Raw genomic sequence first — 141722 nt, forward strand, 5'->3', positions numbered from 1 at the left:
GAAGATTTGAGAGGCTGTTACCACCTAGAGCAGCGTTTCTCAAAGTGGGGTCCCCGGACCAGCAGCGGCTCCCAGGAGCTCATCCGAATGCCGATTCTCAGGCCCTGCCCCAGGCCTCCTAAAGCTATGGGGGGGGGGCGACAATCTGCGTTTTCACGCGGCTTCCAGCACTTTCTGGTGCGGGCTCCAGGGTGGGACCCATTGCCCTGGAAAGCTGAGAAGACTTGCTCTGGGCCCCGGCCCCAGAATGGGGTGGGCGGGGCTGGCTGATGGGGGCAGAAGGTTCTGTTTACAGGACCTGGTGTGACCAGAAACAGGTCACGTGGCGAGAATGGAGCCAGTGGCTTGGGAGCTAGAATGACCTCTTCTGTCCAGAGCCGAGGCCCCTGAGAACAGGCTCTTGACGTGCGCCTAGGACTTTCTTCTGGAAGAGAGCTCGGCTTGTTGGCACCCGTTGCTCTGGGGCCCAAGCAAGTGTCCTGAGGATTCCCGCCTTTTCCTTCCGCCTGTATTTAGAGCCCCGCGTGCCCAGGAGCTTGTGAAGTCCGTCTGTTTGTAACCCCTAAGCGGCCCCTGTGAAAGAATGGGTTGTTTCCCTCCCAGCATTTAAAATACATCTGTGTGTATGCACGTGTGCGCCGCACCTCTCCATCCCGCCCCCAAACCGGCTCCCAACACAGCCAGTCTGTTCTCATGGGGGAAGCACGGGCTGCTGTAAAAACACTGTTTATTCCCGGGAACCTTCAAGGCCGGGCTTCCCGGGGACTGAGATATTTTCGGCTTTGGCATCGCTGGACAAAGTGCCCTTCAGACGGGGGATGAACTGGGCCCTGTCTGGGAGAGTCGGTGTCTGGCCCAAGTGGGAGGCTCTGGCAGCACGGAGCTTTATCTGGGCTCCAGCACCTTCAAGTTCACTTTGAAGGGCTGTAGGAGACCAGGCCCCGGACTTGTCTCATTGCGGAGCCTCCTGGGGGGAGCCCTGGAGGATTTTCTCATGCATAATCTGTTCTCCAGCTTCTCTGGAGCCGTTCTTCCAACAGAAGCCAGAACTTCTTTAAATTTCTCTTAAACTTTTTATTAAAGTTCAACATGCTAGAGAAGAGTGCACATGCATTCGTGCGTCGGGGGACGAATTTTCTCCAAGTGTGCGTACCCGTGCTATGGCCCCAGAGCTACAGAGCCTGACCGTGCCCAAGGAACCCTCCCATAGCCCCACCTCCGAGAGTAACCATTTCCGGACTTCTGACGGTATAGGTTGGTTTTGCCTGGTTTTGAACTTTACGTAAATGAACCATGCATGTTTCATCACTGGAGTCTGGCTTTGGTTCAGTGTTATGTCTGTGAGCTTCGTCTGCAATGCTACATCTGCCAGGCTCTCAAAGCATAAATCAGACCCTGTCACCATCGGCTTCATCTGCCCTGCACCCGACAGGCATGCACGCACACAAACACACACACACACACACACACAAACACACACACACACACACACACCCCTCTTTGCAATTATTTTCTAAATTTTTTATTGTTTTTATTTTATGGCCATGCCACATGGCATGCGGGATCTTAGTTCCCCAGCCAGGGATCAAACCTGCACCCCCTGCAGTAGAAGCGCAGAGTCTTAACCACTGGACCACCAGGGAAGTTCCCCCTCTTTGCATTTAGAATAAAATCCTTGTCATGGCCCTCAAGGCCCCTGGCTGCTTGGCCCTGCTTGCCTCTGTGACCCCATTTCTCCCCGGCCACACTGGCTTTGCGCCCCTCCTTGGTCAGGCCAAGCTGGTGACCATCTCAGAGTCTTTGTGCTTGCGGTTCCTGCTGCCTGGAGTTCACCCCAGCCAGAGTGGTCCCTGCCCCACCCTCTGCCCAGCCTCACCATCCCGTGTCCCAGGGCTGTCTTCCTCCAGCCTCTGTAACATCTATTTGCTGCGATGTTCCCTCCCTCCCCGCCCCCCGATTCCTGGGGACAGAGGCTTGTTCACTGGCCTATCGCAGGGACTCCGTGGCCACGTGAGGGTTGCCCTGGGGATGTTCATCTGTGTGGAGATTCCATAGCCTGCTGCTATAGAATTCTTGAGCTTGGTTCAAGGCTGTGACTCATCCTTGCAGGTACCACCCAATACCAGTGAATCATGCATTTCAGGTGGGAGGCTGGTCCAGGTGCTGTCAGCCTCGTAGCCTGCAGCAGAGATGATCTGGGATGCCAGAATTCACCCAGGAGGAGGAAGGAAAGAAACAGTCATTAAGCACCGGTAGATCCTGGGACTCTGCTGCTGGGCTCTTTAGAACCACCATCTCCTTACTCTGCAAATCTTCCCCCAGCCCTGGGAGAAATTCAGGGCTTCGTTTTGCCCATGAGGGACTGGAGACTCCACGAGGTTGAGGGACCCTCTGGGCAGCACCCAGCTCAATGATGTGGAGTCAGGATTCGAACTGGGATTGACCCAATGTCCACGCTTATCGACGCTGCCTCCTGGGAGTCCTTGATTTCTTGTCCCTTGGAGGTGGAGGTTTCCTGCCATTTATCTAAAGCTTTGCTGGGAGCATTGTTTCCAAGGAAGCATCCACACATCTGCAAGAAGGGAGAAAGGGGCCCCAGGAGTTATGTACTGGGTATTTTAAGAACATATTAATTTATTATCCGGTCACTTTAAAGTGGCTTCTCATATATTATCTTGGCTTGCACTGAACAAACCTGGTTTTTAGTTCTTTTTTTTCACACAGAGTAGATTAAGTAAATGATTGTTGAGGGAGTGTTCTCTTTTTGTTCAGAATTGTGTATATTCTCAGCATAGTATTTAAAAAACTGAATGGGTTTTGTATATTGTATTTGTTCAAGTAAGCATCCCGAGATATTGCCCTGTGTATCCCATAGGGATGTATCTCTGGCTGAGGGGACAGGAGGAAAGAAAGTGCCTGCAGCGGGGCGGGGGCGGGGGGGGCGCATTTTTGTTAAGCCTAGTGTCTGTCTTTGTGGGGTTGAGGGCAGAGCAGTTGGCAAGGGAAGGGAAGGCCTGTTTCCTCCATTGTCGTGCCCTAATTCTGTTGAGAAAGGTTTAAGGAAAACTGGCTCCAATGGAGGAGGGAGATCCCCACCCCTGGGGTGTCTGATACTTACCCAGTCCTGGGATCTGCCTGAGACAGGCCGGGGTGTCCCGCCCCCCTCCGCCCAGCCACCACTTCATTCCTGGAATTTCTGGGTGGTTTGTGGGTGTGACTCTGCTCTGCCCTTGGCCTCGCTCACGTTTCGAGTTCTCCCTTGTGCTTCTGAAGAAGAGAGGAGCCTGGGGCACCCCGGGCTTGGGGGTTAGCCTCGAGGTCTCTCGCTGAGTCCGGCTGACGTCGGGGCACAGGTCAGAACTGCCCTGACGTTTTGGAGAGCAGGATGGGTAGGCGGTCAGAGTGTGGCAGGCTCTGTATGACCGTGAGCAAGCTGCTTTTCTGTGTTGAGCCTCAGTTTCCTCATCTGTAAAATGGGGATCATAATTGCAGTGGCCCCATCAGTCTGTGCAGAGGATGAAATACAAGATTCTGGGAGTGGAGGACCCAGAACAACGTCTGCCGCTTCGCCCTCACTCATCAAGTGTTGGCTGGGTTATTGGGGATAAGTGTTTGCTGGGCAGTTAATACGCGCTAAGGATTCAAGTTGAATAAGACCCAGTTGGCCAGTGCTGTGCTGGAGCTGGCCGACTGGGTCATGCTGGCTTGTCCCGGCTTGTGAGAGCCCATGGTTAAGTATTCAGAAAAGTTGTGGTTAAGTTTCTGAAAAGTTCAACCCAACCATCATTTTGGTTTTTTTTTTAATTGAAGTATCGTTAATGTACAATGTCGTGTAAGTTTCAGGTGTGCACAGTGATTCAGTTATATACACATATATATGTACATATACCCGTATTTCTAGATACTTTTTTTTCCCTTATAGGTTATTACAAAATGTTGAGTATAATTCCCCGTGAACACCACCAGCATTAAATGTTAGATAAACTTATAGTGAAATAAGTCTTATTTAAAACAAAGGTAATAAATACTCAAAACTTAGCACATCCTAATTTTTTCACCTCGCTTTCCTATTCTCTCTGCCCTTGGGGTGGTTGATGTCTATTCTGTGCATGTGATGGAAGAACGACATCATTCTGTGTTATCAGGAGGCTCTTTCCAGAAACTCCATGCTCAGTGACCCCACGTTGGTGGCTTCAAATTGCCGTGGTGGGAATATTTACACCAAGAGAATTGGCAGACACTACAGATCAGGGTGGGTATTTTGGGGTTTTTCGAGCATCCGTTGTTAAACATTTACCAGCACAGCAGTGGTGCCAGCCATCAAGGAGCGCCCAGTCTTAGCGGGCAAGGCAGCAAGTGTGCGTAGACAGGAGGCAAGCTGCTGAACCCTTGACACCCACGGCCGGTGAACTCAGCCGAGCTGAGCCCTGCAAGGGGACCTAGCACTGCAACCGCGTTGGCCTGTGAACTGGCGGACTGTCACCACTGTGAATCCAGGTCCCGGCCAGTCGGTCACATTCACGCTGCAGACCCGGTCTGTGACGTCTCAGAACCCACTTCCCCAGAAAGCTGGGAAAAAGTGTCCAAGGCCCCAGGCATGCAGTGAGCCGAAGCGTGTTTCAAGTTTAGGGGTGGGCTTCCCCCCACCCCCGACAAGCAATAGACATTTATTGGATTTTTAAAAATTAGATTTTGTCTCAAAGCAGAGGTGGGGCTTTTTTTCTTTTCTTCTTTTTTGTGGTACGTGGGCCTCTCACTGCCGTGGCCTCTCCCGTTGCGGAGCACAGGCTCCGGACGCGCAGGCTCAGCGGCCATGGCTCACGGGCCCAGCCGCTCCGCGGCGCGTGGGATCTTCCCGGACCCGGGCACGAACCCGTGTCCCCTGCATCGGCAGGCGGACTCTCAACCACTGCGCCACCAGGGAAGCCCAGAGGCGGGGCTTTGAAATAATGTGGTGAAGAGAGAATAGCCTTTTCACTGTGTTCCCCGTTATTAATTCCAGGCTTCCCCAAATCCCTCCAAACAATGTATCTGTGGAGTATTCAGCATCACCATCACTATTGTCATAGCCAGTACTATTAGCCGTAGACCTTGTAGCGAACCCTGTAATATTGTAACACTCGTGTTCCTCATCTCCATCATTCCTCGTACCACGGCTCGTCCCTTGACCCCGGCCTGCCCCCTCCCCTGCAGGCTGATCCGTCCCCGCTCGGCAGTGAAGACTCAGCCGAAGGGTCGTCGCTTTCTGGAAGCCTCCTGGAGCTGAATCACACCTGCAGACCCGTCAGTCTTGTTCACCTACAGAGGCGCCAGCGGTGTTCAATAAATATTTACGTAGTGGATGTATGGATCTCCTCGTCCCGAGGTCAGAAACTGGCGGTTCAGCGGTGAACAAGGCGGACGGGTCTGGGGCCGTGATTAAGCAGCGACCCTGCAGTTGTGTCTTAACCCACGAGCAGGACTTCATTCATCGGCGGGACCCGGGCAGGGGAGGGGCAGGCTGGGGTCATGAGATGAGCCGCGAGAACAGCATGTGCAGAAGCAGAGAGCTTGGCACGGTCTCGGGGCTGACGGCTGGCAGGCTCCGTCCTACGAGTCATCTTTCTGGCAGGTTTTCTTAAACATAGGCGAAGGCAGCCCGGGCGGGATGACATCGAACTCCAGCCACGTTCTCTTTCTTTCTCTCATTCCTGAGAGTTGAATTTGGCGTCAGCATCCCCCAGGAGCTAGCCCTCGAGGAGACCCCTGGCTAGATGGGGGACATGCGGGGCTGTGGATGCCCTAAATGTCCCCAGAGCCTTGGCCGGGGTAGAGGGGTGATGGCAGAGCTGACGTTGCAGCACCCATGTGCTCAGGGTTCCCCACGCTTCCAGAAAGCTGGATTTCAAGCCTTGGTTCCACCTCAAACCAGACCCGCAACCTCACAGATACCACATAACTTCTCCCGGGCTCAGTTTTCTTTTCCAGAAAATGAGGTAGAAAACAGCCAGGGTCCAACTGCATCTGAAAGCTGAGGCCGTGCTGCAGGAATCTGACCCCAGGCTGGGTCTGGACGTTGACCGTGGGGCGTGAAAGCTTTCTTGGTCCCCTCCCCGCCCCCTGGTATGTGCTTATGGGACCCTGGCGCCGTTATCTTGTTTGTGGTCTCGCGGGCTGGGTTTTGCAACTGGGGCCAAGGAGACGATGTCTCCCAGACGGCGTTTCTGTGAATTGTACGGCCGTCCACGCGGGTGTTTCGGGCTTTTGGCAGGAGGCCAGGGACAGAGAGTGGAGAAGGGCTTCTCTAGAAATGAAGCTTGCATTTGGCAACCCTAGGAGAAAGCGGGGACAAAAGCGCAGAGCTGGGGAGTGTGGGCCTCCGTTTCCAGGAACAGAAGGGAGCTCGGGTTGACCCCCTGAAGTGTGAGCCCCTCGGGAACATTAGGACGGCTGGAGGGTGCCCGGCAGAGAGGGTCCGTCGGTGCGGGCGTCATATTTTAGTCAAAGGTACGTCAGCAGATAGAGACTGGGGGGGTGCCAAGCCCCATGACGGGGAGTATCTTGGTGAAATGTAACCATGATGTAAAGGTTTCGTTCCTCTGGGGGCGACAAACGGATGCCTTCTCGACAGAGTCACTACCTGGGGTGGGGCACGGTGCCTGTCTCCACTGAGCCCCACTATCCGTGCAGGAAGCAGAGAAGGGAAGGGAGGGTCGCAGTGAGTGCTGGGTTGTTTGTGGGCGGCCCTCCCCTGTGTGGGTAGTGACGGGAAATCCCCAAGGAAGCCCACCCCTTGGGAAGGCACTGTGGCATTGAGGAAGGGGCTTGGAGGTCAGACGGAGCTGCGTTCCAGCCCCAGGTTTTCTGCTTGCAGTTGTGTGACCCTGGGCAGGTTCCTGACACTCCAGGGGCCTCAGTCTCCTCACCTGTAAAATGGGAGCAATAGAGCCCAAACCTCTGAATCATTGGGAGGGTGAAGTGAGAAGTGCAGCAACGGGCTTGCGGTAGGTCTCCCTCCATGTAAGCCCCGCTGGCCTCCCTGTGGGGGCCTGTACGTGTCATTGGAAAGCCCCTGGTGGTGGTGGGCAGTGTGTGTCTCATTGGGAAAACTTTTTTTTAAAATTTATTTTATTGAAGTGTAGTTGGTTTATAATGTTGTGTTAATTTCTGCTGTACAGCAAAGTGACTCAGTTATACAAATATGTATTCTTTTTCATATTCTTTTTCATTATGGTTTATCCCAGGATATTGAATGCAGTTCCCTGTGCTATACAGTAGGACCTCGTTGTTTATCCATTCTTTATATAATAGTTTGCATCTGCTAACCGCAGACTCCCACTCCACGCCCCCCATCCCCTCTACCCCTTGGCAACCACTAGTCTATTCTCTATGTCTGTGAGTTTGTTTCTTTTAAATTGTAGATGGAAAGGGGGCTGCAGTGCTTTTTCCCTAGGCTCTTGTCGAGCTGTTTCGGCAGTGGAAGCTGAATGCCAAGGGGCTGAAGGCCAAGGCGGGCTGGCGTGGCCCCGGCCAAGTCGCCTCGGCTGATGGGCTTGTGCTGTGACACAGCACCAAGCGTCACTGCCCAGGTTCCAGCCACGATCCCACCCTTGTACTCCCCATTTGCCTGTCTGCTCCTCCCTTACCCCCTTCCATACAGCTGCCAGTGGGATACTTAGAACACAGTTCTCCTCGCTTATTATCTGATGCTTGTATTAGTTTGCTAGGGCTGCCAGGATAAAGTACCACAGACTGAGTGGTTTAAACAACACAAATTCATTTTCTCACACTTTTGGAGTCTGGAAGTCCAAGATCAAGGTGTCGGCGGAGCTGGTTTCTTTTAGGCTTTGCTCCTTGGCGTGTAGACGGCGGTCTCCTTGCTGTATCTCACACTCTCGTCCCTCCGTGTGTGTCTGTGTCCTAATCCCTTCTTCTTATAAGGACACCAGTCATACTGGAGCAGGGCTCACCCATATGACCTCATTTTAACTTAACCACCTCTTGAAAGACCCTCTCTCCAAATACAGTCACAGTCTGAGGTGCTGGGGGTTAGGACTTCGACATAGGAATTTGCAGGCCACACAGCTCAGTCCAGCATTCTGGTTTTTCTCCCCTGTGTGCCAGCCCAGTGCTGTGCTCTGGAATGTAGATGTGAGATGCCAGCCCTGTTACTGTTACAATTCTGCTTAAATCTTCAGTGTTCTCCTATGGCCCAAACTTAGCAGAAGCCATCAAGGTACAGGCGTTGCCCCCTCCCCAGCGTGGACCCCACCAACCCTCCCTGAGCTGCAGCCAGGCCAGACCATTTTCAGACCCAGCACATGTCCCGCATGGCCCAACCCAAGACAAGTTGGTGTGGTCCAGGCTAGCAACTGTCTCAAGGTGGAGAAGCCACTTGGAGAAACGCCTCTTTTCACTTGTGTTTCTCCCCATGGGAAGGTTTGACTAAACCCCATGGTTGGGAATTCCCTGGTGGTCCAGTGGTTAGGACTCTGTCCTTTGAGTGCCGAAGGCCCAGGTTCAATCGCCGGTTGGGGAACTCAGATCCCGCAAACCACGTGGTGTGGCCATAAACAAACAAACAAACAAACCCCATGGTTCTCCCAACTCTGAAGCTCCAGGTGAGGCTTTATCAGTTGTCTCTGGAACCTTCGAGGGAAGGACCCGTCTGCGGCCCATGGACCAAGCAAGGCCCTTGAATGTTCAGAGTGAAGGCGGCCGACCAAGTCTTCCGGAGTAAGGTCACCCTTGTTCAGGAGAACATGCCGGGAGAATGCACTTGGAACCAGTAGTGGTTTCACTGTCCTTTCATGCTTTGGCATTTTGCTTTGTTTTATTCATTAATATTTAAAAAAGTTTAAAGTAGACAAGTCCAAAGGCTAGTATGCGCTCACCACCGATGTCCGGCCCCCGAGGACACCCTCCTCTGGTGACTACATCACATTCCTGCCAACTCAGCCTGTCCACTCAGCGTGAACGGAGCTTACACTTTGCAATATTTGCTTGAGAATTTGTTTTTTCGATAAATTTACTTATTTATTTATGGCTGTGTTGGGTCTTCGTTGCTGTGCGCGGGCTTTCTCTAGTCGTGGGGAGCGGGGCTACTCTTCGTTGCGGTGCGCAGGCTTCTCTTTGCAGTGGCTTCTCTTGTAGCAGAGCACAGGCTCTAGGTGCGCGGGCTTCAGTAGTTGTGGCACGCGGGCTCAGTAGGTGTGGCTCACGGGCTCTAGAGCGCAGGCTCAGTAGTTGTGGCACACGGGCTTAGTTGCTCCACGGCATGTGGGATCTTCCTGGACCAGGGTTCAAACCCCTGCATTGGCAGGTGGATTCTTAACCACTGCACCACCAGGGAAGTCCCGAGATTTTTAATAGAAACAATATGTTAGACATAAGGTGAGTTCCCTCCCGGTTCAATTTACCTCACCCTGGCATCATCTACCACCATGAACTTGGTCTGTTCAGTCCTGGTTTTACCATACAAGCACATGCAGGCACACGCGTGCACACACCATATACATATATGTACATACATGTATAATACATGTGTATATAATACCCACGTGTACACAGATGTATGTACATATACACATATCTATAAGCTATACAAGGTATGGTTTACATGCCTTAAAATGCACACAAATAGTACCATTAGCATCGTATTCTACAACTTGCTTTTTTAGCCCAACATTAGATTTGAGCTTTGTTTATGCCAACACTCACAGAGCTGCAGGTCATCGTTTTTACTTGCTGTATAATATTCCACCCACACGGACTCACAATTCATTTACCCATCCCCCTACTGAGAGTCGTTTGAGTTGTGCCCGTTGGTGATTTAAACCAAACCCAGTTTAGTTGAGTCATGTAAGCAATTCCTATTTCATGCCTTTTGGGGTGCCCTGCCCCTCGGGATGCTGAAGAGTAAAGCACATCGGGTGTGGCCGTGATGCCCGAGTGGACACTCCGTGATGTAGATTCCGCTCCTTCTTTGTCCTAAATCTTAACCCAGTGTCAGTGCGTTTTGGCATCCTTTTCAGCCTGGCCTCCGCAGCTGGGAAATGCTCGTATATGGTGGTGTGACTACGCAGGGAGACGTCAGGGATCCTGAGAGCGTCTGCGTCTCTGGCTTGATCCCCACAGGGTGAGCGAGCACTCAGAAGTCCCCCACCCTCACCCAGGCCCCTGAGGCTCTGCCCCAAAGGGAACTCCTCGGGAGGGAGGCCACATCTCACCCATTCCAAGGAGTCAGGCCTCCCCCTAGATGGTGGTTATATTTATCTGAAGCGTAAGCTCGGTCAGGACCCTGGAGAGTTTCCAGGGCTGGAGATGGGAACTGCTGCGTTCCCATAGCTCCTCCGCTGCAGCTCTGCCTCCTGGGATGCCCCGGATGCGCCCTTGAGGATGTCCTCCTCCAGCTGCCAGCTTGCAGCCCCAGACCACGCGACCGGTGAAAACGCAGCTGTTGCCGGTATAGGAGAAGACCAGATGGGCTACCCGGGGTTCGGGGTGGGTCAGCGTCCAGGCTTGGCTGCCTCCCCCCAATCCAGGGGGGCCCTGGAGCCCCTCCCTCCAGCTCCCCGCGCTGTCTTGTCAGGCCTGTCCCGCTGGGTAGGGGCTGTGGGTTTCCTTGCCTGTCGCCCAACTGGGAGCTCCCTGAGGCCAGGACAGTGCCCTTTTCATCTTCGTGTCCCAGCGCCCAGCACAAAATAGGTGTCTAATAAAGGTCATTGGGTGACTGACTGCCTCTCCTTGGGAGTAAAGCAGAGGCGAGAGGGTGAACGAACACACTCCATCAAGCCCCGCCTGGTCTTCTTGGACCAGACGATAAGCCAGGAGGAAGACCATGCTCTGTGACCTTTAGTGTGACCCCATGGAACCAGGGTAGCATGATGGAAAATCCCGGACCCTCAGAGACACCACACCTGGGTTCGAGTCTCACCAGTGGAGCGGCCTTGGGACCAGCACGTCCTGCCTCAGCCTCCTCCCTGTAAAATGGGAGTGATAACAGGCCGACCTCCTGGGTTGTCGTGAGGATTGGAAATGGCGTAATGAGGTAACTCGCCCACGTAGATGCTCAGGAAGGGTTCTGGGAAGGGACGCAAGGCACAGCGGAAATTCACCTAATAAATTAACTTCGGACCGTGGAATTTTAAAATTACTAAGTGTATTCCCAGACTAAGGCAGCTTTTCCTAAGACACTAAGAAAGGTTAGTAAGCGGCGTTATTTGGGAAAAGGGCCTGTAGCCCAAAGGCAAGATCCTTGCTGGGTCATAAAGTGAGGGATTCACCGCAGTTGGCACTGGGGGTCTCTGTCTGAGAGGGGTGAATCCCAACCGCTGTGACCACGAGGCCGTGCGCCACGGCCCCCAGCCCGGCAAGTGTCAGGGTTAGGGTTCCAGAAATACTTCTTGGGAAGTGCAGCTCCAAGATGGGCCTTGCAGGACCGGGAGTCCCAGCCACCGTCTTCTGTCGCCTCGGCCCTACTGATGCAGTTGCATACTAATAACCCATACGAACCACTAACGTAGCAGCCAACAGGGTAACACCTGGCAGTGCCTGTAACGGGCTCATTGTCAGACAGAAGCCGCCTGAGGGAGGTTGCACGCCAGACTGTTTAGGGGCTTTGCCAGGCAGGGGTGGGATGAGAGTGGGTACACAGATACCCCTGGAGGTCCTCTCTCTTTCTACTGTCACTTTCTCCAAGGAGCAAATCGGCAGAGTGCATGGCTGGGTCCCTGGCTGGGTCCTGGGAGATTGTGTCATAGTGTGTGACGGTTACACGGGTGGTGCCCGGTGGAAGGGCCGTGATAGGTGGGGCCTCATGCGGTGATGGGTCTGGGGGATGCCTGACAATCGCTTGGGGAACTGAGTCTTACTTCACAGGGACCAGGAAGTTTGCCACTCACGTTGGTTCACGGCACGTCCTTTCGTGATGTGAAATGACTTTAGCAATCTCTTTGGGGGGCAGGAGATGGAACTTAATTCAGGCCGTAGACCCACCGCAGTCCTGAATGAGTCCAAATGCTGACTCCAAGTGAGAATAGATGGCACCATGAGAAGTTGAGTCCAGGAGAGACCAAGCCAGGATGTCCCATGTGGCATCAGGCCGCTTGCCTTGCTGGAGACCCTTGGCTTGAATCCCAGCTCCACCGCTTCCTGCCTGCGGGACCTTGGCGGTTTAGCTTCTGTGGCCTCAGTCTCCATATCTGCAAAGTGGGGAGAATGACGTCCAGTACGGTCAGTGCCGTCGTGGGTTTGACACTGACCGACTCCTCCTGCCGCCCTCTGCTTCTTTTCAGAGCTCACGAGCACCTCGGGAGCCCAGGCCACCCTGTCATCCCAGCCCTTGCTGCCAGCGTGGAGCCATGAGCTGTGTCCTGAGCGGCATTGTGCCCTTGGGGCTGGTGCTGCTGGTCTGTGGAGCCCAAGGCTTTTTCCTGCCCAATGTCACACACCTAGAGAAGCTGCTCAGCAAATACCAGCAGGACAGACCCCACTCCCGGGTCCGGAGGGCCATCCCCAGGGCGGACAAGGAGGAGATCCTCATGCTTCACAACAGGCTGCGGGGCCAGGTGTCACCACCGGCCTCCAACATGGAGTACCTGGTGAGCGCTGGGGCACCACAGGGGCTGGCCCCATCCGCGGGGGAGGGGGGGGATGGCAGGCTTGGGGACTGCTGGTGAGAGAGGGCCCCCTGCCTCTGTTCCGGATGCCTTACCCCATCAGCACAGGCTGCACCTCTCTGTAGCTCAGCCCAAGCTCCCGGCCCTCCTGGAGGGGGAGGGGCAGGGTCAAGGGCCAGGCTGTGGTGAGTCCGACCCCAGCTCTGCTACGTCTTCACCGTGTGACCTTGACGTCTCCTTAGCTAGTCTGAGCCTCAGCGTCTACTTTGGAAATCCCACCTCATGTGCCCCCCCCACCCCCCGCCGTGACCATCTAACGGCACATGTGTTGACTGCCTGGCACAGAGGCTCAGCCCTGGGGCTGTGCTGTTACTGCTGTCCTTGTGTCACCCTTAGCTTCACCCCACCGTTTAGCTGTGCCTTCCGTCTGAGTAGCGAGGGGTGGCCGAGTCCGTGAGTGATGGGGTGTCTGCTGGGGAGGAAGGAGTAGAGAAGGGACAGTGGAGGGTCCCCTGTGCGTCTGGAGAAGCCCCGCATTTTGGAGCAGAAGGGGCAGCCAGCTCCCCGGTGCACGTCCCCAGCTCTGCCCTCACTCATGTGTCTCCGTGTCCCATCCCCCCAGCCCTGTGAAACGGGCGCCGTGGTATCCCCCCACTTTATAGACTGGGAAACCGAAGCCCGAGGTCACACAGCTGTAGAGGCGGAGGCGGATAATGACCTGGGTCCGGCTGAGTCCAGGACCCGTGCTCTTGTCCCCTCTCCACGCTCAGTTTAATCCCTCCCCCGACTCCCCCGACCCCACCAGCCTTTTCCATCCTCCCCTGATTATCGGGGCAGCCTCAGCCCTGGAGTGGGGGCAGGGGCTGTTTCACCTCCCATCTTGCCCTCTTCCGGCCCCTTCTGCATCCTGGTATCGCGTTATAGTTTCTAAATCTCACTCTCTTCCAGCCTTTGCCCAGGCAGGAGCCTCGGTGGCCCTCTGTGCTTCCTTCCCGGCATCCGAGGCCTCCTATCACAAGCCCTTGTCTGTCTGGATAGCCTGTTTCCCTCCCTTGCCTTTGGCCAGAGAGGCCTCTGGGTGCTGTGTGTGTTACAGACCCCGCCCCCCCCCCCAAGGGTTGCACCCTCACCACTCCTGTACCCACCTCCCTGCAGGCCTGGCCCCGGGCCCTCTCCTTCCTCTGGACTCTCAGCTGCCGCTTTCCGTGTGGCCTGTGCTCCGACCTCGGCCACCCTCACAGTCGGTCACCTGCCCACGTGCCTGTGAGTCCCTCGGCGTCCTCGTCTGTGCTTGCGCGAGGTGGCCCGTCACCAGCTGTGGGACGGATGAATGGATGCCCGTCTGCGCAGAGCCCTGAGCAAGCCCCCAGTCCTCTGGGAACTCGTTATGAAACCATTTCTTTTTTCTCTGAAGAAAATGGTCCAGACATTTATTCCGAAGGGGCTGTGATAATTTTAGGAGGCAGAGTGGGCGCCCTTTCAGCATGGGGCGCCTAACGCCTGGGGCAGCTGCGCAGACCTTTATAGGGTTAAGGACGGAGAGAGTCAGGGTAGATTTTCTTTTTAGGGCACGGACTCCTCCCCGCTCCTTCCCAGCAACTGGTCATTTGGCTTCTGTCCCTGTGGGGAAAAGACACACTCCATCTCTTTCTGGATCAGTCACCCTCCATCCTGTGCCCCTCCCCACCCCAAGGCCCTGTGTGGTGCCTACCAGGGAGCAGGCATTTTCCTGGGCCTGAAGCTTGACTGAGCCCCAGTCCCGCCAGGGTCCTGGCTGTTTCCTGCCTCCTGTGGGGAGCAGGCTGGGTTTCTGCTGGTCTTTTCCTCATGCCCTGTGCTTGTCTGGTGCCTGTGGGGGAGATTCAGGGCAGCGGAAAGGAGCTTGGGTACGCAGCAGGCAGGGACAGGCCCTGGGCAGCCTGTGACTAGCCAGCTGTGTTTTTCTATTTGTTTACTTCATGGTGTCTCAGGATTGGAGCTGGGATCTGGCTCCTTCGGTCTCAACAGCCCCCCTGTGGGGGAAGTAGAGCCTTTAGGGGTGTTGTTGAGGCCGCCTCTGCGCAGGGGCCCTCGGGGCGGGGCCGGCAGTCTGAGCCTCAGCACCGTCCCCTCCCTCTGGGCATCCTCGGTGCAGTGCTGCCCGCCCAGTCTCCACCCAGACAAGTGACACTGATTTGAGAAAGTGTCTCAGAGTCATGGCTTCCTGCTCGGCCCTGCCTGCTGGGGCTTCTAGCCACAGTCCTTTGAAACAGGCTCAGCACTGAGAGGTGGATTTTAACACTCCAGAAATTAAGATACCCCATTTTGAGGTTTTATGAGCGGACAGGCTCTGGGGTTAAGTAGCTGCCACGTGCTAGCTGTGTGGCTTCAGCAGATTACTTAGCCTCTCTGTTTATAATTCCTCACCAAGCACAACGGGGGACGACAAAAGTCCCCTTCTCACAGAGTTGTTTGGCGGAGTCAGTAAGATAATACATGATACTAAATACATGTGAATTAGACTGTTGCTGTTATTTTAGTAACCATTACTTTAGTGGAGTGGGACCAGAACTTGGTGGCAGCACGCAGAGCAGGAAGATGGAAGATCCCCCTTGGAGGCTGGGTTGTTAAAGTTCTAACAAGTTCCTAGCTGGGTGACCTTAGGCAAGTTACTTAACCTCTCTTAAACTCAGAGGTTTTTGTTTGTTCATTTTATCTGCAACAATGGAGAGATAAGACATACCTCCAGGGCTTGTTGGGGGAGTTAAGTAAGAAAATGGTTCTAATGTTACCTGCAGTGGGCAGGTGTTCAGATGATGACTGCCCTGGCGGGTGCTTGAGAAAGTTAACTTCCTTAATATCCAGGTACCATTGACTGAGAGCTACTTTGCTTCTCATCTGGGGGCTCCATGCCTGCTGTCATTCAACCTTCCCCCAAATCCTATTCCAGGTACCATTAGCCCATTTAGAGATAGGGAAACAAAGGCACAGAGAGGTGAAACCATTTGCTTGAAGTCACACAGCCAGCAAGAGGCAGACCCTGGCACCGTACCCAGGTTCACCTAACAAGAGCACCTCACTGCCCCGCCCTCTGAAGGTGGGAGGTGCTTGCTCTTATCAACAGGCCGGTCTCCCACTGACTGAGTGTGGCCCCCAGAGGGTGTTGACCCCCTGTTTCAGGCTGTGCTTGGGCACTGGAGAAAGATCCGAGGCAGAAGTGGTACAGGGTTTGGTGGGCGCTGAAGGTGGAGCACTGTCGGGGAGAAACCCAGAATGTCCCCTGCACTTGAAATGGACGGCGAGTCCAGAGGTGTGACCCCGGCCTCCCCACCGAGGCGTCTGCCGTGGGGCAGGACTTGCCTCTGGGTGTTGAGGAGTCTTGGCCAGAAGGAGACAGCGAGATAGGAGGAGGAGAGGGCAGTGGGCAGCTTCCATTCCGGGGCCCCACAGTTGGTTCAACCAGTCTCCTGTTCCTGTTCCTGGATGGTCCCGGGGCTCTGCCTCGATAGGCTTTCAGTGAGCAGCTACTGTGTGCCAGGGCTGGGGCTTCCCAGAGCGAGGGACAGCCCCTGGCTGCCCATGAGCTGCAGCATCTTCCCCAAGACTCCGGGAGGGGGCGGGACAGCCGCTGGCTCGCAGCTGGGAGGGCCGCTTGGCATCTGTTCCTCCGCAGAAGAGAGGTGACCCTACTTGCCTTGTTCACCGTGTTCTTTCTTGAGGAGTTATGTGTGCTCCCTGGGCCAGCTGGGAGGCAAGCGGGCTGCAGATTCTTTGGCCTAGACCCCTGACTCAGGGAGGGCTGTGTTGGAGGGTAGCAGGACTGGGCGAGTTGAAGGCATTTCTTGCTACCTAAAAAAAAAAAATATATATATAGTGGTAAAATATACGTAATATATAACTTACCATTTCAGCCATTTTTAAATGTACTATTCAGTGGCGTTAACTACCTTCACACCATCGTGCAACCATCACCGTCGTTCATCTCCAGGATCTATTCATCCTCCCATTTCACAGATGAGGAGACTGAGGCTGAGAGAAGGGACTTGCCAGTGTCCCCGACAAGTTAGTGGCCGAGCAGGTGCTCTGAGGATCGGGGCTCCTCTAGGTTCTTTGCTGACCAGCCACTTCCCACCTCCCGAGCAAGGAACCCATCGGAGACATGCACGAAGTCCCTGTGTCTAGTGTCGCGGAAGCCGAAGCCCAGCCCTCGGGGTCTCCCAGGGCCTGAGCTGGGGGCGTCTGTGCAGTTTGGGTTCTTACACCCACCCCTGACCCTGACCTCCTGGTGCCCATTTCTCATCCCCCTGCAGACCTGGGATGAAGAGCTGGAGAAGTCGGCGGTGGCCTGGGCCCAGGAGTGCATCTGGGAGCATGGGCCCAACAGCCTGCTGGTGTCCATCGGGCAGAACTTGGCCGTGCACTGGGGCAGGTAAGAGCCGCTGCGACCCCCTACTTGTGAACAGGGGTCTCACTCACGCCTCCAGACCTCCAAGGCCTTGACAGTGTCTGTTAAATGTCGTCCACGGACCTTCCCCCAGGTCAACTGGGCCACATTCCCGAGCACCCAAGCCAGCTGGCAGCCCCTTCCGGGCTAGGGCCTGGTTGCCTTAGAGGAAATGGACAAAATATCTTCTGACCGGTTAAGACTCACTGACCACGTGCTGTGCACACGAGTCCTCCGAATGGGGGCCCAGGGTCCCACGGTCTGCTTTCGTTGTGCCGCACTTATTGAAAATTTGGCCGGGGCTGGAAACAGCCCCTCAAAGTACACGTCAGGGTTTGCTTGCCTTCAAACGCCTATTTACTCTATTTCCAGCTCTTTAAGCTGGGAGTGTAATGGGGCCACGAGTAGCTGCATTTTCCTTAGTGCCCTTCCGGGAAGGACCTGGGCAGGTGTCACCGTGTGTCCAGAGGTGTGACTTCGTGGAACCACAGCAACCCAGCATTCTTTTCTGCTTTTTATGAAGTCAGTCTTGTGACAGCATTAAGAGAAAATGTCTAAAGGGATCCAAACCCATCGATCCACTGCCCTGGTTCAGCAAGTTGCGTGTTCCTGGGCTTGTGGGCTGCATCTGGTCGTGGGCCGGCATGTTTTCACGTAGTTGTAACTGTGGCCAGGACAGCTGTTAATTCTTTTTTTTTTCCTTCTCATACGATATCAAACAATTTTCTGTTACATAGTTGCCATGGTTATCACCTCGTCAAGTCTGCCTGTGGGCCATGAAGTTGACAGACTGGAATTTAGCCATTCCATTCTTTTTTTTTTTTTTTTTTTTCCTTTGGCGGTACGCGGGCCTCTCACCGCTGTGGCCTCTCCCGTTGCGGAGCACAGGCTCCGGACGTGCAGGCTCAGCGGCCATGGCTCACGGGCCCAGCCGCTCCGCGGCACGTGGGATCCTCCCAGACTGGGGCACGAACCCACGTCCCCTGCATCGGCAGGCGGACTCTCGACCACTGCGCCACCAGGGAAGCCCCCCTCTTTTTTTTTTTTAAATTAATTAATTTATTTGTTTGTTTTTTTCGCTGTGTTGGGTCTTCGTTGCTATGCGTGGACTTCCTCAAGTTGAGGCAAGAGGGAGCTACTCTTCGTTGCCGTGCGCGGGCTTCTCATTGCGGTGGCTTCTCTTGCTGTGGAGCACGGGCTCTAGAGCACAGGCTCAGTAGTTGTGGCGCACGGGCTTAGTTGCTCCGCGGCAAGTGAGATCTTCCCGGGCCAGGGATCGAACCCGTGTCCCCTGCATTGGCAGGAGGGTTCTTAACCACTGTGCCACCAGGGAAGCCCGAGCCATTCCATTCTTGTAGCTAGGTTTTTTTTTTTTTTTTTTCTTTTCCCCCTTGACTCATTTGAAAGATTTCAGCAGGAAAACTTTGAGGGGTAGGACTGGTGGGTCCCAGGGCACAAAGACTGTCCCCCTTCTGGATGAATATTGCCAACTCACTTTACGAAAGAGGCCCTCTTCTGAAGGCCCCTCTGCAGCCAACTGTTCTCTTTCCAAAACCACCCCAGCCTGGCTGTGCGGTTCCAGGGAAATAGACAGACTGGTGATGGGTTCCCTGTGACTCTAGGGCTCTCTTGCTGCGTGTGTCTCTTTCCCCGAGCTGGCTCCAGGAAGGGAGGCTGCTTCTCCAGCCACGGCACTGACCGCCACCATTCCCTGGGTCCTGACAGTAATTGTTATAAGACTTCTAACCACCCGGGTCCCCACGGTGCCCTCAGAAGTCACCAGTCGCCACCACATCTGTTCTCTTTATTGAAACCTCTTTGTTTACACTTGCTGGTGACAGCGACCGGGGGTTCCAATCTGGTTTATTTTCTTTCCCGGTACCAACCTGGCGGGCGGGGCTGAAGCGAGGGGGTGGTGGCCACCAACAGTGGCTGGGGGCGTGCTCCTCAGGGTTGGGGACGAGGGAGGGCTCAGGTGATAAAATCCCAAAGGGGAGCTTGGTACAAGGGTTTGCCCAGCTGACTGCAGGGCTCTGGACACCTGTGGGTTCCTGTGCCTTGAATGAGTTTTCTTCCTGGAGTCTGAGTCCTCGGGTCCCCAGGCAGCCAAGGAGCAAAGCTGGTCATGACATTACAGAAACGTGAGGCTTTAGGCTGCTGTTTGGCTGTATGTGTGTGTGTGTGTGACAGGGACCTGTCTGCCCTGTCCGCCATAGCCAGCTGTTTCCCAACTTCCAGACCCTCCCCTGCCACAGTTCAGTTATCTGGGCAGGATCTGTTCCGTTATCTACTTCCTGTTTTTCTCTACATTGACTGTAAATGGACTTGCACCTTCAGTTTTGTCTTAAGCAGTAATAGCTGTGAAATATGGGATTTGTTCTTAAGCGGTAATATCCGTGAAATGTGGGATTCCCCAAATGTACGTGAAAATTAATACATAATTATTAACATTAAAAAGAACTCACCGGGAGCCAGGTAAAAGTTTCCCACACACACTGGTGGCTTGTAGGTCACCCAGGGACACTCCTGGAACCCAGAGGAGGCCAATTCGGGTTTTAAGCACTTTTAACAGATACTGGGTGGGATATGGGGCTGTTGGCCCAAAGAAGCACCCCCTCCAGCTGCTCCATGGGTGGCAGTGCTGCCAGCGGGGGTCTCTGTCGTTGGGTGCTTGGTGGCTGGCATGTAACAAGCTGATCTGCCCCTGCAGGTATCGCTCTCCTGGCTTCCACGTGCAGTCCTGGTATGACGAGGTGAAGGACTACACCTACCCCTACCCCCACGAGTGCAACCCCTGGTGTCCAGAGAGGTGCTCTGGGGCCATGTGCACCCACTACACACAGGTAAGGCTGAAGATCAGGTGTGACCTCAGCCTGGCACCCCCAAACACTGTCACTCACCTGGCCCTGTGGGACTGTTGCCCAGTCAGAAAACCTCTGCTCTATCATTGCCTTCATTTTTTCCTTTAATTCAGCACTACTCAAAGTATAGCTGGTGGGCCAGGCTGTTTGTGGCCAGTTCACAGATATGGAAACTGAGAGTAAGCGCTAGAAACTTCTATGGCAGCTTTACATTGCTGGGGAATTTTCCTTGTGTGTTTTTTTGTTCTTTTTTTTGTTTGTTTGCTTTTGTTTTAAAGAAATGTGTGGATCTTTAATGGGTTAGGGGAAGAATCTGGTCCTTCACCTCTTCACCACACACCCCTTTACTGCCAGCGCCTTATGGATCCAGACCAGATTATATCACCCTGGTCATTTGTCCCTTGAGCTCAGATGTATGGATGTCATCTTTTCAGATAGTTTGGGCCACAACCACCAAGATTGGCTGTGCTGTGAACACCTGCGAGAGGATGAATGTCTGGGGAGATGTTTGGGAGAATGCGGTCTACCTCGTCTGCAATTACTCTCCAAAGTAAGAACAAGTGACATGGTTTTATGGGTTGGGGTGTGTTCGCCTGCTATGGAAGACCCAACTGAAACTGGCTTCAGTGGCAAAATCTCTTTATTATTTCACATAACAAGGCATCTAGAGGTTGGTGCATCTAGGTTAGCTTAATAGCTCAGCATGTCAATGAGAACTTTCTGTCTTCTTGCTGTATTGTCCTCGCCTCATGGTCCCAAGATGGCTGTAGAGCACCAGGCATCACATCTTCCCAAACAGAAGGGAAGAGAATGGTAGAAAAGGCCTGTCTCCTTAGGCTTTTCTCACCCCTGGCCCACTTTCTCCTCATGTCTTTGGCCAGAACTAGACCACTCATGGACAAGGGAGAACAAGAGTGCCCCAGTTGGCTTTGACCAATGAAATTGCCCCAGTTGGCTTTGACCAATGAAATCGCCCCAGTTGGCTTTGCACGTCACTCCCTGGGGCTACTTGAATAAGTCAGAAGCAGGAGTAGTTGGCTGGGCAACCAGTGGGGTCTGTCATAGAGATTCTTTTTCTCTGAAAATACGCAGCAGATAGCACTCTAGAAAACAGGTATTCATGCTAGCCCTAGTTTTTGCATCTTTATATCTCCCCTCCCAGAAGCGACCTCGTCACACCTTTAGGTCATAGTCCCACTTCCTGTTGACAGCATCCCGACGTCATCAGTGTGTCACTTATCCCTTTACTCATTCACCTCCGTCGCTCATCAGACGAGTGTGTGCTGACTCTCAGAGACCGGCTCACCCGGTTATAGCCTATGGTTTGCACACTGGCCACTGGGCTGGCCGCCATCCTAGCACTGGGCCCTGCACGCAGTGTGCCCTTGAGGCATGTTTTCTCCATGACTGCATGAAACAGGAATGACCTCATTTACTGGGTTGGATCAGGAGTAACCGTGAGAAGGTAGGATGAAGAGGGAATCGCTGAGGTTGGGGGGAAAGTAGAAACTCTCCGTAAACCATCTGGCACGCCTGTGGTAATGACGTCTCAAGCGGCCCACGGGGATGAGGGCAGGGGGGTTACGTCATCCATGGGAGGGACCTGAGCCCCATGGAAGAGCAGTAAGGTGGTCCCCATGGTGGAACTCCTTGCAGAGTGGCAGGTGGGGAGTGAGGAATCATGTGATTTAAGTCTTTATATTAAAAAATACACTAGAAGATCCAACCAGAAATACCATTCTTCCCTTATTTAGTCTTTACCGCTTTCTTGAAAAAATAATGACTTGTGTACAGTAAAGTACAGTAATCCTAAGAGCACAGCTGGATAAATTTTCACACATAGAGACATGTATTAGCTCAGGCTGCCGTAACAGAATACCACAGATCGGGTGGCTTGAGCAATACACATTATTTCTCACAGCTCTGGGGGCTGGAAGTCCAGATCAGGGTCCAGCAGGGTCAGTCTCTAGTGAGGAGTCTCTTTCTGGCTCACGGATGGCACATCCTCCCTGCGTCTCCACAGGGCGTTTCCTCAGCGTGTGCTGGGGGTTGGAGGGGGAGGGAGAGGAAGGGGGAATTGAGCTCTCTGTGTCTCTTCTTATAAGGACACTAATCCTATCAGAGTCCCACCCTTGTGACCTCATTTAACCTTAATCACCTCCTCCGAGGCCCCATCTCCAAATGCAGCCACGTTGGGGGGTTAGGGTTTCATCATACGAATTGGGGGGGGCTGGGCATATGTATATGCATTATGTATGCATTATGTATACCCGTGTAACTAGTACCCAGGTCAAGGGAGGGAGTATTTCCAGGGCCCCAGGCTGGAAGCGGGGCCAGAGTGGCTGACATTCTGACACCCCTCCCCATCGGTCAGTCTGTCTGGTTCGGACCCTCCTGTGAATGGACAGATATGCCCTCTTGTGCCTGCCGTCTGCCTTTCAACACCGTGTCTGGGAGATTCGTCCGTGGTGTTGTGTGTTCGGTGGGCATTTTTTTTCAGATGTCTTTGTGGTTTTCCATGATGTCCACAGCCTCTTTCTTCAAGAGTCTGAGCCCCCAACCATGCAGGGGGCAGTGGCTGAGAGGGTGGGCCCTGGGGTGGTGTCTGGGCTCAGGTCTCTTTGGGAGGGGGTGGGGTGGGGTGGTCTTGCACCTTGACGGCCTCATGGGTGGGGGAAGGGTGCTCACTTCCTGGGGCTGTTGGGAGCGGGGAGGTTGCCCGTCTACAAGCACCCAGCCCGCATCCATGACCGGTAACCCGGAGAGCTACTGCTCCAGCTGTGTGGGAGACTTGGTTTGTCGCTGAGGACATGTGGAACCTACCTGTGCTGGTGCACTTGGCTGGGGGAGGGGAGGAGCCTGTCTGGGAGGCCCAGAGGGTCTGAAGAAACCTACTGAGCCCCACCCGGTGACAGGGCAGGTGCTGGGGTACCCTGGGTCCGCCGGGTGATGGTCCATTTGGGAGGGCCATCCCGAAGCCCCCCGTGAGCCCCTAGCCAGCCTGCACATGGGGCAGAGGTGCTCAGTGAGGCAGGGTCTGCAGCCTGGTGGGGGGTGTTATTTTCCATCCATGGGTGCAGATTATAACAGCACCCCCCAGCCGCCCTCCCACCATCCCCAGGCCCGATGCCCGCGTGGCCCTGGGTGATGCCGTTCTGCTATTTTGAGCCGTCCGGGGCCAAACAGAGAGTGTGTTTTCTGCAGTTGTCTCCCGGCCGTCACTATCAGGACCCCTTCTTGGCCACCCTGGACAGCCGTCAGAAACGTCACCCAACGAGGATGTTGATTTAGCAAATGCTCAGAGAGCATGTTGCCGTCACCAGGGGCTGGCCCCAGTCTGAGGCATCCACGCAGACGCCCTCTTCATCTCATGACCACCCCCCGTGGTTACCCCACTACAGAGAAGGGGGCAGAGGCTCAGGGTCGAGGGGCATTGGCTGGGTTCACCCGGCTGGCAGGGCCAGGTCCAGCCCTGGGAGTCCGCTCATCACTGCTCGGCCATGCTTGGCCCAGGATCGGGGGCCGCCAGTCTCTTTCCTGAGTGGACAGACAGGTGACGGGGCACCCATGAAGGAAGTTTCTAGAACAGATCACGAAGACTGGCTCCCAATCACTCACCTCTCCGGCTTGTGCTGCTAAAGGCCCAGGTGCTGGGAGAAGGGCTTGGGAATTCCACTCACCACCTGCAACCTGGCCCCTGGAGAAATCCCACTGACCGGCCTCTGGTTTTCCTGCGCTGGGAACTTAAAAGGGTGGCGGATGGCACCTGTAATGCCCAGAGGGACCTTGGTCCCAGCCCCGAGAGCAGAGTGCGGTCAAAGGCTCTGAGCCCCACGGCCTGGGTTCAAATCCCAGCCCTCCCAATCCCTCGTTGTGTGACCTTGGGTAAATCCCTTAACCTCTCTGGGCCTCAGTTTCCCCTTCTGAAAAAGGATTGAACTCCAGCACGTCCCTCCTGGGGTGTTGGAAGGTTGGAGTGAGCAGGTAGGTCTGTGGTAAACACGAGGCACTCCCTGGAACAGGCTGACCTTTACTCATTTGAGAAATGGCTTCAGAGGATCCCAGCAGCTTCCAGTTCAGAGGCATCAGGGCTGGGACTGGAGGTGGCTGACAGCATTCAGAGTTGCGTGAGGCCACAGGACAAAGGTGCAGGGAGAAGGATGCTTTGTAGCTCCCGACTGCGATTCTTCTGGAATTCTCTAGACTCTGTACACAGGAGGGGCTCAGGGCAGGTGCCTTCCCCATTCACACCTTCCTTCCTCCCTGACCGTGTCTGGGGTCCCGAGAGGCTCCAGAAAGGAGAGAGAAGCCCCCCGGGCCCTGGCGTGGCGGCCCCCTGACGGTGTTTCTGGTCTGTCCTCAGGGGGAACTGGATCGGAGAAGCCCCCTACAGAGCTGGCCGGCCCTGCTCCGAGTGCCCGCCCAGGTATGGAGGCAGCTGCAGGAACAACTTGTGTTACCGAGGTAGGAAACGACTTCAAAACCCTTTGGAATGGGCGTCCCCTCCAGTCCCTGAGTCACAGAATGGCTGACGTGAAACGGGGAAGTTGGACAATTTGGGGGGGGAAATTGGTCCCTCCTGCCCTCCCCCTCGGCCCTCCCCTCCTCGCCTCCCCACCTCTGGACTCAGGGTTCAGCCCCAGCTCCCCGGGGATACGGCTACCCCTGGGACGTCCCCTCAGTGCGCGTCTCCCGTGGGAGGCATCCCTGCTCTCTCGATGCTCAGAGTTTGGTATAAAACATACAACAAACAAGGAATTTAAAACAGCCACGTGATTGATGGTGCGGGCGAGCTGCAGGACAGGCAGGGGCCGCCCCCCGCGGCTTGTCAGAGCCCCTCCTGCCCGTCCTTGTCCCCCGCAGGCCACCCAGCCGCGTATGCAGCTCGTCTGGCCCTTACTCATCAGAAACCTGTTTCCCCTGCCCCACAGCTCAAGCCAAGCCGAGCTCTCAAAGGCTCTCAAAGGCCGTGTTTTCCGGCGATATTGCCTGCGGCTCATGCGGCTCAGAATGTTCCCACGTCCCGCTCCTGTGAATAATGTGCATTTTGCGTGCCTCAGGTGCTCCTCGCATTTGGGACTGTTTCCTCCGGCTCCGTCCCAGAAGGAGCAGAGCCCGCCAAGGGGCTGACCGTGTTTTTGAGGTTGAGATGTGTTTTTTTTTTTTCCCCGTGGCTCCATCAACAGGTCTTGTAATGGCTGAGAGGGGTCTTTCAGGAGAGGTGGGATTGGGCGAGGGGAAACGCAGGATCAGTCCGGTGGGCTCCGGGGTGAAGAGTGGGGCTCCCAGACCCTCCCAGGCCCGCTGTTCGCTACTGATTCTGCCCACTGCGGGGAGGGCGTGGGGATCTTGCAGGCGGGGAGAAGCAAGGATCTGAGAGTCCAGTCCGTGCTGGTCCCCTGGGTCGTGAGTTAAATGCGGGTGGCTGAGGCTCCAGGGGGACCTCAGGGGGCTCAACCCAAGTCTGGACATTAGGCTTCTGGTTCTGGCCCTGCATGATTGGAAGCTGTTTGCTCAAGCCAGCTGATCACTCTAGCCATCAGCAAAATGGGTATGATAGCTCCCGCCTTCCATGACGCATCTCGGGCTCAGATGAGAGAGCCGGTGCATTTGGTGCGAGTGTGTTGAGCGCCTGCTGTGTGCCAGGACGTCGCCAGGTGATAGGGATGGGGATGCCTGTGGGGACCCGACAGTCACGGTCCTGCCCTCGGGAACATGAGGTCCAGCGGGGCCACTGCCCTGAGGAGTGACACGCATCTTTCAGGGGACGTAACAGATGCCTCAGGGCTTAACAACAGGAGTACCCACCATCAGCCAGGTCAGGGGAGGCTTCCCAAGCAGGCGGCTATTGAGGAAGAGGACACGGCCTAGTAATGAGAGAAGGGAAGGGTGTTTCTGGCAGGTGGAACAGCACGTGCAAAGGCCTGGAAGGTGAGGCATCGCGGTCACGAGACTGTGAGGCAGAAGGGCCCACAGGGATGTGCAGGTCCCGGCAGTGCCTGCCACGCAGCAGGGGCTCTGTAAGCATTTGTTAGATGGAGTTTCTCCTGCTCTCCCACCCCCTCTCAGGCAACACACCTCTTCACTGTCTTCGAGAGGGAGGTGCCCACACCTGTCCTTAGTGAAATATTCCCAGATAGCCCAGCTCCGATTCCTGGATTCATGGGAGAGGCGTGGGTTTTAGAGTTCGGCATGCCTGCCTGAGGAATATCAACCCTACGTGTTCCAGCGGTGAGCACCTGGGCAGGGCATTTCATCTCTCTGAGCCTCAGTCCTCCTGTGTGAAAACGGGGTGATGTGTCAGCCCCTGGGGGTCGTAGGAGGGCTGAGAAGAATGCAGGCTGACACTCCAGGCATATCGGGCCGCAAATCCCCATTCAGGCAGGTCCTGTGGCTGCTGTCCAGTCACCCAGAGGGGCAAATCCCCCCATCAGATCCTGCGTGCTGATTTGGGGACCGTGAGGGAGGGATGCCCACTGGGGCTCCCCGTTGGCTCTCGCATTGGGAGGGGGCTCCGTGTGCGCACAGGCAGGCTGTCAGGGTGCAGGGCAGGCAGAGTGGGGCGTCTCTGCGTTCCTGGACGTGTGTGCTCGGACACACTGCTTGCCTTCTTTGAGCCTTGGTTTCCCCATCTGTAAGAGTGATGACATCGTTCTCCCGCAGATGAGTTGCTGGGAGGATGCAACAAGGAGGATGTGAGTTGCTAGGACAGCAGCCTGCACACAGTCAGTGCTTTATGAACGCAGCTCATTACTTCCTTGGAGAGGTGGGAGTGGGGATGTATGACTGCGCTTATCACCTGGCATGGGGTTCTTCCTCACCTGGGAGGTACTGGGGGCCCTCTCCCAGCCAGGGGGCCCCATCCATCTCAGGATCCTGGCAGACCCCTTCTCCTCTCGGGAAACACAGCTCTGGTGTCACACCTCCTCCAGGGAGACTTCCCTGAGTCCACAGACAGGCAACCCACCTGCCTCCGTGCTCTTACTGCCACCAGACTCTCCTTGCACTTGATTCACCTGTAGTTACAACTGCTGGTTCACTCCCGGGCCTCCAGGGCCACGTAGCAGGTGTGTTCTGCATGTCGTCTGAATAAATATACCCCCGATATCCACAGAGGGTCATTTTCGAAGAACAAATGCACACAAAGATAGCCTAGATGCTGGTTAACCCACCCAATGAAGCCTCCTGGACTTGTTTCTTTATTTTTGGTGGAAAATGCCCAACTTCACTTGGTGGGCGTCCCGATTTTCTTAGCTAACCATGCAGAAAGTCTCTTCTAAAGCAGCTTATCTGCATAAACTACTTACTAAGCATTTATTGAGGTGCCTGGCAAGGCCTTGACCCATAATGGAGATGGAACAGGGATAAGGATAGACCGTAAGAGAAGATTCCATCCCTCCAGCCCTTCCCTGTGTGGCGATGAAGGGAGTGGACTTTGGGGAAAGGTGATTTGACTCTCAGCTGTGTGAGCTTGGGCAGGTCACATAGCCTCTCTGAGCCTCGGTTTTCCCGTCTGTAAAATGGGGCTGCTCATGCCTCCCAGGGCAACAAGAGGTTGAGGTGAGAGCTTGACGTTAGTTATGGGCTTCATCCCCACTTACTGAACCAGGCGGGAGTCTGCAGAATGATGGAGCAATGCTGTGTGCCTTGGGACCCCTGGTCCGGAGCTGGACGGTGCACGGAGTAACCTTGCAGCGAACTTGGGCACGGAATTTCCCCAGGCCTCTGCTGGTCCGCACAGGGGATCTTAATTAGGATGTGATCAAATACAGCCCGTCCTCTGGGTAAGCATCCCACTTTTCGTGTGTGTGTCTGAGGGCGAGGACCGTCTACCCATTTTCTTAAATAGTGAGCCCTCAAATGCTTTAGACTGCTTTACCCAACTATATTTGGCTAAATAAAGCCACGATTATGAGGTATAAAAATCCTAAAGGCCAGTGGAAGAAAACCCAGCTTATTCCAGAGACAGCTCTGGCTTTCAGTGAAGGACAAACCTGAATAGCCACATTGACGGGAAGACAGACAAGAGACAGCCGCTGGGTCCCAAGTGGTGTTTGCAAACCCAGCGTCTTCATAAAGATTTCACCTATAGCGTTTGGCTACAAATGATGTGTTCAGAATTCCCTTCCTGAATGTCTTTAAGCTTTGCTGGGACTTTTTTTTTTTTTCCCCCAAAGAATTCAAAGACAGAATTTGTTGGGCATTTCGATCATCCTTCACTCAGCAAATTTTCTTGAGCAGCTACTATGTTTTGGGAGCTGGGTGTAGTGTGGTGTGAAGCAGGCTGACTGCTGGCCTCAGGGAGTTTACAGCTGGTGGAGGAGGTGGGTGGTGGTGAGCACGCCGTCCAGGAGCAGTACATGGAGGTCCATGAGCTCTGATAATGAACTTGGGACTCAGGGTTGCTGTTCTCCTCCGGCTTAAATCCTGTCCATCCTCCTATGAGTCAGGGTAGTGGTTGTGCCGTGATGAATCGGCCAGTGAAACAGCTGCAGAGTATCCCAGCCTTGAAAAGCGTCAGCGAAGATGTCACTTGCCCTTCATATTCTTGAATGGCTTGTATCAACGCAAACCCTTGGTCTGCTTTTTGGAGAAAAGTTGTTGCTCTTCAGAAGAAGTAAGGATGAGGCTGGGGATTGGTGAACACGTGATGGGACTTGAGTTTTAATCCGTTGACACAGAGAGGCCTGCGAGGGCGCTTCATTCCTGCTCCTTGAAACCGTTCTTACCCAAACACATCTGTTGTCTTTTCTCATTGGAGGAGCTTGGAAGGCAGGGGTTTCCACCTCGGGTCCACAGACACCCTTGGAGGGGCGGGGGTCCCCCAGCAGAGATGCGCGCTGATTCATCTTTGATAAGGGTGCTCAAGCGAACTCAAACAGCAATACTTTGCTTTACTTTGGCTGGAATTTATGCTTTGGTATCCAGCTGGCCTGATCACATATCACAGCGAGTGGTTAATAGTTGACTTTCATGACGAAAACTGGAAGTAAACCGATGCTTAATAAATGCAATGTATTCGGTGAATTAGAATGTTTTGAAACATGAAGGTCACGGTCATGGTTGGAGAAATAATAATATTTGGGTGGGGAAAATATTGGGACCCGAAGAACTAAGTGTTTTAACCAAGAGTCGGGTCTTTGGCTCGTTCTAGATGATGGTTCCAATGTTATTGGGCTTCGAAACTTCAGTGCAGAGAAAGGTTCAGTGATCTTGGCCTGCAGGAGTGGGGAAGGAAGCAGAATGCGCTGGTGGTGAGGGGCATTGGGGTCCAAGACCATTGACGAGGGTCTTCGTGTGCCATGACGGCGTGTAAATGAGGCGGACCCCTCCTCCAGTGAGAACCTAGGGCCAGAGGCACCTCAGCGGAGACAGCTACGGTTTGAGGTCAGAGGATGAGGTGGCTTCCTGAAGCTGCTTCCTTGGGCAGAGAAGGGACAAGAAACCATTCTGATGATCCAGGGGTGGGCGCCAGGGCCTTCTAACCTCTGGTCAGCCCAGCCGCTCTTGTGTCCAAAGCAAACACAGTGAGCGGAGAGCCATCCACCGCCCCTTGGCGGGGAGAATTCCACCTGGCCAGCAGTGTCCTGAAATGTAACTTTCTCTTTGCCACTGAAATGACCCTTTGTGAAGCCAAACCTCGAACAACTTTAGTTTCCAAATTGCTTCTTTATTTTTTCCTAAATGCATTTTGGTTGAATCCCGGCATGTTGCTTTTCTCTCCCTCTTCACTATTAAGAGACATACGACCAGAAACCTGAAACGGACGAGATGAATGAGGTGGAAGTGGCCCCCATTCCTGAAGAGAAGCACATCTGGGTCCCGCCGAGGGTGATCAGACCCACGAAGCCCAAGAAAGCCCCCGCCGTGAACTACATGAGTGAGTGGGGCTCTGCCCTCTGCCAGCCACCTCTGGAGGGGGCAGTTTTCTTTGGGGTGGGCAGAGGAGGGAAACTGGTGGGTTGAGAGGTCTCCAAGACGACAAACAGCAGGGAACTGGGTGGGGTGTAGCTTGCAAAAAGCACAACCTGAAGATGTTTCTAAAAAATGATATTTTTAAGTCATTTCAAAAGAAGCATTATAGGAGCTGTGCTTGGGTGGCCTTTTCCCCCCTGGCAGGTATTTTAAGGTTAGACCTTCTCTTGTCCTTTCAAAGAAGACTTGGGCTAAAATTGGGTTCCTGTTGGAAGTGCCTGGCTCCCAAAGGGAGAATGAACGTGCAGCGTGGAGCCCGGCCCCCGCGGTCGTCATGCACCAGCCCTGTGACTCCGACAGTCACCCGACTCTTTGAGAGTCGATGTGCTCATCCATAAAGTGGGAGCAGTGATGCCTCTGTTAGCATTTTTTTAAATCAGTGAGATACGGACCTGTGCATTTCATATGTCCATATTTTACAAGAGGCATTGGGTTCTTTTTTTTTTGGCCGTGTTGGGTCTTCGTTACCACACGCAGGCTTTCTCTAGTTGCGGCCAGCGGGGGCTACTCCTTGTCGCGGTGCGCGGGCTTCTCACTGCGGTGGCTTCTCTTGCTGCGGAGCACGGGCTCTAGGCGCGCGGGCTTCAGTACTTGTGGTGCGCAGCCTCAGTCGTTGTGGCTCGCGGGCTCTAGAGCTCAGGCTCGGTAGTTGTGGTGCACGGGTTCAGTTGCTTTGCGGCCTGTGGGATCTTCCCGGAGCAGGGATCAAACCCGTGTCCCCTGCACTGGCAGGTGGATTTCAACACTGCGCCACCAGGGAAGCCCGGCATTGTGTTCTTGACGAAGGAGAACTGCAGCAATTACTAGGGAACAAGGCCATGGATTCTAGACCTGGGACAAACCTCCTGGGCTGTATGTCAACGTTCTCATCTGTTACTCTCACACATCTCCTTACCAGAGCTGTCGCAGCTCTGTCAGGTTGCTGTGGGGATTATTTGCAGTAAACGGGGGCCACCCAGTGTCAGCTGTGCTTTGAGCTCACCATCAAGTTGCCTCCGACACACCCCCCTTAAGGCCAGAAGTTGGATGTCCTCCCAGAGACTTCCGGAAGTCCCCAGATGCCTAGTGTTCTCACGCTCACCTCTGTCGCACCTTCTTCTGCCTGGTCTCCCGAGACGCTTCGCCTGCTAGGGCTCGCTCCTTTCTTTCTGCCCTCCCCTGCCGGGCTCCGATTACCCCCTCCGCTGCTCACCTGTGTATGAGGCACCTTTAGTGAAGGGTTGAGGCTCTGGAGGGCATTTTCTTACAGACACGGCACCAAGTGTGGGTTCTCTGCCCACCGGTGTCTCTCTTTTCCCTCCAAACCTCACACAGCATAAAACGGGACTCAGCCCTGAGTGAGGAGGCCAGCGCATGCCCATCTTTCTCAAAAATCCTCCGCTATTTTGTCAACTGCCCTGCCCTGCCCTCAGCCCCCACTAGTCTCTATCCTCTGGGCCTTCAGATGTCTTTCTCCTGGGCTTCCTGCCTGTTCAGTCAGCTGTGGCTTTCTTTGACCAGGAAATACGCTGATGTTCTTGTCTGTCCAGAAATTCCAAACGCTTCAGTTGTTTTTTTCTTTAATAACGTAACATTACAAAGTAATATGTCTTTTTGTCAAACTGTGACACTACTGCAAGATTCTGATATGTCCCTATAAAATACACCAAAAAGGAAAGCTTGGCAAAGTCATCTTGGCTGGGGGCGGGGAGACGACACTGGTGAGAATGGCTGGGTGCCCGCCAACCGGGCTGGACAAGGCTCGCCCTCCAGAGCCCTGTGAGGCTATGGGGCACTTAGTGTGCCAGGCTCCCTTCCAAGCCTACAGTTACTTTCTCATTTAAGGCTCACAGCAACCGTTGGAGGTGGATGCTGTCCTCGTCCCCCTTAGTAAGCAGAATTTGAACCTCAGAGAGGGGAAGTAAGGTGTCCAAGGTGGCAGTGCTGCTAGAAAGAGGGTCTGGGATCTGACCCTCACCCTAAGCCTGCAGCCATTGGGCCATGCTCTTGCTTTCATTATGACATGGATTCCAGAATGTTCCAGAGAGTTCCTCAGAGGCGGGGATGGGGTCTTCTAACTCAGACTCATCCTCCCGCTTCTTGCCTTGACAAGTATTTCTGCATTTCTCTCCTAGCCCAAGTCGTCAGGTGTGACACCAAGATGAAGGACAAATGTAAAGGGTCCACGTGCAACAGGTAAGGCCTGGCCCGTCCCCGTCTCGCTGCCTGCAGCCCTCTGAAGCACCTGCTCTCGGTCATGGGTCACATCCTGATCTGTCAGCTGATCTACATCTGGAGAAATGCCAGGTGTACCAGCAGCAGATGTGCTATCGACAGGGAGACCTTGACCGATGTTTTTGTGAGGCTGGGGGCTCCCTCCCATCTCTCTGCATGAAGGGGTTACCCAGCGCTAGCACAGCCTAGCCCAGAGCTCTGTGCCGGGGACGACTGGGGCTGCAGCAGCGTTAGGGCAGGTGTGAGCGTGGACGGGTCCAGCACGGCTGCTGTGGAATCCAAGTCGGCCTGCTTCCCGAGGGGTCCCACCAGACAAAGAGCGGCCTGCGTGTCCCCCAGCATTGAACAAATTCACGTAGCTGATGGAGTCACTTAGTATCGTCCATTTCAGGTGTTGAAAAACATCTGCCAAGGAGAACAAGCTTGGTTTTGGCACCGTAGCTGCTGGGCTGCTCCTTCTGGCAGTGAGTGGCCGACAGGTGTAGCGGCCCTACATAGGTCCTCAGGTTCACGGCAGGAAACTGTGTTATCGGTGGAGGGGCCCTTACTCTTCTTCCTATGGATTCTGGCATCCATTCATCTAAAGCTGAATTGCATTTTTATGTCTTTTTCATTTATTTATTTTATTTATATTTATTTTTGGCTGCGTTGGGTCTTTGTAGCTGCACACGGGCTTTGTCTAGTTGCGGCGAGCGGGGGCTACTCTTTGTTGCGGTGCGTGGGCTTCTCATCGCGGTACCTCCTCTTGTTGCGGAGCACGGGCAGTAGTGTAGTTGTGGCACGCGGGTTCAGTAGTTGTGACTCGCGGGCTCTAGAGCGCAGGCTCAGTAGTCGTGGCACATGGGCTTAGTTACTCCGTGGCATGTGGGATCTTCCGGACCAGGGCTCGAACCCGTGTCTCGTGCATTAGCAGGCAGATTCTTAACCACTGCGCCACCAGGGAAACTGTGAATCGTGTTCTTTAAAGCACACGCTAAAAGAGAAGGTATATTGTATTACCTAAAAGAGAGGGTCCTATTTTATACCACGGGGACTTGGGGATCTGGTTTGCCAGGACAACGCATCACTCAGACTTCGGCAGGAGTGTCCTGGGACAGACAGAGCAGCCCAGGATCAGATGTTCAAGGGGCTCATACGTCATCCCACGAGCAGCTGGCGATGGGCCAGCAAGTACTATGAAAGTAGAACCAGGCACTTTGTTGGTGAGATGAGCAAGACGTGGCAATGAGGGTGGTGGAATGACCGTCTGTCCCCTCGCACCGGAAGGGGTCTCCACTCCGCAAACTCACAGGTCTGGGATTCCCAGAACGCTCCCGAGTTGCCCCTTGGTGGTGATATGCCTCTGAACCGCAGGCTTGTTACAAGAGCATCACGCCTGAATATTCAATGGGAAAAAATGACAAGGTCTGGAGAACATTTGTTGTTAGCATCAAAAGAGTTGCAGGGTTGGGGGTAGATGGGACCCTCCCCAAGCACGGAAAAGGCAGGGGTCTGTCCACATGAAGACTGTTAGATGCCTCCAGTCAAGATATAGAACTCAGCCCACCTGCGACCACAAGAACATTCACGGTGCAGCTCCTGGAAGCTGTCCCACCATCTGGCACATCAGTTTTCTGTACGTGGTGCTTTTACAAAAATAATATTTACTGGACTTTTTTTCTGACTTTAAAAGGTATTCTTGTTCATTGTAATTCAGGAAAACAACAACCCAAAAAAAGTATAAAGGAAAGAATAAGTGTCCCACAATCTCGTGAACGTCAGGAACCATTCTATGTAGTTTCTGTGCACTGCTTAGGCTATACTGTCATGCAATCTTGTGCGTTACTGGTTTCACTTAAGGTTTTCCAAAGTCAATAACTATTCCTCAAAAACTTCATTTCCAGTGGCTGCATTAATACTCTGACATTTGGCCACACAAAAATATATTTGGCTATTCCTTTGACACCTGCTGACTTATTTCCAGTTTTTCCCTATTACAAATGGTTGGAATAACATGGAGGTCTGACTTTCTGTCTTTTTGCTTGGGAGATTCCAGAATTAAGGGATATGAATTTTTTTTAATGGAAACGTAGTTAATTTACAGTGTTGTGTTAGTTTCAAGTGTACAGCAAAGTGATTCAGTTATACCTATATATATTTTTTCAGATTCTTTTCCATTATAGGTTATTACGAGATATTGAGTATAGTTCCCTGTGCTATATAGTAGGTCCTTGTTGGTTATCTGTTTTATATATAGTAGTGGGTATATGTTAATCCCAAACTCCTAATTTATCCCTCACCCCGCTTTCCCCTTTGGTGGCCTTAAGTTTTCTATGTCTGTGAGTCTGCTTCTGTTATGTAAATAAGTTCATTTGTATCGTTTTTGTAGATTCCACATATAAGTGATATCATATACTTGTCTTTGTCTGACTTACTTCACTTAGTATGATAATCTTTAGGTCCATCCATGTTGCTGCAAATGACATTATTTTTTTATGGCTGAGTAATATTCCATTGTATATATATACCACATCTTCTTTATCCATTCATCTGTCGATGGACACTTAGGTTGCTTCCATGTCCTGGCTATTGTAAATAGAGCTGCAATGAACATTTTGGTACCTGTCTCTTTTTGAATTATGGTTTTCTCAGGGTATATGCCCAGTAGTGGGATTGCTGGGTCGTATGGTAGTTCTATTTTTAGTTTTTTAAGGAACCTCCATACTGTTCTCCATGGTGGCTGTATCAGTTTACATTCCCACCAACAGTGCAAGAGGGTTCCCTTTTCTCCACACCCTCTCCAGCATTTGTTATTTGTAGACTTTTTAATGATGGCCATTCTGGCTGGTGTGAGGTGATACCTTATTGTAGTTTTGATTTGCATTTCTCTAATAATTAGTGATGTTGAGCATCTTTTCATGTGCCTATTGGCCATCAGTGTGTCTTGTTTGGAGAAATGTCTATTTAGGTCTTCTGCCCATTTTTTGATTGGGTTGTGGTTTTTTAAAAAATAGTAAGCTGTATGAGCTGTTTGTATATTTTGGAAATTAATCCCTTGTCGGTAGCATCATTTGCAAATACTTTTTCCCAGTGCAGAGGCTGTCTTTTCGTTTTGTTTATGGTTTAAGGGATGAATTTTGAAGGCTTTCTGGAAAGATTAACTGTTGTTTGTGAACATGATCACCATCATTTAGTTTTATTCTATTAAAAAACCCTTGATGCCTGGAAAATGCCAACTCCTTTCAGTCTGCACATCTTCGGTGACTGATATCTGAGGATTTTTTTTTTTTTTTTGGTGCCTTTGAAGCCACTTGTCTTTATTCTGTGAATTGTCTATCTGTTCATAGAATTGTCCATCTATTCAATTTGAACCTGAAGCACATGAAAATAGTCTTTAAGGAGGTCAAGTTGAATCTAATTGTGTCTGTGTGACTAGAAACTTCAGCCTGGGTGAATTGTGAGTTGCTCCAAAACAATGCATGCTATATCACTGATGCTTTTCTATATGTAATAATAGAGCTGTTGAAGGGAAAAACCCCAATAAATTCACGATGCGGTTTCATGAACATGTTTACCTCTGAAAATCATCTTCTTTCTTCTCCATCAGGTACCAGTGCCCAGCAGGCTGCCTGCAGCACAGGGCAAAGATCTTTGGGACTCTCTTTTATGAAAGCGTAAGTATGGCCAGCATTTCTTTAAATGGCTTGTGTGGACTCCTGTCTCTGTTTTAAAAGCAGGTGGCTGGTTTTCAGGGGAACAGATTTTCTTTCTGCGCCTTAGTCAAACCCCGCTTTTTGTAGAGCTGATCCACGTGTGTTTCTGGGGTCACAAACGTGTGAAGCCACTTTTGGGAACTGGGGATGACCCTCGAGCAGACCAGTCTCCATTTTAGGCCGAGCATTAAATGCTCCAACTGGATGGGGAGAAAGGGCTGTTTGTCCCTGTTCTTGGTTTGTAAAGCAACTCAGATGAGTTCTTCGAGATAAGCACCCCCGGAACAAAGACGTGTTATAGAGTGCAGCCAGAGTGAGAAGTGGGGTGAGCCTTGGCCCGACTTTTTGTGGGTTGAGGACAAACATCTTGGATGTTTGGGGAGATGATTGCAGACAAAGATGAATTCAGATTTACTTACAGTCTGACCTGTCCCCCGCAGGCGTCCAGCATCTGCCGGGCTGCCATTCACTACGGGGTCCTGGACGACAAGGGAGGCCTGGTGGACGTCACCAGGAACGGGAAGGTCCCCTTTTTCGTCAAGTCTGAGAGAAACGGCGTGCAGTCTTTGAGGTAACTATTCGGTGATCAGGGTTCCTGAAGACTTCTTTTCTGCTTATGAGAGCACTGTTGAAACTTCGAAAAGTACTGAACAATATAAAGAAGGAGGAAAACACTGAAGATGACCTTAATCCCATAACTCAGAAATCGCCCCTATTGGCCGTTCAGCCTATTTAATCCCAGTGGGTTTCGGTGTGTGTGTTTAATGTGGTTGAGTTTTGTTTCTTCTTTGTTTGTTTTTGTAGGTTTTAGGAAAGCTTATTGCGTATTTAAAATGAACACTGCTCTTAATTATGAAATGTACACATAGCCATGAAGATACAGAAAAACGGAAATAAGGAAATACTAATCTCTTCATTCCCACTTCCCAGAGATAATCTACGTACATGACCTTCAAAAGCATAGCCTTGCAATCTGAGTTCTGAATCCTGCTTTTTCTCCCTTCCTTGTCCCTGAGAACTCTTCAGACACTTCAGTAATGACTGATGGTATCTTTGAGTTTGTAGGCTAATTCTTTTTTTTATTTACACCTTTATTGGAGTATAATTGCTTTACAGTGGTGTGTTAGTTTCTGCTGTATAACAAAGTGAATCAGCCATACATATACATATATCCGCATATCTCCTCCCTCTTGAGCCTCCCTCCCACCCTCCGTATCCCACCCCGTAGGCTAATTCTTGATTGGCACTTTTTTTTCCCCCTGAGAACGAGGCTTTTCATTTTTTAAATATACTTACTTGTTTTTGCAAGGTGTTTTTCATGCAAGGTATGTGGATGGCTGACGGGGCAGACCACATTCGCCATTCTGACTTTTGGGGGTTGATGGGGTGGGGGGACCGTGAAGAACCGCGGCAGGCCGTGTCTTGATCTGTCCGTGGCATCTGAGGCATAAGGTGACCAGGAGCTGGTGGGACCCACTGGGGGCTCTAGGGTCAAACAGACCCGGCTCTGACTTCTCCCTTTGCGTGACCTGGGCTGGCTTCTTCATCCCATCGGGGTGGCAGTACTCTCATTTATAAATGAGGGCCATGGCAGGACCCGGGGCTGACACCCAGCTAACCCACCACGAGGCAGCATGTCAGGGACCCCCGTGTCAGTGCCCATCCCAGGGTCTGCAGCAGGAAGGCACCCAGCAGACGCTCCTGTGATAGTTACAAGGTGGCATGTCCATGTCCCTTCCGAATAGTGAGGCCACTCAGAACATTTCAAAATCTACATGAGTCATTCTGTTTGGAAAGGCCTGGTTCTTCGGGCAGTGTTGCAATGTTCCTTCTTCTGTCTTAGCTGGGGATTTTATGTAAACAAAAAAAGAGCAAGGAAGTTTAAACGAAAGCAAAGAAAATATTCATGGAGAGATCGGTTGGGTGACCTCAACCCCAGCCTTGATGAAGCTCCGCCCCACCACCGATGGAGCTGTGGGCTTGACCAAGGGTTCAGGTCCTGCATTGCCTGGGACCCTTGTCCTGAATCCATTTCTGGTCCCTTCCAATGGCCAACTTTACATCTAGAGTGGGGTTCTTCACGTCTTAGAATTAGAGTCGGGGAGTGTGTGAATGCAAAGCAAATTAAAACTTCAGTTTCACTCACCTCTAATTGAAATGTGGTATCTTCTTCCCTGGTGGGTGTTAGCCCCCAATCTGAGTAGCACTCGTAGGGCCAGCGACTTTCTCACGGGTGGGAATCCATGTGATGGAGACACCTTGAAACAGTCTCTGCTGTCATGATCCCCAAATGACAGTAGTTAGAAGACCTGCCGCTAGGTTCCGTTTTCAGTGCGTTAATAAAGATGCACAGCTATGACGCTAACACAAATTTGTCTTAATACTTTGATGATGATATTAATAATACCTGATTTCCTTCTAATCTTTTCAATTTATCATTGCATTTTAAAACCATTGTTCTGAGAAGGTGTCCGTAGGCTGTACCAGGCTGCTAGAGGGATCCTTGGCACCAAGAAGATTAACGAGCCCTGCTCTAGAATCTTCTCATTCTAGATCCTGCTCTAGAATGTCCCAAGGGCTTTCAGGCTGATGGGAAACAAGTAGAAAAATGTAAAGTTGAGGCTGTAAATAAAATAAGTGCAGGAACAAGCGTGTACTTTCAGACGCGTTTCTGTTTGCATTTACCTAGTGATTCCTTTTACAGCAAATACAAGGCCTCCAGCTCATTCACGGTGTCAAAGGTAAAAGGTAAGCTGGCCAGTCTTTTCTCATACGACCGCAATACGCAGGTTATCTTGGGTCTCCCTGGAACTTCATTCCTCTTAGTTATTGATTTAATGTTTACCGTGTCTGCTGCTGTTGCTCTCAGCATTGTAAAGATGTTTAAGAGGTTCCTGAGGAGGTCAATCCTTTAACTAATTTTTTAAAATATCATAACTTAGGGGGAGTTCCCCGGCAGTCCAGTGGTTAGCACTTGGCGCTTTCACTGCTGTGGCCCAGGTTCAATCTCTGGTTTGGGGATTAAGATCCCGCAAACTGTGCGGCACGGTGAAAAAAAAAATCTGAACTTGGCCATGGACCTAGATAGCTAACCTGAAACACAGGCATGGGTTCCCAGCTGACTGTCACAGAAGTACTAATGCCTGGGTCTAGAGCAGCTAATAGGTTGCATAGGGAGTGTCAATTTCTAGTGAGTGATAGTGGCTACCTGGAGCGTCGTTTTGAGAAGGATTCTGAGGCCTCATTCTGGGCTCAGCAGAGCACAGAGCTTGATAGATTAGTAATGTCTGCCGTGGACAAGAGAGGGAAACGTGGGGAAGTCCGTGGCCCATACTTGCTGTCTCTGGCCCAGCTTTTTGTATGGCCTCCGGGATGTTCACTTGGCAGGGTGGCATGCATCCACAGGAGAGCACGCTGTAACCAGAATTGGGGTCTGGGTTATAGTTGCCCAGACCAGGCACTTGATTGAAATAGTCTCAGGCAGGTGGGGATGCCAGGGTGCCCCACCCAGCACCCTCCCCTGGACCCTCTCCTTGATCCTTGCCCACTGACCCTTTCTTCTTTTGGGAAACCAATTCTTGTCATTTGCCCTGGATACAAGAATATCTGGTTAGATATCTTTATAAAAACATATAGCAGGGGCTTCCCTGGTGGCGCAGTGGTTGAGAGTCCGCCTGCCGATGCAGGGGACATGGGTTCGTGCCCCGGTCCGGGAAGATCCCACGTGCCGCGGAGCGGCTGGGCCTGTGAGCCGTGGCCGCTGAGCCTGCGTGTCCAGAGCCTGTGCTCCTCAACGGGAGAGGCCACAACAGTGAGAGGCCCGCCTACCGCAAAAAGAACAAAAAAAACCATATAGTAGCTTTTCCCCGTTACAAAAGTAATGCCTGTTTATTCCAGATAATTTAAAAATACAGAGAATTGTTGAAAAAAAGAAAAAAAGACCCAAATTCCACCATTCAGAGATAACTGCTCTGAACATTTTGGTGGATATCTGTAGTGTTTCTTCTCCCTCAGCATTAAGAGTATATACGTTGGTAATGTATACGTTGATATGTTTTTAAAAATTGAGATGGAATTGGTAACCTGATTTTTTTTTCAAGTAATAATATATCAAGAATAGTCTTCTATACCTTTAAGTGGACTTCTAAAACTCATTTTAGTGATTTCCCCAGCATCCCATTGTATAGCAGACCCTTGGTGTAGTAAACCAGTCCCCTTGTTGGATTGCTGCATGGACCCCTGGCCCATCCAAGTGATCGGCTGGACCAAGAGTGGGCAAACTACAACCCTCAAGGCCAAATCCTGTCTGCTGACTGTTTTGTAAATAAAGTTTTAGTGGCACCTGGCCGTGCGCACCCATTCCTTTCCACATTGTCTGTGGCTGGTTCCTGCTACGATGGCAGAGCTGAGTGGTTATAACACAGACCATAGGGCCCACAGAGCTGGAAATATTTACTCTCTCGCTCTTTAAGGAAGAGTTTGCCGAGCCCTGGACTGGACAAGGACAGGCTGTCAGAGACTACAGGTGGCCAGTATTAGAACCGCTTTCTTACATCTGTTGTTAAAACACAACATGTGACCTTGAAGGAAAGAGTCACCTGCCCCTTGGGAAGGGTGTGAGCAAAGAGCTCGAGGCTGTGAGTCGGAAACCTGGACCCTCAACCATGTCCTGTGCAGCCTCAGGAGGTCTCTTAGCTTTTCTGGACCTCAGTTTCCCCATCTGTATAATTAGTGTAATACCCGCCATGAGGCTCCAGCAGGATAAAGTAGAGGCAGAGGCTTCAAGGTGGAAATGCACGATGCAAATGAAAAGTTTGCTCGCCCCACAGAATAAGTGTTTAGGGTGATGACACCTTTGACCTGTAAAAACGCTTGGGCCTTGGGTTTTATCTCATCCCTAGAGTGCCCCTGGGGGAGGTGCCAGGAGCATTGGGGCCTGGCACCTGCTGGGGCCTCATCCCAGCTCTCATCCCGGTTCGGGGGCCCAAGGAACCTCTAGGACCCATTGTCCAGCAGCCTGTTTCACAGACCAGTAGCCTGAGGCCCAGGCTCGCCCGTGACCTGACCCTTCCCCTACGTGTTCCTATTCACAGTGCAGGACCTGGACTGCTACACCACCGTGGCCCAGCTCTGCCCATATGAGAAGCCGGGGACCCACTGCCCAAGGTAAGGCTCCCTGGCATCTGGATTGGCAAACATGGGGGCCGAGAGAAGAAGGGCCAGGTTGGGTGGCGAGTCACTGCCCGGAGCCACGCACAGCTGAGTTCTAGACGTGGCCCTGGTGTGTGTCCACCCAGGAAGTCAGTCGCTTTGCGCTCCGAGTCAAGGACCCACTTGACCTCTCCCTGAGACCCCTCGTTCTCAGCCCTGGCTGCACATTGGAATTGCCTGAGAGGCATTAAAGGAACAAGTCCCAATCTCCGGGCGTGGCCCAGCAGGACATCCACATCTTTAGAAGCTTCTGGGTGAGCCCCGTGTGTAGCCAGGCCCCGGGGCCCCGCTCTGGGAACTTAACTGAAAAGATGGCTTTGCCCTTCTCGATGTCACCTCCACTTGAAGGAGAGAGTATTTGACTTCATTTGCCGCCAGGCTCTTCCCAAGCCCCCAGACAGACCTTGGGACCTGTCATTCTTGGCCTCTCAGATCAGTCGAGAACTCTGGAAGCTGGGTGCCCCTGGTCCCCTTGGAATCAGCTCCTTGATTCTTGTACTTGATCTGTTACGCTTTCTGTGGGTCACTTTAGAACTAGCTCGTTAAAACTCAGCTTTTTGGAGGTGTAATTTACACACAACAAAATCCACCTGTTAAAAGTATACAGTTCGATGTGGTTTGACAAATGTACACCGCCATCCAGGCAGAGAACATTTTCATCACCCCAGCACGTTCTCTTGCTGTCCGCCCCCCTCCCTCCAACTCCCACCCCCATCCCTGCCAACCACTGACCTCCTTTCTGTCCCTGTAATCGTGCCTTTTCTGGAATCTCATATACATGGAGCCATCACAGCACGGAGACTTGGGTATCTGGCTTCTTCCACTCTGCCCAGTGCTTTGCGATTCCTCTGTGTTGTGGAGGGAATCGGTGATTTGTTTTATCCTTTCATGTTGCCGAGTGGCAGGTGTTCCATTCTGTGGACGTACCGCAGTTTGTTTGGCTAAGGAGTGGGTTTCACGTGCGTCTGCCCAAACCTTAATTGGCTGGGTTTGGGGAGGATGGTGCATCAGAACAAAAGGAGGGGTGTCTCCAAAGGACCTGTTAGATCCTGTCAGAAGCTGGGCTACGTAGCCCTGAGATTCCACAAGCTGTGCGGCATGGCCCAAACAAAAACAAACCAAAAATCTAACAGGTGGAGAACCCCGACGTGTGAGCAGGGAAGAGCCCCGGGAGGGGGGCCAGTGAGGGGACCAGATGGGGTTCCTGAACCCTCCCCTTTGCTACTCACAAGCCAGAGGGCTTCCGGCTGCCGTTTTGGTTCCTTGGTCCCTGGGCTCCAGCCCATGGTGCACCTGTTCCGGATAAAGACAAAAGACCTTTGTTTAAGTAAAGCTCGTGTTCTTTCCTGGTGTGAGAGATTCCAGTTTGAGGCGCTCTCCCGCACCCTATGGCAGGGATGTGCTGACTGACGCAGCGGTGAGCCAACCCTTCCTGCCCCGGGTTATCAGCGCCCCCTGCCTGGAATGTTCTGTGACTCACGGAGGTGAAGGCCCTTTCCTCCGCTACACAGGGACGTGGCCTTTCTGAAAATCTATTGATTGTAATCTCCATAATGTAGCAACAGTATGAACCAGCCAACATCCAAGAATGGGAGGAACAACCCCTTACAATCCCATACTCCCCTCTCTTAGATTTTTATTTCCTTTCACCTTGCTGTTTCTACATGTCTTGTTGTGTGGCTTTTTTTTTTTTCCATAAAGATATTCCATTTTATTAATAAGTGACTGGTCAGAAAAAAGAAACAGAAAGCATGCATTACTAAGGTACACTGAGTAAACCAGCAATTTTAATGAAGTAATCGACCAGCAAATGACCCAAAAACCTTTAATTCCTTTCATTTTAGTTACAGCTTTAAAATTTTTCATTTATTTATTTAAAAATAAATTTTATTGGAGTATAGTTGATTTACAGTGTTGTGTTAGTTTCAGGTGTACAGCTAAGTGAATCAGTTACATGTATCTATCTCCACTTTTTTTAGATTCTATTCCATATAGGTATAGGCCATCACAGAGTATTGAGTAGAGTTCCCTGTGCTCTACAGTAGATCCTTATTAGTTATCTATTTTATATATAGTAGTGTATATATGTCAATCCCAGTCTCCCAATTTATGCCTCCCCGTATGGGGTTTTAAAATTCTATATGCACTTTTAAGGAAGAATATCTTTATCACTGCTAGGGTAGGAGAGGCATATTTTTTTCTTAAAGAGTAAACCGTGTGGTAGTTGCCTTTCACCCAAGTACTTAAATCTTGATGTTCAAATAAAGAGGGCCAGCTGCTTTTCTCAAGAAATTTTGTTTTCTGCTGATTATAACCATCACCTAAATGCTTCTTGTTTTCCAGAGTACACTGTCCGGCGCACTGCAAAGATGAGCCGTCCTACTGGGCTCCCGTGCTTGGAACCAACATCTATGCAGACGTGAGTATTCTGGCCTTTTCAGCTGCCACCCCACAGAAACCACATTCCAAGGTCTGGACATCAGAAACTTGAGATCCCATTCCTGTGCCTCTAGCTAAATTTAGATCACTCATTTTTGCTACCATTGCCCTAGTTTCTCCATTTACAGAAATATTTGAACTTCCACCAATATGTGCTCGTGAATACGGACACAGGTGTACCTCCTCCTACACAGAGGGCTTCAGAGTTTGGTGAACTGAATCCTGCTTCTCTACTGACGTGCTTTTTTCATGTGAAGGCTCCCATGCATCCCACACTTCATTCCCCCAGATATTTAATAACCCTTCTGGCTCTCCTGATGCATTTATAAGCTATTCATCCACTGCACTCACTGCATTTCTTTGTGGCTGTGTACACACAGAGCTAAAAGCACGTGGAAGAAAATACAGACTACCTCCAATTTACTACTTGTTAATAACCACTCTTAGTATATTGGAGTCTGTTCTTCCATTTTTCCCTCCTAACTTTAGCAAGGAAGCTTTAGCCTGATTTTTCTTTTTCTTTTCGTTTTTTAAAAATTTTATTGAAGTATAGTTGATTTACAGTGTTATGTTAATTTCTACTGTATAGCAGAGTGACTCAGTTATGCATATATAGTTTCATATTCTTTTCCATTATGGTTTCTCACAGGATATTGAATATAGTTCCCTGTGCTACACCGTGGGACCTTGTTGTTGATCCGTCCCATATACAATAATTTAGTTTGCTTAGGCTGATTTTTTTGAAGTGAGGCCTACAAAAAGTAGTCTCTTCCCTCCGGTGGTCCAGGCTTTAGGGACATGGTGATCCAGAAGATGTGACTGTGGTCATAGTTCTGCCCAACAGACTATTTGATCTTCTTGCCAAGTTGTTTATCTCTCCGTAGAATGAGCCAGAGCTGGGATTTTTCTAGTCCAGGAAATCTTCTAGGTTTAAAAGTCCATGATGAGATCAGCATCGCTCATCCCCAGCTGACATTTTTACTCAGCCTTCATTTTTCCCGTTCTCCCTCACCCACGACCATCACCTTCGCCCCCATCTGCCTTCATTTATTCTGGAGTCCTGTAAATGTGAGGTCACTGAGTTCTGCCAAGTCAAAGCAACCTTCGTGGCTACCTGCCCCCCCCACCCCCATCTTTTTTTCTTTCCCGATTAAATGAGTCTTTTTTTTTTCTCCTTGAAAGCTACTAATTCAAAATTGAGTTCTGAAAGTTTAATGAAGGAGTAAAATAATGTATATCAGTTGTTATAGTAAATGTTTGAACCCAAATCTGCTACTGAAAGACAGCGTCTTCGGTTTTTAAGTGCTTGAAGTGTAAAGGGATGGGCAAAATGATTCCAGCCAAATACAAAGAAACAAACAGATAAAGCAGGAGTGGCAGTATTGCTACCGGAGGAAGTGGAATTTAAAGTTAAACATACTGGGGGCTTCCCTGGTGGTGCAGTGGTTGGGAGTCCTCCTGCCAGTGCAGGGGACATGGGTTTGATCCCTGGCCCGGGAGGATCCCACATGCCGCGGAGCAGCTGGGCCCGTACGCCACAACTACTGAGCCCGTGCGCCACAACTACTGAAGCCCACACGCCAAGAGCCCGTGCTCCACAGCAAGAGAAGCCCGCGCACCTCAGCGAAGAGTGGCCCCCTTTCGCCACAGCCAGGGAAAAGCCAGTGCGTAGCAACAGACACCCAATGCAGCCATAAATAAAATAATTTAAAAAAATAAATAAATAAAAATAAAGTTAAACATACTGAATGGGACAAGACAGTTCGTTATGCAGTGGCACGAAAGGTACAATTCATGAAGATATGAAAATCAAATCTGTATGCTCCAAACAGTGTAGCAGCTAAACGTATAAAGAAAAAAAGAAGAAAAAGAAAAGAGAAAAAGAAAACAAATTTAGAAATACAAGGAGAACTTGATGAAAATTTCGTAATTTTTATTACAAGGCTACTTTTACTACAAGAAATCCAGTTCTTCCGTCTTTAGCATGAGGGTGCCTTTCAACTCTGAGACTCTCCACCTTTTTACTGTATTTTAGGCGCTTAAAAAACACCATCTCTAGGTGTTGTTATCCCCATCTTACAGACAAGGTAAGTGAGGCTCAGAATAAGCTGCCCCAAATCACACAGCGAGTACGTGGCAAAGGCGAGATGCAAATGAGGGTGTATCTTGCCTTAGGATGTGCCTTGTTAGAATGCACCCACACTCATAAATACACAGGTGTGAACAGGCCTGTTGCTGAAAACCTGTATACAGTCTCTTACTTCTTCACTAGGGTTTTGAGCTTTTGGAAGCACCGTGCTCATGACAGGGCTTGGCACCCAATAATTGTTCTATTCATGTTTGTTGAAACAATAAATCAGCAAAAATACTACAGTAGTCAGTGCTTAAACAGCTCTTCAGAGAATAAAAGAAGGAAGCAAGAAAGGGAGAAAGAGAAAGCTATCTCCATTTCAGAGGTTCTTTTCTGGCCTTGGTTTCTAGGTCACTCTGTATTCTGGGAAATGATGATGGCTTTTGGAAAATGTCTGTTTCGCTGAGAGATTTATTTTGGGAGCGTTGTCTCCAGACCTTCGAAGGGCCTAACAGTGCCTGCAGTTCCTGCCTGCTCCCCCGGAGCGCATTAGCTGACAGAGCCCGTACTTTGTGGTGAGCTGCAGGCAGGAGAAGCAGCAGGGTGTAGCCTACGAACGAAGTCTGGGTCAGAAGATGCAGACTGAAGCCCCAGCTGTGACATTTACCAGTCGCGGGATGGCGGACAAGCCTTCTTCCCTGCCCTGAACCTGAGTTTTCTTATCTGTCCTATCTCCCTCGGTGGCTGGATAAATTCTCACACTCGTGCATACATCAGAATCCCCCAGAGGGCTGTTCAAACGGTTCCGGGTCCCACCCCACGTGTTTCCGACTCACGGGGTCTGAGGTAGAGCCGGAGAATCTGCATTTCCAACGAGTTCCCAGGTGACACTGATGTTGCTGGTCTGGGACTACACGTTGAGGACCCCTGGGTTAGAGAGGACAGTCCCTTGAGAATTTTCGATAATGGTGATGGTGAGGGTGATGATTATGGCGATATTTGTCTTATTAACTAACACCTATTGAGCACTTACCGTGTGCAAGCCTGCATTTAGCCCTTGATCTTACTTAATCGTCTCGATAGACCCTCTGAGCTTCTTACTGACCCGAGAGTAGAGTGCAGCTTGCTGGTCTGGGTAGCAGTCGCAGCTCTGCTGTTTGCTAGCCCAGTGATTTGGGGCAAGTCACTTAACCCCTGTTAAGAGGGAATAATGATAATAATAATAATAATAATAAATACCTACCTTGCAGGTTATTGGGAGATTACCATATCAATCATGTGAAACACCTAGAACTGGGCCCACCCTGGTAAATGCTCAAAAGGGTTACCAATATGACCCTCACTTTATTAATTAGTTAATTTTATTTTTGGCTGCGTTGGGTCTTCGTTGCTGCATGCGGGCTTTTTCTCTAGTTGTGGCGAGCGGGGGCTACTCTTCGTTGCGGTGCGCGGGCTTATCACTGCGGTGGCTTCCCTTGTGGCGGAGCACGGGCTCTAGGCGCGCGGGCTTCAGTAGTTGTGGCGCACGGGCTTAGTTGCTCCGCGGCATGTGGGATCTTCCCGGACCAGGGCTCGAACCCGTGTCCCCTGCACTGGCAGGCGGATTCTTAACCACTGTGCCACCAGGGAAGCCCCCGATCCTCACTTTATACTAAGAAAATAGAGGCTCCGGGGGTTAAAATAGGTCATCCAAGACCACGCAGCCAACAAGTGATGGGGACAGTGTTGCTGAGACCAGATCTTTGTTGATAGTGGTTGTTAATAAGTATTCAGATATCGGTGTTGCCTTGGGTCCTGAGGAGAGAAAGCAGATAACTTGTACCTCTGCGGAAGAAGCAGGGAGAGGAGAGGGGTGGGAAGAGGTAGGGGGCAAGGGGAGGAAAGGGTTTGTCCAGCATCAGCGGTGGAAGACGCGTGCAGTGATCGCTGGGCCCGTGCAGGAAGGATCAGGCTGTGCGTGTGTGGTTTCCATTCCCACGGCTGGATGTTATCATGGGAAACTTCTGTGCCTCTGGTGCCCAGAAATCCTCCGGGGACGGGGCAAAGGACTGTCTCAGAGGCCACAACAGCAAAGCGCCCACCTCCTGGCAGCTACCATCAGAGGATGTGCCTCCCCAGGCAGGCCCTGGGGCTGGTAACTCAGAGGGTGAGCAATACTGAGGGAGACAGAAAAAAATCCCAGCTCTGCCTGCCGGTGAGAAGCCCCACCCACACTCGCCTCCACAGCTCAGCCCCACCCACAGCGAACTTCGAAGGATTCTACAATGATCATTTCATTTCCAAGGTCTCCCTGCCTCTCTTTTAGATGGCGGCAGATTTGTCGCTTCTTAATCCTCTGGGGGCACAAACCCTTCTGAGAACTGAAAAGCTGTGGATCCTTCCTCCAGGGGGATAAAAAGGCTTCCTTGTGCCGACAGGGTTGACCAACCATCCCAGTTTGCCTGAGATGTGGGGTTTCCTGGGCTCGGTGCTAAAACCTCGAAAGTTCTTGCTGACCCTGTAGGTCCACAGAGTTATGCCTGTAGCCTCAGGGCCTCACAGACCGCCCCACCCCCACCCCAGCGCCCACTTCAGGCTAAGGAACCCTGGCCTCATCTATTTAATTTATTTACTGAAGACAAGACGTGTGTGCGGGGTTAGAAAAACTGGCCTTCAGTTACTCAGGTCGATTAGCGGTGGAAACCAAGAAATCCAGTTCTTCCGTCTTTAGCATGAGGGCGCCTTTCAACTCTGAGACTCTCCACCTTCTAACAGCAGTATTAACTTCCCAGGGAGCAGGCAGGGCGGGGCCTTCTGCTGTGAGCATTTTTTCCTTCTTCTGCAAAACCAGTAACTTGTATGGAATGACCTGGATTTGGAAGGAACGTGGCAGGAGCTGACAGTCTGAAAGGCTGTTGGGTCTTTCTCACGCTGCTTCTCTCTGCCTCTGACCCTCCCACCTCCCTCTTGTAAGGACCCCTGAGATTCCACTGGGCCCACCTGGGTAATCCAGGATCCTCTCCCATTGCATGTAAAGTCCTTGTGCCATGTCAGGTCACATATCCACAGGTTCCAGGGACGAGGATGGGCATTTTGGGGGCCTTTATTCTGCCGACCATAGAAGCACAGACTTTGCCGTCCGCCAGACCTCATTTGGAATCACTGCCAAACCCTGAACTGTCTGCAGGGCGTTGGCGACGTCATCTGATCTCGCCGAGCCTGTGCTTTCTGGCCTGTAAAGTGGGAATGACAGTAGTCACCCATGTCATTGGAAGGTTAAATGAGATGACAGACAAAAGGCAGCCCAGGCTGGTATTTAATAAGCTCAGAGTCGACGATAGCTCCACTTACCATGAAGGAGGCTGTTCACCCCACAGATGGATTAGCTCCACTCATGTCTGCAGCCCCGGCTGCACCTGACAATCACCCAGCAAGTGTTTAAAGTACCCAGTCTCGGGCTTCACCCCAGAGCAATTGAATCTGGGGGTGGGAGGGATGGGAAGGGTGGGGACTTGGGCATCACGTTCACATAAGGATGCTGCAGGTGGCTCTGAGCCGCAGTGAGGGTGGGGAGTCACTGCCAAGGCCAGTGTTAGGTTCCAGCACAGGCCAGATGCAATGGCCGTGGAAGAGGCAGGAGGGTGCTACCTACCTGGTTCTTAACCTTGAGTGTGTGTCAGGATCACCTGGCCCTCACCTGAGGAGGTTCTGAGTCAGTAGGTCAGGGGGAGGCCCAGGAGCCTGCATCTTTAGCGGGCACCAGCCATCCCACCCCTGAATGAATTTCCCCAACTTTGGGAAATGTTGATTAGTTACTCTCAGACAGTCCAATCTGAGGACCATCTTTCTATTGGATAAGTTAAGACCCTAATGAAAGTTGAACTCGACAATTTTGTTACCGAGGAATTAGATGATTTGATGACTTTAGAAAACAACACATCCTACCCTTGCTTGAAAGCCAGTGGCTCATTTGGCACCTGGAATGAACCCAGACCCCACCCTGTGGCCCTCACACACCCACGTGACTGGCCCCTTCTCACCTCTCTCCCTCTCCTGCCACATTCTGCTGGACTCACTGTATTCCAGCCACCCTGCCCCTCCTTCTGTACTTTGGACATGACAAGTTCATTCCCACCCCAGAGCCTTTGCACGAGCTGCTCCCTCTGCCTGGGATGCTCTGCCCAGAGATATTCCCATGGCTGTGGCTGGTTCCCGTGTTGTCACTCTGATCTGAGCTCAAATGTCACGTCAAGAGCAGTCTTTCCTTGTTAACCGTTCTAAAAGAGCTCCCTCCACCAGTCATTTTATCTCGTGATCTGGTTTTGTTTTCTTCATAGCCTGAATCCCTTGTTTGTCCGTCTCCCTTGACTCCATGAAGGCAGTCTTTTTTTTGTTCCCCGCTGAATCCTCCTATATCCAGTACAGTGCCCTGCACATAGTAGGTGCTCAGAAAATATTTGTTGATAAGATGAACAAATGAATGAATGGATGGATGAGGCCAGGTCTCCCTGGAGAGACCACTGAGGAATCAAGGTAGCCATGGTTACTTCCTAGGCCGCGGTTACTTCCTAGGGGTTCCTTGGCCACCAGCCAGGAGGCCAAGTAACGGTTGACCCCAGCAGGGCTTCTTCACCCGAGCACCTGCCCTTGACACTGATCACAGCTCTTCCTGGGCTTTCAGACTTCAAGCATCTGTAAGACCGCCGTGCACGCAGGAGTCATCAGAAACAAGAGCGGGGGTTACGTGGACGTGATGCCCGTGGATAAAAAGAAGATCTACGTGGGCTCTCTCAGGAACGGAGTTCAGTCTGAAAGGTAGGGCGGCCGCGTCCTCGGATCCTCGACACCCAAAGCCAGTGAGGGGCGTTGGAGGAGGGCCAAAGACAGTGCCCTTTAAAATATCAGAACGCCCAGGATAAGCCTGTCCTTCTCTTTTCTCTTCCTTTTTTTTTTTTCACAATAAGATCTTTTCTCTATGATCAGCACGTGTTTTGTAGACAATTTAGAGGCATCAGATAAGCCCAAAGGAAAACAACCATCTGTTACCTGTCACCTGGGAGAGTTGCTGAGATTTTTGGTGCGTGTCCCAAAAAAGGGTCCTTTTTCTATATGTGTGTGTGTGTCTCCCCGCCCACGTCCCCAACACAACAGTGGGATCAAATTGTAGCCACACAATGGTTATGAATAGCTGTGTCAGGATGTAGTTGCATCTCGTTACATAAATAAGAGCCGAGTCTGCAGTGCGGCAGACCTAGGCCCTGCTTCTTACCAGCTTTGTGACCTTGAGCAGGGCGCCGGGGCCGCCATTTCCTCGCCTGTGACATGGGTATAACCATAGTCTCCACTTTAGGGGGCTGTTGGGAGCCTTGATGGAAAAGTTGCCTAGCTCTGCTTTTTTTAAAAAAAATTTATTTATTTATTTATTCATGGCTGCGTTGGGTCTTCGTTGCTGTGCGCAGGCTTTCTCTAGTTGCGGCAAGCGGGGGCTATTCTTCCTTGCTGTGGCTTATCTTGTTGCGGAACACAGGCTCTAGGTGTGCGGGCTTTAGTAGTTGTGGCACGTGGGCTCTAGAGCGCAGGCTCAGTAGCTGTGGCGCACAGGCTTAGGTGCTCCGCGGCACGTGGGATCTTCCCGGACTGGGGCCCGAACCCGTGTACCCTGCATCGGCAGGTGGATTCTTAACCACTGCGCCACCAGGGAAGTACCCCACCTAGCTCTTCTTGCCAGGACACCAGTCACGTTGGATTGGGGCCCACGCTAATGACCGCATTTTAATTTAATCACCTCTTTGAAGTCCCAGATAAACTTGGGGGGGGCCACGATTCAGCCCATACCAGAGGGGAATGCTGAAGATTTTATATTTGAGGGAGCGCTTTAGAAAAGGAATGTAAAATCAAGAACACAAAATATGTCGGGTCCCTTAAAGCCTGGGCTTTCACGGCTCCAGGGAACTTCTCGGCCGTCCCCACCCTCCCAGCCCCCTGGGGCGCTTTGGGCCCCAGGATGGTGCTTCCCGGGTATGGGAAGACCCTGCAGAATCAAGTGACGCAGAATCCCAGGGTTCTGAGCTAGAGTTAAGAGCTTCTGCATTTGCTCCTTCAAAGTTTGCAACCTGTGTTTGGGAAAAGCGTAATGAAGGGAAATTCCATTGATTTAATGGGAGGGAAATGAAGCAGCTGGTTAGGTGGAATTTCCTGGCCAGGCTGGAAAGAAATGCCAGGACACCAATCTCCTGAGCTCTTTGTGCCCCTTTAGGAGAAACCGTCTTGGTGAGAAGCTGGTAGGCTGGGCTTTGTTTTCTCTCCCCACCTTAGACAGAAAAGACCCCAGCAGCCGCCACCCCCATCCCAGGGCTGCGACACAGGTGGGTGTCTGGGGAGGGTTAGGACTGAGAGTGGCTCCCCCAAAGTATCTTCTTCCCCACTGTTAACTCCCCCACCACCTGTAGTTCTCTGTGCCCAAAGGACCCGCCCAAATTGCACCGTCATTATAAGTATAGTGGCCCTTTGGTATCCGCGGGGCCTTGGTTCCAGGATCCCCCAAAGATACCCCAGTCTGCGGATGCTCAGGTCCTTACATACAGTGTCAGAGTACAGGAGGCCGTCTACATCCACGGACTCCGCAGCCGCGGATGATTGAATCGTGGGGGCACAGATGCAGAGCCTGCGGATACGGAAGGCCGACTGTATCTTCTTCCAGGCAGCCTTTCCCAGGCCCCGAGGTGGCTGATGCCCACCGCACTATTCAGAAAAGTTTTAGCGAGTGGAGATCCTGCTTCCCTTCCTTCTCGAACCCTTTCCCCCTGAGTAGGTCCTGCGTGCTGAAATCTGTGGTGATGTCTGGGTGAGTTTCCCAAGCTTTAGAGGGGAAAATGATAGCACCTGCCCCCTGGGGTGGTGGTAAAACAGTGGGTCTCCAAGTGGCTCCCCAGACCAGCCGCATCGAGATCAATGGGGGCTTTGCCAGAAAAGCACATCCTACGACCCACCCCAGACACACCCTCGGGGAACGGGCTGGGCAGGCTGCATGGACCTGCCCTCTGGGGGTCCTGATGCCCACTGGAGGGCGAGAGCCGCTACTGTGAGGGTGATGCCAGGGTGACCATGTCCCTGGCACACAGTCGGCACCGTCCATGATTCTGATAGTGTGTGATGCAGAGTCATTGATTTACTACGTATTCAGGGTGGCCTGGACCGGTGCTGGGATCCGTGGGCACCAGCATGAGAGAGTCCGCCCTGCACGTACAGAGGGAAGAGGCCAGGCCAGGAGGGCACACAGGGTCCGATGGCGTTTGCGACCCCGCCGCACTGCTCACCAGCTGGGTGTCCTTGGGCAGGCAGTCTCCCCACGCCTTGGTTCCCCCTCTGTCAGTGGCTACTGTGAGGATTAAATGAGACAGTGTGTGCAAAGCACTCACCCAGTGGCTCTGAGTAAGTGTCTGATGGATCCGCTGGCCTCGATGCTATGACATAACCTCTAAGGCCTGTTGCAAACCTCAAGACGCTATGGTTCTTTTCACGTAGGGGCAGGTAACTCGGTTGTAGGAAATAGCCCGCGTGGATTATCTTCTGGACAAGGACAAAAGCATCCTACAGGAATTGTTTTTTCGCCCTGGCATCCATCCTTTCCACCTTCACTCACCCATCAGGTGGCATATGCGTGGTGAGCCCTTACGATGTCCCAGGCACTGGGACCTCTGCCCTGGTGGGGCTTATCATCTAGTTGGGGCACAGACCATGCAGAAATAACAACATCATCGTTGCAGGGCACAGGCATCATGGCTGTGGAGGGAGGTACCAGGGAGCCGAGTACACCAAGCGGGGCCCCACCTTACTATCTGGAGGTGCCTCCCTGGTGACGTGGCTCCTGCAGAGATATCTGGATGCCCCAGGCAGGGCCATGCCCCATCCTCCCCTTGTTTAGATGGGACCTCGGTGGCCCCCTGCGTAGAGATGAGGGCTGAGAAATTTCCCCAGAGCCTGTTCCCATTAGGAACTCTGGGAACCCAGCCTGGGGCCGGAGGGTGGCTCTGTCCCCAGTGTCTGCTGGGACCGTGGAGTGGTCACAGCAGTCCCAAGGGAGATGTGGACACTGGACATATAGCAACCCGTTCGCAGCAAGCTGCGTTCTAAATTTAGGGAATCCTTCAATCCATCAAACAAACAAAACCTCCTATACAGAATTCTCAGGACACGGGCCAAAAGTTGTTTCTGCTTCAGAGTGGCTTTGGTTTAGCAATTGTCTGTTTTTAGAAGAGGATATCCTGAAAGTTTTGAAAGATGACCATGCAGAATTGGGATAATGTAAGAGGACAGGCACTTTCTCTCTCCCGCACGTGAGCATGAAGGAAGGGAAGGAAGAGGGGTGTGGAAGAGCTTCAGATGTTGGGACCAGGGTTTGTCCAGATGTTCTCGGAAAGAAGCTGGACATCTGGATGGATATCAGTTCAGGATTTTTTCTGAGACCAGGACCACTTTTTTTTTTTTTTTTTTTTTTTTTTTTGCGGTACGCGGGACTCTCACTGCTGTGGCCTCTCCCATTGCGGAGCACAGGCTCCGGACGCTCAGGCTCAGCGGCCATGGCTTACGGGCCCAGCCGCTCCGCGGCATGTGGGATCCTCCCGGACCGGGGCACGAACCTGTGTCCCCTGCATCGGCAGGCGGACTCTCAACCACTGCGCCACCAGGGAAGCCCCCAGGACCATTTTTTAAGACAGATTTTACAATGAGATTGGGAAATATACCACACAATGACAGATAACATCCTTGGTTACTTGGTTTTAACAGATATAACCTATTTACAGAGGTTGATGGTATGTATGTGGATGGACCTTTATCCAAATAGTAGACTCACTGAACTAGCATTTATGGGGCAGCTCCTGTGTGCTGGACACTGTCCTCGGGGCTGGAGCCATGGCAGGGACGGAAGAGACAAAAATCTTCATCCTCGGGGGCCTCTGTTTACTGCGGCATGTCCCAGGCGCGTACCGTGAGCCACATATGGGATTTTGAAGTTTCTAGTAATCATAGTAAAAAGAAACAGAAGGGAGAATTTAGAGTATATTTCATTTAATCCAGTGTATCAAAAATATTATCCTCAATACGTATGAATAGAAGAAGTATTGATGAGAAACTTGCGCTCCCCTTTATTCATAAGAGCTGGGAGACCTACCGCGTGATTTGCGCACAGAGCACGTCTCAGTTTGGGCGAGCTGCATTTCAGGCACTCGGTAGCCACTGTGAGCTCTGCGAGTCTCAAACGTTGGACGTCTGAAAATCTCTCGACGTGTCCAGAAACTCTGGGAAGCAGAAACCATTGAGCTGTTACTTCCAGATCGAATGAGCTTAGTACTCTCCCCCAGGCCAGCTGGACCAAGGCTGAACTGGTTTCCTCTGCCGTCTCCCTCCCTCCCTGTACCCGCTTCCCAGCGCTCTTAAGATCTGTACACACGTTAGCTCATCTCGTCCTCCCAACAGCCCCATGAGGCAGGGACCACAGTTTATCAGTAAGGAAAGGGAGGCACAGAGAGGTAAAGCGACTTGCCCAAGGTCACTCAGCCAGCAAGTAGGACTTGAACCCAGAACGCCTGCTCCAGCACCCATGCTTGTAACCAGCACATGTGACTACTCACTGCAGACAAGTCGTTGACCTTGGGGCACAGGCCCTTCCCAGAAGGGGTTGGGGTGAGCCTTACAGTCCTGTGGTATACTTGTTTGTAACCCTAAAAATATTTATTAGAAAAGAAATACATACGTATTATTTAAATAATATGTTTAGGGATTAGAAAAAAAGAGTTCCCGCAGGCACCGCATTAACCTCTGTTAGCTGCTTACTTATAGCTCTTCCAGGCCTTTTTTTCCCCGGGCAACACACATAAAAATGAAAATGGAGATTGTGTATACACCCTGCTCTGAAATTTTTTTCCCCCAAAAATATTTCATAGTTCATGAAATAAGATGAAGAGGTTTGATGATTCCTTGGGGATTGGGCTTTCGTGTGGATAACTTGTTCATCACCGTGCATGTACCCACCGTAACTCCTGATGGGAGAATGAGGCTTAAACCTAGCAGGGTGACGGTATCCATGGCCCATGGCTTTGAGCGCCTGCTAAATGCGAAGCACTGACTCAGATGCTTTCCCTAGATCAGCTCATTCGCTTCCTACAGGGTCCCTGAGGAGGGGGTACCTTTATGGACCCTGTTTACACATGTGGGAACTGAGACTCAGAGAAATAGATTGACCACCCCAGGGTCCGACAGATAAGATCTGAAACTGTGTCTGATTCTTGATTTTTCCTGGAAGATCAGTAGAGGGTGCGACTGGGGGAGAGTAGGGTTAGAATCTTCAAAAGAAAAATTGTATATGTGTGTATAACACACACACATGTATAAATACAAATACATACGTGTACACATATAAGTGATATTAATCATAAACAAGATATTGCACATTTAAAAAGCCAGAAGAGCAGTACTCAGCCATCCTTTTATCGCTGGGTTCCATGACTCCATGGGGTCAGCGGCCAGCTGGTGGATGACCCCTCCGTCCCTCCCAGGACAGATGGCTGGCTGTCCTCTCTCTTTAATCCAATAATTGATCGACTGCCGCACGCCGATCAATTCCTGCCTGAGTAATTTTCACCGGCAGGAGTGAGCCTCCAGGACGCAGGCTTATGCTTGCGTCTCCAGGAGGACCCGCGACCTCCCGCCTCCGAGGGGCTCCCAGCCTCTGAGTCCCCCCCCCCCACTGCCATGCGGGCTTGGCCAGTGTGGTCCTCAGGGATGGCGTGGCCACAGCCCACCCATTTAGGATAAGGGTTAGGAAAGGGTCCCAGAGCATCGACAGACCTGCATCCACCTCCCGGCTGTACCTGGAACAGGTGTTGCATTTGGGGCAAATCACATCCCCTCTCAGAGCCTTGGTTCCCTCTCTGTAAGTGGGAGGAACCCTAGAGATCTCGTGCGGGGCTGTGAGGCACGGACGGGGTAAGATTACTTAAAGGATGGAGGCGGCGTCTGGGGTATGGTGGTGTGTGTGCTGGGTACAGCCGCTGGCACAAAGAGCTGAACACTGGGGCCGAGGGCAGGGTGAGTGGCCGTCAGAAGCCTGGAATCGCTCACCGCAGCTGGGCTGGTGACATCGCCCGAGGCTGCAGACCCTCGACCTTTCCCAGAGCACCCATCCCAGCTCATCCAATAGGTCAGCGACCCTTGGGCACTGAGTCAGCCCAAGGGGATGCCCCAGAAGCTTCTCAGTCCAGCTGAGGTTCTCTCCCAGTTCTGCGAGGGGATTTTTGTGCTGGTTTTCCCTCCCTTCCATCCATCCCGCCCTTCCTTCCTCCATTCCTCTCTCCCTCCCTCTCTCTTCCTCTCTCTCTTTCTTTCTTTCTTTTCCTTTCTCTCCTTCTCCCTTCCTTCTTTCCTTTTTTCCCCCCTACTTTTCATAATAAGATTAGAGAAACTTCAAGAAGTAGCGAAAATAATATTAAGAAATTACTATCATGGGACTTCCCTGGTGGTCCAGTGGTTAAGACTCCATGCTTCCACTGCAGGGGGCGTGGGTTCGATCCCCGGTTGGGGAACTAAGATCCCGCGTGCCACGCGGTGTGGCCAAAACATTTTTTTTAATTAAAAAAAAAAAGAGAGAAAAGAAATTACTATCATGGAAAACCCCATAGCCAGAAACACCCACTGTAAACATTCTGGTATGTTCCCTTCCAGATTTTTCCTGTTTACACACTAACAGCTTATTTCTTATGTGTTTGTTTTGTTTTTTTGTTTTTGTTTCTACAAAAAAAAAGGGATCAGACTCTCTGCATCGTTCGGTTCATTTTTTTTTTCTTTCAATCGGCAACAGGTTGTGAGTGTCTTTCCGACATTTCCAACGCCTGACATAGCCACGTCGTCATTCCTGTGGCTCCACGCTATTCCGTTGTGTGGCCAGACCATCGTTTCTTTACCCAGCTGACTGACATCTGGGTTGTTTCCTTTTTCTCTTTTGCTCTTGTAAACAACACAGCAAAGAACATCTTTGCACAAGCCCATGTGCTTTCCCCACACTTTTCTTAGGTAACTTCCTTTTATCAGCGTAGCCACAGCTACCAAATCGACCTCTTTCTGGGATGCACAGTGTACCTGTCTCCTGTTGGTACCCTGCCCCCTAGGGCTGAGAATAAAAGCCTCGCCCCTTACCGGGCAGTCCACACCTACCACCACCCCTCCCGCTTCTCCACCCTCCTGGTGCATCACCCTCCTCGTCACAGCAGTGCCTGTCACTAGCCTTCTCTCTGTTCCTGGATACCAAGATCTCGCCTCAGGGCCTTTGCACCTGCCGGTGTCCAACCCCAGACCCTCCCAGCTCCTATACCTCCCATGGCTGGGCCCGCACGTCGTTCAGACCGACGTTCAAATGCCACCTGCCCGAGGAAGCGTCCTCCTGCTGTTGGGTCTCCAGTAGCCCTCCTCCTCGATCTAATCTGATCCCGTCTCCCTGTGCTGTTTTCCTCCCAGCACCCACCACTGTCTGAAATTACTGTATTTCTCACACATATTTAGCTGTTGATCTCCCACCCCCCAGACTGTATAAGCTCCGTGAAGGCAAGAATCCCATCGGTCTGGTTAACCCTGTGTCCCTGACACCCAACTTGATGCCCGTACGTAGTAGGTCTTCAGTAAACACTGGTTGAATGACAGACAAAACGCTGAGTTCAGCTCTTTGTTCAGAAGTGCTTGTAGGAGTTTTAATGCCCATTATGAAAATTGTTCAATATCTTTTAGAAAATTCATCCAGTACCTTTTGTGAAAATTGTCCAGAAATGCTGTGCCAATTTACATTCCTTTTCGTGTACCTGTGGGAGCTACAAACTAGGCTAAAAAGAGTCAGAGGGCAAGATTTAGAAAAGGAGATTATTTTATAATTTATCCGATCACACTTGTTTTTCATCAGACGCACACAACTGGCAACTTTCCTAGGAGAACTAGAGCTCAGTAAATGTTTGAAGCTTGAACAACAGGAACCCCCTGCCTTGCCTGAAGCAGTGGAAGGGACCACAGCTGTTGTCACGTGATACCTAGTCGGCCAGCTGTGTGCTGTGTTGAGAAATTCACACCCGGTTCAGCGGGGCCTGCTCGTGCCTTCCGGGTGGGCCGGTTGTTCAATGGGAATGCTTGGTAGGACTGGGCAGGACCTCCAGGAACCTTAGGGTACCTGCCTGGACGACAGCCTGAGTGGCCCCTTGTCCCTGGGTTGTCGGGGGGCCCTGTGCGTGGAGGCACCCACTGCCCCGTCTGTAGAATTGCTGGTAGTGAGTCAGCATCACAAAGATTGGCAGTGGTCCCCAGTGCGGCTTACCCACCACGTCGCACAGCTGAGTGCCTCGTAGCTCCGGGTGATTCTCCCAGACTAGTCATCTGGGCAGAGGATCCAGGGAAATCCTGTAGCCCAGAGGCCTGAGGAGGGCCCTGGAATCTGAGCTTTCGAGAAACGAGCAGGGCAGCCGGGGTCACTCCACAACTGGATTGTGGAGATGATTGCACAAGCCCCGCCCCCCCAATCACTAAAAATCATTGAATTGTACGCTTCAGAAGTGTGAATTTCACGGCATGTTATATCTTAATGAAGTTTGTGGTTTTTAAAGGCATTCAGTTAGCTAAAGGATTTAGCTCGTATCTTGAGAGGGTGGTTTTTACTGGCTGTGTGACCTGGCAGAAACTTCATTTCTCCTTTGCCTGCAAAATAGGGACACGAATGGCTCTTCATGGGAAGGAGGTAGAGGCGTATAGAAAATCCTTTGCACGATACCTGAGCCCGGTCGGACCGGCGCGCCCGTTCTAGTAACACGAGCGGGTGCATTGTTGGTATCATGCCGTCCTATTCACCGGTCAAGCAGGTGGCCACTCTCTGGGTTGACAGGTGGTACCAAAAACCAGGCAGCAGTCTTGGAGGCTGGGTTCAGTTCAGGCAGACGGGAGCCAGCAAATTCCAAGTTAACAACCCTGACCTCAGTTGAGACCCAGGCGCGTCTGCAGAGGCAAAGGGCTTTGCCAGCTCCTCCTGGCTGGGGCATGCTCTGCTCCCAGTGGCTTCGCGAACTGTCCCTCGGCCATGTTTCTTCCACCGCAGGGACCTGGGGACACCCAGTTCCCCCGCGTTCCCGCTCCATCCCTGCAGATCTTTCGGTAACATGTGCTCTCCCTTCTTTTTCAGCTTGAGGACCCCTCGAGACGGAAAGGCCTTCCGGATCTTTGCCGTCAGGCAGTGAGCTTGCAGGGTCGGGGAGAAGGGGGCGTCTTCAAGAGGGCTTCGGGGGTTTGCTTTTTATTTTTATTTTGTCGTTTGGGGGGTGGGCCGGGGATATGGAGAGTCAGGAAACTTCCTTTGATTGACGTTGTGTCCCATCCGCCGTGCCTTGGTCTCAGCTCCACACAGGGGAGCATCCTTGGGGTCCTGAGCAGACAGCCGGTGACCGTCCTGCTGAGGCCCGGGGGTCTCCCCCTGGGAGGTGTTCTTTTGTGGATGCAGAGAGGATTCCAAAGGGTGTGGGGCTGACGCTGCGAGGCATTCAGGGGTGTGGGAAGGGGCGTACTGAGAACGCTCAGGGGGGAGTTTCAGGGATGGAGTAGAAGGTAGCTATTTAAAACATTAAAAAACACAGGCCGTCCCTACCAATGGAGAAAAATGGGTTTCATGTTTGCTGGTCAGACAAATGGGCCGGAACAAGGGGACTCTGCCCTGGCACCTGTCCTCTTCCCGTCCTGCTCTGTGCAGGCTGGTTCTATACACAGCAGTGCTGGTTTCCTTCGAGTTCAGCTGTAACTCCAGAGATGTGTGTTGTCTTCGTCCTTCCCTTCGTCCATGTGGCCCATCTATTTGCTGCCGTGACCTTTGGTCTCACTGAGGACTAATGAACCAGGACCCTTTCTTGATCCCCTCCCTGCTGTGGGTCACGCCCTGCCCAGACTGGTTTTTGTGTCTCCCGCCAGGGTCTTTGCTTGGCAAACAATTCTGTTTGAAGCCCACTTCTTTCTTTCCAACTCCTTGTCTCTGTGGGTTCCACTGAGATGTCTAAGAACAGCCAAAGGAGGGCTGTTTTGTTGCTGCCTTTAAAAAACGGCACTGAATTGATTTCCCGTCCGTCGGATGACCTATTTTTTTAGCCATGAGAGGAATGGCGTCATTCCTCGGTGCATTCCTCGCCGAGGTTAGCGGCTCTGGGAAGAGGGACAGCCTGCAGTTACGAAACCGTCCTACGGCATAACAACAGGAGATGGTAACACTGGAAGGATTTCTCTTCCTATTTTTGTGAAACAGTTCTTGCCAAATGTTCCTGAGGCTCCGAGGAGTGCGGTGCTCTCTGGCTGCCGTCGCTGTACAAAACTTCTTCAGCAGCCTAGACCCAAAACCCACAGTGAAATCAAATACCCTTTTGTAAATAGCATTTCTTTGCAGAAGGTAAAATTCCACCCTCCTCCACCAGGCTGGCCAGTAGATCACTTTCGTGAATGCTGACTTCAAAGTTGATTTCAGCCTCCATCAGAATATTTCAAAGGCAGAAGAACTAGCGGAAAGTTTAAAACGAACAAACAAACAAACAAAACCTAACATAGTCTGGACAAGGAACTCCACCTGGGGAACCAAGTTGGTGTGTTGTTTCAGGGCAACCCTAATTAGTGAAGAAACAGAAGGTAGATAGCTTCCCCCCACTCCCACCCCGAAGGAGTTTGTAAAAGTAATGAAACTCTTAGCTTGACAGAGCTGAGATGAGCGGACTGTGTTTTTGCTTCGTGCATTGTGGGCTTGTTATAATTCGTAAGTACTGACTGTTCGACTCCAAATGTCAGTGCGGAAGAATTTGGTCAGACTGTCAGATACCGCGTCTAGTTCCTGCCAAAGATGAGTCCTTGGAACCCTCCGGATGCTAGGTATTATGCTGTCGGACTTTCGCTTGTCACCAGGCCTTTATGTCTGTGGCCACGTCCAGACTGCAAGCTTGGGTTTTTAGAATTAGTGACGGTCCCGGGGAATTTCAGTAGGTTTGCTTTTGAAGCATCCTGCCGGAGGGAGAATCTGAAACGTCCAGTGTGAGTGGACTGCTCTCATTTTGAAATAAAATTCCCGAGTTCCTGAATGCCTCATTAACCGGCTGTCTAATGGGCTGGAAACTCCTCGCCCAGAACCAGACCTTGCTGTCTTTTTCACCTTCACAAACATTGTGAAACTGGAACCATTTATCTTCCGGAAATGGACGCAGTGCTACAAAGTATAAGACCTTGTAATCAGGGACCCCCTTCTAATTTAGCGCGTTTAAAGGGCCATCATGCCCTCAGCACTAAACCCATAAAAACATGATAACTCCTGCCAACGGTGTTACTGGGCCCCCCAAAATGGAAAATTTTGGTGTCCTTCTGATTTGTTCCCCATCGTGTTCTGATTTTTCATACTGTCTGTAGGCTCACTCAGCCCGCAGCTTACGTGTGTGCTTTTTTCTATGAAAAATGATGTATTTTACTACTTCCTATGTACAAAAGTTTATTGTAAATGTTGTGTGTGCTTCGCATGAACAGGGACCACGTTGCTGTCGTTTCAATAAAACTGGTTTGATTTCTAAAACGTCTCTGGGACGTATCTCTTACGGACACATCTCAACAGTCTGTAGAATAAAACAATGAAAACCTCCTTGCAGGCTCGTTACTTTTTTCTACACCGCTCCTCCCAGGAATGTGGCGCCCGGGGCGTCCAGATGCTAATTGTTGCAGTATTTTCACCTGAGATGTGCGTGAATCACGTGGGGTGGGGGATGGGGCTTGTCGAAACGCAGGTTCCGGGTCCGGCAGGTCTGGCCTGGGGCCTGAGGGGCCGCGGTTTCCACGGGCTCCCGGTGGTGCTGAGACTGCTGACCTCCAAATCACACTCTGCGTGGTGAGTATGACAGGCTTAGCCTCATTCCAGCACTGTCCTAGTCAGCTTGGGCTGCCGTGACAAAGCGCCGCAGGCGGGGGACCTCACACCACGGAGGTTTATTTCCCTACACTTCCAGAGGCTGGCAGTCCAAGATCAAGGGGCCGCAGGGCTGCTTTCTCCTGAGGCCTCTCTCCTTGGCTTGCAGATGGCCACCTTCTCACCGTGTCCTCTTCTTTGTTCGAGCATCCCTGGTGTCTCTTCTTCGTCTTATAAGGACACGGGTCCTATAGGATCAGGGCCTTATCCCGTAGACTCCATTTAACTTTAATAATCTCCTTAAAAGGCTCCATCTCCAAATACGGTCATGTCAGGCGTTAAGGCTTCCACCATATGCATTTGGGGAGGGGGGAACCCCATTCAGTCCTTGACAGTCACCTTCTTCCCAGGCATCAGCCCCTTTGTGCCCAGCTGAGTTGTGTGTCCCCGTGTTCCAAACGCTGTCACCTACGAGCGACTTAGGGAGCTCCTGGCTGACTTCCTTCCCGCCATCCACCCTCCGCCTTTGCTTTCATGGGCCTTCTATTTATAACAAGCGCTTCTCATTTTCATTGATGGCGGGGTTAGCTTTCCTTGTTTTCTGTAAGTTTTTTAAATTCTTCGGCTGTGCATGTGGCTTGCGGGATTTTAGCTCCCCGACCAGGGATCAAACCTGGGCTCTGGGCAGTGAAAGCGCGGACTCCTAACCACTGGACTGCCAGGGAGTTCCCCTTCCTGAATAGCTTCTTGGTTGTTTTTTTTTTTTTTGCGGTACGCGGGCCTCTCACTGTTGCGGCCTCTCCCGTTGCGGAGCACAGGCTCCGGACGCGCAGGCTCAGCGGCCATGGCTTACGGGCCCAGCCGCCCCGCGGCATGTGGGATCTTCCCGGACCGGGGCACGAACCCGTGTCCCCTGCATCGGCAGGAGGACTCTCAACCACTGCGCCACCAGGGAAGCCCTCCCAGCTTTCCTTTTTACTAAGTATATCTAAGGCTTTTTAAATGTTGATTTTAAAATATCACATAAGCAGGTGTGCAGGTGGGCCGCAGAACCCACGAAGATGGGGTAATCGTGACTGATGTTTGGGAAATACTGGTTTCTGACGGATGTGTTGTCAAGGCCGTAGAAATGCCCTCCCCAACCCCACTGACAGCAACACCAGGGCATTGGGAGCCTTCCTCCCGCTTTCCTCCCGCAGAATCTGCAGCCTTCCTTGGTGTGCCTCTGTCTCCTGTTTCTGGAAGTTCTTCTGACCTCCCAGGATGCCACAATCCTGGGCCCCAAGCTTCTGGGCCGAAACCTCCAACATACAAACGATGTACTGGCAGCTGAGGAGGGAGCTGGCCCTTCCTTCTTGCAGAATCCGTCTGAGACACAGCGAAGTCTGCAGGAATGCTATAAGCAGGCTGAATGCCAGCACCACGCTGCTTGGGAACCCCCGACAGAGGGGGCGCCGGCACAAGGTGACACAGGGACAGAGCACGGACTTGGGAGTCCCTGGGTAGCTCCACCTCTTACCAATCGAGGGACCTCAGACAAGTCACTCTTGCCTCTTTGGGAATTTCTCAAAGCATCCTCACCGCAGTGCAGAGGTTACAGGGGAGCTGTAGGCTGAAAGGTGCTTGACTCATAATGGCAACTCTGCGTACTGGTCGGCATGCTTTGGGGCTGCAGATAACACAGACCCCATCTAACAGCCCCAGGACTTGTCAGAAAGACAGATTCTCAGGCCCCAGCCTAAACCCAGTGAGTCAGACCTCTGGGCGTTAACAAGCCCTCAGGGGGATTCTGCTGCTGGTTCGATTGTTCAGAAAAACGTTCAGATATCTTAGGTGAGAAGTCAGGAGGGAGATGATTCGGGGACAGCAGCTCAGAGATGTCGGGACACCTGGTCAGCAAACCTCACCCCATCCTCTGTGGTCAGGACGGCCACCGGCCGCAGACTGTCCCCACACTGAGTCTGAGACGGGACGAAGGGATGAGGGGGTGGATCCTCCTCACAGCATTCTCTTTTCTCAGGGAAGAAGATCTTTCCCGGGATCCCCCAGCAGACTTGTTTCTAAATCCCTTTCATCACTGACGGGTCACGTGCCCATTCCTAGGTTTATCACGAGGAATCGGGATAGAACAGGAAGGTTTAGAGTAAAGGGAGGCTGACCGGGGGCCGTGAAGGGGTCATGCCGTGTAAGAGTTAAGAGCTAGGTCGCAGACATGCCGGAGTTTGACTCCCACATCAGCTCTTCACCGGCGGTGTGATGCCGGGCAAGTCGCTCAACCTCTCTGAGCAGCAGTGGCCTCCTCCATTAAAGGGAAATAATAACAGTGTCTGCTCCAAGGGGTGGTTATGCGGATTAAACGAGGTGGAACTTGAGACGCGCTCAGCCCTTGGTGGGCACACACAGCTGCCACATTTGATCATTGCTTTGCAGCGCGGAACTAGTGCCAGGGGCTACGTGCCACAGGGAGACAGATTTCTACCAGATACAAAAAAGAAGATTCAAATGGGTGGAACTTCCAAAGATGAAATGGCCCTTGTGAAGAGGGAGTGAGCTTCTCATCCTTGGAAGAATACAAGCAGAAGCTGGAAGATCCTCAGACTAGATCTACTTTAAATCCTCTTTCCGGATTCTGGCTCCCAGCAGAGACCTGCCTTTCCCTCCTCCGCCCTGCCCAGAGGACCCTGGGGACCCACAGAAGGGGTGACATGAGCTATGGAATCCTGGCTCCTCCAACCACGGCCCCTTCATTCTATAAAGGAAAAACAAAAACCCTACAACTTTGTAGGTGGTCCTGAAGCCGTTATGTCTTACTGGGTTCGATTTTGTTTGTTTGTTTTATCCATTTTCCTTCCAGTTTTTCACACCAAACCAAAACCTGTCCCAGACGACCACTGGGCCTTAAAAAGTCTTTTAGCCCCTTAAAAAAATTAATTTGTTGCCAAAGGCCCAGGTGTTGAAAACCTCGTGGCATTCCTTTGACTCTTTCATCTTGGCCAACTAAACTGGTAGGAGCCTTCACCCGAGGACCAGGGAGACAGACCATTAAACCAATTCTTCTGTCACTGCCTGGCCTGCCTCCGAGGTGGGCAGAAGGCCTCCCTGTGGGACCTGGCTGCCACCACGCTGGACGGGGATGGGCTGGCTCATCAGGCAGCAGGCTCCCAGCTCACCTGCTCTCACCTTCTTACACCAAACATGGCTGTGGTCCCAAGGATATTTCCTCTCCATCCTGCTGTCACTAGCCCAGGCCCACTGCCCCCGCCCCTACCTGACCCAGGAAGATGGCAAAGGAACTCACCTGTGCCAAGTGCCACTATGTGCCAGGACTGAATGGGCACCAGACACATGCTGTCTCATCTAATAAGCACACGTCTCCATCAACAACTTGCTAATTCAATATACTTGTCAAATGTAATAATTCAAATCCTAATTAGATTTTCTTTGTCAAAATGTCAGCTAGGAATGTGTTGGGCTGCATGTAACAGAGACCCAACCACAGTGGAAGGTAGGAGGGTGAGGATGCTGTGAGAAATTCCCATTTCCTTCCCACTTACTGCTCTGCCAGCCACAGCACATGGCATGTGTCCTTGTGGTTGAAAGATGACTGCTTTGGACTTCTCTGGTGGTGCAGTGGTTAAGAATCTGCCTGCCAATGCAGGGGACACAGGTTCGAGCCCTGGCCCAGGAAGATCCCACATGCCACAGAGCAACTAAGCCCATGAGCCACAACTACGGAGCCTGCGTGCCACAACTACTGAAGCCGGTGCACCTAGAGCCTGTGTTCTGCAACAAGAGAAGCCACCGCAATGAGAAGGCCACGCATGCAACAAAGAGTAGCCCCCGCTTGCCACAACTAGAGAAAGCCCACGCGCATCAACAAAGACCCAACGCAGCCAAAAATAAATAAATCAATCAGTTAATTTTTAAAAAAAGAAAGATGACTGGTTCACCTCCAGCAAGTCATAGACATTCCGGAAAGGAAGAGACATTTCAAAAGGCAGAAGCCATATGGCAGCTGATTTTGCCCCCTTTTATTACAGATATTGTATTTTTCAATTCTAGAATGTCCAGTTGGTTCTTTTCCTAATTTTCTAATTCTTGGCGAAATTTCTCATTTTTTCATTTATTTCGAATGTATTTTTCTTTATGACTTCAACCCAGATGTAGATCAGCTAATCCGTGTATCTGGACCAGTCACCATTCACGGTCTTTTCTCTTGAGCAGGGGGGTTGGCATACTTTTTCTTAAAGGATCCAATTGATAAATATTTTAGGGTTGTCACGATTTAACTTTGCGGTTGTAGTCTGAGAGCAGCCATAGGCGATATGTAAGTGGATGAACATGACTGTGTTCCAGGAAAACTTCATTTTTAAAAGTAAACCAAAAAAAAAAGAAAAAGCAGACGGCAGTCCCTTGGGCCGTAGTGTGCTGACCTCTTCTCTTGAGGATGGACATATTTTTTGGTTTGTTTATTTCTTTGTATGTCTAGTAATTTTAGATGGTATCTTGGACATTGTCAGTAAGGCATCCTGGAGATTCTAGATTGTTAACATTTTGTTTGAGCAGGGCATTAACTTGTCTGGACTCCAACACTTCTCCACTGCAGTGGCCTGTAACTGAAATCACTCTGGGTTCTGTTGGCCTTTGCTGAGCTGCTGGGGGTCTGCTGTGTGCATGCGTGGTTCAGGGGTCAGCCAGAGACTTGGGCAGAGCTTGTACCCAGAATTTGGCATTCCTCTTCTACAACTCTCTCCTTTCTGGAGGTTTCCTTCTCACTTTCCAGCTGCTGCATCCCCTGGTTCTTCACGATTTGAGGCTCCTTTTAGACGTTTAGCCACTCCTATAGGACGCTGACGAGGGCTGTGTTCAGGCAAAAAGTTGAAAACCACTGGAGACTCACACGGCGCAGTCCCCTTCCTCCAAGTGTTGACTCCCATGCAGTTTCTGCCTGCCTTTGCTTCTCCCAATAACCATCAGAGACTTGTATTTTATATTTTGTCTGGAGTTTATGGTTGCCACGTATAGAATGGTTGGTCTGATTGTAGCTACTCTGCCATCGCTGGGAGAGTAGAACCCAAGTCTAACTCACCCAGAAAAACAACGGAAGCATAGCTTTCCCAGAGGTCGCAGCCGGTAAATTTCCACTGACAACTTGTTGGTCAGAATTGGGTCCACAGCCATTCCTAGCGGCAAGGAAGTTGGGAGAGATGCATAGTTTTTCCTGAGCACATTGCAAATCCAACTGTAAAGCGGGTCCTATGGAGAAGAATGGGAGAAGGGATCTTGGGTATTTAAGGTGCGGCTCACTTGGGAACTTCCACAGGTGTAGTTTCTTAGAGCCGCTGTAACAGGTGGCCACAGGTCCCGTGACTTAAACAACAGAAATGTATTCTCTCACAGTTCTGGAAGCCAGAAGTCTGAAATCAAGGTGTAGCCAGGGCCATGCTCTCTCTGAAGATTTCAGGGGAGCGTCCCTCCTGCCTCTTCCGGCTTCTGGGGGCCCCAGGCATCCCTTGGCTTATGACCGCATCGCTCCAATCACTCTGCCCCAGCTTACATGGCCATCTCAAGATCCTTAACTAATTACATCTGCAAAGATCCCAATTCAAAACAAGGTCACGTTCTGAGGTTCCAGGGAGGCATGAATTTGGGAGGGATACTGTTCAACCCAATCTAACAGGTAGACACCAGTCCTGCAGGCTGAGCAGTGGTAGTTGGTTGTCCACGTGATAGCTTATCTCCCTGGACGCTTGGATTTGCCACCATTCACTCTTTGGGGTCTTTGCCTCATCCCCTCTGTAGCTCACTGTTGGGGCAGCACTCTGGGAATTAGTGAGTGATGTAGCTCCAGTCTCTAGTCTGTGCCTTGTCCCATTTTCCCTTTTCAGCCCCTCATAGTTTGAACCTTTAAATCTCCCCGATATGACACTTTTGAGGGGTGGGGAAAGAATCTGGAGCCAGTGGGCCTGGGTTCAAATCCCAGCTCTACTACTTATACTCTGTGAAACCTTGGACGGGTTACTCAACCTCTCTGTACATCAGTTTCCTCATATATAAAATGGGAACAGTAATAGCAGCTACTTTGTTTTTTTTTTTAATTTATTTTATTGAAGTATAGTTGATTTACAGTGTTGTGTTAATGTCTGCTGTACAGCAAAGTGACTCAGTTATACACATATATATATATTTTCATATTCTTTTCCATTATGGTTTATCATAGGATATTGAATATATTTCCCTGTGCTCTACAGTAGGACCTTGTTGTTTCTGCATTCTCTATATAGTGGTTTGCATCTGCTAATCCCAAACTCCCACTCCATCCCTCCCCCACTCCCCCTCCCCCTCAGCAACCACGAGTCTGTCGTCTATGTCTGTGAGTCTGTTTCTGTTTCGTAGATCAGTTCGTTTGGGTCATATTTTAGATTCTGCATATAAGTGATATCATATGGTATTTGTCTTTCTCTGTCTGACTTCACTTATATGATAATGTCTAGGTCCACCCGTGTTGCTGCAAATGGCCTTATGTTTTTTTTATGGCTGAGTAGTATTCCATTGTGTACATGTACCACATCTGTATCCATTCATCTGTTTACGTTTAGGTTGTTTCCATGTCCTGGCTATTGTGAATAGTGCTGTAATAGCAGCTACTTTGTATGGTTGTTACTAGATTCCAAGACGTTAGTACAGTTTTTTTAAAGCATTTGGAAGCCTGGTACATAATAAACGCTGTATACACGTTAGTTGGATACCGTTATTTTAACAGATATGTTGTGCATTCCTGGCATTTTTTTTCCATCTAAAACCCTGCCCTGGGCCTTCAGGCAGCAGCCCCTGCTGTTCTCAGGGAAGGGAGACCACAGCAGAACAGGAGGAACAAAGAGGTACATTTTATTTAGCTTTTGATTTACTAGACAGATTTCTGGTTTTTTTAATTTTTTTTTTTTGATGTCATTTCAGGCTTGCAGAAAAGCCACACAAATACTCCAAAGAATTCCCCTCTACCCTTCACGCAGCTTCCCCAGATGTGAACACTTACTGCATTTCCGTGATCATCTTCTTTGCCTTTTTTCTTTTCTATTTAAGAGGGAGTTGCAGACATGAGAGCCACTTTATCTCTAAATGCTTCAGTATTTCCTAAGAACAAGGACACTGTCTTCTGAGGCAGGAGATGTTTTCTTACAACGCCTGGTATAATTGTCTCCATCAGGGCAGTTGACATGGATGCATTATGGGATCTAATCTACGGACCTTATTCAGATTTTGCCGATTGTCCCAGGAATGTCCGTTATCGCAAAAGAAACTCTCAGCTAATGAATCACGTTCAGTTTTCGTGTCCTTGAATCTGGACAACTCCTCACTTACGTTCTTCTTTTATGATGTTGACATTTTTTAAGAGATTACTGACCAGATGTTTTGTGGAACGTTCCTCAAATCAAGTTTGTCTTGTGTTTCTTCCTTATGAGATTCAGATGACACGTTTTTGGAAGGAATCTCACAGAAGTGACATTGTAAACTTCTCAGTGCCTCATACCAAGGGCATGTGTCTATTTGCTGTGGGCTCTGATGTCAGTTTTGAGATCTTGATTAAGGTGGTATCTGCCAGATTTTTCTGCTGTGAAGTTCCTATATTTTTTGGTAATAGGTAATGATCTTGCAGAGAGATATATTGGAGCTATGTAAATATCCTATCCCCAGAAAACCTTCACTCACCGGTTTTACCCTCTAGTGATGCCTCTTCCCTGAAACAAGTATTTTATGACGGCTGTCAAATGGTAACTGCTCTAATTATGCTACACCTTCCACATCTATCGGTTGGCACTTTCCTCTAAGGAAGAGGTTTCCCTTCTCCCGTATTCGTTTATTTATTCACACACCCATTGTATTTTATAAACGTATATTCCAAGTGTATTACTTGGAATATACACGTTATATACAATATATACGCACATGTTATATACAAATATATATACGCACATGTTATATACAAATATATATACACACATGTTATATACAATATATATACACACAGGCATATATTGTTGTGGACTCAATAGTTCTTATTTTATGCAGTGCATTACAATGTTGTTGTTTTTTTTTGATGCTCAAATCATCCCAGATTTGAGCGGTGCGAACCCCTTCCAACTGGCTCGTGTCCTTTTCACACAGCCCATCAGTTGTGGCTCAGCTTCCTGGCACAAGGTGCTCCTGGCTCGCCTTGTACTTTCCTTCCCCTAGTCTTGGAATCAGTCATTTCTCCAAGGAGCCCTACTTCCTTTTGGTGGAGACTGTATCTAAATAGATACGTGAAACTCTCTGGTGGAGAAAATAGGTTGAGGAAAAGGGTGCTCGGATCTCAAAAACCACATCTCATGGACCACACAACAGATTTGGGGAGAATCTGGTTCTTCACCCTGCCCAGCCTCTGCAGATAATAGGAGAGCAGAAGCCTGAACCCAGCTGCTGGCCGTGGTCTGAGGGGCTCCCCAACCCCAGGAGGCTGAGCCCACCTCGTGCTGTAGAAACTTGGAGACACTTGCTTTCCCAGAATCCCTTGCAGCTAGGGTGCATGCATGGGACGTGTTTCTATAACTTCCAATTGGGAGCCCCTGGTGCAAGGAAGGTGGTGTCCAGAGACTTTTCTCGGGGGACCAGTGGGACTTCAGGGATAGCAGGCAGGGGTGCCAGATTTAGACAAAGTAGAATAGTAATAATAACATTAAAATATTGCATGGGACATACCCTTACTAAAATACTATTGTTTTGTACAGTTCAAAGTGGACTGGCTCACCTCTGTTTCATCTGGCAGCCCTAGGCATGGGATAACACGAGAGTCTGGACTCCCTCTCCGGCGGGCTGTATGGCAGCCACCCACGGGTAGGTCCCACCAGACCATTCTGTGGAGTGGTTTTGGGTGTCATTTCTGGCTGCAGAACCCTCCTGCCTGGTCCTCCAGCCCTCCTTGATATTCTGTGGGAACCACAGTGTTCTTGTAACAAGTCCCTTTTTTGCTTAAATAAGTACAGGGTGCTGTGAAGGGCCACCTGTGCCTGCCTCTCATTGTGTTGGAGTCAGGTGGGGACAAAAGGAGGAATCCCCCAGGTCAGTTCCAGGAAACTGGAGAGTAGAAGGGACTGGTTCCCCACTTCCTTCCAGAGCTTGCAGGATTCCCCAGCCTGCAGCCTGAAGACAGCCACCCACCCATCCCTCCATCCTCCAGCATCTTCCATCCACCCATCTACCCATCCATCTACCCACCCATCCATCATCCGTCCATCATCTACCATCTACCCACCCACCCACCCATCCATTCATCTGTCCATCCATCCATCATCTACCATCTACCCACACATCCGTTCATCTGACCATCCATCCATCATCCCTCTGTCCATCCATCCATCCATCATCCACCATCTACCCATCCATCCACCCATCCATCCGTTCGTCCATCCATCATCTACCATCCACCCATCTATCCATCCATCCATCTACCCATCCATCTATGCATCCATCCACCCACCCATCCATTCATCATCCATCATCTACCATCCACCCATCCATCCATCTGTCCATCCATCCATCTGTCCATCCATCCATCCATCCATCCATCCATCCATCCATCCACCCCCCCACCCATCCATCCATCTATCCATCCAACCATCCATCTATCCATCCATCCATCCACCCAGCCATCCAGCCATCCATCCACCCACCCACCCATCCATCTATCCATCCATCCACCCACCCATCCATTCATCATCCATCATCTACCATCCACCCACCCATCCATCTGTCCATCCATCCATCCATCCATCCATCCACCCATCCATCCATCCACCCATCCGTCCATCTATCCACCCATCCATCCATCCATCCATCCATCCATCCACCCATCCATCCACCCATCCATCCACCCGTTCATCCATCCACCCATCCATCCACCCATCCATCCACCCGTTCATCCATCCACCCATCCATCCACCCATCCATCCACCCATCCATCCATCCATCCATCCACCCATCCATCCATCCATCCATTCATCCCTCCCTCCATCCATCTGACATTTATTGAACACCTACTGTGTGTTAGGCACTGTCTGGGTCCTAGAGACACTACAGATGAAAAAAACAATAGATACAAGTGTGTCTGCTCCCACATGGAGCTTACATTCATGTGGGGGAGGCAGGCATTAAACAAAACAAGTTACACACGTTCTATGTCAGTTGGTGAGAAGTGCTATAAAGATCAGAGAACGGGGAAGTGGGCAGGGAGTGCCGAGGCTGGGGCTGTTGGTATTTTACGCTGAGTGGTCAGGAAGGTGAGGTCAGGTCCCTGAGAAGGTGACATTTGAAAAGGGGGATGGAGGTGAGGGAGGAGCCCAGTGGCAGTCAGAGGGCGGAGAGTTCCAGGTGGAGGGAGCGGCGAGCCCCAAGGTGCTGGGGAGAGAACGTGCCTGGTCCAAGGGCCCAACGGAGGCCACAGGGAGGGAGAGCACGGGCAGGGACAGCGAGAGCTGAGGACAGACTGGGGACAGCCATCGGGCCGTGGGAAGGACTGGGGTTTGACTCCAGGGGAATGGGGGCCACAGGTGGGTCCAGGGCCATGGTGGGCTGGGCTCTGACTTCTGTTTTTAAAGGCCATTAAAAGCCACCTTAAGGAGAAAGGGGGAAGGAGGGCCTTCCGAATGAACTGATTTAAACTTGAAACAACAAGGAAAACGAGGATGCCTTTCCCTGAATGACCAGTTTTATTCTACCAAGTTCATTAGTTGGGGGGGAGGGGAGGGGGGGACTTGAGATGTAAAGGTCAAGTTTCCTAACAGGCGTGGGTGGCTGGAAAATTCACCGCACCTCACAGGCATCCCCTGTTTATTCCTCCCCACAACCCCACAGTACCCCATTTACAGATGGGGAAACCGAGGCCCAGCGCAGCCAAGCACCTTGCCCAGGCCCCCAGGGCCACGGGTCCCGCCCAGGCCTATCTGTCCTGAGCTCAGTCCCAGACCTGCCTTGATCACGAGTTTCTTTCCAGCCTGAGTTGCCTCTGGCGAGCGCTTGCACTCCATGGGACTACGGAAATCAAGACAGAAATGACCAGAAGCCCAGCCTGCCCTTCCGGCTGCCGATAAGGCCCGACCCTCCCTGCTGGGTTGGCCTGGAAGCACCAGCCCTGGCCCATGGGTGGATTGAGATGAAGCATCTCTACTGATGGGCGTGGACCTGGGCTAACACGGTTTTGCCCCCTGATAAGATGGCCTTGTCACGCAGGGGTGCCTGTGGACACAGCGGCGAGGACAGCTCGCAAGTCCCAGAGAGGCCCAGGCGAGGTCAGCGAGGACTGTCTTCCCCCGCCGGCTGGTCTGGTGGCGCAGGCAGGCCAGGCCTGGAGCAGGCGGCAGGATCAAGACAGCCCCTTCCCCCCTTCCCAGGGCTGCTAGGACGACCTGCCCACTTCCGGACAAGGCTGGCAGAGCCACGAGACGTCTGATCCCAGATGGAAAATTGAAAGCACGCTGCTCCGTCGCTACAGCCATTTGTCACTGGACGAGGGTGCATATAAACAGCTTAATTCAAACCACACTGCCACCCCCTCCACTCCCGCCTGTCCGGAAGCTTTCCCTTGGCTGGCTTTAAGGTAACAAATACAGTGCAGTGTCAAAGTGAAGGGCCCTCTTTCCTATTCCTTGCTGAGCTGAGCGTGCTAAAATGCTTTATCTTGTCTTCACATCAGCCCCATGACATAAGAATTGTTATTATGCCCACTTGTCAGAGGCCCGAGTTAAATCATTGGGCCAAAGACATGCAGACAAGAGGCAGAACCAGATGCTAGCCAAACCTTCCCGTAGACCCAGCTGCCCCTCTGTGACCTTGGCCGCTACGCCGGGGCACAGAGCACCCAGGTGCACAGCCAGAACCTCACACCTGCGCTGGATCCCAGGTCCACTCCACTTGCTGAGTGTAGGCGGTCTTTGAGGTCCCTCTCTGAGCCCCAGTGGGAGACCCACCCGCCTTGGAGACTTGTCCCACAGCTCATAGGCCTGAGCTGGGCTTCGTCCTCAGACCACGCGCCCATCTGCTTCTCTCACCATCTCAAAAATCTTTTTCATCTCTGGTATCAAGCAAGGGAGTATAACTAAAGAATGAGGAGCCCCCAGGTTAGAGTCCCTGTGGGGTCCCTTCTGGCTGTGTGATCTTGGGCAAATTCCTTAACTTCTCTGTGCTTCCATTTCCTTATCTGTACAAGGGGCCCAATCATAGTATCTATCTCACAAGGAGTCGATGAGATAGTGTGTGTAAGGTGTTTAAAACAACACCTGGACTATTTAATAAAGGCTGATGAATAATACAATAACAAAGGAAGCCCTGCAAATGTGTCTGATTGTATCACAATAATAAGCGAATGGTTATAAAAATAGCTGAGCAACAAAATGTGCTCATACCAGCAGCACATGGATGAACAAATGAGCGAATGAATGAACATGAAACTGACCAGACTAGACCAGCAGAAGCCCATGGGAGCCTGGCCCTGTTTTCCGGTGTCAGGAGCCCTGGGCTGTAGGTGAGGATGTGTGTGGTTATAAACCGAGCCCACACGGATGGAAGGGGGAGAATTTGATTTCCCTGTGCAGGAAACCTGTGAGCTGGATCCACAGGCTGCTTCCCCAGCCCTACAAGAAGAGGATTTGTTTCTGCAAGGCCCCCTTCCCCACGTTCACCCTGCCCGCCTCGTTCAGTGATTCTAGATAAAATAGTGAAAACAGTGAAGGGGAATAATTCTCCCGGTGAGTTGTCTGGGGAGTGGCGACCAATCCTTTTCCAGCCGGAGTCTCGGAAGGCAGTGGATTGGAGGCTGGGAGCCTCAGGTGACAGTTTAAATGTCCTTCCCGCCTGCTGTTCTGGGCTTAGAAAATCAACGGAGAAAAGGAGGTCTTGTGTTTCCTCGTGTGTGTGTGTGTGTGTGTGTGTGTGTGTGTGTGTATGTGTGTGTGTAAAGGGAGAGTCCAGGGTAAAGGAACAGCGGGGAGCACGAATACTTTCATAAGACTGAGCCACTGTACCCAGAATTAATGTGACACACACTGCATCTTTAAGATTGTATGGTTGAAACCAGACAGCCACCGTATTCCAAAACTCCTCCCCATTTCACCCGAGCCAGGCACTGTTCTCAGCTCTTTACAAATATTAACTTGTCAGTCCTCAAAACAGCTTCATGCGGTAGCTACCAGTATTATCTCCATTTCACCGATGAGGAAACTGAGGCACAGAGAGGGTAGGTGACTTACCCAAGGTCACACAGGCTGGAAGGAACAGAGCCAGGATTTGAGCCCGAGCAGTTGGGTTAGACTGCCTGCTCCTGACCGCTAGGCCACGCCACCCTCAGAGGGAGTCCCTGACCCAGGGTCGCTCACAGCCACATTTCAGGGCCACGTGATAGGATGTGACCAGAAAGGTGGGCATCAGTCTCGTGACACACTTAATTCTCCAAACTTGGCTCCGAATGGCTTTCAGAGTTCCCAACTCATGCGTCAAAACAAGAAGGGCACTTTTCTTGTTATAAATTTATTCATTTATTTATATATTTTTTTGGCTGTGTTGGGTCTTCGTTGCTGTGCGCGCGCTTTCTCTAGTTGCGGCGAGCGGAGGCTACTGTTTGTTGCGGTGCGCGGGCTTCTCATTGCGTTGGCTTCTCTTGTTGTGGAACACGGGCTCTAGGCACGTGGGCTCAGCAGTTGTGGCACACGGGCTTCAGTAGTTGCGGCACGCAGGCTTCAGTAGTTGTGGTGCACGGGCTTAGCTGCTCCGCGGCATGTGGCATCTTCCCAGACCAGGGCTCGAATCCGAGTCCCCCGCATTGGCAGGTGGATTCTTAACCATTGTGCCACCAGGGAAGTCCAAGAAGGACACTCTTAAAAGCAAGTCAGGAAAGAAAGACGGTCCAGGAAACCATTCCAAATCGGAGGAGACAAAGGAGTGGGATAACTACACACACGTGGGTCCTGGACCCGGGAAATAAAGGCTTCTTAGAGGCTTCGCCGGGCTGACCTTGAGAGTGAGCTGTGGGTTACACAGTAGTATTGTGACATGTTAGAGTACACAAAATATACTATGATACCCTAATAGTACAGGCCAACCTTGTTTTATTGTACCTTACTGCACTTCGTGGATACTGTGTTTTTTACAAATTGCTGGTTCGTGGCGACCCTGTGTCTAGCAAGTCTACCAGTGCCATTTTTCCAACAGCATTTGCTCACTTCCTGTTTCTGTGTCATATTTTGGTAATTCTCACAATATTTCCAACTTTTCCATTGTTGTTATATTTGTTATGGGGATCTGTGATCAGTGATCTTAAGGTGACTCTTGTAATTGTTTGGGGGCACCACAAACCACACCCATATTAGAAGGCAGACTTAATGTATAAATATCGTGTGTGTTCTGACCAATCCATAGACCAGCCGTTCTGCCCTCTGTCCCTCTCCTCGGGCCTCCCTATTGCAAGACACAACAATATTGAAATTAGGCCAATTAATAACCCTGCAGTAACCTCTCAGTGTTTCAGGAAGAGTCGTACATCTCTCACTTTAAAGCAAAAGCTAGAAACGATGAAGCTTCGTGAGGAAGGCGTGTGGAAAGCAGAGCCAGAGGCCCGTTGTGCCAGTTATGTGAGTTGTGAATGCAAAGGAACAGTTCTTGAAGGAAATTAAAAGCACTATTGCGGTAAACACACTGATGGGAAGAGGAAACAGCCTTACTGCCGATATGGAGAAAGTCTGAGTGGTCTGGATAGAAGATGAAACCAGCCACATTCCCTGAAGCTACAGCCTAATCCGGAGCAAGGCCCCAACTCTCTCCCGTTCTGCGAAGGCTGAGAGAGGGGAGGGAGCTGCAGGAGGAAAGTCTGAAACAAAGGTCGGTTCATGAGGTTGAAGGACAGAAGCCGCCTCCGTAGCGCGAAAGTGCCAGGTGAAGCCGCAGGTGCTGAGGCGGAAGCTGCAGCAAGTCCTCCAGAAGCTGTGGCTCAGGTCATCCATGAAGGTGGCTGCACTGAACAAGAGATGATCACTGTAGAGGAAACAGCCATTAAGAACATTCATGGTTCATGGGAAGAGGTCCAAATATTGACCGGAGTTTGGAAGAAGTCGATTCCAGCCCTCATGGACAGCTTTCAGGGGTTTAGGATTTAGTGGAGGAAAGAACTGCAGATGTGGTGGAAACAGCAAGAGAACTAGAATTAGAAGTGGAGCCTGGGGGCTTCCCTGGTGGCACAGTGGCTAAGAATCCACCTGCCAGTGCAAGGAACACGGGTTTGAGCCCTGGTCCGGGAAGATCCCACATGCCACGGAGCAACTAAGCCCGCACGCCACAACTACTGAGCCTGCGCTCTAGAGCCCGCGAGCCACAGCTACTGAGCCCACGTGCCACAACTATTGAGCCCGCGCGCCTAGAGCCCGTGCTCCACAAGAGAAGCCCCCGCCATGAGAAGCCTGTGCACCGCAACGAAGACCCAAGGCAGCCAAGAATAAATTAATTAATTAAGAAAACAAAAGTGCACTGGAAATAACGCCTAAAAAAAAAAGTAGAGCCTGAAGATGTGACGGAATTGATGTAACCTCATGATAAAACTTGAATGGATGAGCAGTTGCTTTTTATAGATGAACAAAGCAAGTGGTTTCTTGAGATGGAATCTCCTCCAGGTGAAGATGCTGTGAAGATTGTTGAAATGACAACAAAGGATTTCGATTTTTTTTTTTTTTTTTGGCCATGCCGGGCGGCATGCAGGATCTTAGTTCCCCAACCAAGGATGGAACCTGTGCGCCCTGCAGAGGAAGTGTGGAGTCCTAACCACTGGACCGCCAGGGATGTCCCAAGGATTAAGAATATTATATCAACTTAGCTGATAAAGCAGGGTTTGGGAAGACTGACTCCAATTTTGAAAGAAGTTCTATTGTGGGTCAAATGCTATCACACAGCACGATATGCTACAGAGGACTTGGTCACCAAAGTCAATCGATGCGGCAAACTTGACTGTTCTCTTATTTTAAGAAATTGCCGCGAGTGAGGCGGCGGGGCAGGGCTGGCACCTCCCCCAGCAGCCATGGCGTATACCGGCCTCGCCGTGCCTCTCATCGTGATGAGCGTGTTCTAGGGCTTCGTCGGTTTCCTGGTGCCCTGGTTCATCCCTCAGGGTCCCAACCAGGGAGTTAACATCACCATGTTGGTGACCTGTTCCATTTGCGGCTACCTCTTTTGGCTGATTGCAATTCTGGCCCAACTCAACGCTCTCTTTGGACCACAGTTGAAAAATGAAACCATCTGGTACCTCAAGCATCATTGGCCTTGAGGAAAAAGACCTGCTCACCAGGGCTCAGTCATTGAGGTCACGAAGAGGACTCCTCTAGATGCAAAATCACCTCCATACCCAGACCACCTTCCTTGCCTTGCCCACTTTGGCCGTCAGCTGCCTTAAACGTTCCCACCACATTTGAATGTCTTATTCTACAATGCAGTATTTTTTCCTGTCTCCTTTTTTGCACTTTGATGAATGCAATGACGTGCGTATTGAATCTGAACTCTGCTGCCTCTATAAAATGTGTACGTACTCTTCCAAGGTAGAAAATGCTGTTCTTCTGAGAAATAACATTACTCTCCTTGGAGACTGTGGATTTGAAGATGGCCCCCACCTGCTCACAACATGAGAATCAGCGAAGTGTTTAAAAACTGTTACATGACAATAAGACTCCAGTGGGGCAGTCAGTAGGAGAACATGTTCAGAGGGAAAATCTGTCCCACCAGAATTATACCAAAATATATTTTCAGGATGAATTTCTTATTTCTGCCCTCCTTTGGAATAAATTATTTTTCTGCTCTGTAAAAAAAAAAAAAAAAAATTGCCGCAGCCACGCCATCCTTCAGTAGCCACCGCCCTGATCTGTCAGTGCCATCAACACCCACGCAAGACCCTCCACCAGCAAAAAAGAGGACGACTCGCTGAAGGTCTGGAGGATGGTTAGAATGTTTTAGCAATGCAGTATTTTTAAATGAAGGCACGTACATTGTTTTTTCAGAATTAATGTAATTGCACACTTAACAGACTACAGTATAGTATAAACATAACTTTCATATGCACTGGGAAACCCAGAAATCCAGGTGATTTATTGCAATATTTGCTTTATTGCAGTGGTCTGGAATCGAGCCAGCAATATCTCTGAGGTTCGGCTGTATTATACTCTGGTAAGATGCTAAATTTCCTGATTTGGGTCATTTTATTGTATTTAGGTAATAGAAAGTCGTGTTCTTAGGAAACAGACACCAGAGTGTTTAGGGAGAAAAGTGGCTGATGTTTGCAACTTACGTATGTATTATATTTACATGAAAACGTATATAGGGAAAGAATGTAAATGAATCTGGGTGAAGGTACACGGGAATCCCCTCTATTATTGCAACTTTTCTGTTGTAATTATACCAAAATAAAAAGTTACAGAAAATAACAACCAAAAAAAAGGAAGTAGCCCCAAATCTGCGATGTCGCAGCGCGGCCCGGCACCTGTCTTTAAGATTCTCGACATCCACCGACACTGAAACACACCTGTGCACTCTCAGTCCCCCAGTGGCTGCCGCAGGTTACCACGTTCAGGTGGGTGGCCCATTGCTCGGATTGTTTGAGAGGCCCCGGCTGCCCTGGACATCTTCACCTCTCCCTCCCAGCTCCAGAGATGCCAAAAGCACCCACTGTGTGCCAGGCACTGGAGCTGACCCTGGTGGTTCCAGGGTCAACGAGGTAGACCCCGCCCCCACCCTCGGCCTCAGGGAAGTAACAGACACAGGACAGGAATTTCAAGGGTGAGGAGGGTCCAAGGAGAGGTGCTCTGGGAACCTACTTGTCCGGAGCAGAGTGGGAGCGGAAAGGCTTCCAGGTGGAAATAATTTACACCAAGGCCCAAAGGAGGAGAGGGGGCAGAATGCTTCCTGGCAAATCTGTGAGTTAGGTACCCTGAGCCCATTTTATAGGTGGGAAAACTGAGGCTCCAGGCGTGTAATTAACTTGCCCGAGGTGCTGTGGCTAGGACGTGGTGGCCTTGGGCTCCACACTGGAACACTGCCACACCCTCCTAAGAGCAAGAGGGGTGACATCTATGGGGAGACCAGAACCCACTCCAGGAGAGGGGACACCCCTGCCATCCCCAGGAGCCAAGGATGCAGATAGCTAACAGGATTTTCAGGAACCACTGTCTCTAGTGTCTACTTTTTGCTGAGCTATTTCCCCAGAAATTCTATAAGAATTTCTATAAGAGCCAGATTTCTTCCCCCTGATAATGAAATTGGAGGGATCACACTAATGGGAAAATTGGGCCCAAGGTCCCCACTCAACCTGATCTTTCAACTTCTCAGCCGTCTACCTGCTGGAGCTGCCTGGATGTCCGGGAAGCAGGGGAACACCGCAGACAAGGATGCCCAGGTAAGGAATCTGCGTGCGGGGCAGGCCCAGCCCTGCCACTTAGAAGCCCTGACATCTTGAGTCTAAACCTCCACCTTGTCCCTAAAATACAGACAGTAATAGTGCCCACAGCCTTGACTCAGGGCTGGACAAACTTTATGATGATGGCAATGATGTTGATCAGAATGACGGTGATTTTGAGGCCGAAACACTTCATTTTCTCCATTCGTGGCCCAGATGCTAAGGAACTAGGTCCAAATCTCACTCTTTGGCCAGCTCCTTTCCTTCCAGACTGTGTGGGTTTGTTTTTCCCCTTGTTTCTTTGCCAAGAGCAAGAGTCACAAACCTCACCACCTGCCCCTTTGGAAGAGAATATTATTTTAACCAAAAGAACAGTGATGGCAAACCTTAGGGGACCTTAGGAAAACCCTAGAGTGTCAGCAGGGCTGGGTCCCAGCAAACCTCAGGCTCCACGTTTCACCCCTTAGTAGCCTCTTCCTGTGTCATTGCTACATTGGCCCCAGGGGCTTGGGGACCTCACCCCAAAGTATAGTCGAGGAGAGGCAGTTCAGAAGCTGGCCCCTGGGAAGATTCCAACAGTGTTTTCATTTGGGCTGGACCTGTGTGGCCTCAGCTCACCTGGGCAGCTGCCTTTCAGAATGGCCCCAGGCGGCTCTCTCTTTGACAGTGGTCTTCAGTGATTAGTATAATGGTCACAGGACAACTGCATCTCCTGACCCCAGGAGAGGGGACATCCCAGGTTGGGGCTGCTCCTTCCATGCCTGGGAGGCAAGGATGCAGGTAACTAACAGGGTTTTCAGGGACCACTGTCTCTAGTCTCCACTTTTTTGCCGAGCTATTTCCCCAGAAAGTCTATAGACTAAGAACCAGATGAAATTGGAGTGATCACACCATCCTCAGCATTTAAGATGGCAATGCCAAAATTTTGTGGCTGTGTAGAGATGCACCACGCTGTGTGACCACGTATCCTAACTTCCGGCAAGAAGGCAAGACTTAAGAAATCGCAATGTGAATAATAAGGCTGCTCCAACACTGTTTATGGATGGCGCTAATTCATCCACAGATGCGTTCTCAGAGTGCTTGCTGTTGGCTGAGCCCCGCCGATGGAGTGGTTCCCAAAGGTGCCGTGATTCAGGGATGCTGGACGGTGGACCCGCCAACACCCTCGAGAATGGCAGTCGGGGGCGGGCGGTGCCATGAAGTGGGTGCGTTCATGTGTGCAGTCAGGGAGGCTTCCTGGAGGAGGAATCCGGTCTTTATCCTAGGAGCAGTGGGCTACGGCAATTGAGGTTTTAATCAGGGCGGGGGACATGATCACATTTGCATTTTGAAAGCGTGTTCTGGCTACAGTGTGGAGAATGGATGGTTGGAGTTCAGAGTGGGAGCCAGGGAACCCGGGAGGAGACCTTAGCCCAGCCCTGGTGAGAGGCCCACAGCCAAATATTTCTAAAGTGCTTCCCTCCACTTCTGGGCGGCGTGGCCGAGGGGATGGAGAGAAGTGGGTGGGTTGAGAGATACTGAGGGGGCCACCCTGACAGGACTTGGGGGTTCATGGGCTTTGGGCAGAGGGAGAAGGCAGGGTCACAGTCACCTCCAGGTGACTGGCTTAGAGAAACTGGTCCAGGTGGTGTCTGCCTGGCCAGGTAACTCAGGTGGGAGGGGGAAAGAAAAATCTTTGTCGTGGTAAATTTAAAAAATACAAAACGTAATCTGCAGTACAATATCCTTGTTTTAAAATGTACAAAAAAAAGACTGAAAGGAAATTCACCAAAGATCGACAGAGGTTCTCTCTGAACACAGGATTCTCCTCTTTCTACCTTTTTCTGTTTCCCAAATGATCGCTAATGACCATGTACTAATATAATAATTAGGGAAAACCACAAGTGAAAATCGATATGCATTCGATCAATTCTAGGACAATCCTTGCCTCTGATGGAGGTCGTTTTTCAGTTTTTTCCAGAGAGTAAGTCTGGCTGCTCAGAGCAGGGAGAGAAAAGTCCCATAGTTGGAACTCCATAGTTTAACCTCACCCATTTCCACCAGGAGCTGCCAGCCAGGCTCTGTCCTCACCATCTCTGCAAGAAATGTTGGCTCCATTTGTTAAATCCAGGTGTGTGGATTGTATTCTGAATTCTAAAAGAGTTTTCTTTTTTGAGTTCAGTGTCACATTTTCTCCCTTGCTCTCCCAAAGAAACGTGCAAAGCACACCACAGTCCAAGTGCTTGACATCTTCCTGCAGTACTTGGGCCTTTCTAAAAAAGTGAGGTGTTCCCTTCCCTGGCTTCAAAAGCGTGGAGAGGTGCACTGTTTTGTTTCACGTCTGACCCCGAGAAGATAGGATTTGGGTGGGGAAGAGCCACTCGGAGGCAACCTCCCCCGTAAATCCCATCTGTTTGCTCAGGAAGGACAAAAGCTTGAAACGTTTTAAAACGTGAGCCTGAAGGACTGAGTCTGGCACAGGGGGACCCTGCCGACCGTCTGGGGAAGATCGCGGCCCCATTCCAGGGAGACGAACCCCCCAAATGCAAATGCAGGGGAAGGAGGCCGTGCTCCAGGCCTCTGCGGCCTCCAGCCAGTGATTGCCAAAGGGCTTTCCCCCACCGTGGGTGCAGCCAGGTGCTGTAGCACTGGAGGCCCGGGAAGACCATGACCCCTTTGGTTCTGCAAAGGGTTGGACTTTCACTTGCGTTCCTGATCCAAGAGTCCAGAACTGAGCCTGCGTGAGAGGTGACTGTCCCTCCTTAAAGGACTTTGGAAGACGGAGTTCTTCTGCCTTGACAAAAAGCAGCCGTAGTAATAGTCATAGTAGCAAGAATACTAATAGTAACATAACAGCGGTAACAGTATGAATACTGGTAGCAAGAGTAACAACAGTCATGACAGTGGGAATGCCGGTAGTAATGGTAATAATAGCGATGGCAGGAGTAACAGTAGTAATAATAGTAGTGACCGGAATCACGGTCGTAATAGTCGTAGTAATAATATAGCAGGAGGAATAGTAAGGGTCGTAGTACTACTACTACCAGTAATAGCAACTCCCACTTACTAGCCGCTCTGCCCCAAACGCTGCTGGGAGCGCGAGACAGAAATGAACACCTGACTCTCCATGGCACCTATGACAAGGGTCCTGCTACTACTGTCCTCTGTTTGTAGATGGAGAAACTGATCTCCCCAAAGTCTCCCAGCTGTTAAGAGACAGGGCCGGGATTTGAACCCAAACCCGTGTCACTTCCCAGGCCCGGTGTGTGTTCGCGATCCGGCTGCCCAAGACAATCACGGGACGCAGCTAAGGCCCGGCCCTGTGCCAGGGACTCTGATCTGCCGGCCTGCGGGGAGCCTGGTGCCGGTTTTGTGCTGTAGGCTCTCCAAGGTGATGGTAGCACTCAGCCAGGGTTGACCGTCACCACGCTACACAGTAGTTCTCTCCGTCGGGGAGGCAGCAGGACCCACAAAGGTTATATAGCTTATCACCCACCCATCGGCTTTCTGATTCAAGAGGTCTGGGCGGGGCCTAGGGACCTGCATTTCTACTAAGTGCTCAGGGTGTGCTGATGCTGCTGGCCGGGCACCCCACTCTGAGAAGCCCTGCTCGGCCCAGATCCCACCTCCCGGGCAGAAACATGGTCCACGCGTCCGTGCATTCACTCGGCAAGCTGTAGCGAACGCCGACCGCGTGCCAAGCTCTCCGGCAACTGAGTGATGAAACAAAAGGAGAGCTTACACGTGTGCATCCGCCCTTCCTCCCCCGGCAGCGCGGAACACGCGGGGGCCATGCGGGGTAAAGGGCAGTCTCTTCCCAGGGCTGGGCTAAGGGCTTCTCCCGGGTTCCCTGGCTCCCACTTGAGGATAAGGGATGGTCCTCGTTACGCGGACTGGATGGGAGGGGCTGCCCTGACCCTCGGCGCAGCGTGTGGGGTGCTCCTTTGTCCTCAGCCCCCGAGCTAATCTACCGTCCAAACGTCCCCTCTGAACTGCTTACATAAGTGTTCCCTGAGGCCCGGAAACTTCCAGATGGGCCTGTGGCCCATCCCACGAGCTGCTTCTGGGATGTCAGCCCCGGCCTCTTTCCTGGGCCCTGGAATTCCTGGAAGATCCTGACATGCAGCAGCTGCCGAAGTGTCTGGGAAGGCCAGGCGTGCAGAGGGAGCGTGTCAAGCAGGCTTTGTGCTCCTGGCTCCTCCCACAGGCAGCTGCAAGGGGGAAGAGCTGGGTCCCTGTGACCCCGGACATCTGGGCCCAGCACACACCAGCCTCGTGGAAGGCACGCCAGCCACCTCCCCTCAGCAGAACAGTCTGTCCTTGTCCCTCCTGTTCTGCTCGGATGCTTTCCGGGGCCCTCAGTGACGAATCTCCTCCCACCTGCCCTCAAGTCACCCTCACGGCCACATCCAGGGGACCACTGGAGTTCCAGGCCTCCGGGTCCTTCAGAATCACCTGGGAAGCTGGCTCAAAATGCCCATTTGGGGGCTGTACCCAGAGAGCCTTGTCCTGTAGGTCTGGGAGGGGTCCAGGGATCTTCACTTTTGATGAGGTCCCCAGGCAATGCAGGGGTTCCTCAGACCACACATTGAAAAACACTGACACAGCCGGTATACTCTCATTTTGTACAATATATGATATATATAGGCAAGGGAGACTATCTATTTTATATCTATATATGTATACAGGTATTTCGATATTTATTAATTTCCTAGGGCTGCCATAACAAAGTACCTAAACTGAGTGACTTAAAACAACAGACATGGGGCTTCCCTGATGGTGCAGTGGTTAAGAATCCGCCTGCCACTGCAGGGGGCGTGAGTTCGAGCCCTGGTCCGGGAAGATCCCGCATGCTGCAGAGCATCTAAGCCCGTGCACCACAACTACTGAGCCTGCGCTCTAGAGCCCGCGAGCCACAACTGCTGAGCCCGTGTGCCACAACTACTGAGGCCCGCGTGCCTAGGGCCCATGCTCCACAACGAGAAGCCACTGCAATGAGAAGCCCGCGCACCGCAGTGAAGAGTGGCCCCCGCTTGCTGTAACTAGAGAAAGCCCGCACGCAGAAACGAAGACCCAACACAGCCAAAAATAAATTAATTAATTAAAAACAAAAGAAACCCAGATATATATTTTCCCAGTCTGGAGACCAGAAATCCAGAAATCAAGGTGTCGGCAGGGTCACCTCCCTCGGAAGGCTCTAGGGGAAGATCCTTCCAGCTCTGGTGGCCCCAGACTTTCTTTGGCTTGTGGCCGCATCCCTCCAAATTGGACTTCAAACAAAAGGACGGGGAAGGTGCCTGAGTTCAGTTCCACCCCAGGAACAGAGCCACAGGCTGGGTCCCTGGCCCCTCTTCAAGGCAGTCAGGCTTTGCCCTACAGCCAGCAAAGTGGCTGATCACACTTCCAGCTGGCATCTGCCCGTCAACACCTACAGTCCTCGCCCCCCGCCCCGTTCCCCTCCCTTCTGGCGTCTCCTGCCAGCTCCTTTCCTTCCCCTCTGACGCCTGACCCTGGGCCTCTTCCCTCCCCCTTGGACCGACCCTCCTGAAAAGCTTTAAGTGCCATTAACGTGCAGGTCACCTTCCATCCCCCTTCAGCTTTTGCCTCCCTGAGTTCCAGGTCCATAGAGTTCCAGGGCCAACCACCCACTGGCCTGCCCACTCAGATGTCTTCCAGACACTTCGCTTTCCGGTTATGAAGGTCGCAAGCCTCTGAGCCTATCTGAGCCCCCGCTAGTAACCGTGACCTTGGAGGGCTGCTGTAAGATGCAGCAATAATGCTAAACACAGGGCAAGCGCCCAGAATCAGAGGTGAGCATCTCACGAGGCAGATGTAAAATGCACACCTGCCCTTCCAGGTTGGAGTGCCCAGAGCTGGGAAACAGGGCCTCGGCCAGGTTCTCCCACCTTCCCAGGTCAGAGGAGGCAGCTGCTCTCCGAGGTTCTTGGAAGGACCCTTCCCTTTATTCTCTGTTGCATGAAACTTAAAGCCAGCGGGGAATCCTTCCTGTCCTCCAGCATAAGCTTTGGGATTTAAGTGGCAGTCTGCCCTGGAACGGAGCTCAAGGACTTGAACTGACTCTTACTAAAGTGTAAATGACTGACAGCAGGTCAGTTCCCAAGAAAGAGCAAGTACCAGGACCCTGGCCTTGGGGTCGGGGGAGCAGGCGCCCCCCCACCTACACTCGGCAATCAAGGGGCACCTCCCAAAGGAGGCGGTACAGAATTGCCCACCACTAGGGGGCAGCAGAGCACCAGGGATCAGTTTACAAATACAAAGGGAGAGGTCTGAATTGGTACTTTGATAAGTTGTGAAACTCCTGCCCACCCCGTCTAGGCAGCCCCTCTTCTTCCTTCCAATTGAACCCACGTTCTCTCCAAGCATCCCCCAGGTGGAGGTCCAGAATGGTCCCAAATGAATCAGGAACCTCATTCCTCACATGCAGTTTTGCCCAACTAGAGAAAGAAGCACGTTACACCTTATTCAAGTCATACGGACCAGCCCTAATACTGCTGACTTCCTATTGCCTCAGACCAGCGGAGTCAGCCTCACCTGGAAGCTCGCTGGAAATGCAGACTCTCACGTCCCACCCCAGACCCACAGCATCAGACTCTCTGAGGGTAGGCCCAGCAATTTGTATTTGTTTTATTTATTTATTTATTTCACTGAAGTATAGCTGATTTACAATGTTTGTTCATTTCTGCTGTACAGCAGTGATTCAGTTATACATACATATATTCTTTTTCATTATTCTTTCCGATTGTGGTTTATCATAGGATATTGAATATAGTTCCCTGTGCTCTACAGTAGGACCTTGTTTATCCATTCTTTTTTTTTTTAAGATAGATTTTATTCATTTTTATTTTATTTTATTTATTTATTTTTGGCAGGGTTGGGTCTTTGTTGCTGCGCGTGGGCTTTCTCTAGTTGAGGCGAGTGGGGGCTACTCTTCGTTGCGGTGCGCAGGCTTCTAATTGCAGTGTCTTCTGTTGTTGTGGAGCACAGGCTCCAGGCGCGCGGGCTTCAGAAATTGTGGCACACGGGCTCAGTAGACGTGGCTCATGGGCTCTAGAGCGCAGGCTCGGTAGTTGTGGGCTTAGTTGCTCTGCAGCATGTGGGATCTTCCCGGACCAGGGCTCGAACCTGTGTCCCCTGCATTGGCAGGTGGATTCTTAACCACTGCGCCACCAGGGAAGCCCTATCCATTCTATAGATAGTAGTTTGTATCTGCTAATCCCAAATTCCTAATTCATCCCTCCCCCATACCCCCTCCCCCTTGGCAACCACAAGTGTTTTCTCTATATCTGTGTCTGTTTCAGAGATAAGTTCATTTGTGTCATTTTGGGTTTTTTTTTAGTTGCAGCATGCAGGATCTTTAGTTGCGGCATGCGGGATCTAGTTCCCTGACCAGGGATCAAACACGGGCCCCCTGCATTGGGAGTGTAGATTCTTAATTACTGGACCACCAGGGAATTCCCTGTGTCATATTTTAGATTCCACATATAAGTGATATCATATGATATTTGTCTTTCTCTTTCTGACTCATTTCACTTAGTATCATAATCTCTAGGTCCATCCATGTTGCTGCAAATGGCATTATTCTGTCCTTTTTCATGGCTGAGTAGTATTCCATTGTGGATAAATATATCTTCTTTATCCATTCATCTGTTGATGGACACTTAGGTTGTTTAGGCAATTTGGGTTTTAACACCCCTCCAGGGCATTCTGATCAGCTCAGGGTTGAGAACCACTGCTTTCAATGTAGCAGGCCAGATGGTAACACTGGTTCGTGTTCAGTCACGTGTCAATACCGCTCTGAGGAAGAAAAGCCCAGTTTGGTGCAGTTTGCTGCAAGGATGTTGTTCTGGAGCAGGGATCCAGCCCGGCAGGACTCAGCCCGAGCTGGCCAGGTGGGTGGTTAATGTGAAGGACGAGTGGGTCAGTTATGGTCATACAGCATCGTGACCCAGTCCCTAATCCACTCCCAGGAGGAGGAATTAGAAAGTGGTCTTTGGGTTGTCAGTTCTCCAAAATGAGAACGTCTACAGCTAAAAAGGAAGCCCAGTCCTTTTCCTGACACTAGAATAGAGGCTGCCCATCAGGGGTGTTCAGGAAGGAGGGGAACCCCCTACCTGGGTTCAAATCCCTGCTCTACAGTTAGAAGCTGGGCCACCCTATTCAGTGATTCAACCTCTCTGATCCCCAGCTCCTGCCCTATACAATGGGGACGACGACAGTACACACGATATAAGCTTGTTGTGGGGACGAAATAGGATAATTTGTGTGACTCTCTGGCCAGAGTAAGTGCTCAACAAGTGTTAGTGAGTTTTTAATAAATGGGTCGTTTAAGTTGTAAAACTCTATGGTTTCCCAGTCAGTCTGGCTGCTCCTTAAAAAGTTATAGAGTTACTGTGTGATCCAGCCATTCTACCTATGCACCCAAGAGAAATGAAAATTTAGGTACACACAAAAACTTGCACACAAATGTTCATAGCAGCGCTATTCATAGCATCCAAGAAGTGGAAACAACCCAGATGTCCATCAACGCATGTATGGATAAGCAAGACGTGGTCCCTCCACAGAACGGAATAGGATTTTGGCCATAAAAAGGGATGAAGCACTGACACAGGCTGCAACGTGGATGAACCTTGAAAACGTTAAGCTCGGGTGAAAGAAGCCAGACACGGAAGACCACGGCTCGTAGGCTTCCACGTATATGAAACGTCCAGAAGAAAATCCATAGAGACAAGAGAGCAGATTAGTGGCTGCTGGGGCTGGGATCTGGGATGGGGGTGGGGGGATCGGAGGGGATGACTAAGAGTACAGGGATTCTTTTGGGGGTGATGGAATATTCTAGAAGTCATTGTATTGATGGTTGCAAGACTCTGAATATGCCAAAACCCACCCAGCTGTGTACTTTCAAAGGGTGAATCGTGTGGCATTGTGAATTATATCCCAAAAGAGCTCCTTTAAAAAAGCCCATGTTTTGCCCATGAGACGCCCTAAAGCTATTTTTTTTATTGTTAATGAGGGGCGGGGAGGGAAAGAGTGACCTGTGAACATTTTGATTTTTTTCCCAACTTGACCCCTGAGCAAAAAAGTTTCGAAAAGGTACCCGAGTTCAATTTCATCTCCAAGTTAGGGCTCTGTCCTGCAGCCCCTCCTTCAAGGTCAGCCCTTCATAACACAGCGAAGTAGGGCAACCCATCACATTGTGGGTTGTTGTTTTTTTTTAAAGGCTGCAGACTTTCCAGCTGGATTTTGTCTGAAAACATCATACAGTCCCTGAGGTGGGTTAAGCCCCTAAGATCTTTGGGGGCTTGGGGCTAAATTATCAGCAGAAGAATTGCAGCATCTCCAGGCCCAGGGAGCCAGGCCCTGTGTCTACAGCTGTCCTTGCAGGCAGCTGCCCGGGAGGCCTGCCCTGGCCTTATCTCCAGGAGGAAATGTCCCCACCCTGCTCCAAATGTTTGTCCAGAAGGATAGGGCCAAGCAGAGTCCCCCATCCCCAGCCAGAAACTCTCCCCCCACCCCACTCTGGAGGAGGAGAGTCACCAGGGAACGGATGGGGCTCCTGGCACGTGTGCTTCCCACGGGGCCTGAAGGATTCTGTCCGCAGTCTCCCCTCTGGCTCAGATCGCCCCACACCGTCCCATCACCATCTCACGACTTCAGTTTCAGGGCTGGGGGTGGCCCTAAGGTCTCGGAGCCTGCCCCTACCCCCAGTACAAACTTACCACTTCTCCCAAGTCCCCCACACCCCAGGGCCTTTGCACAGGCTGTCACGGGAAGGTTCCACCAGGTGCCAGCTGTGTGCCCTTGGACAAGTCACTCCCTCCCGGGCCTCACATCCTCACTGGTCATTTGAGGAGCTTCCTCAATGACCAGTGGGGATCGGAGGGCCCAGAGTCTCGGGGTGAGTTCGTGTTCTGACTGCCTCATGCCTCCAGGATTGCTGTTTCCCCAGAGTCAGACTGCGAACTGCCCGCTCATCCTTCCAGCTGCAGCTCCCTTCCTGATGTTGGAACCTTCCGGAATGTTCTGGCACCCTCAGGTTCCTAGGCCCATCTATGATGGTCTGGTGGCCTGTTGGCTTCTTGGCCACACTGACGACACCTGGAGGGCAGGGCTCACGGGACGGTCCCCCTTGCGTGTCCCGTTCACCAGCCCACCCCGTCACAGGCTTTCTACCACAGTGTTTAAGGGAGTGAGTGAGTTTCCAAAATACTTCCTCTTCCACGATCTCACTGGGTCTTCCCCAGCACCTGGGCACAGGAAACAGGCTATCGCTCCATTTTACAGATGAGAAACTGAGTCTCTGAGCTCTGGGCTCCCAGTCAGGCTGCTTCTCCTCCTCAGCTTCTCCCAGGTTTCCAAGACGGTGGGAGAGGGCGAGGGTGGTGCCATCCGCGGCCCCCCTGCGGCCCGTATGGCTCCTTGAAAGGATGCTGTTTCGGCAAAGCCTCCCGGCCCGACCAGAGCAAGGGGTCACGTGTCCTCTGGCAGAGAAGAACCCGTCCTTCGGGCCGGGCCGTGTGCACGCTGAATCATCACTCCTGGCCACGGAGTCCCTCTGCCCCCCGCCCAGCTGCCGACCCACAGTGCCAGCTCTTTCCCGATAGGAAGAGAGCCGTGGCCTTAGGGGACCCCGAGGGCCACCCTTCTGGAAGCAAACATGGACAAGCTGTTCCGGCTGGCGGAGCACATGGTCCTCTGCAGGCGGTGGAGCGGCTGGAGACTGTGCCCGGCCAGGCCGGGGTCCAGCCCGCGCTCCTCTGCCTCCCAGTAAGGTGACCTTGGCAAAGCACCGGACCTCTCCACCCATTTCCTTCCTGCAGCAGGGGCGAGGGGTGCATAATAACACCCACCCTTATTCTGAAGGATGGTTCTGAAGTTTAAAGGTCATGTAGGCCAGCGAGTGTTGGGCGGAGCGCCCGGCACACAAGAAACCCTCGGTGAATAGCACTTATTTGTAAAATGGTTGCTTATTTGTAGAAATCATCAGGAATCCTCCAGGAAGAGGCAGAGTATGAGAGAACTGTGGTTTTGGAGTCAGAGAGGATAGAGGGCTCCTCAGTGAGTGGGGGCCAGGAGCTGTGGTCCCTCTGGACGCTGGGGTTGCTGAGGCCTGGGTGAGAGCGGACACTGGGAGTCGGGGAGACGGAGCCTCGCCTGGGGGGCTCAGTGAGACCGGCCACTCTATTAGAGAACAGGGAGGAAAGAAAAGGGGCATCTAGCGCTATTGCAACGACCGCTGGGTTGGATGCCCTCGAATGCTCTCTCAAAGTTCCCTGGTAGTTGCAAGGCAGAGGCTGACGGGTTCTTTGAGGACTTGCTGAGCAACTGTGGGGCCCGCGATTTCTCCGGGTTACATATGATCGTCATTGGGCAGCGGAAGCTAAGTCTGTGCTTGGTAGAGGATGGCTCCAAAAAGAGGCCTCTTGAGGCCACTGAAGGCCTGGTCGAAGAGCAGGGCCCGCGGGAGCAATAAAGAACCCAGGGCTCTGTGGACGCAAACCACAAGGACCCCAGTGAGCTGCAGGGCTGTTTCTCCCTAGCACAGTCTCCTACAGCTGCTGTTAGCAAACTGTCGCAGACCCAACACCTTAAAGCCACATAAATGTATTCTCTTAACAGTTCTGGAGGCCGGAAGTCTGAAATGAGTCTTGCAGGTAAAAATCAGGGTGTGGGCAGGGCTGCTCTTTCTGGACACTCCAGGGGCGGGGGGGAATCTGTTTCCGGGCCTTTTCCAGCTTCTAGAGGCGCCCGCATCCCTTGGCTAGTGGCCCCCTCCTCCATCCTCAGTGCTCATCCCTCCAGCCTCTGCTTCTGTCCTCACATCTCCTTTCTCTGACTCAGACCCTCCTGCTTCAGTCTTATGAGGACCCTTGTGATGACATTGGGCCCATGGGATAACCCAAGATAATCTCCCCATCTCCAGTTCCTTAATCACACCTGCGAAGTCCCCTTTGTCGTATAAGGTCACACAGTCACAGGTTCTGGGGATTGGAGCATGCACACCTTTGGGGGCCACGCTCCCACTGACCCCACACTCTGTACGCGCCTAGTTGGGGCAGGCAGCCTCTGCCTAATGCGGCTGTTGGGATATCATTCACACAACTTCAAGTCTAGGGTTTTAATGTAACAACTTCTCTTCCTATCGATGTCACCAATATCCATCCCCTTTCTTCCTTTCACGGTAGAACGCCTCAGCCTTCATTGGGCTGAAGACTGTTCATTTCCCAGCCTCCCCTGCAGCTAGGAATGATCGCTGGACTCTGTCTGGCCAACAGAAGGTGAACAGAAGCATTATGTACCACTGCCAGACTGCACCCTTAAAACGAATGGGCATGGGCTCCCTTTGCCTCTTCCCTCTTCCCACTATCTGGGATGTAGACACGATGGCAGGGGCTGGAGCAACCACTCTGGATCCAGAGACAAAAACTATGTGTTGAAGCTCACAAAACTGCCCTCCTAGCAGTCACCTCCCTCTGGACTGTGAGAGAAACAATATCTTATCTTGTTTAAACCAGCGTATTAGGGGGCCTCTTTGTCACAGCAGCGTACGCAGTACCCTGACTCAGACCCATGGGCCTGTTTATCTGAGAGGCTGCCTTGTTCTGCCCACTGCTGAGGACTCCAAGGGCTCTGCCACCTCTCTCCTAGACCTCACCCCTGCTGACCTGGTAGAAGCTGCAGGCAAGGTTATTAAATTCTTCCTTTGTTGGGCAGAGAGGGGAGACTTTCCCCAATGTGCAGCCTCCAAGCCCTGGCCATGGACCAGCGGCCTCAGCATCACCTGGGAGCTTGTTAGAAATGCAGAGGCCCTGGCTCCAGCCCAAACCTTACGCGTCGGACTCTGTGTTTAACGTGACCCGCAGCTCACGGGTGCGCAGCTGCTGTTTGCAAAGCTCGGGTCTCAGCTCCTCAGATTTTGTACATGTCCGTGCTGAGACCCCTCCCGCTCCACGTGAGTGGATATCAAGCTGTCCCCTGAATCCCTAGGGTTGTCCAAGGGCCTAGATCCCTCACCTTGCTTTAATGAAGGCAAAACCACATTTTTGGTTTTATTTGGTGGGGTTCTGCATGGACTAATTTTCTAAAGTGAAGAACTGTGGAAGTCCTGGTTCTGGGCCATGCCTCCTCTGATGACAACTGCGGGGGTTGCTGGGGGCTCACAGGGCACAAGGCATCGGGGCTGGCAGCCAAAGGCAAGTATCAGGAACCCCCTCGGTCTGTCGGGCGTCTATATGACATTTCCCCAATTTCCTTCGGAGGAAGCGATCTCCATGGGTGGAAAGGCCTGGAGTCTCATCTCCAGGTGCCTTTGAGACCGTTCATTCCACTTCCTGTTGTTGTAGATCATTTTTGTTCATTTATTAGTGGGCAGGTGTTTACTAAGCGCCAGGCGCTGTTCTATGCAGTAGGAACACTGCACTGATGGCACCTAACAAACTTCCCTCATGGAGGTTACATTTTACTATGGGTGTGTCTGGGGAAAAGATTTCCAGGCAAAGGGAGCAGCCAGTGCAAAGGCCCTGAGGTCAGAGGTGCCGGGAGCATTTGCGGAACGTCGCGGCTGGTCGGCGTGTTGTGGCTGGTGGGTGAGGGAAGACAGCAGGAAGGATGTGGGGAGGTGTGGCAGTCACAGATTTACGGGGGTGAGCGGCCTGGTGTAGCAGATAAACGCTAGATGTCCTCTGCCCGTGTCCGCTCTGAACTCGCCATCGTGACTCATGCCCACGGCTTCTTACCTGCAGTGCCCTAAGCAAGGGCTTTCTCTGGCCACAGGAGCAAGCTTGGGGTGCATCAGGGGTCCCCAGAAGGGCCAGAGAGTAGGGTGACCCACTCGTGTCTGGCTTTAGCACTGAAAGCCCCAGAGCCCAGAAAACCCTCAGTCCCAGGCAGACCGGGGCAGGTGGTCACCTTGCAGAGGAGTTAACGTCCAGGGAGCAGCCCTCAAGCAGGGAAGGACGAGGATGGTATATAAACCCCAGGTCCTGCCCCTCCCATGGGACAACTCAGCGCCACACCCCAAGTCGTGGGGTCCCCAGCAGGCTGCCCGCTCAGGACCGCTCTCTTTATCGTCTTCCCCCTGCCCGCCACCCTCCAGCACCTCCTCACTTGTGCTTCCTGGGAGCACCTCCCCAACATGCTCTTTGTACCAAATCCTTGTCTCAGGCCCTGCGTCCAGAGAACTCAACGTAAAACACAAGGCAGAGGGGATTCATAGATATTCATTAGAATATGGGGTGGAGCTATAGTCGCCCTGACTTGCATGCAAGGATCATGGAATTTGCAGGGGTGTCCCCACCCTGAGGCCCGTCCGGCCCGTGCTAAGCCCGGCTTTGAGTCACAATGGACGTCACAGCTGAAAGGCCGAAACACAGGGTACCTCCCAGACTCTTAGGTCATCCCAAGTGCCCTGCCGTGGCCACCTCCCCTGCCCACCTGTCATCTGCCCCTCCCGACAGGAGGCAGCCAGGGTCACAGGCAAGAATGAATGGTCTGTGTCCTCGGCCACAGCCTGGGTCACTGCCGGGAACCCCTGGGCTCCCCAACGCCCGGTCAGCATCCCTGTGCTGACCCTGGCCTGCCGCCGGCTTGGTGGGAACCCAGGGGCTGCGTGGGGCTGCTGGCCCCGGCCTGCACTTGTTCCGTCTGTCCCTCATTTGGCTCTGCAGTGCTGACCTTGAATCGTTCCCTTGGCCTCCAGCCCCTGGCCTCTCTCTTCCTCTTTCCACGGGGAGCCCAGATGTGCTGATGAACTTACCGGATGGAAGTGGCCCTTTCCTGTGCTCTGACCTGTGGGGCCCTCGGTTACAGCCGGCAGCTGTGGGCCAGTGTAGACTTCCTGGGCCAAAGTCAGGGGGTTCCCCTCACATCGCAACCCACAGAATGGTGGCTGCTCTGGAACTGTGTAAGGTGGCGAGCCGCCCTGCCCTCCTGCAGCCCCCATCCACACACTCATGGCAAAATCCAAGCCCCCTTCCAGACTGCCACGGACCCCGGCACACACAAGAAACCCTCTCTCACTCATTTCCGGAAGCCCCTTTCCCAACACCTGCGTTCCATCCTGCTTCCGTATCAGTTCGTGGAAAGTTCTTTTTTCCTCTAACTAGCTTCACAGCATTGGCTTAAGAGTTTCCTTTGGTCGTGGTGATGAAAGAATGACTCAGGTGAGGGGTTGGCAAATCATTTCTTTCAAAAAGAGGGTCCCTTTTCTTTCAGATGAAAGGACGCTTAGATTCAGAAGACAACCCCGCCTTTAGCTGACTGTGAACCTTGAGCAAAGGAATCCCTTGGCCTTTCTTGAACCTCACCTGTTTCCTCCATGACAAGTGACCTTCCTGTCCAAAAGAGGAATCCTGGAGCTATCAGTTCCCTTTGGAGACTTTGCAGTATGAACTCATATCTTATGCGTAGGGAGAAAAAGTCCTTTACTGTTCACAATGTCTCCATTTTGTAAGAATAGTAACAGCTACCATTCTTAAGTGTTTGTGATGGGCCATGCTCACAACCTCCCTGTGAGGTGGTCCAACTACTGTCCCCATTGTATAGATGAGGAAAGCGGGGCTCAGAAAGGTTAAGTAATTTGCCCAAGGACACATAGCAGGACTCAAACCTAGATCTTTCCAAGGGCCAGAGGTGCCCTGGGTGACTCATTCCGGGTTGTCTGAAGATTCCTTCTGGACTCAGCATATATTTTACTCTTCTGTTTTTTCGTGCGTTCTGTTTTTTCCAAATCAAAACTGGTGGTGGTTGTTCCAATTTAGCTGGGGCCTGGTCGGACCTCCCCAAAGCCGGAAAAGATGCCTTTCCAGGATAAATGGAAACCGTTTACACAATAGTGGTCAAATGCTTTAGCAGGAAATAAATCATATAGGATAACACTGGGAAAGCTGAAATGAATCTGTGTGGGCAGCTGGGTTTAACCCCCAAATTAGTTCCAGCCTCTTTAAAGACATTTTTGCCCTCTCTTTTCATGTTTGTTTGTTTCCGTTTTTTTTTTTTTTCCCTTGTGTAAATTTTCCAGACCTGGCTTTCGGAGAGGCTGCTGGTGAGTCAGACCATTCTGCTTATCTAAATGCTAACCAGGGCCACCCTGGTCCCCAGTTATCTTCATTCCCGCAAAGTCACCAAGGTGGGGGAGGGGAGGGGATGTCCAAATGAGCTGTAGTTCATGGAAGTTCCCTATCCCTGGGCTCCAGATTTGGGGGCCCTCCCTAGAGAGGCAACAGGCCATGCCATCACCCCGAGCTCCTCAAGCCCCTCCACGCTGAGGGTCCCAAACCAGACCTGCTGAATTGGCCAAGCCCAGGTATCTGCATTTTGATGCATACCCCTGTTTTCAACCCCGGCTGTCTTGAAGAAAACCTAGGCACGCGGAATCCTGTACCACAGTTCCCAGAGCACAGGTGGGAACCCCAGACCTCAGGAAAGAGTTCTTTGGAATGCTACAGGACCCTTCAGCCCTCCACCCCGACCCCACCTCCCGGACCCAGTCCGAAGGGCAGCTCTGCCCATGCAGGGTACAAGCCTCTGAAGGTTTAGGAGCAGTTGAAGAGCTGTGAAGAGTGTGCCCTTGCAACATTGACAAGTAGCTGCTTCTTGTTTCTACTTCCTTTTCCCTCAAAACATCACAAGTACAAGAAGAGTTAGAAATTCTGTCAGCCACATGTCTCTGAACATGTTTACCATAGGAGAAACCAAATGGAGTCGAGAAAAACCCCTTATCAGGGGTTTCCAATGATCCATCCGTTTATTCAACAAATCCTTTCCTGAGTTTCCACCGTGTACAAGGCAGGGACAGATGTCAGCAGCCAGACACACCCCTGCCTGCCTGGGCCGACAACCAGGAGACAGACCTGTGATTCATTGTTTAACCAGGGGCTCCAAGAGCCTATACTGGGCTCCAACCCAGTTTAGGGAGACAGGGAATGTTTCCATGAGCTCTGAGGGGGGTGGGGAGGTGGGGAGGGAAGGGGGCTGATGAGCATCCAAAGGCCACAGCCCAGGGAAGGCCCCCCCTAGTGGGGAAGGCTAGGGGCGTACGAAGAGATGAAGCCCGGGGTCTGGGGAGAAGGCCTAAGATGAGGCCTGGTGCACCACATGGAAGGTTCCGGAACAGCTGCCCATCCTCTCCATGTCTGCACATCAGACAGGACCCAGGCGAGATCTGCGTCCTCAGCTGACCCTCTGGCCACCAAGCGTGACGTTCCCACCGTGCTCTGGCCCCTGTCCCCTCTCCTGCGGGGACGGCCTCTCCTCGGGCCCACTTCTGCACCCCGAGGACAGCGTTCCCACCGCCAAGGGCATCGGCGGAGACTGGAAGTAGGCTAACAGCTTCCAGATGTCCGTGAACCCAGCCTGGCTTCTAGAGGGACTGTTTGGCTTTCCAAGGTTTATCAACAGCAGGATAAGTTCCCCTCCTGACCCTCGTGAGGCCGGGGCCCCAGCCTGGCTGGCTGAGCGCACGGCAATCCCCGGGCATCTTGATGTGGGCCCTCTGGTGTTTCGGCCCCGATCAGGATAGGAGGGGCTCCTAATGCCCAGATGGCCGGATTCTGCCCCAAAAGAGAGATGGCTGGAGGCAAATCCGGCGAACCCGAGGGAAGGTTGGCTGAGCTGGGAGGATCCTGACCGTGCCTTTGACACGAGCACAGCACCGCTGCCAGCCACAGGAAGCCCCAGCCTCTACGACCCCGCCCGGCCCAGACACACACCCCCGTCTGCCGCCCGCTGAGCTGACGGCAGCCACTCTGACCGCGGGGCTCAGCCCGGAAGTGGGGTGGGGAGGGAGGGCTGGTTCCGGAAGACAGGACATGTGGCCTGTCTTTCCAGGTAGATGTTAGCAGCCCTCCCTCTGACTCACTTGGTGGAAGATGCTCACGTGAGCAGCCCCGCTCCCTGACCCCGGGAGGGCCCCAGGCACCACGAACTCAACACACAGACGGTTCATCGCTCTTCTTCCAGAAGCTTCCGGGGGCCTTTGTGCTCCAGACGCTGGTGATTCCCACCATCAAGCCGGTCCTGCAGAAGCTGGGGCATCTCATCCTTTTCCTCCGTATTCAGGGGATGCCACCGTTCCGAAATCTCCGCATGTCCCGAGTTCCCCCCCGCCCCTCCTCTGCCCACATCCCTCCTTCTCTGATCGGCAGCTCCAGCTGGTCCCGCCGGAGTTCAGTCTTGCCCACTCTGGTGGGTTTCGTTTCAGTTCCAAAATACTTCATTGAGGTGAAATTACAGAAAATGAACGCTTTTAAAGTGATCACTTCAGTGGCATTTAGCACGTTCAGTGTTGAAAAGCACCACCTCCATCCGGTTCCAAAACCTTCCCCTCACCCCAGAGGAAAACCCCACACCAGTTAGGCAGATTCTCCCTCTTTCCATCTCCCCCAGCTCCTGGCAGCCATCCACCTACTTTCTGCGTCTATGGGTTTATCCCTTCTGGATGTCCCATGTAAATGGAGCCACACGCTATGTGACCGATGGTGTCTGGCTTCTCTCACTTGGCATAAGGTTTTCGAGGTTCATTCATGTCGTACCTGTGTCAGTGCTTCATTCTCTTTTATGACCTAATCATATCCCACGATCAGGACAGCCCACCCTTGGTTTATCCATTCACTGGCTCATGGGCAGGGAGAGAAGGAAGGAATCGCATCTCCTCCTAGGCCAAAGCCACTTCCGCTCCATTTGGGGGTCTCCTCAAGGCCCCCCGAGTTCCTAACGCCACGTAGGAGCGGGTCTCCCCGTTGGGTCAGCTCTTGTGCGGCCGAGGCCGTTGGTCAGGGAAAGCCCTGGCCTCTCTCCGAGGGCTGAGTCTTCTTCTCAAAGCCGATTGACATTTCCACTTAAAAAGACCGTTGTCCAGCCTGAAAAAGCCCAGTGTTTCCGCCTGCCTGTTGCTTGTTCAGCTGTGGCTGGGCTGGGCCAGGCCAGCTCAGGGCTTTCAACGTACCGAGCCTTTAAATGACCCCCGATCTGGCTCAGTGTTAGCTGCCTTTGGCCCACCTACCATCTGTAAGCCATTTCCTGCCTGCAGCTGGCCCTCACCTCCCATTTACCAGAAGCAGAGCCGTGAGGCTGGGCTGCAGGGCAGATCCTGGGTGGGACCGGCGGGGCAGGAGCAGAGGATGGGCTTGGCCAGAAGCTGGTACTTCGTCTCGATCATGCTTTAATGCCACCTTGCCTCGGTCAGAAGGGTATGTGGTTAATTTCATGCTGCGGACAGGCCCCCACGCCAACCAGAAGGAAGTTGTACCAGGGTAGCCTCGGGTGCCCGAGCTGAGTGATGGTTGATGGTCACAGCTGACAGTATGAGCCCCTGCTTGAGGCTAACAGCAGCCCTAGCAGGCCAGACCCTGGGTCATCGTGCACTTATAAAGGGGGAAACTGAGGCCCCTGGGGCCCTGGCTGGTTCTGGCAGAGGCGGCCGGGTAATTCCCCTTCCCTTCGCCTTTCATATTCAGGGCAAACTCGTTAAGATGTTTTCCCTTCCTGCAGCATTTCCGTGTGTATCACGCGTGATTCCTGCACGTTGCAGGCTGAGGCCGGGACTGGGCCTGAAGTCGCACCTGTCCCGTCCGACTCCCAGGCCGCCATCCCAGGAGCACTTCCGTATCGCCTGCGCGCAAAGCCTCACCTCGGGGGTGTGATGTGGGGACTCTGACCCCAGACACTGTGTGTTTGGGAGTTTCCTCCAGCACCTATCGCATAGTGAGCGCTTAATTGATTTAGTCATTTATTCATTTAATGATTTATTCTTTTACTAAAAAGATACATGTTGAGCACCGACTGCGTGCCGGGCACTATTCTAGGTGGTAGGAATGTCCATACTCGTGTGTCTGTGTGTTTCTGAGTGTGTCGGTGGGGGGGGGGGGGTATGTGTGTGTGTTTGAGATATTTCTATGTGACGAGCAGGTGGTGGGTCACAGGTGACAGATGGCAGGAGTGGTCCTTCTCCATGTTCCTCACAGGGGGCAGGGGAGTCCTCATCGTCATAGGGACTGAGGGACCCCAGCTAAGGGAGCAGCCGCCATCTCAACTTTGTGGCAGGGGTCACATTGGCAATCAAAGGCTCTCACCTAGGCAGTGACGTGTCCCCACCACAAGGGGGCGGAAAACGCAATCCTACCAGGTGCCCGGAAGAATGAGGTCCAGAGATATTCGGAGACCGGCACTAACGTCTACTATCACTGCAATATGGCCGTTGTGTGGGCCTGAGGGTCAGCAGGAAACACGGTAACTCACGCACTGACGGTCTAGCTGGGGAGACAGACAGTGAACGAACCACGACAGAATTAATGATTTAATTGCGTCTATGGCAAGGGCTACCAAGAAGTGCAAGGCACCAGGGCACCAAACACGGCCACATAACCTCATTGGGGGTGTGGGAAGACCTCCCTCTGCGGCTGAGCTGATGTTTAAGATAAAACCTAAAAGATGATGACTAGGGTTCTGTAGGTTGAGATGAATGGGAGAGCCTCTGAGAAGTGGGCAGAGTGATGGCAAAAGCCCTGTGGATGCAGGAAGTGTCCTCTCCAGGAACTGGAAGAAAGCCATCACTGCTGGAGCACAGAACACGGAGATGAAGATGAAGTTGGAAAGGTCAGCGGCCAGATCATTCACGGCCCTGTAAGCGGGTTTATGAAGCTGGCCTGTATCCTAAGAGCCATGGGGAGCCACGGAAGGTTTTCAGAAGGGGAGTGCGGTCGGGGGTTGCAGCTGGACAGCGCCCTCTGGTGGTTGTGTGAGGACTGGCGTCCGCAGTGCTCTCGGCCAGGGCTTGTCCTGAGCTTGTTTCTAAGCCCTTCCCCGCAGGCTGTGGAGATGCAATCCTTCTGAGACTGCCCGCCCCGTTAATGCTGGTGGACACAGCTCACAGGGGCCAGCCTCCCAAATGGCATGCCACCAAGCCACGCTGTCCAGGAGACACCAGACGGACATGCCAGGGCTGCGTGGAGCAGACCCAGACAGCGAATGGTCTGGCTGGCCTGCGTTTTCTCCAACGGGTGCCTGGTCTGGGTCTGACTTCAGACAGGACGGGAGGGACCCTGATTACCTTCCCGTTCGCATCCTGGGTAATCTCAGACCTCACATGGGTGTGTGCTTGTGAGTGTTCGGACAGACAACCCCCCTCCCCAAACGAGGGCCGATGGAATGATGGCCACTCAAATCCCCCCGTATTACCAAAGGCAGATAAACGCCAACCAGCCAGAAGCAGGGGATCCCGTGGCCGCTGCCCCCACCCTCCCTCGCATGCTTGTGGCCTGTTTCTGCCTGAAACTGCAAACGCTTATCACAGGCGAGTGATGAGTCATGGCTTGGGTTCTTCCTCAAAGGACAGCCTCAAGCAGGAGACGTTTATCAGCTGCTTTTCTTCTTTATTTTCAGACAGGGCGATTGAGCCAAATGAACTTTGTGGAAAGGGAGAGGAGATGTTTTTCCTCCTTCATTTTCGGAAAGTGTGACCGTTCCAAAGTGCACTCAAGGCTCCCTCTGGTCCCGGAACCCAGTTTCCCTTCCCAGTCGCCAGTATCTGCCCTTGCAGAGGGGCAGGCACAGAGCGGCAGCCACGGATCCACCAGTTTCTACAAAAGTTGTGCTCCCGTGAACATGCTCTGTTCCTTGCCGGCTACTGGCTTTACTTCTGTAGGGGAAGAAGACTTGGAAATAGCCCAGTAATTTTCTTTTGGGGTGCCCCCATCAGCACCCCTTCTGCTATCACAACAGGGCCACGAAATGTGGCTTGTTGCTCAGGGTGGAGGAGAATGCCTACAAAGGTATAAACATACAGCTTTGAGCAGGAAAATAATTGAGTTTTCTTTCTAACCCTTGGTGAGACAGTGGTCTTGAAAGCCGGGCTTTCAAGCATGAGTAAATATTCCTGGAATTCCCATTGCTGAGCCGTCTCCCATGAAGAGTCACGCAGGAGGACTGACCTCGGTGTGAATCAGAGCCGGGAGGTTGCAAGAGGCAGCTGAGGGAAGAGAAAAGCACATGGAGAGGAAGAGCTGGGGGGGCAGGGCCAGTGGGAGAGACAGAGACTGGCTGCAGCCCTCTGCTGGGGAGACGGAGGCCCCATGCAGCCTTTCCCCGCTCCCCGGTGGGCCTGGAAAGGTGGCCCATGGCAGAGAGCCTCACTGTGGGCCCACGCAGCAGTCAAGGTCCAGCCCGGGAAGCAGACACCCTCCTGGGCATTTCAGTGGAGGGTACTGAATGCAGGGCATTGATGATGCAGGTGATGGAATGGCTGAGAAACTGGACAGAGGAAGGAAAGGACCAGGAGGGGATGTGAAGGCAAAGAGGCCCAGGACCCCACAGCCCAGCACCGCTTCCCAAATGGCCCCGAATGATAGAATAGAAACGGTGGAGACTGGGGCCCGAGAGAAGACCCCTGCTTCCCATGGCTTGTGAGTGGCATGCAGGGGTTTGAGAAGTTCCGTGTGCCCCAGTGGGGAATGTTATAGGGCGGAGGGGGCAGGTTGGTGAGCTCCTGGGGGGAGGGCGTCACCACTGGAAGGACCACAGGGACCCTGATGGAGGATCACGGAACAGTGAAGCTGGGGAGCGGTCAAAGTAACATCTGGATTCAGAGAGTCCCCCAACTCAGATATCGTAATGCGAGCGAAAGAACAGCAGCGTGGCTCTAAGAGATGACAAAGCCCTGCTGTGAAAACCCAAGGACAGTTTGAACAGAATGAGTCCATGAAACGTGAGAGTAGAAAATGGCCATATTTCTAAGGAAGTCTCTAATGTGATTTTAAATATGAATGTGTAAATTAATAAAATAAACATTATGCACATATATTTTAAAGGAGAGCAAAGAACGATCACTCATTTTTGCTCATCCGTAAATTTCAACAACCCCACTGCACAGCTTGAGAAACGCCTGCCCCAGCCCCATGCTCCAGCTCTCCCAGCTCCCGAGTTACGCGTTATTCAGTGGTCTCCACGGCAGCTGCGCTTTTTCTGCAAACTCAGCATCCTCTTCCTCATTCTGCATTTTAAGTGCTTTTTGCGGGGAGGAATCGCTTCTTAACCTGGAGTGGAGCTGAAACTCAACCCCCGCCCCCGGCCAGTTGGCAGAAACATAGTTTACTAGTTAAGGGTATGCTAGCTAGCTGCCCTAACAAGCAGGTCTCCACATTTCAATGACTTTAAATGCAATTGAAGTTTGTTTTCCTCTCGATAATGGAGAGCAGGTGTTAAGGGCTCTTCCACAAGGCAATTTAGCAACTGAAGGCAGAGAAGTCTGCCAGCCCCCAGGATCCCTTTGCTTCCAGCTGGTGGGAAGGGACAGGGCAGGAAGGAGCAAGTGTGGGAGGTTTCTGGAGGAGCACATGACTTCCACGTGAATCCCATTGGCCAGAATTCAGTCACGTGACCTCGTCTGACGGCAAGGGACGCTGGGAAACACCAGTCCGGCTGTGTGCCCTGGAGGAAGAGGAAGAGGTCGGGGTGTGGGGTGGTGAGCAGCCAGCCGGTCTCCGTCACACACGGACCCCGTGAGATTGCCTGTGCGACGCCGTTAAACGTCCCCCTGTAGACAGAGCTGGGGGGAAGGCTGCACTTTGGAACTTTATTCCCATGTCCCGTGTCCCACGCGGCAGCCTCACTTCAGTGCTCGGTGCACAGAATCGGAGGACTGGCTAAGACATGGTCCCCGTCCTCTGGGGCTCTCTGTGTCCCTGGAGTCAACAGACGCAGGAAGAGAGGCCCGAGCGAGGCATGATGTCAGAAGGCCACACTGGCACCCGTGGGGCAGGAAGATGCCTCGGAGCTTCAGCGAAAGGCCCACAGCTGAGGTCAGCTCCCCGTTCTCAACAGGGCGGCCTGCCCTGTCTCCAGGGCTCACCCAGAGCAGCCGGGCCTCGGCGCCTCACCACCGTCAGCCGGTCCCACCCCTCCAAGCGGGGCCAGGCCCTGCGAGCTGCAGCTTACGTGCAGGTGGGTTATTCACGTGTGGGGTCGCGCGTTCTGGCTACGGTCGAGTTTCCCACCCTCAGGTCCCACCATGGGAGCTGGCTAATTCCTTTGTGTGTGTGTGTGGGTGTGGGTGGGTGCTGGGTAGGGGGTGCCCCATGTACTGCAGGAGGTGTACCAGCAGCCCCGACCTCTCTCCCCAAGACACTCTTAGCACAGCTCTGAGTTGTGACAACCAAAAGAGTCTCCAGACTTTGCCAGATGTCCCCTGGGGGGCAAAACTGTTGCCAGTCGAGAACCGTTGGCCTGGAGAGTGGTTCTCACACCTGATTACACATTTGAATCACCTGGAAGCTACAGAAAACTACCAATCCAGACCCGGCAAGTCCACTCCTAGGTATGGGCCTGAGATAAATGAGGCACGTCTACAAAAGACTGTAGGCCTGTGTTCCTGTGGGTGTATTATTAATAGCTGATGGCTGGGAACAGCCCAGATGTCCATCCATAGGAGACTAGATGAACAGATCATATATATTCATATAGTGGAATAATACTCACCAAGAAAGACCAAAAAAACCCAGCAACAGGCATGAATTGCACTGCTATTGAGTAAAGGAAGCCTCACACAAGAGAACCTGTCGTATGATCCCTCGTATATGGGGTTCAGGAACAGGCAAAACCAGTCTATCGTGATAGAGGTGGGGAGAGTGGATATTTCTGGGGAGGGTAGTGACCGGAAACCTGGGACGCTGGGAATGTTCTTTCTTGATCTCCATGGTGACACGTGGTGTGTGCGCATGTAACGGTTCATGGTGCCATGCACTTGAGATTTGCACATATAGCTGTTACGCCTATGTATTCGCTTCCCGTGACAGCTGTAATACATTACCAAAACTCGGTGATTTAAAGAAACAGGAGTGTATTCTCTCACAGTTCCAGAAGCCAGAAGTGTGAAATCGGGTGTCGCAGGGCTGTGCTCTCTCTGGAGGCTCTAGGGGAGGGACCTTCTTTATCTCCTCCAGCTTCTGGTGGCCATGTTGCTCTCCCGGCTTCTGCTGTCACCCTGCCATGTCCTCTGGTTGTGTAATCTCCCTCTGCCTCCCTTAGAAGGGTACGTGTGATTGCATCTCAACCCACCAGATAATCCAGGATAATTTCTCCATCTCAGGATCCTTAGTTACATCTGCAAAGTCTTTGCCCTATAAGGTAACATCGATAGGTCCCAGGGATTCGGACCTCCTATGTTTGGGGGCCCTTATTCAGCCCAGTACGTAACTAAATTTAAAAGAAAAATTTAACTTACCGGTGTGATGGCCCCACCACACACCAATTGAATCAGACTCTCTGCTGTTTCTGTTGATAAGTTACACAGTCCTGGGCGTAGGGGGTGGAGAGACACTGATCTGGAGGTGGTTCTTCCCTTGTCAGCGCATTCCAGAAGGGCAGGGATGTGCCTGTCTTGCTCGTCACTTACCGCAGTGCAAAGTTGACTTAACGAACTTGCTAAACATGGAATGAATTGATACATGAATGAATATCGTTACTACTGAGATCTGTTTTTTGCTCGTAAGACTTCTGACACCAAACACATAGATTTTCCCCACCAAGCAATTCTCCGCTTCTCTGTGGACGCCAGCTGGGTGTCCTACAACTTAATTCGATTCTGATACTAACCACCCAGAGTGAGAGCAGACCCCACGGTTAAGGGCTCGGTCCCGCAAGACTGCCCCCACTTCAGATGCCAGTCGCAAGTGGTGGGTCCCCAGCTCACCCACCCTTCTCTCTGACTTGGCAACAAATCGGAATCCCACAACCCCCTCCTCAGGTTCAATAATTTGCTATAATGGTTCATAGAACTCAGGGAAATACTTTCCTTACATTTACTTTTATTGTAAATGTAAATCCTTTACATTTATTGTAAAGGAGACAGATGAATAACCAGACGAAGAGGTACATAGTGAGAGGTCTGGAAGGGTCCCAAGTGTGGGAGCTTCTGTCCCCATGGAGTTTGGGGTGCACACCCTCTCGACACGTGTGTGTGTTCACCAACCCAGAAGCGTTTTCATGGAGGTTCCATTATATCGGCGTGGCCGATAACCTCATTTGCCGCTGGGGATGCCCCACTCGCCTCCCTGGAGGTCGGGGATGGAGCTGCAAGTTCCAATACTCTAACCACATGATTGGTGCCTCCGGCACCTGGCCCCCCGTGCTGAAGCTCTCTGGGAGCCGCCAAGAATCACCTCGTTAGCATAAACTCAGGTGTGGTGGAGAGGGGCTTGTTATGGATAACCAAGGACACCCCTATCTCCCCGTCAGCAAAGTACACAGGTTTTAGGACCAAATATACATTCTTTTTCTGTCACAGTATCACAAGAGAGGATGAGTGTGGCCACAGTAAATTGGGATGATCTAAAGTCAGAGGACCCAGCTTCAAACCCAGCCCCGCCGCTTATGGGCTGAGTGACCGTAACCAAGGCCCCTCGCCGTCCCACCCTTTCTGCTCACCAGGAATATGAGGACACTGCTGGGGGAATTCTTGAGATGACGTCTGTCCCTGTGAACCTGCTTGAAATCCAAAACAAGTGCACGCCTTCCCGTGCAAAACATCTGATGCTGAGCCCATGGTAAATGGTGACTTCCCGGGTGAATCAAATAAAATCAGAAGGTGCTGGGTGTTAGGCAAGTGGGATTTACGAGCTTGCCTCACTGTCGGCATAAAAACGCTCGCTGTAAACGTGCAGAGCTTGTGAAATAGCCGAGTGCTCTTTGAAGGCAACGGGGAGGGACCCTGGAGCATGTAAGCTGGGTGGGGAGACAGATTAGGTCCTTTTGAGGATGACAACCGTAAAACCCTTTCCTGAGTCGAGGGTGATGTTCTAAACCAGTTCACTGCCTGTGTAACAGTAGGCCCAGTGCTGTTTAGTTTGACAGGGGAACACAAACAGACGAAAGAACACCCAAACGACAACAAAAACCTCCTTCTCGGGAGAGCTTGGGGTCTGATGGTCTTGCTATAAGACGTCCCGCTTGGTTTGGGATTTCAAGCAGGTCTCTGGGGGGAGGGGGGAGAAAAGGGCCTGGTCCCGTGGAAATTTCCGAGTAGGGTTTATTTTGAAGCAAAGGTTTGGCAGCCCTGACCCTGTCTCCTTGGCTAGACAGAGCCTCTTTGAAAAGAGTCAAAAACAGCAGGAATGGGAAACGGCCCTCGAGGGAGCTGGTTTTAGTGGAATCCTCTTCTTCCAAAAAGAACTGCCGAGACCAGCCCAGGCATCCCTTGCTTTATGAAATTCAGCTCACCTGTGGTCGGCAGAGTAACGCCCGCTGCCTGCCCCCACCGCAGCCTAATTCCCGGAGTCGCTGTGTACGTGACCTGACGTGGCAGAAGTCACTTTGCAGGCGTGCTTGAGTTGAGGACCTTGTGACGGGGCGATGATCCTGGGTGATCTGGGTGGGTCCAGTGGAATCGCATGAGTTCTTGAAATCAGAGATGCTTTCCCAGCTGTGGTCAGAGAAAGAGGAGGCAGTGGAGGAGGTTCAGAGATGCAGTGTCGCTGGCTTTGAAGATGGACAAGGGGGCCGTGAGCCAAGGACCAGGGGCCACTGCTAGAAGCTGAAAGGGCAACGAATAGCTTGCCCCCTAGAACCTCAGGCAGCACCACTGATACCTTGGTTTAGCCCCGTGAGCCCTGTGTTGAATTTCCGACCTCCAGATGGAAGATGCTGCGCGTGTGTTGTTGAAGCTGCAGAGTTTGTGGAAATGTATTGCAGCAGTGATAGAAAATGAAAACATCACCTTTCTTCTTTTTTTAAAATTGATTAACGTAGAGTTGATTTACAACGTTGTGTTATTTTCTACTGTACAGAAAAGTGGTTCAGTTATACATCTACATGTATTCTTTTTTTTTTTTTTTTTTTTATTTGCGGTACGCGGGCCTCTCACTGTTGTGGCCTCTCCCGTTGCGGAGCACAGGCTCCGGACGCGCAGGCTCAGCGGCCATGGCTCACGGGCCCAGCCGCTCCGCGGCATGTGGGATCTTCCCAGACCGGGGCACGAACCCGTGTCCCCTGCATCGGCAGGCGGACTCTCAACCACTGTGCCACCGGGGAAGCCCTACATATATTCTTTTTCATAGTCTTTTCCATTATGGTTTATCACAGGATATTGAATGTAGTTCCCTGTGCTTTACAGGAGGACCTTGTTGTTTATCCATTCTCTGTATAATAGTTTGCATCGGCGAATCCCCAGACTCCCACTCCATCCCTCCGCACCCCCTTGGCAGCCACAAGTCTGTTTCTGTTTTGTAGATAAGTTCATTTGTGTCATATTTTAGATTCCACAGATAAGTGATATCATATGGTATTTGTCTTTCTCTGTCTGACTTATCTCACTTAGTATGATAATCTCCAGGTCCATCCCTGTTGCTGCAAATGGCATTATTTCATTCCTTTTTATGGCTGGGTAGTATTCCATCGTGTATATACGTACCACATCTTTATCCACTCATCTGTTGGTGCACGTTTAGGTTGTTTCCGTGTCTTGGCTATTGTAAATAGTGCTGCTATGAACGTTGGGGTGCAGGTACCTTTTTGAGTTATGGTTTTCTCTGGATGTATGCCCAGGAGTGGGATTGCTGGATCATACAGTAACTCTATTTTTAATTTTTTAAGGAACCTCCATACTGTTCTCCATAGTGGCTGCACCAATTTACATTCCCAGCAACAGTGTGGGAGGGTTCCCTTTTCTCCACATCCTCTCCAGTATTTGTTATTTGTAGACTTTCTAATGGTGGCCATTCTGACTGGTGTGGGAAATAATTGTAGTTTTGATTTGCACTTCTCTAATAATTAGCGAACGTCGCCTTTCTTGAGCACCTACTGTGTGCCCATTCCTGGGATGGGATCCCTAATCCTAGTGACCACCTGTGACGCTGAGCTTGTGATCCCATTTTACAGGTGTGAGTAAACTGAGGCTCAGCGAGGTGAACTGACGTCCTGAGAGGGAACGGGAACCCTTGGCCGACTCCAGCCGCCCTGGGCCTCGCGCTGCCCACAGGTAAGATGGGCAGGAATGTGAGCTTGAAGCACGTGATGCACAGTAGGTGTTCAGTCAGTGTTACTTCTCTCTTTCCTTTTCCCAAACATCAGGTGTCCAGCAGGTCTGGCTGGGAAGTGAGTGAGATTTTCTTCCTGACTGCTCTATAAAACCATTACAAAATCAACCCTGGTTCCCAAGGGCAAAAACCTCCCCTGATAGAGGCCATCGTGGTGGGTAAAAGGCTCTCACGGGCAGAACTGGGAGACACGTCTCTCACGTTGGCTCTGAATGATTGCTGTGTGACCTCAGGCTGGTTTCCGCCCCTCTCTGGGAAGCATGTAGTTTCGGTTGACTCAAGTCCCCCTGCAGTCTCAGTCTCCAGGGAGCCTGTGAGCAAACTCTGGTCCCCGTCCAGAGGACTGAGGTCAGGCCAGGCTGGTGGCTGCTGCTGTATCTCTACATGCGTCCTGGGAGGGCACACAGGGGCCCTCACAGCAAAGTCAAGCCCTCCTGCCCTCCAAAAGGCCGAAGTGTGAATTTCCCTCTGCTGTGAATCTGTCCCCTTGGCGGGGCCAGTTTCCTGGCCTGGGGCTGAGTCTTTGCCTGGCCTTCTTCCCCAGGAGGGTCCCCAGGTTGTGGTCCAGCCCTGGCCGGGAACTAAAGGTCTGTGTCCTGGCCTGAGTTTGCCAGCGGGCACCTGGCTGACCTCCAGACAGTTACTCCCTAGAAGGGAAACGTGAGGGAAGGTGGGACAGCCCAGGGGTCCCCAGCTGTCCCTGGCAGTCCAAGCCTTCTCCCTAATCTGGGAGGGCATCGTGCCTCAGATCCGTCTTTCTCACACTTTGCTGTCAGCGTGGGAAGGACCTTGGGGGTGGGGTGCCCCATAATGCTGGCCCGCTCAGCCCTCTTGAGTTGTATCCCTTAGAAAGATCTGTTCGAGTCCTAACCCCCAGAATCTGTGAGTGTGACCTTATATTTAGAAATTGGGTCTTTGCAGATGTCATCAAGTTAAGATGGGTTTGTACTGGATTAGGGTGGCCCTAATGTAATGCCTCGTGTCCTTATAAGAAGAGGGGAATTTAGACACAGACACACAGGGAGAAAGCCATGTGTAAATGAAGGCAGGGATTGGAGTGCTTCTTCTACAAGCCACGGAATCGTCCCTAGAGCCCTCAGAGAGAGCTCGGCCCTGCTGACACCTTGATCGTAGACTTCAGGGCTCCAGAACTATACGTTTCTGCTGTTTTAAGAGCCCCTAGTTTGTGGCGCTTTGTTACGGCGGCCCCAGGACACTTGCACACCCACTGCCTGCTCTTGCCCATTTCCCAGTAGTCATTGCTTTGAGGAAACATGAGGAAATCACCTAGTGTCCCTCCAAACTGAACATATCCAAACGCGAGGCCTGGCCTTTGCTCACAGCTTATGTCCTTCCTCCGTTGTTGGGGGTAATCGTTTTACGAAGGGATGCTAGCCAGAGATGGCCGTTGAACTTTACTGATCCTTTGCTAGTTCTCAAAAGACTTTTCTGGGACTTCCCTGGTGGCGCAGTGGTTGAGAATCCGTCTGCCAATGCAGGGAACATGGGCTCGAGCCCTGGTCCGGGAAGATCCCACATGCCGCAGAGCAACTAAGCCCGTGCGCCACAACTACTGAGCCCGCGAGCCACAACTACTGGGCCCACGTGCCACAACTACTGAAGCCCGTGCGCCACAACTACTGAGCCTGCGAGCCACAACTACTGGGCCCACGTGCCACAACTACTGAAGCCTGTGCGCCTAGAGCCCGTGCTCCGCAACAAGAGAAGGCACTGCAATGAGAAGGCCGTGCACCACAAGGAAGAGTAGCCCCCGCTCGCTGCAACTAGAGAGAGCCCACGTGCAGCAACGAAGACCCAACGCAGCCAAAAATAAATAAATTAATTAATTAAAAAAAAAAACAGGGCTTCCCTGGTGGCGCAGTGGTTGAGAGTCCGCCTGCCGATGCAGGGGACACGGGTTCGTGCCCCGGTCTGGGAAGATCCCACATGCCGCGGAGCGGCTGGGCCCGTGAGCCATGGCCGCTGAGCCTGCGCGTCCGGAGCCTGTCCTCCGCAACGGGAGAGGCCACAACAGTGAGAGGCCCGCGTAATGCATAAAAAAAAAAAAAAAAAAAAAAAAAAAAAAAAAAAAAAACAGTTTTCTGAATTTCTATGAAATTCAAAAGTCTGGTGACATGGGCTCTGGAGTTAAGAGAGCTGGTTCTGGGTCAGGTCCTGCTTGAAATGCCCTGTGTGGGATTTCAGAGGAGCACCTCAACCGTCGGGGTCTTCCTGCCATCAAGAGGGTTGGAGCGGGATTCCCTGGTGGCGCAGTGGTTGGGAGTCCACCTGCCGATGCAGGGGACGCGGGTTCGTGCCCCGGTCCGGGAAGATCCCACATGCCGCGGAGCGGCTGGGCCCGTGAGCCATGGCCGCTGAGCCTGCGCGTCCGGAGCCTGTGCTCCGCAACGAGAGAGGCCACAACAGTGAGAGGCCCGCGTACCGCAAAAAAATAATAATAAAAAATAAATAAATAAATAAAATAAATAAAAAGAGGGTTGGAGCATGCCTAGCTCTTGGCCAGTTGTCAGGTCCCTTTAAAACTGGACCAGCCCCACGCCTGTTCCTCCTGCCTCCCCTCTCTCCACCCCTTAAACCGGTCTCAAGTGCTGTCTGCGTGGTGCAAACTGTATTTGGTTTCTCAAGGAAAGGACACCGCTAAATAAATAAGTAAATAAAAAGCAAAGTTCTTAGTTACACTTAGCCTCGAGAAGCTTCCAGTTCCCCTCTGGGAACTTTGCTGCCGAGCGAGCTTTCTTGACTTTCCCCGTTGGTTGTGGGTCGGACAGGACTCCTGTATTTGTCAGTGACAGAAACTCAAACCAGAAGAGGCTCCCGATCAAAGGCCACTCTGGGAGCCATGAAGGCTGTAACCAGGCACTTCAGCGCCGTGAGATCTCATGCTGTCTCCATCTCTCCCCACCTTGGGGTCTCTGTGGGGACCTCATTTTCTCTGAGAGTAAACAGGTTTTCTCCCAGCAGTGGGGAACACAGTGCAGGTATCCTCGGGCTTAGGTCCTCCAGCTTGATGAAAAAAGAGAAGGGAGAGCATCTCTCTTCCTGTTGCAGAATACAGGTGCTCCAGGGAAGGACCTTTATTGGCCAGCCTTAGTCACATAGCTAAGCCTTGGACTTATCACTTGGGGGGGGAGGAGTTCTGTGATTGGCCAGGCCTGAATCATATGTCCACTCAGGGGGTGGGGCCCTGTGATGGGCAGCTCACCCAGCATCACATGACTGATACAAGAGGAGCACAGCTCTCCAAGGGCTGGGAAGGAGCTGGGCCCCAGCTCCCTCTGACCACAACCCAAGGAGCCCTAGACTGGACATCAGACCCATGAGATCCTGAAGTGCTGGTCAGTGGGTTTTGCACATCCCTTACTTCAAGATATATATATATATATTTATTTTTTTATTTAATTTTTATTTATTTTTGGCTGCATTGGGTCTTCACTGCTGCGTGTGGGCTTTCTCTAGTCGCCGTGAGAGGGCGCTACTCTTCTTTGCGGTGTGCGGGCTTCTCATTGCAGTGGGTTCCCTTGTTGCAGAGCATGGGCTCTAGGTGCGCAGGCTCAGTAGTTGTGGCGCACGGGCTTAGTTGCTCCACGGCATGTGGGATCTTCCCGGACCAGGGAACGAACCTGTGTTCCCTGCATTGGCAGACGGATTCTTAACCACTGTGCCACCAGGGAAGTCCCAGGATTTATTTTCAAGTGAACTTTTGCTTGGAAGACCAACCAGAATTGTTTTGGCTGAGGCAGGAAGGGATGGACAGAGGAAGCAGCGCTCAGAGTCCCCTCCCTCCCACCCTTGTCCAGGCTTCTCCACAGAACAGAGCCTGAAAGTCACAGAGCCATCCCCGCCCAGCACACATGGGAGCGAGATCCCATCTTACAGACAGGAAAACCGAGGCTCTGACTTCTCTACTCCTCGCCCGAGAAATTCCTCAGCAGTTCACAGCCACGTCTTCTGCTGCCCAGACCAGGCAGTTGCCCGGAATTTGGGCCAGCCTCCTTTTCACCCAGATGTTGGACCAAGTCCTTTGAATTCCCGGCAGAAGGGAGAGGTCCACAGACATCTCAGAGCTCAAATTAGGACTGTGGACTGTGGCTCTCTAGCCTGCCTTGGGGCGAGCTTGGGAAGTGACCCTGTGGCGTGGCGGCTGGTGAGTGCCTTCAGCCTGGGCAGCAAGACCCTTTTTCATGAGCGTGAACCACCCTTGGCCCCGACGAAACAGCAGCGGGCTCCAGGCCTGAGGTTGTGCCCACAGGATTCGCTGAGCCCAGCTGGTCAGCCCAGCCAGAGACGCAGTCACCGAAAGCCACAAGAGTCCCCACCCGAGGGACCTCTCCTGCCCTGTGCAGCCCCTGTTGTCTGCTGGTGGTACCCCCCACCCCCTGGGAAGGGCCAGCCCAGTCCTCCCTAGGACAGACCGGTTGCCGGGAGGGCCCTGTGTCAACGCAGAAGGGCCCAAGGCTTGTGGCCCCCGCATTGACAGGCAGTGGGTGCACAGAGAGACGGGTGTGAGTGGAGCGCAGGGCCCGGAGCAGGGGCGTCCGGAGTGACTGGATTGAGGCCAGTGTACACAGGCCCCGGTGGCCTTTCTCCTGGGCTCACAGGAGGGCTGACGGGCGGGGCGGGGTGGGGCCAGCTCTGTATTTAGGTCCACGCTCCACTGGAGGAACTGTGTCCGGTAACTAGTCGGCTCTTGGCACTGATGGCAACTCCGCTGTTCCGGTGTCTCTGGCTAAAACCCAGAGGTCACCCTTGAGGCCTCATTTTCTCACATCTCACACCCAAACGGTGGGTCACCTTTTACTGGCTCACCTGCAAAGGGAAGTCCAAGGCCAGCTGCTTCTCTCCACCTGCACTGCCTCTGCCTGGTCCAGGCCGCCGTCTTCTCGCCTGGACCGTGCTGTGGTATCCCCTCTGTGCTCTGTGTCCCCGTGAGCCCGCCCTCACCCCGTGTGCTCTCTCCCAACGTAGCAGGCCGAGGGATGCATGGAGAACTTGACTTCCGTCCGCTCCTGGGCCTCCCCTCTCAGAAGCCCCCAAGGTCTTTCCATCTATACTGAGGTGAATAGCATCCCCCCGCCAAATTCACATCTGCCTGGACCTGTGAGCGTGACGTTATTTGGAAATAAGGTCTTTGCAGATGTAATCAAGTTTAAATGAGGTCAGACTAAAGTAGCCCTAATCTAATGACCAGGGTCTTTATAAGAAGAGGGGAATTCAGGCACAGACACAGAGGGAAGACACATGTGTGAAGACAGAGGTGCAGCGGGGAGGAATGCAGCCACAGGCCAAGGACACCTGAGGCCACCAGAAGCCAGAAGAGACAAGGAAGGATCCTCCCTGAGAGCCTTCAGATGGAGCCTGGCCCCGCTGACACCTTGATTTCAGACTTCTGGTCTCCCAAACCGTGAGACAATAATACACTTCTGTTGTTTGACGCCACCCAGTTTGTGGCCATTTGTTATAACAGCCACAGGAGACTAATACCGCCTCCTCTATCTGCCTTGTGGAGATTGCAATGCTCATCATCTAGCAAAGCCCCTGAGAAATTGTGCAAGCGAGCACGTGTTCCATTTTCCCGAGCTTATCCCATCATGCAAGCATCCAGTTGCAACTACCCTTTCACTTCCCATGGGACCCACTTTGGGAAATGTTGGACTAGAAGATTCCTGACGTCCCCTCCAGGCTGAAAGTTTTGTTGCTTTTGGAACTGGAAGCCAAGCCATGAAATACATAGAAAAGTGTATGCATGATTAGATACTAATTCTAAATATAGTCAAAATGCTCCTGCAGTTGTGGGGAAGCAAAACGGGTCCGGGGAGGAACGGCTGCTCTAGTTAAGCAGTCGGATGTGAGCGCCAGCGACCCCGCAGGAGCTCAGTCTGAGGTCGGTCCCTGTGGGAATGAGAACAGTGTAGTGGGTAAGACTGTTTCCTTGGGCTGTGTTCCTAGAAGTGGACTTGCTGGGTCAAAGGCTTTGCATTTTTAAGACATGAGATTCATAGTGCCAGACTGCTCTCCAGAAGGTTGTACAGATTTCAACTTCCACTAACGCAGACCAGCGGTACCCATTTTCCCATCTATGCCAACACTGGCCATTATCCTATTTGACATCTATAAATTGTCCTGTGTGTTCTGACCACAAAGGTAAATAGAGCTTTTATTGAGTTATCTCAGTTTCTACCGAGTCATGCCCAGAGCAGCCTGCCCACCAGCTCATCGCTGCCAGCAGAGGACTCTTGCCAGTGACAGAGCAGCGGTGCCCTGAGGTCAGGCCAAATTTTTGGAGGAAACGGCAGACCACACTCAGATTTGGCCCGAAATATTAAACTCTGAAAAAGAGAAGATTCCGTGTCATAGGATCCTTCCCCGGAACAGTGGGAGAGAGAAAAGACGTTGGGATTTGGAGTCAGGAACACCCGAGGGTTTGTCCTGACCTGGCCCCTTTCTAGCTCCGTGACCTTGGGCAACTTACATGAGCTTTTTGCACCTCAGTTTCCTTATCTTCGATGTGGGATAACGACAGTCCCGACCTCTCTGAGTTTGATGGGGATTAAATCATTTCCTCATTATGAGATGGGCTTTGCGTATGGAACCCTAATACAAGCTGAGGTTCCAGGTGGCCCAATCCAGAGAGCATCGCAGAGAGGTGTAGTCCAGCCACCAGAATGGATTAGGAAGGAAGCTGGATTCCCCCTTGCCTTTCTCTCAAACGTCAAGGGGAATCCACTCCTTAGCCCACAGTTGTGTTTCTTAACATCCTGCTTCCTCTGCCCCCTGCGTGTCTTGCGTCCATCCTGCGGCAGCTCCAGGACCCCCGCAGCCCCCCAATCCCCTGCAAAGGTCAGCTCTCACTTTTGCCCTTTGCCCCCTCCACTTCGCTGTTGTCATGGAAATGAGCTTCCTCTCTCCAGTTGTGCTTGTTTCCTCATGGCCAAACCCTAGGATCTAGATTCTCCACAAGAAAGGGAGGATCCTCCCCTCTGTTCTCTGGCCTCTGTGGGTCCTCTTCCCCTCTACCTACTCCCGCCTCTGCCTACAACCTGGAACCAGTCTGAGAAAGACAGAACTCTCTTCGGGAAGCGGGGTGGGAGGGAGCTGAGTGGGCAAAGACAAAATACTCTTTGACTGATGGGGGCCCGTTCTGTAAACGTATCCACGTGTGCTGCCGCTGGCTCCCCTGCTTCCATCACTTCTCCCTTAACTGAAGCTTTGTAACATCTTTGGAGCTTTCCCTGTAGTGAACATGTTCTTTTCTTCCTCTGAGTCTCCCGAAAGAGAGGTGAGGGGGGGCAAGTTCTAACCCGAGTTTTGGGGCCAGACCGGCATGGTGGCCCAGCCTTGGGAGAGGCAGGCGTGGGAGGTCGGGGCTGGTGGGAGGTCGTCTTCAGTGGCTGCCTCTTTCTCTAGTCTCTTCCCCCCATTGTCAGAGGGCCCCGTTGCTTACACAGCATGTGTTCAAACAGAACTCCACCGAGGGTCGCCTCTCCCTCTGCCACCATCCTCACCCTCCTGCTGGGGTCCTGAGAGCGCCGGGTGCCGAGCCCCCCCTGAGCCTTGCCCTGAACCTTATCCTGTTCCCTGAGATCCAGAGTGTGCTCTGCTCCTATGTGTCCTGTCCAGCCCTGACGGGAGGGTGGAGCAAGGTTCGGGGCTGGGGAGAGCTGGAGAGGTGGGGTCGGCCTGGGGTCAGCCGGCCCCCTTCTTAGGAGCTGGGTGGCCTCACGTAGCATGCTGAGCCTCTACAGGCGTCGCCCTCCTCATCCGCGAAGTGGTCGTGATTATACCTGGCCCCTCACGGCACAGGGCTCGGAGGAAGCCGAAACCTGCTAGGCACGCTTAGCAGTGGGCCGCCGTGCATTCCCTCTCTGTGCACCAGGCATCTGCCGGCTGTCCATTCAGCACTCCGTGCCGGGCGTCCCGCCAACTCCTGGTGATACCCGAGGAATAGTAGCTGCCGGGGTGGTCGCTGACAGTCTCACCCAGTGGGCGTAATTGCTTTGATGAGTACGGGGCCTGTGGACTTAAAGGGGGGGCTAACCCAGCCTGGGGTGACCAGGGAAGGCTCCCTGGAGGAGGTGGTGACTGAGCCAGGCCCTAAACAGTGTGTGAAAAGTAGTCGTTCATTTTTCCATCTGTGTGATTAACAAGCATCTATACCGTGTCTACAGAGTACGAATGCCAAGTCAGGTGTTGGGAAAACGAGGGCACATCGAGTGTTGGCCCTGGGAGATTTGAGGCCAGGAAAGTGGCGAGGGTGTCTCAGACCTCCCTTTCCAGGCTGCACGGGGCCAGGGCGTGGCCAGGCTGGGTGAGGGAGTGCTGGCAGGGCTGTCCCCACGTGAGGGTCAGAGCCAAGGGCCCGCACCCCGTTAGGTACGGGAGAGCCGTGTGGTGGAGGAGCGTGCAACCAAGAACGAGAGGAGGTGGCGCTCCCTCTGGTTTGGAACGACCTCCAAGATACATGGTTAAGTGAAAAGCAAAGTGCCAAACTTGCAGGATGGGGCCATTATGCTACATACGTGTGCACGTGTGTGTGTGAGCACACGTACGGGACGCCCAGGACACGGACTGGAAGTCTCTCACCCACCTGAGACCCTGCTCCTGGGAGGACGTTTGCTGCTCATCTGAGGAGCCCACGGGGCTGCAGAAAGCCAGCAGGGCCAGGGGGAGAGGGGACAGGCCCAGAGCAGGCGAGCACGGCTGGGGTGAAGGCCCCCTCCAACACGGGGTTGCCGCGTGGCATTGAGGTGGATGCTTGTTATATGTATACAAGCACGTGATGGGGTGTTACTGAGCCGTGACCCGCTCCGCCACGCGTGAGCCTCGAAGACACGCTGAGTGAAGGAAGCAGCGTGTGAGTCCGTCCACAGGCAGTGTCCAGAGCAGGCCAATGCATAGAGACAGAGTACGTGAATGGTCGCTGGGGGCTGCGGAAGCGGGAGTCAGTGGTGTTGGGTCTGGGGTTTTTCAGGGGATGATGGAAATGCCTTGGAACTAAACAGAGGTAGTGGTCACACGACACTGTGAAGGTACCAAATGCCACTGAATTGTCTACTTTAAAACGGTCAGTTGTTTTTCTTTTTTTTATTGAAGTGTAGTTGAGTTACAGTGTGGTAATTTCTGCTACACAGCAAAGGGACTCAGTTGTACGTATATATTCTTTTCCATATTCTTTTCCATTCTGGTCTATCACAGGATATTGAATAGAGTTGCCTGTGCTCTACAGTAGGACCTTGTTGTTTACCCATCCTCTGTGCAAAGACATAGCTGCTCACCCCAAGCTCCCACGGTCCCCTCCCCCTTGGCAACCACAAGTCTGTTCTCTATGTCTGAGAGTCTGTTTGTGTTTCAGAGATACGTTCACTTGTGTCATATTTTAGATTCCGCATATAAGTGATATCATATGGTATTTGTCTTTCTCTTTCTGACTTACCTCACTTAGTATGATCATCTCTAGTTGCATCCATGTTGCTGCAAATGGCATTATTTCATTGTTTTTTTATGGCTGAGTAATATTCCATTGTGTATATGTACCACATCTTCTTTATCCATTCTCTGTCGATGGACATTTCGGTGGTTTCCACGTCTTGGCTATTGTGAACAGTGCTGCTGTGAACACAGGGGTGCATGTATCTTTTTGAATTACAGTTTTGTCTGGACATATGCCCAGGAGTGGGATTGCTGGATCATATGGTAGCTCTATTTTTAGTTTTTAAGGAACCTCCATATGGTTTTCCATTGTGACTGTACCAGTTTACTTTCCCAGTAACAGTACAGGAGGGTTCCCTTTTCTCCACACCCTCTCCAGCATTTATTATTTGTAGACTTTTTAATGATGGCCATTCTGACGGGTGTGAGGTGGTACCTCATTGTAGTTTTGATTTGCATTTCTCTAATGATTAGTGATGTTGAGCGTCTTTTCATGTGCCTGTTGGTCACCTGTATGTCTTCTTTGCAGAAATGTCTATTTAGGTCTTCTGCCCATTTTCAGTTGGGTTGTTTTTTTGTTGTTGAGTTGTATGAGCTGTTTGTATATTTTGGAAAGTAAGCCCTTGTTGGTCGCATCATTTGCAAACATTTTCTCCCATTCTATAGGTTCTCTCTTCATTTTGTTTATGGTTTCCTTTGCTGTGCAAAAGCTTGTAAGTTTGTTTAAGTCCCATTTGTTTATTTTTGCTTTTACTTCTGTTGCCTTGGGGGACTGACCTAAGAGAACAGTGGTATGATTTATGTCAGAGAATGTCTTGCCTCTATGCTGTTCTAGGAGTTTTATGGTTGTCCTCTCTTACATTTAGGTCTTTAAGCCATTTTGAGTGTATTTTTGTGTGTGGTGTGAGGGTGTGTTCCAGCTTCATTGATTTACGTGCAGCTGTCCCGCTTTTCCAGCACCACTTGCTGAAGAGACTGTCGTTTTCCCATTGTATATTCTTGCCTCCTTTGTCATAGATTAGTTGACCATAGGTGTGTGGGTTTATTTCTGGGCTCTGTGTTCCGTACCATTGATCCATATGTCTGTTTTTGTGCCAATACCATGCTGCTTTTATTACTGTAGCTTTGTAGTATTATCTGAAGTCTGGGAGCGTTATGCCTTAAAATGGTCAGTTTTATGTTATGTGAATTTTGCCCCCATAAGTTCTTTTAAAAGAATTCAAACGTTGTCCCGATGACTGTGCATGTAAGGACGGCCGCCCCGGGCCCCAGGCTGCTGACCAGGGAAGAATGGGGCCCAGGCAGCCATGAATCTGCATTTCTAGGTGAAGCCTCCTGTTTTACAGATGGGAGCAACTGACTGTGGGTCTTTGACCCACCCATGGGGGCCGGTTCCAGGTCACGGCCACCAGTCTGTGGCCGCTGCCCAAGAGCATCCACCCTTGGTCCAGAGTGCCTTGATGGCTGCCCACAGGCCTCGGGCTTTGCTGGGAAACAGGAGGGCAGATGGAAAAGTACCCCCGGTGGGGAGAGTCCCAGACAAACTGAAGACGCTGGTGGTTTTCAAAGACACGAGCTGCAGCCTCTTAAAATTCCCCAGGCCTCCCTGCCACGGATAAAATGCTTTCTGGGGAGATTGCAAATGTTTGCTCTGGTGGGACTTTGTTATAAATGGACTTGGTTTTGTTTAGTTGGTTACGGTTTTATTTGGTTAAAAAAACCCAACCCTACAAGATCATCTTAACTGAGGACTCCATGTTAATCCAAAAAAACCAAGAAAGGGCAAACAAGATGGACCAGTAGTCCGACTGCCCGCTGCACGTCGGGTCTGGCTGCAAAGCCCTTCATTGGACCAGCCTGTCATAGTTGCTACCGTTTCTGGAGTGCCTACTGTGTACCAACCGTCCCGGTCAGCCCTGTATGGTTCCTTCTTTCTAATCCTCCCAAAGGCTTCACAAGGCAGGAACTGTTGTTGCATTGTTTTAAAGATGAGCAAACTGAGGCCCAGAGAGGTGAAGGTGCTTGCCCCAGGTCACACAGCTGGGAGGTGGCAGGGATGGACATTGTAGCCTGTCTGGCTCTTTCAATGGTATCTCACAGCCACTTAGGCTGAAAACCAGACCTGCCCTCAGAGTAACCCTCACGGAGGCCACCTGGTCACCGAGATTTCTGGGGCGCTGAGCAGAGCCCTGTGTCTGCCAGCGAGCCTGCAAGGCCACCGGTGAGCAACCGTCCCCTGGTGCCCAGATGGCAAGGTGTCACCCAGGCCGAGGCCAGAGAAAGGCCATGTGCAGACCCCCCTCCCTGGCCACTTAAACCCGCACCCCTGCATCCCATTGGGGTGGCTTTCCACAGCAGATGCAACCCCTGCTCCCACCAAGGACCCCTCCCTAACAATCCACCCAAGAGGGAAATGTCTTTGAAATTCCTGATCTTGAGAAGTCCGTTTGCTTCGCTCCTGGGCTTTGGGGGAGATGGTCAGCCCATCTTTGAGAAATCTGCTTCAGATGAGCCCCTGCCCCACCCAGCCGATGACCTTTGTGTCTGTGCACACGTGTTAACCCCTCAGCATCTTCTCTGAGCCCGGTAGGCTGACACGTGAGCTTCACCAGCTCTTCCAACCCCAGTGTTCTCTGATTTTAACCAGCTCCAATTCTGAGTTCACTGCCAAGCCTTTCCCTGCCCCAGGGCCTTTGCACAGTCCTTCCCTCCCCCAGGGGCCCTCCCTGATTCTTCTCTGTGATACTCTCGCTAATGCTCCCTCTCCCTGCTGCTGTTCTTTTATAGCACGAATCACAGCATATAGTTATACATTTAATTTCTTATATTTGTGTTTACTGAGGGCAGAGGCCTCGCCAGCACACAGTAGGTGTTCAATAAATATTTGTGGACCGGCTGGATGCGCCAATGTTGTAGGAATTTTTCTGTGGCCTGAGCAGTGTGCAGTGCCCATGCATTTGCTATCCCATGGCGCCCTCTGGTGGACATTAGGCAGATGCCAGGCTGAGACTAACCCCTTTCTCCTTTCCTTCCAGCATCGTCCCCAGCCCCGTGCCACCTGGGACCTGGCCACCAAGGTGTGGCCACCATCGGTGACGTGAGTACATGAAGCAGCAGAAGTGGGTCTTCCTGGAGTTCTGTGAGCTGCTTCTGGATGACCAGGTGAGTTGGAAGGCAGCCAGCTTCTCATTATTATCATTAATAATATTGTCATTGTTATTAAATAGCGTTAGTAATGTCCAACATAAAACACTCATTGTGCGCCACCCGTGGGTCCCTGAGCAGCCTCTCCCTGTCGTCGCCTGGGTCCCTTCCCTCTCTCCTCTTCCAGGTGGTGATGGAGACCGTGGTGGGCACGTCCCCGTCATTAACCCATCTCCGTCGCCCCTGGATTTGCATTAAAGCTCATGGGGAAAAGGTCAAGCGAGTTTATATCCCGAGCCAGGGAATGTGATGCTGTGGGACACACATCCCAGACACTCAGAAAGCAGAGTCTGAATATCCGAGGAAGCCCACAAGTGCCCGGTTGGGCCTGGCACCTGCACACATGCTGAGCACAACACAGAGCTTCCGGCACGGGGGTGGGCGCAGCTCCGGGAAATCGACAGCCATTGCTCAAGTCTGAGGGAGGCGCGAATCAGCCTGCAGACACGGGTGAGGTTCATCTGGCATATACTTTGCGGTTCAAACCCTGAACTGAAAATATTATCGAAAAAACCTCGGTGAAGGTTTTATTGTTCTCGACTCCTCTGTATATTCAAGAAGTTATTATTATTTTTTTACTGTTTTTACTTTAAAAAATAAAAACAGGGCTTCCCTGGTGGCACAGTGATTGAGAGTCCGCCTGCCAATGCAGGGGACACGGGTTCGTGCCCCGGTCCGGGAAGATCCCACATGCCGCGGAGTGACTGGGCCCGTGAGCCATGGCCGCTGAGCCTGCGCGTCTGGAGCCTGTGCTCCACAACGGGAGAGGCCACAACAGTGAGAGGCCCAAGTACCGCCAAAAAAAAAATAAATAAAAGTAAAAATAAAATAAAATAAAAACAGAGAAGGATCTAGGTTAGAAAAAAGTGCTTTTATTTTAGACAAAACACCCGTGGGGAATCCCTCCTTTCTCCCTACCTGTGACAACCTGGGCACATCCTGTAACCTTGAAGAAACTCAGTTGTTTTGGTCTATAAAATGGGTATACTGTTACCTGCCTGAAGGTCGTAGGGAAAATGCAATCAGATCGTGTATAGGAAGGCATTTTGGAAACCGGAAACGTCAAAACTGCATCCTGGCGATCATTACTATTCTTTAACCTTGCACTTGGAGCTCTTCTTGGAACTCAAGCAAGTTCTACCAGCCTGGGGACGGTGCTGGTTTGTCAGAGGGCTGGTTGCTGCCTGTGAGCCTCAGCTTCCTGGTGCCCACGGGCCTGTCGACCTGTGGCTAGATGGCACGTCGAGCTTGGCCGTCCCATGCCGGGCACCTGCTCGGGAGAGGATTTCAGGGCTGGTGCGCCTGTGGACTCAGGAGAACACCGTGTCTCGAATGAGCCAGAGCTTGTGTACCCAAAGGACCATGTCCGCTTCAAAGTGGGCCCCGGCCACCTCCGCGCTGATTTGATGATGTTTCCGGACCTTAAGACAGGCCTGCCACTTAGGGGAAGTGGCTTCAGAGCTGGGTGACCCCTTCCTCGGGGTGGCTGGGAAGCAGCCAGGGTCACTGCAGGGTGGCAGGTCAGCAAGGACTGCCCTGCGCTGCCGCAGGTCTCACCAAACTCCAGCAGCAGCCAGGATGCTAGCTCTGCAGGACTGCTACTCTCCCCTGCCACGTGACACCGCCGAAGGGCCCCCCCCCAACTGACCGACGCGTTTCCTGCTTAAATAATCGGCCTTTTCTTGCCTTTTCCTTCGGCCTGTATGAGCCGTGTCACCGTCCAGGCTTGTCTCGTTAAGCCACAGGCAGTCCTCAGAATGAGGCGGCTCTAAACACCCTTCTAAAGTAGACGGCAAGCGGCTCGACTCAGTGGCCTTCTTTCTGGGTCACGTACTCAAAAACACTGTTTATTCTACAAACCTATGAGGACTTAAAAATTGAGATTTTTCTGAAAGGCTCGTCACCTCAGCAAATCCAAATGCTCTCCTTGCTCTCTGTTTCCCTCCTGTTTCGACTTTATACAGACGTGCCTGTGTGCCCGTGCATGTCGTCCTGACATAGTGTAACCGAGGGTTGTCCTCTTCGCTCACACAAGCGAAATACGTTTCAACGTTGCCAAATGGTTAATACTTTGACTGCGCAGCTACCATAGGGTAATTAACGCTTCCCATGTTGGCTGACATCTAGACTTCGCTACTCAAAGTGTGGGCCACGGACCAGCAGCAACAGCACCACCAGGAGTTGGTTAGAAATGCAGAGTCTCAGGCCACACCCAGGACCTGCTGAATCGGAATCTAAAGGTTACCCGGATGCAGGGAATTTGTGTGTCTATGAAAGTGTCAGTGTGTAAAATGTTGGATGTATTTGGACAACACGGTGATGTCCTCACGAGAAGGTGGCCTTGCAGGGCGTTCACTTCTGTGGGTTCTCGTGTGTAAACGACTCTTGAGAAGAACCTGGGGGCTTTAGGGACCCGAGTAAATGTAAGTGCTTGCTCCCAGCTCATCTCCAGTCAGCCTGCAAAGTCATGCTTCTTTGGGATGTTCCAGCACTGGAAAAGAAATCACAACCATAGAGCCCAGTGTCTCTTGCCCACCTGGGTGGAGAGAGGAGATGACCAAAAAATGGGCCAGATATTTTTAGGAACGATGGGCTGACGCCACAGGAAGGGAGACGGCATAATGGTGGCAACACCAAGTTTCATGAGTTGGAATTAAATGACGTCATCGCTGATTCCTGCAGCTCTTTAGTCTTACCCGGAGTTGCTGTGTTTGTGTTACTTGGAAAACGTGTGGTGACCATGTGACCTGCAACCAGGCCACCGTTCCTGTGGCGCCATCTTTAAAGCTCTGGGAGGTCCACGTGGGCTGGAGCAGCTCGTCACCCTTGGTCTGGGGCTGGGTAGGAGCCTTCATTTCTCCCTTCTTGACTCGTTCCACACGATGTCCTCAAGGACGACAGTGAGAACGAGGAGACGCAATAAAAGAAGAAGCATAATTAAACCCCAAACGTGTCATTTGGTTTGAACATTGCTTCTTTATCAATTTGAGGTCTCAAGTACCTCCCCCAAAATTCCTCAATACAAAGTGTGTGCCACTAATGCTTGCATTTGCAACCCCCAGAGCAGTGATGCCGACCATTAACTCTCTACCAGACCCACCACAGCACTCACCCCGGCTGGCGTTTTCAAGCGGTGTGCTGTTTCTTCGTGGTTTAGTCTTGGTAGGTTTCTGATTGTAGGAATTGATCCTCTTCTTCTGGGTTATCCAGTTTGCCGGCCCGTAATTGTTTGTAGTGGTCTCTTGTGACCATTCTTCTTCCTCTGGCATCGGTTATAATGTCTAGTTTTTCATCTCTAGTTTTATTAAGTCTACACAGATCTATAACTAATACAGAGATTGAGTCAGTGATGAAAAACCTCCCAACAAAGTAAAGTCCAGGAATAGATGGCTTCACTGGTAAAGTCCACCAAACATTTAAGGAAGAATTAATGCCATTCCTTCTCAAACTCTTTCAAAAAACTGAAAAGGTGGAAACACTTCCAAAGTGATTTTATGAGGCCAGCATTATCCTGATACCAAAGCCAACGACACCACAAGAAAAAACTACAGGCCAATATCCCTGATGAACATGGATGCAAAAATCCTCCATAAAACACCAACAAACTGAATCCAACAGCACATTAAAAGAATCGTATGCCATGACCAAGTGGGATTTATCTTTGGAATGCAAGGATGTTTCAACAAACAAAAATCAATTAATGTGATACACCATATTAACCGAATAAAAGATAAAAGATATGATCGCCTCTATAGAAGCAAAAAAAAAAAAAAGCATTTGACAAAATTCAACCCCCTTTCATGATAAAAACTCTCAACAAGCTAGGAATAGAAGGCAAGTAACTCAACATAATAAAGGCTATATATAAAAAGCCCACAATTAATATCATACTCAATAGTGAAAAACTGAAAGCTTTTCCTCTAAACCAGAAACAAGGCAAGGATGCCCGCTCTCACCTCTTCTATTTAACATAGTACTGGAAGTCCTAGCCAGAGCAGTTAGGCAAGAAAAAGAAGTAAAAGGCATTCAAATTGGAAAGGAAGAAATAAAATTGTCCCTGTTGGCAGACAACATAATGTTGCAAACTCTAAAGATGCCACCAAAAAACTAATAAATTCAGTAAAGTTGCAGAATACAAAATCAGCATGCAAAAATCAGTTGCATTTCTATACCCTAACCACAAACTACCTGAAGGAAGTTAGGAAAACAATCCTATTTACAATGGCACCAAAAAGAATAAAATACTTAGGAATAAACTTAACTAAGGAGGTATAAGACTTGTATACTGAAAACTACAGAACGCTGATCAAAGCAATTAAAGAAACAAACAAATGGAAAGACATCCATGTTTCTGGACTGGAAGACTTAATATTGTGAAAATGTCCATACTACCCAAATATATCTACAGATTCAGCACAATCCCTATCAAAATCCCAACAGTATTTTTTACAGAAATAGAGAAAACTCTAAAATTCATATGGAACCACAAAAGATCACAAAGAGCCAAATCACTCTTGAGAAAGAACAAAGCTAGAGGCCTCACACTTTCTAGATTCAAAATATATCACAAAGCTGTTGTAATCAAAACAGTATGGTACTGGCATGAAGACAAACATATAGACCAATGGAACAGAATACAGAGCCCAGAAATAAAACCACGTGTGTACGGTCAACTGGTCTTCAACAAGGGTGCCAATGTTACATGGCGGGGGAAGGACAGTCTCTTCAGCAAGTGATTTTTAGAAAACTGGACGTCCACATATCTTATACCACAGAGACTGGACACTTACCTTACACCGCATATAAAACACATCAACTCCAAGTGGGTCAGACTTAAACAAGAGGCCTGAAACTCCTAGCATAGCACACAGGGGTTGAAAACAGTGTCCATACAACCTGTGCATGGATGTTTATGGCAGCTTTACTCCTCATTGCCAAAACTTGGAGGCAAGCACGATGCCCTTAGGTGGACGAATGGATAAACTGTGGCACAGCCAGAGAGCGGAATACTATTCAGCACTAAAGAGAAACGCCCTGTCAAGCCATGAAGACACGGAGGAACCTTAAAGGCATATTACTGTGTGAAAGAAGCCAATCTGAAAAGGCTACTTTATGGTTCCAACTCTATGAGATTGTGGAAAAAGGCAAAACTATGAAGACAGTAAAAAGATCAGTGGTTGCCAATGTGGGCAAGGGAGTGGAGGGATAGGTAGGCAGAGCACAGAAGATTTCTAGGGCATTGAAAATACTCGGAGTGCTGCCATAATGGTGGATACACAGCATCAGACACTTGTCCAAACCCATGGAATGTACACCACCAAGAGTGAACCTGATGTAACTGTGGACTCTGGGTGCTGGTGACGTGTCAGTGTAGGTTCATGACTTCATCAGTGACAAGTGCACCGTCTGGCGGAGACGCTGACAGCGCGGGGAGGCTGTGCGTGTGTGGGGACAGCGGGTATGTGGGAACTCTACCTTCCTCTCAATTATACGGTGCACCTAAAACTGCTCTTAAAAAAGCAGTCTTTTAAAAAAAACTCTTGGAAATTAAAACTATCACAGCCTGAATAAAATATCCAATAGAAGAGATAGAAGACAAAGTTAGGTATATTTTCCAGAAAACAGAGGAGACAATGAGAGGAAATCAGAGGAGAGTCTAGGCAGCCCAATGTGTAAAAGTCAGAAAAATAAGAAACTGGAGAGGGTGAAACTCCCAAAGACAGAACACGGCAGTCTTTTTTTTTTTTTTTTAACTTTATTTATTATTGGCTGTTGGGTCTTCGTTGCTGTGCGCGGGCTTTCTCTAGTTGCGGCGAGCAGGGGCTACTTTTCTTTGCGGTGCGCGGGCTTCTCATTGTGATGGCTTCTCTTGTTGCGGAGCACAGGCTCTAGGCACGCGGGCTCAGTAGTTGTGGCTCGCGGTCTCTAGAGCTCAGGCTCAGTAGTTGTGGTGCACGGGCTTAGTTGCTCTGCAGCCTGTGGGATCTTCCCGGACCAGGGCTCGAACCTGTGTCCCCCGCATTGGCAGGCGGATTCTTAACCACTGCACCACCAGGGAAGCCCCTGGAACACAGCACTTTTGTCAGAACCGAGGAGCACGTGTCTAAGGTGGAAAGAGTCCACCAGGCATTAGCACAAGGCATCAAGGCAGAGGACTGTAGACTTTGAGGAACCAAGGACTAGAAAGAAGATAGTGAAGGCTTCCTGAGTTTAAAAAAAAAAAAAAAAAAAAAAGGTCGTCTGAGACAGGAACTGGAAGTTCCCGGACCCTCTCGGCGGCAAAGCTGGGAGGCTGCAGTGGGGTCTCCAAAGTGCACAGAGACCCCGTAATTTCCACGCCTGCCATCAGTCCTGGGGCAGAGCCATTCCTTCCGTAAAGATCAGCACCCGGCTCGGGGAGCGCTCGCTGACCCAGCCGCACACCTGCAGTTGGCCGTAACTTCCCTGTGTCCTGTGCAGGGAGCGATCCGGTTTCATACTGGATCCTCAGGCAACACTGTGGGCAGCTGGCCTGTCACTGAAGGCTCCAGAATGCTACTTTGGGATCAACAAGGATTTTACGGGCACCCCGCCCACTGTTCCCGGGCTTTTCCCAGGCCGTCTCCCCTTCAGGATACTTCTCTTTGCTTAAGCTGCCAAACCCAAATCTAACGGAAGACAGGATTCAGCCACCTTCCTAGTTGGGTCATCTGAGATGAGCCTATGAAACATTCCAGCAGGAAGAACACACAACCGCGGCACAATTCTGCAGAGCCACAAACACAAGCCTGAGGGTGGCTGCTGGCGCAGCGGCGTGCTCGGGGACGGGTCTGCAGGGCCGGCCAGTGCCTCCCTACGTGGCGGCCACCCTCGCCTCGCCTCGCCTCTCTGGGTCCCTCCCTTGAATGCAAGTACTAGACACACTGTTGAATGAAGTTGTGGGCACCTGCGATGCTGGATGGAAGAGCGTGGTCTTTACAATTTTTATTTCCAAGTGCACTAAAAAAATGAAGGGATGTTTAGGACAAAGCTGAGTGAGATCAGTTGCGTCGACTGGAAGTAAAATGTTAAATGTGGGGACGGCGACCTTTGGGAGAGCGGCTCACTTGTCCCCGGCGAGGATGGGGCTCTGGAAGCAGCAGGGGGGACCGCAGCGGCCCGGGTGCCGGTGTCAGAGCTGAGCACGGAAACACGCCGACGACCCACCAAGAACCACGCCACTGAACAAACGGCTGGAGAATGTCAACTGGTGGCTTTATTTCTTAAAAAAGTTACATTGAAAGAAGAGGTTGAAAAGTCAAGTATACTTGATTTGCACATATTTGCCAAGTCTCACAGGATTCAACCACTTTGATAATTGTTTTTATTGATAACCAGGATATACATATGAAAAGCCTCACATTGAAACCCAATACACACGTCCAACCCAGACGACAGATACTGCAGAACAGTGTCGGGAAACCCATCAGTCTCCTGTTCTGTTAGTCCTCCGGCTGCGACTCGGCGCCCCCCGTCACAGCCCACGTCCTGCAGTGACTGAGTCCATTTCACACCCGTCCCACAGCTCGCTTACTCAGCTAGACTGTTGTCCAATAGGCCCTTTGTGGTTCTGCGCCAGCAGTGGTAGAAACCCTGATCAGGACAGGGGACGGGTTAATGCAAACGAAAGCAAAACAGCTCACAGATGAGCAGAGAGGCATGGACACCAGGAGGGAGACGCCCACTCTTCTCAGCGTGGGACGTGGGCTCAGGGAACACCCCTCCACCCCCCAGACCTTGTCAGAGATGGCTTCCTCCTCAGTCCTGCGAAACACCAACAAACCAGGCAAGTTTAAGGCGAGTCCCCAGGGAGGGGAGCTGTTTGCTTTCTGGCATAATTTTAAGCTCTGCACCAAGGGTCCTATTTTATCGCTTGTGACGTGGGTAAAGAAACAAAATGATGCCCCAAAAAGGTAAAAACTGAAAAATCAAACAAGCTGTCGCCATCCTGAAGAGTCTGCAAGCGAGGCCCACGGGGCCCAAGGGCTCCTGCCTCGCGGCCCCCTCACCTCGTCGGGGCCGCGTGCGCCCCCTGCAGGCCATCTGCGCGAGCATCAGGCTGCAGGTGCCAGGCTGCCACAGATGCTCCTCTCCTCTCACGGAGGGGCCGTTTACACGCTGCTCATTTGGCCAGAACCAGACAGGTCAGTGCCAAAGCCCTCTCACGCACGCAAGATTTTTGTAAAAAAAATTAAAACAGGAGGGCAACAGAAGACCACACAGGAATGATTGTTCTTTGGATTGAGATACTCTCCAATATGCAATACATTCATAGTAAACCCCACGGGAGGGGGGACCCCGCGCAGCTCTCCCCTCTTCCCTGAAACGTCGGTTTCTAAAAAATAGCTTGTCTGTGGCACACGCCCATAACGTGTTATGTTGCCTGAACACGGCCCACTTTAAAACACACGTGCACGCACACACACAGACACACGTGGACTTGCCCACAGGGTCAGGGCCCACCAGCCCCGGGCGGGGAGCGAACCTGCAGCCCTGCTGCTCCGTGCAGCGCCTGCGGCTCCTGCATCCAGGCCCCTCCTGGACCGAGGCGGACCCTCGGGAATCACGGGGCCAGCGGGAGCTCCCCGAAGCCACCAGCCGCAGAATTCCTGGTCACTGGCTTGGCTCGTTTATCTTCATGAGTGAGAAAAGCAGCTCAGCACACAGGATTTTAATAACCTGTGTAACAACCCACAAAACTTCTTAGAAAATGCCAAGTACGTTAACAGAACTCCTAACTGTGCAGGAAGATAATGACATTTGGCTTCTCCGTGCGGCCACGTCCCTTTGTTACTGGACGGTGACACGGATCAGAGCGCCACCCAGTTAGTGTGGGAACTCCGCCATCTGTGACCGTAAACGTATAAACTCTGCTTGCTGCAAGCAACTGCTCTCCACTTGCCCTACTGGCCACAGATGAGCTGCTGATACCCTTTCCGACCCCAAATAGATAAAGTCCGTGAACAAGTCCCAGCACGATGAGAGAGCCTCACACCGAGAACTCGGGGCCCCCTTTCCTAGGTCTCGTCTGCAGTCGCCTGAATCGGAAGCCGACGAAGGGGTTCATCCAGAGCAGTGAGGGGGGGCCCCCAAAGACAGACTTCATCCCTTCCCACCGCAGCCTCCGCTCCCACGTCGGCTTCTCACTCTTCAGCCTCTCAATCTCCTGGGGGAGAAAGAAAAGCAAGTGGGCGGCAGCGCCAGGAGAACCCTCAGGAGGTACGGGTCAGGCGAGCGGTGACAACAGGGAAGCACCACCAGACGCACACGTCCCTCCGCACGTGGGAACGAGGCGTCGGGGTCAGCAGCGGGGGCTCTCCTGGCACCAGCCCCGCGGCCCCCGAGCACAGCCAGGCTGCAGCCACCAGCGGGGTGGACAGCCCAGGCAGCCCCAGAGGCAAAGGGGGAGCCAGCCCTCCGGGCCAGGGACTGTCTTTTTTTCACATACTATATTACTACAAATATTGATGAAGCACCTGCTCTGGGCCTTCAGTTCAAAGACACGAAGGCGACCAGCTCCCTGCAGCTGCCAGGGGGCGGGGCCTCCTAGAAACGGAGTGTGCCGGCTCGCCCTGCCTGGCTCTGCTGACTCTCACGTCACAGGTAACGCTCGAAACCCGAGCTGCATGCAGCGAGGGGGGCGCGTGCAGTGATGCTGTCGCGGCCCCTCGGGGCTGCCCCGTCCACCTCCCAGGTAACAGGCGGGCCCCGCTGTGCACAGCAGTGCTGCCCGCCGGCTCGTGCCCGCACCAAGGCCGCAGCAGACACAGCAGACGAGGAGCATACCGTTTCATCATTGCATATGGAGTGGATCTGGGTGCCGAACATCACTGCGGTGAAAGTGAAAAACAGCAGACCCTCAAGGCACAGGAAGACCAGCAGGATCACAGTGACTGGAGGTGAGAAACCACTGCATTCTGTGAACGAGAAGAGGTGGCTGTGGCCGGACATCGGAGCGCGGCGAGCGGCCCCGGCTCTGTGCCGCCCTCAGGCCGGCGTCCACGGAGGAAGGAGCTCGTTTCGCAAACAGGCACACCCGCTGTCCACCAGGGGCGGGAGGCAGCCCTGCCAGGCAAGAACCCACACCACCACTTCCTGGTCGGCAGATGCGGAAGGTTCTGTATTACCCCGGGTCTCTACTGAGACGGTTCGTGTACAGCGCTGCGTACTAAGACACAGCAAAAGCCAGAAAAGATGAGAGTCGCGTGTGCCTACACCTGTGAGCAGGCCTCACTCGGGGCGCACACCCAAGGCCAGGGCCGCCCAGCTCGCGCCTGCCTGGCTACACTCGCGGGGCGGCTCGTACTCAGCCACGCACGCTCAACCAGCCAGAGCGCACACAGGCCTGCTGGGAACAACACGCACGCTCACCCAGTCTCAAGCACCTGCAGGAACTCTCAGCTAAGGAGGACCAAGTGCACGTACGTGGCTTCATTACAGCAAATGGCAGTGTGAGAGCTGTCCCACACTCTTTGCTTAAAAAGCTCAATTAACTCCTAAAATAACCGAGATGACTTCCTTCGAAACTGGAGGATCCCTTCTTCCTCTGCCTCCCCTCTCCCCCCACAGCGTGCACGTGCGGGGGTCCTGCGCCTGCGCTTACCAGTCCACTGCCCTCGGACGCAGGCGACGAACTGCAGCCCGCAGAGCACGAGCGCGTGCACGGACGCCAGCGCGATGTACATCTGTGGGGAGACACCCGTTAGCCCATGCGAGGACGGAAGGCCGCTGAGCCGTACGTTTGCTCCTGACCTCACAGGTCAGTGAAAGTGGGTGAGGGAAGGAGGAACAGCAGCAGCTGACATCCGCCTCGCCAGGACACACTGGACCAAGCACAGAAATCCACGTGGGGAAATACGTTCTACCACTTCAGCAAGAGCCTATTAACAACTGGGGTTCAAGGTATCTGGGAGAGAATTAATCGCAGTAAAACACCCAGAATAACACAAGCAACGTACACTCATCTGGTGGACTACTTCCTACCAGTGACAGCACAGGTATAATTTGAGTCCCAGAGAAGAGGCTGCAGCGCTGACGTCAGAATAAACTTACTCGCTCCAGGTAAGATTCCAGATAAAGAACTTAGTACAAGTCACTCACTCCATGAGTATCTTTACTCACAGTGAAGAGCACGAAAAATCTCTGATTCTTTTCTCCGACACAATTGTTCACCCAGGGGCAGTGATGATCCATTTTCCGAATACATCTTTTGCAAATACTGAAAAGGAGCAGTTAGATTTTCACTAGTCCACGCTCGGAGGAAACACCGCCCAATGAAGACAGTACTGGGAAGAAGCCACCCAGGGGGCCTCCTGCCCTGTGGAAGGGGTCCCTGCAGGGGCTGGGGCTCAGGCTGCACCTGCAAAGGGTTCCATCCAGTGGTGGGTGTTCGCACCGCCTGGGGAAGGGGTCCCAGCAGCACCGGGTTCTCTGGCTGCACCGGGGAAGGGCTCCCTCCAGTGGTGGGCACTTGGACTGCACTATGAAGGGTGTCTGCAGATGGGGCACTCAACGTGCCCTGGGGAAGCGGTGCCTAGAGTAGTCAGGGGATCAGCCCCAAGTAAGGGGTTACAGCAGTGGTGGGGCTATGGCTACTGGGGAAGGGCTCCCTGTAAGGGTGGGTGTGGGTGAACAGACTGCCCTGGGGAAGAAATCCTTCAGCGTGGGCTCTGCCTGTGCCGGGGAAGGGGCCCCTCCAGTCGTGGGCACACGGGCTTCCCCGGGGCAGGGGTCCCAGCACCGGTGGGTGCACTGGCTGCCGCAGATAAGGGGTCCCTGCAGTGCTGGGTGCTCGGGTTCCCCTGGAGGAGGGGTCCCTGCAGTGCTGGGCGCTCTGGTCGCCCTGGGGAAGGGGTCCCTGCAGTGCTGGGTGCTCTGGTTGCCCTGGCAAAGGTGTCCCTTCAGTAATGGGCGCTCTGGTCGCCCTGGGGAAGGGGTCCCTGCAGTGCTGGGCGCTCGGGTTCCCCTGGGGGAGGGCCGCCATACCTGCAGTGGTGGGCGCGCTCGGGCTTTATACAGCAGCACTTGGGGCACTTGTAGATCACTTCTCCAGGCTTCAGCTGCAAACTCTCCATGTACTCTTTAGTAGCATTCCCTTTGGGCACTGCCCCCTGTGGTTTAATAACAATGTATTTTAGCTGGGCGGAAGGAAACATCAGTGAACTTAGGAATTAGTCTTGGGTGTTATGTACCATGATAGAATTTATCATGCTGTAGCTGCCACTTATATTAATATGAAAAATAACTATTACTCAGGCAGGACCAGAAGTTTTATTTTTCATGAAAAATAACGTGCTTTAATACGAATTCAAAATATAGAGTGCATCATCCTTCATAAGGCGAGTCACCTGGGCTTTTCAAACTTCATGCAGGACGTGCCAGAGGTGAGGTGTGTTTGCGAAGCCACTCCAGCCCCAGGGCAGCTGGTGTCCCCAGGGTGCTGGCCCTGCGCACACCTCCTGATGCACAGGTTTCCTATCAGCTGCAACAGGGGGGTGCTGAACAAAGCAACCTCAAAAAGGACTTTATCTTGTGAGTTTGAAGTTGCCAAACTAATCAGGAGCGGTCACACACAAGCCCCAAGCCCCCCCCTCCCCCAGGCGTCCAGCCCCAGGGGCAGGAACAGCGGGGCTGTAAGAGTGTGTCTGCAGGAGCCCTGAGCACTAGGGGAGCTTGAGAGGGACGAAGAATCTGGAAATGGGAGCAAGAGCCGGACAGCCCCACACACGGGAGTGCAGTGGGCTTGAGTGGAGGGCAGTGGGCCCACTCTGGGCCCGAGTAGGCTACAGAGGGGGAGGAACTGTTCTCCGGGCAGTGGAGACAGGCAGTGGAAATCACGTTTGGAAGATCATTCTGGGCACCATGGCCTGTGGACTGGGAAGAAGGCCAGGACCCCGTTTCTGTGCCCCATGGAGCCTGTCCTCCCCATGGAGCCTGTCCTTCACACAGAAATGCATGTTTCTGGAGAAGGAGCCCCACTGGGAGGGAGGAGTAGAGCAGGGGCGCAGTGACAGGAGAGCACGGGGAGACGGGGGCGCAGACGGGGGCGCAGTGACAGGAGAGCACGGGGAGACGGGGGCGCAGTGACAAGGCATGGGGAGATGGGGGCACGGGGAGACGGGGGCGCAGTGACAGGAGAGCACGGGGAGACGGGGGCACAGTGACAGGAGAGCACGGGGAGACGGGGGCGCAGTGACAAGGAAGGCACGGGGAGACGGAGGCGCAGTGACAGGAGGGCACGGGGAGATGGAGGCACAGGGCACGGGGAGACGGGGCGCAGTGACAGGAGGGCACGGGGAGACGGGGGCGCAGTGACAAGACATGGGGAGATGGCGCAGGGCACGGGGAGACGGGGGCGCAGTGACAGGAGAGCACGGGGAGACGGGGGTGCAGTGACAGGAGAGCACGGGGAGACGGGGGCGCAGTGAAAAGGAAGGCACGGGGAGACGGAGGCGCAGGGCACGGGGAGACGGGGGCGCAGTGACAGGAGGGCACGGGGAGACGGGGGCGCAGTGACAGGAGGGCACGGGGAGACGGGGGCGCAGTGAAAGGGAAGGCACGGGGAGACGGAGGCGCAGGGCACGGGGAGACGGGGGTGCAGTGACAGGAGGGCACGGGGAGACGGGGGCGCAGTGACAGGAGGGCACGGGGAGACGGGGGCGCAGTGACAGGAGGGCACGGGGAGACGGAGGCGCAGGGCACGGGGAGACGGGGCGCAGTGACAGGAGGGCACGGGGAGACGGGGGCACAGTGACAGGAGGGCACGGCGAGACAGGGGCGCAGTGACAGGAGGGCACGGGGAGACGGGGGCGCAGTGACAGGAGGGCACGGGGAGACGGGGGCGCAGTGAAAAGGAAGGCACGGGGAGACGGGGCCGCAGTGACAGGAGAGCACGGGGAGACAGGGGCGCAGTGACAGGAGGGCACGGGGAGACGGGGTCGCAGTGACAGGAGGGCACGGGGAGACGGGGGCGCAGTGACAGGAGGGCACGGGGAGACGGGGGCGCAGTGACAGGAGGGCACGGGGAGACGGCAGGCACACCGCTGGCAGCAGGAGCTGCGCTGGAGCTCTTGAAAGCCCACTGTCTGGCTGCCCGAGCCAACCTCTGCAGGGCCAGGGCCGACACCCACGTCTGCAAAACCCAGCAGGCATGTGTGGAGACCCAGGACCACTGGCTCCAAGGCCCCCGGGGAGCCGGACAGGCGGCCCTGTCACCAGCAGGAGTGAGGTCCCACAACATGCCCCGGGTTCGGGGGGCAGTACAGGAAGGGCTGCAGGCAAAATGGGAAGGTTCACTGCCCGACCCTCCCCTGCAGCTGACTGCCCTCCAGATGGGCACAGGTCAGTCCCCCATCCTAACACAGGGAAGCTGCTGTGGTCAAGATCCTGGCCTTAACATGCCTCCTGTCTCCTTAATCTACAGTGTAAAAAAAAGTTCAGGGTTTAAAGGCTCATTTTTGAGAATTCACATCAGAAGGTCAGGTCCAGCATTTTACTCAATTTTCCCAACACCCTCTGGAGTCTTTCTGGTCCCTCAACCAAGCCAGGACCCCAGCCCGCCCCACGCCTACCGCTGGCCCCGTGGCACTGTTCTGACTTCAGGAGCTCCCACCTTGTACAGCCGCTCCTGGTGACAGCTCGGGTCACATGTTTCATAAGACGATGGAACGGACCAGGTTTAGCCACACACACGCTGCTTCCACAGTAAAACACGTGACCTGACACACTTCTGCGGAGCACGGCACCCCACGCCGCCCGCTGGTTAGCGCTCCCACGACTGCTCACGGAGGACAGGTGTGCATCTCGAGGGGGAGACACGTCAGATAACACGTAACAACCAGCCCGCGTGGAGATGAAGGCATTTTCTGGTCCTTCTTGCGCCTCAGAGCCCTGGGCAGGCAGCCCCTGTCTCCCACAGTGCCTCCCGATGACTCACCCAGGTCCCCGCGGCTGGTGATCTACACTTCGATTCCGTAGTCCGAGATGTGCTCTCGCAGGCCAGACGCGGAGCAGAAGGGCGGGCCGGGGTCCGCTCAGCACCGGGTCTCACCAGGTCACACCAGAGGAGTGCCTGCTTCCTCGGCACCAGTGGGCCCCCCTCCGCTCCATCAGAGAAACCTTCCGAACAGGTGAGGCACGTTCCTCAAGCTCGCGTTCCCCTTCGAACCATTTTCAGGGCATGTTTTTTCTAAGACGCATCTTGCGTGTTTCATCTGTGTCTCGCCAGGACTGTGATCCCTGCCATAGCCACGCCTCCTACCCCAGTACGGCCCAGACGGCTCCCCTTTGGCACAGCGTCCTCTTGACAGCTTTTCCATTCGCTGCTGCTGCTGCTGCTGCTAGCGCCCGACGTCTCACACCTGCACCCACCCACCTCTGATCCGCCCTGGAGAAGGAAACCAGGTACCCACTCTTAGGAAGAGTGCTCCCTACCACGGCATACATATATCCAGGAAAGTTATGATTTGCAAAGCACATTTCCCCCTCATATCTTTCCATCTTGACGCCCTGGTTCCCTCCCTGTCATGCATCCTGGATCCCCAGGACCTGACCTAGGGGCACGGGAGCGTGACGCTTCCCCTAGGTCTACCTACTAATCCATGGTCAGCACAGGGGACGAGGAGCACGTTAAACCACGTACAGGGATATAAGCTGAAAACCCCAGAGTGGAAGGAGAAAAATGAGACACGTCAACCAGTCACAAAGGATAGATCTTATTTGGATCCTGATTCAAACAAAAGAATATAAAAGGACTGAGACGACTGAGGAGATGTGGACTCTCACTGGACATAGTAAGGAATTCAGGAATTCTTCAACCGCTCCACACGAGCCACTGGCGTTGTAGCCATGCTTTTATAAAGAAGAGCCCTTTTGGGACTTCCCTGGTGGCTCAGTGGTTAAGAATCCGCCTGCCGATGCAGGGGTCGAGCCCTGGACGGGAAGATCCCACATGCCGCGGAGCAACTGAGTCCGCGCGCCACAGCTACTGAGCCCACGAGCCACAACTACTGAAGCCCACGCACCTAGAGCCCGTGCTCCGCGACAAGAGAAGCCACCGCCATGAGAAGCCCGTGCACTGCAACGAAGAGTAGCCCCTGCTCGCCGCAACTAGAGAAAGCCCGCACGCAGCCACGAAGACGTAACGCAGCCGAGAATAAATAAATTTATATTTAAAAAAAAAAAGAAGAGCCCTTTTTAAAGATACACACGGTTATTTACAAATAAAGTTTTATAATGTCTGAGATGTACTTCCCAATATTCTGGGGAGGGAAAGGGAGTAGGCGAGGATATCGCTGACACGAGATTGACCACGAGGTGATAAGCAAGGTTCATGACCCTCTTCTCTCCACTTCTGTGTATAATGAAATGTCTGTAAGAAGTTAACGAAAAAGCAAGGGCTTTGGCAACGGATAACTGTTGAAACCCCAGCTTTGCCTCTTGCCAGCTGCGGGTCTCACCTTCTGACATGATGTACGCCCACCTCCGCAAGGTGCTGGTGGGTGAATGAACGCCCAAAGGCGTCCCAGGGCGCCCGGAACAAAGGCGCCTTAGTGGGCCCTCGGCACCGCCCGCTGACAAGGCTGCTGCCTGTAGAACAAGGCTGGGGACAGAGGAGAGCAGGCTCCGGGAGCGGGGCAGCGGGTGGCCTCGCACAATCTCATGCTTCTGACACTGAGACTCACCTCCAGAGGTGAGCTTGCCGCCTTGGGCTCGATCAGCTCCCTGGTCCATCACGTGTCAGAGACCCCATCTTCCTTTCTGCTCCCCCCTCAAAGTACCAATAACTTCTCAAGAAACAACCCAAGCCGGAGCCAATCCTGGCAAAGACTGACTGTTCCTAATGGCTTAGTAAAAGGACGTCCGGCAGAGAACTGGCCTCACCCCGGGTGGCGTGACGGCTCTCGTTCAGCCCAGACTGGACCCCGTGTTGAAGGTGATCCGCAGAGAGGAGAAAGCAGCCGCCCCGATGAGAGGACGGAGCAGACACCCGACCCCGCTGGCCACGCAGTCTCCCCCACACTGCGCGTCTGGAACCCAACGCTCCCAATTCCCTCTGGTGTGAGGGGCCACCGTCTTCACTAGGCGGCAGAGGGCCAGGATGCCAGGAAGGTCAGGGGTGCCTGGGGGCTCAGTCGGCCTCTCCCCTGCCTCCTTCCCGAGAGCTTCCCCACCCCAGTCCCAACGCCTGCCCGCGGCCAGACGCACCCCTGCCCTGGGCCTCCTGACACCCCGCGGGGTGCCCTTGGTTCTATTCACACCGACTCCCGGTGGTTTCTGTAACTTGCCACTGGAGTCCTGACGTGTGGCATGGCGGAAGCAGTGACAGCGAGATGTCAAGACGGAGGACGTGAACGGACCGTCCTCCAAAGACCTACAAACGGCCGAGAAGCCCAGCATCATTAGTCATCAGGGAAATGCAAATCAAAACACAATGGGGTACCACCTCACAGCCGTCAGGATGGCTCTCATCAAACACATGAACATCACCTGAGGAGGTGGAAAAGCAGGAACCCGTCCACTGCTGGGGGGGCTGTAAGGCACTGCAGCCGCCACGAAAAACCACCCTCAGCAGTTCAGCGCAGCGTGAACATACGACACGGTACTTCCACTCCTGGGTCTCTACCCAAGAGAAACGAAACGTGGGTCCACACAAACCTGGTCCCCAAGGGCTCACGGCAGAACTGTCCATAACAGAAAGCGGCAAGAACCCCGATGGCCAGCAACTGATGATGGCTGTAAACAAAACGTGGCCCATCCCCACAGTGGAACAGTCTTCAGCCATGAAAAGGGACGAAGCACTGACAGTGCACGGTGTGGATGAGCCCTAGGAACCTCGCGCCGATGAAGGAAGCCAGAGGTCAAGGCCATGTATCCCCGTATGATTCCATCTATGTGATCTGTCCAGAACAGGCCAATCCAGAGACAGAAAGTACATCAGCAGTCGCCTGACGCTGGGGGACCTGGGGGGTCGGGGCGGTGACGGCTAAGGGCGGCAGGGTTTCTTTTTTGGGTGATGAAAATGTCTAAAATGACTGCGGTGATGTGAATACACGAAAATCATCGAACAAAAGGGTGAATTTTGCGGAATGTGAATTAAATTTCAATTAAAAAATGCTTGCATCCAGGACTCACACCCTCCCCCACCTCACACCCCAGCCCTCAGCGCTTCCATCCAGCTTCTTGGCAGCGAAACGAGTGAAGCGAACACGCCCGCCGGGAGCAGAGCCCGCCACGCTGCACACCCCTGCTACCCGAGCCCCGGCTCCCGGGGCTTCCTGAAGAGCTGTGAGGCCTCTTCCCGCCGGAGAGGGGCTGTAACAGGAGCGGGACCACGCGGGGAAGGGGGCCTACACTGGTCAGAAGACACAAGCACTGTGGTGAGAGGGGCCCAGCCGGGTAGCCCTCCCTCCCCCGGCCCCACCGGGCACACCGCAGCCTGGCACCTGGGCACCGACGTGGTGGCCTCCTCGCCGAAACGCCTACAAACGATGGACCCAGCCCCGTTTTCAACATGCAGGAAGATGGCTGACACGACCAGGGCTCTTCCTACAGCGAACTTAAAGATAATAGCTAACCTGCAGCCCAAAGAAGTTAAATTAGTTGCGTGTGATTAAAAGACAACTGGAAAGATTCGTAAAGTGGTGAAACCTAGATGCCACATCAGTCCATACTTCAGAGAAACAAAGTATTTAAACTAGAAAGGGGGACTTCCCTGGTGGTCCAGTGGCTAAGGCTCCCAATGCAGGGGGCGTGGGTTTGATCCCTGGTCCGGGAGCTAGATCCCATATGCCACAACTAAAGATCCCGCATGTCGCAACTAAAAAGATCCCGCAGGCCGCAACGAAGATCCTGCAAGCAGCAATAAAGATCCCACGTGCAGCGACTAAGACCCAGCACAGCCAAATAAATAAATAAATATTAAAAAATAAAATAGGATTTCAGGCATTATTCAGTACACTTTCTTCATCTGAATAAACAGCTCAGTGTAATGTTTTCCATGAACATACCATGACATCACCTCTCTCTGGGTGCTGGGTTCTCTCCAGCGAAGCCACAAACAATGCCACCAGCCTGTATCCAGGAACTCGTGAACCCCGAGGCTGCGGGAGCATGAGGCCCTCCGCCCGGTGCCGCTGGTGCCTCCCCAGCCCAGACCCGGCCGAAAACCCCAGCGAGAGGGCAGG

The 141722-nt window shown here is 52.2% G+C and overlaps 2 protein-coding genes and 1 pseudogene across 2 annotated transcripts in view; 2 read left to right on the forward strand and 1 right to left on the reverse strand.

Annotated features, from left to right (window-relative positions):
- Positions 1-12341: 12341 nt before the first annotated feature.
- CRISPLD2 (cysteine rich secretory protein LCCL domain containing 2) lies at positions 12342-59725 on the forward strand. The gene is made up of 15 exons (XM_065898826.1): positions 12342-12581; positions 16889-17007; positions 19733-19865; positions 20318-20433; positions 24247-24347; positions 26998-27000; positions 29623-29763; positions 31973-32033; positions 35659-35725; positions 36205-36335; positions 38469-38512; positions 40858-40930; positions 43319-43394; positions 50146-50279; positions 59671-59725. Exons 1-15 carry the CDS (start codon positions 12342-12344, stop codon positions 59723-59725), a joined length of 1494 nt encoding a protein of 497 aa, XP_065754898.1.
- Positions 59726-78490: 18765 nt separating this feature from the next.
- LOC136141170 (V-type proton ATPase subunit e 1 pseudogene) lies at positions 78491-78736 on the forward strand (annotated as a pseudogene).
- Positions 78737-131527: 52791 nt separating this feature from the next.
- ZDHHC7 (zinc finger DHHC-type palmitoyltransferase 7) overlaps positions 131528-141722 on the reverse strand; it is a 10517-nt gene continuing 322 nt past the window's right edge. Inside the window, exons 2-6 of the mRNA XM_065898866.1 lie at positions 134524-134648; positions 133660-133756; positions 133142-133223; positions 132325-132455; positions 131528-131704 (exon numbers count right to left, since the gene is read on the reverse strand). Of these exons, the coding sequence (XP_065754938.1) occupies positions 131528-131704; positions 132325-132455; positions 133142-133223; positions 133660-133756; positions 134524-134648 (612 nt within the window). The remainder of the gene's footprint in view (positions 131705-132324; positions 132456-133141; positions 133224-133659; positions 133757-134523; positions 134649-141722) is intronic.

Source organism: Phocoena phocoena, chromosome 20 (assembly GCF_963924675.1).
Source record: "Phocoena phocoena chromosome 20, mPhoPho1.1, whole genome shotgun sequence".
In the NCBI taxonomy this organism is placed as follows: Eukaryota; Metazoa; Chordata; class Mammalia; order Artiodactyla; family Phocoenidae; genus Phocoena; species Phocoena phocoena.

What these genes read in the sequence shown, in the direction of transcription:
- CRISPLD2 (XM_065898826.1), top strand. Translation starts at nt 12,342, where the DNA reads ATGAGCTGTGTCCTGAGCGGCATTGTGCCCTTGGGGCTGGTGCTGCTG. An exon ending in TTGGCCGTGCACTGGGGCAG is followed by an intron (nt 17,008 to 19,732) that starts GTAAGAGCCGCT and finishes CTGCCCCTGCAG; the next exon opens with GTATCGCTCTCCTGGCTTCC. An exon ending in CACGGTGTCAAAGGTAAAAG is followed by an intron (nt 38,513 to 40,857) that starts GTAAGCTGGCCA and finishes TCCTATTCACAG; the next exon opens with TGCAGGACCTGGACTGCTAC.